The sequence below is a fragment of the Malurus melanocephalus genome, unplaced genomic scaffold (assembly GCF_030028575.1).
Source record: "Malurus melanocephalus ecotype Western Australia unplaced genomic scaffold, MMel_1.1 scaffold_2, whole genome shotgun sequence".
Lineage (NCBI taxonomy): Eukaryota > Metazoa > Chordata > Aves > Passeriformes > Maluridae > Malurus > Malurus melanocephalus.
Window position 1 is genome coordinate 4,520,623 of NW_026623234.1, and position 144,179 is coordinate 4,664,801.

The 144,179-nt window shown below is 41.3% G+C and overlaps 2 protein-coding genes across 3 annotated transcripts; one reads left to right on the forward strand and one right to left on the reverse strand.

The window, feature by feature from the left end:
- The first annotated feature begins 13,919 nt into the window (after nt 1-13,919).
- On the forward strand, nt 13,920-52,721 carry ITPKA (inositol-trisphosphate 3-kinase A). Of its 2 annotated transcripts, XM_057365654.1 has the most exons (8): nt 13,920-14,614; nt 14,964-15,014; nt 37,266-37,362; nt 39,437-39,650; nt 41,235-41,439; nt 46,436-46,537; nt 47,607-47,678; nt 48,581-52,721. In XM_057365654.1, exons 1-8 carry the CDS (start codon nt 14,111-14,113, stop codon nt 48,782-48,784), a joined length of 1,449 nt encoding a protein of 482 aa, XP_057221637.1. In that variant the 5' UTR covers nt 13,920-14,110; the 3' UTR covers nt 48,785-52,721. The 2 variants fall into 2 exon arrangements, with proteins under 2 accessions (XP_057221637.1, XP_057221646.1); XM_057365663.1 differs by lacking the exon at nt 14,964-15,014.
- A 5,402-nt stretch (nt 52,722-58,123) lies between these two features.
- Nucleotides 58,124-105,178, reverse strand: LTK (leukocyte receptor tyrosine kinase). Its single transcript, XM_057364072.1, has 29 exons — nt 105,151-105,178; nt 104,277-104,390; nt 100,681-100,836; nt 99,836-100,058; nt 92,931-93,070; nt 91,044-91,181; nt 90,008-90,160; nt 88,842-88,942; nt 87,092-87,258; nt 84,557-84,651; nt 79,539-79,640; nt 77,799-77,976; nt 77,125-77,275; nt 74,843-74,974; nt 74,155-74,311; nt 73,125-73,307; nt 72,507-72,605; nt 71,838-71,990; nt 70,999-71,109; nt 70,159-70,345; nt 69,735-69,825; nt 68,450-68,514; nt 66,305-66,434; nt 65,019-65,116; nt 62,657-62,749; nt 61,981-62,082; nt 59,980-60,114; nt 59,565-59,655; nt 58,124-58,904 (listed from the first exon to the last, which is right to left on the reverse strand). Exons 1-29 carry the CDS (start codon nt 105,176-105,178, stop codon nt 58,131-58,133), a joined length of 4,347 nt encoding a protein of 1,448 aa, XP_057220055.1. The 3' UTR covers nt 58,124-58,130.
- Nucleotides 105,179-144,179: the final 39,001 nt, after the last annotated feature.

Sequence of the window (144,179 nt, forward strand, 5' to 3'; positions counted from 1 at the left end):
GGATTATCTCCTCTGGTAGGAAGGTGCAGTGATACATCAGACATCAGCTGGAGATAATGATCAGRCCACAGGGACAGGAAGAGGCCCAGAGAAAAGCTCTTTCCATGCCCCCTTGGCAGCAAATTTTACACAAGCCAGGACAGCATTGGGTACATCTGTCAGGTCTTGCCTGGCTGTTTCATAAATGGGGCAYCTTTGGCACAAGGAAAGACCAAAGCAAGAAGATCAAACAAGAACAGTAAAACAACTTAGAAAAGGAAAACAGCTTATGATTTTATGCAGAATGATCTATGTTTCTGGATCCTACCCTCACCACCACCATATTTACTGTCCCCATAACCCTACTATCCCCTGATACAGGATTGCTCATGCCACYCTGGCAACTCTGTAGTTCATGTATGCTTTCCTTTTTTTCCTTTCRTTGTTAGCTTTCCTTAGGCAGAGGAAGCTGAAATGACTCCCATCAAAGTTAAGGCTATTCAGAAGGATGCAGTCTCTCTTTTTCCTGAATTGGAGCTACATGCTTCTTCTTCTACTGTCTTTGACAGATCAGGCAGAGATGGAGGGGAATAAGATTTGCTTCATAACTCACTTCTACATTATAGATTCCTCCAGAGCTATAACTATATCTGAAGSTGTAAGTATATCTAAAAATACATGAGTACTCTGGCACCTTCAGCCAGCCCAGGAAAGCTCTGAAGAAATGATATTGACAGAGGTGTCTTTGCTATCAGCGCTCAGTGTTAACACCCCSCTCCAGTTTCTTGCTGTTACATGTGAGCAGCTTTCTATTCTCACTTCCACTTTCACACAGATTCACATATTGGTCCTACAGTGGTGACAGAAAACTGATGGATAATTCATTCATCATAAGGACTACTCAGTAGCAGAAGGATAGCTATTAAAGCAGAAAAATCTCAGTAACTATTCACAGCAGACATTGAGATTTGACATTTGCCTACAGGGAACTGTAAGTAGTACATTTTCTCCGATCACTGGCTGCTGTAATGCTGTTTAGCTGCTGTGAGTCTGAACAAAACAAAGCTSCAGAGGATATGTGTGCATGTGGGCCTATGTAACAGCAGATTTAGGACACAACATCATACAAGAATGGTATAAATCCTGGATTACCAGCAGTAATAAAATGAGAATAATGGGTTGGAAAAGAGAATAATCTGTCGGAAAACAGAAAAAAAAAAWTTTGAGATTGTAATATAATAAAAGTTGATGAAGGCTCAGGACATAGCCCTAGTGAGCCCACAAGAATTGCAAAACACCTGTAAATTTTATGATAAAGATTATAACATGACTGTCTCTCCATGGCCTGGAAAAGAGGTTTCCTGTATGTCTTCCCTACAAGTGCACTGTCCAGAACAAAGCTCTGAGCTTAGCTGGGCTCCCTCYTGGCTTTTGCCCAGAGAGTAACCCCAAGCAGAGTGTCTTTCTTTTGTGTGCTAACTCTTGGTTACGTGTTCCTGGGAGGTAAATGGATTCTTGCAGCTGGGAGCAAGGATGGAGGCAGTGTGGTGAAGCTCAGGGCTCAGGCCCCGGGGAGGATTTCAAAAGGGGGGGAGTGCCATAATTCATCTTCTGATTTATTGTTACATACCTGCAATGTAATCATTGCTATGTTCATTTCCAATTACCTTAATAAACTGTAGCAAGTTAATGCATTAATCATTCGTTCATCCTTCTCAATAACATCTGTTTAAAAACCAAACCCACCTCAAAGTTGTTCTATCAAATCATACACACTATTAGACAGCAATAAATACAAAGCTGGTTGCCTCTGTGCTGTTACATTAGTATAAGTCTGCCTCACAGGAATTTTAAAGAATTGAAAGAATTAGCAAATACTAATATGTGCTACAGTTTGAAGAAAAAAATGCAAATAAGAGGAAAAAGAAGAGAAACAAAAGATCTTGCAAAGTCAGGTGTGTATCTTTCCCACAAATTTATCTATCAGCAGTGAGAAAATGAGAGACTTTTCCATTTCATGGAAATCCTCACACACACACTTTCAGGATAGGTATCTGTGAACCTGTCATGATACTTTCTCCAGAAAAGTGTAACAGATCTAACAGATGATCAGTGTATGTCAGCAATGGAGCCCATGTCATCAGCTGTTCCCTGAAGAAGGTRTTTCCTCCACTTAAAAAATGATGATTTGACCTGCAAACAGTCCTAATTTTTCACAGTTTTGAATGTGAGTCTTTACAGGTAAGCTGTGACTAGTGGTTTCTTGCTCAGAGAACTTCAAAGAGCAGGACAGRTGTGAACAGCATAAAAGCTGTGAGCAATGAAACTGAAGTGTTTGCTGTTCCAAAGAAGTGTCTCTGACTAACGGGAAGAGGAGGAAACACCACCTGTGCAAGTCACTGCAGACAAACTGCAGTGCTCACTGCTCACAAGAAGAAGGTGATTCCATTTCTGTGTTCAGAGTATTAATAAGTCAAAAGTTTCTAGCTCCATGTTCACCAGGTTTTTTGGCTTGTCTGTCATAGAAGTAGGAAAAAAAAAGAAACAGGAAAAGAAAAAGACATAAACACTCCATGATTTCTCTCTGTCACAGCAGTTCTTGTTTTCCTTCCAGAATTATAAACTAGGTCATGCTTTAGTATAAAACAAAAGTTATGGAATTGGGTGACAATCAATCTAAACCAAATAAAATCAAAACAGGCAGAGAATTTACCTGGTAGAAATATCCAGAATTTCAGAAGTTCCTCTTGCAAGTTCTGAACAAGGGGGCAGTTACAATGCTGCTTCTAGGGTTAGAGATATTTTTAYAGAAAAAGCTCAAGTGATCATAAATCTCAGTCATTATACTGAGACTGAAATTCCAAATCAATCAGCARAGCAAAAACGAGTGATGCAACACAGGATCAGGCCTGTGAAAAGGAAATGGCTCCACACTGTTTCAGCACTAGCCATGTACACCTCACCTTTGCTCACCACTACAAGAACACTTCCTTTACATYGCTAGGACCCTTCTTACGGCTTCTTTGGAGATGTTAATTCCCCTGAAAAGAAATCAGAAATCAGAATCAGACATCTTAGAAAATGAACCTGAAGGGGTCTCCAAGAKACTCTTCCAGGATTTGTTACAGCTCATTTAATGACTCTTGGCACCAGATTTCTAGCTTCTGGCTAGGAACATTTAACTCAAGACCCTGCCCACAATGCCAGCTGTTGCCTGGAACCGGCCAACAAAGCTCTTTGTCCAACAGCTTAGAAAGCCAATCTTTCAGGCTTTGCACRCTGGTAATGTTTCATTTCTGTTCATCTGTTCTGCTCTCCCTTGAGTTCTCTGCAGTTCCAGGTGGTCTCCAGCTCTCCTGGAGCACCCAAAGCTGGGTGCAAATCTGTAACTTTACAAATGCCACGCAGATTGAAAGTGTGAACTCAGGAAGGCCACATATTATTATGTTCCCATTTGTGCTGTCCGTTCAATATTAATTCAATATCAACCCTTGTAGGAATACATTACCTATTGTGGTAAAAATACTGAACCAGGCAAACACGACTTGAGACGTGGATTCTAATACAAGTTCTTGAATCAGGATTGTTCAAACTCTCCGGCCTCATGAGGCTAGATTTTTGGGCTGGTTCTGTTTTGTTTTGTTTCCCTATTGGCAGCTAGCGTCCTCGGAAATTAGACATTGAAACGCCCGAAGCGCTTGACGCAGGTAAACAATTATCATCCGCGTCCATATGGGGCCATCTGGTGGCGAAAGGGGCTCGGCAAGGGAGGATCTGCCGCAGGGAGGTCCTGGATGGCTGCTGGCTTTGAATTACTAGGTGTTTGTTTGTTTGTTTGTTTGTTTGTTTGTTTGTTTGTTTGTTTTCCCTGAAGTCTTGTATCTCAAGACTCTCATACCTGTTCTTTCTCTGCTTCTCTCCCCGTCTCCCTCTGCTTATCCTTCCTCTTTCCCTGGAATAAGAATCCAATTTCAACTTGGCCACAAGTGGCTTTCTTGTCCCAGAATTTTTTTTACAGGCTTGCCACAAACTCTCCTCCCTAACTTGCCAGGTTTGTGGCCAGCTGCTGACATTGGAAGTTACATTGTGCTGTTCCAGCAAGAATGTCTTGTTCCTGTACTGCACTTAACTTCTYCCATGGTGAAAGCCTACATTTTAAAAATCTTTTACTGGCCTGCAACTGGGCAGGAAAATATAGCATTATGGATTTGATTTATAATTAAGCYCTAACTAAACTTTATGGTTCAATTTTATATAAGAATTATTTATGAAGACAGTTAATATCCACACCACTATATTTGGAATAGCATTTTCCTTAGAGTGCTGTGATCATCTCTGTCATTGTTTCAGGGAGACATTTATCTACTCAGTCTCTCTGAATATCTCTTTCTTAGTTTAATCATCATTTGACAACCTGAAAACCAGGTATGGTACATGGTTATATATGAATGTTTAACCCATCATTAGGCATTCTCTGTGTAAGATGCAACTCTATCTCCATTATTAATATCAGCCAAAGTTCTGCCAAGCATGAGGAAAGCTGAAATAACATTGTCTTCCAGGCATCCATATGCACGTGTATCAAAGTGAAAATGTTTTCATAACAATTACAAAAAACTGCCTATGAGGGAAATGCAATTCCTAGAATAAAAGTGAAATCCAGCAAACAAACTGCTATTAGTGTCCCCATATCATCTCAGTCCAGTCTTTCCATTTCTGAAGGTGCTTATGTCCTCACAGGCAATTTCTCAAGCTCCTTGGCAAGAACTTTGATAACACTACGCGAGAAATAGGATTCATTATCACTCCAACTTATAAACAGAAAGAAAAAAACCTTACAGAAATACTGGATTCCAATTAGTAAATATCATAACTAACAGTCTCACTTTTCAGCTTCGTAAAGCAAAACCCAAAAACTGTTTCTTCAGGTTGGTAACAACCCCATTAGGGAAGCAGAGGTCTTCTCTTTGCATTTTCAAAGAAGGTGTGTGTTTTTCTTTGCTTCCTGTCTCGTCATTGGGCAGTCTTGCAAAATTGTACTTACCTGTGGTAATGATGCATTGGATGCATGAATAAAATACCTCTGACATTTTTTATTCATTTTGCTGGTTTGTTTTTTTTTTTTTTTTCCTTGATGTTAAATGCCGTGTTCATAGCTTTTTATGCCAGTAATAGCATTGAGGATTTTTCCCCTGATACTTTTGTAGGGCTACTTTATTTATCACTGTTGACAAATTGTGCCACTAGTCCCATGGAAAAGACAWAACCATGGAAAACACCTGGCATTCAGGAGGTTGGAGGAATGTTTGTGCCACTTATTCCGTCAGCGAAATCAGCAGATTTTGCTGAAAGATTGGCTACCCCTGACTCATAGTAATGCACTTCCTTACAAGGAAGAATGGTTGGTTTAATCCTGTCTTGTTTTCAGTCTTTTTTTTTCTAGCAATCTGCTCTCTTGGAAAGAGAAACAGATGGAAATCCAGTCTAATGATCTACAATCCCGGTTTAGTTACTGAAGAGAACTCCGTGTGCTCTTACAGGGCTGGAAGCAACAAAGACAAAGACACTTCCAGGCCAACTCCCCCCAGTTCCTGTACTGGGCATGATGTTCCGTGGTATGGAGTATCCCTTTGGCCAGTTTGGGTCAGCTGTCCTGGCTGTGTTTCCCCCCTGCTCAGCTCCTTGGGCACCTCCTCCCTGGCAGAGCCTGGGAAACTGAGAAGTCCTTAGCTTAGGGTGAGCACTGCTCAGCAACAACCAAAACRTGAGTGTGTTGTCATCATTATTCTCATACCAAACCCGAAACTAAACACCTGTTACTGGGAAGAAAACTAACTCTATCCCAGACAAAACCAKGAYGCTRTTTARGAACCATAWCAGATAMTTTGTAAAGGCATTGCAAGTGGCAGTAGTGTTGGGGACTTCAAAATTATGGCAAAACACAGGTTCCCTGTTTTGAAGACAGAACCACTAACGTAACCCAGTGCAAACATTAGGTTTGGCGTTGGTTTTAAGCTCTGCTGCGGTGCCAATGTCCCTGCAGTGTCTGTCGCTCCGCAGCGCGATCCCCGCAGCCCGCACGGAGGGGCCGCGTGTGCTGAGCTGTCCGCGGTGCTGAACGCGCCCGGCCCGGCGCTCCTGTGACCTGCGAGGGTGGGATCCATCTCCCAGCCCGTGCTTTATTTCTCCTGCTTCTGGTGCATTTCATAGGGAACTCGTTCCCCTGACACATTTATGATCAATTGGAGGAAACACTTATGCAATGCGCCCCTTTGCAACAACGCTCTCTGCCTAAAAAWTTCCAGATACCTGTAGTGAAAAACCTCTTGAAGTCAGTGACAACATGGACATACTTATGTTAGTGTGAAACCTGTTCCTATGTCTTCAAGTGAAGAAGGTACTTCTCATAGGCAAAAAAAATAAAAAGCATGGAAATATTACATTTTATGAAACAAAAATGTCCAAAGCCCCAGAGAAAAGGTTTCCTATTTTTTCCAATTATTTTACTTTTTATTCTCTCTTGTATTACTACTTTTATTCTTTATTCAGTTGACTCCAGAGATAAACAATCAAGTCTTGTGAATAAAATTCTTTGTCAAGTTCTTCATCATACTGTGCTCTAGTCCACAAAGCTGGGCAAATGTGTGTGCCAACAGACATGCTGGGTATATGCAGGAAAAAATGATCTTTGTTAGAAACACATTGGCACTAATTTGGAGTTAGGTCACACCAAAGAGCACCTTAATATACCAAAAAAAGTCTACAAACAATTTTGAGTAATTTTGCACAAGCACAAACCAGAGACTTATATTAAAACAAAGCTGCTTTCTAGTTGCTTAGTAGTTATTCCACCTTAACATTTTTTTTCTTAGAAATACACTTATGCGGCATCATTAATCTCACTAGAGTATATCTATGACTTTTCAGGATGTATTTGATTCTTAGTGCAGCACTGTAAAATCAACTGGCAAAGCAAACTGCGTGGACAAAGAAATATTTAGTGTATTAAGTGCACCCGCCTCCAACCTTTAGGTAGTCAATTGTTCAGTAAGAAGTTTTAAGAGTTTTCCATAAATTTCCCTCTTGGCAAGGGAAGTAAAAGCCTGTGACTATTGAGATAGAAATTTTGACCATGTAGTGTAGCAACACCATTCATTAAAAAGATTATTTCAATTCATCTTCCATGATAGATTGTTGTAATAAATAGTGGTAGTGATGGTTTCTGTGGAAAATATTAAATTTTGCTTTAATCTTCATTAAAATCTAGTTATTTCAGACTTTCAGGGGATTTTTTTCATAATGTACTGAGGTTTTTATAATTGTATTGCTTTTGCAATATATGGGGGCTACAGGAGTTGCTTCTTTGAGAAGCCAGTTTTCCCTTTGTGTGACAGAGCCAATGCCAGCCASCTCCAAGACAGACCTGCTGTTGACTGAGGCTGGGACAGTCAGTGATAGCAGTAGTGCTTCTGGGATAACATATTTAAGAGGGAAAAAAATGTTATTGCACGGAAGTACTCACAGTGACAGAAGAGAGAAGCAAGAATATGTGAGAGAAACAACTGCACAGACACCAAGGCCAGTGCAGAAGGAGGCAGGAGACACTCCAGGGACCAAAGCTGAGATTCCCCTGCAGCCCGTGGTGCAGACCATAGTGAGACAGCTGTGTCCCCGCAGCCCAGGAGGTCAACGGGAGTGCAGAGATCCTCCTGCAGCCCTGGAGGACCCCAGGAGAGAGCTCATGCTGGAGCAGGTGGATGCCCAAAGGAGGCTGTGACCTGGTGAGAAGCCCAGGCTGGAGCAGGCTCCTGGCAGGACCTGTGGGACCATGGAGAGAGGAGCCCATGCTGGAGCAGGTTTGCTGGTTGGAGTTGTGATCCTGTGGYAGATCCAGGTTGGACCCTGTTCTTGAAGGATCGCAGCTCATGGAAAGGGACCCACACTGGAGCAGTTTGTGAAGAACTGTGGTCCAAGTGGAAGATCGTGGAGCACTGTCTGCTGGGGTGAGAGCCCACACTGGAGCAGGGAAAGGAGTCTTTCCCCTGAGGAAGAAACTGCGGCAGAAACTACACATGAAGAACTGACCATAACCCCCATTCCTTTCTCCCTGAGTCTCTGAGGGGGAGGAGGTAGAGAACTGAGAATGAAATAAAGCCCAGGAAGAAAGAGGGGATGGGGGGAAAGAAAGGTGATTTTGAAGTTTTGGGTTTCCTCTTATTGTCCTACTCCTATTATTCATCAGTGATACTTCAATTAATTTCTCCAAGTTGAGTCTGTTTTGYTTGTGATGGTAATTGGTGAGTGATCTCTCCCTGGCCTTGTCTCAACCCATGACCTTTCAGGTTTTTTTCTCCTCCCTGTATAGTTGAGGAAGGGAGTGATAGAGTGGCTTTGGTGGGCACCTGACAKCCAGCCAGGGCCAAAACACCACAATAGTTTATTCCTTTAAATGTCTTGGAAGTGAAATAGTCTTTTGCTGAGATGTCTTTTAATCTCTTCTGATAAGAAAGAACCATGATTTGTTCTTTAAGCACATGCACAGATYGCAGGATTAACAGGTGAAATTAAACTTATTGAAACAATCTGTCTGTGCTCACAACGAGGTATATCCCCCTCTTCTTTACACCATTATAAACCAGGAGTAAATCCACAAAATTTAATGTACCACCATAAATTCAGGCAAATACGTCCCAATGCTCTGAGAGGTTATAAATGGCTAGTCAAAAATAACAACTATGCTTACTTGAAGTGTAAAGCTAACAAGTGGTTTCATTGGAGTAATTATCATWAAATCAAATGTTCACACTGAAGTTCTCACAATCAGCTCACAGAGAGCTAAGAGGAATGTGTTTGTTATGAGTGTTGCCTGTAMAATCATCCCAAACACATGACAGCAAGACTTCCTTTTATTTTGTGATGATATTTTTGTGTTGATTTTCTGCCAAAATTCCAGTTGTGGAAGATAAATCTTTCATTTAAGGCAAGAACAGGGAAAACACAAGCAGAAATCATGAGAGTATCTAGATGCTCTTCTGTGGAACTACAGGAACTTTAAGGCGGGAGCATTCAATTCACATGCCAAACTAACAACTTGCAGCCAGTCATGCTATTATCTGGCTACTCCTTTCAGCACACATTTCCCGTCATTGAATACCACACCTGGGGCCTTTTATCCTTCCCCATTTTATGTTATTCCATGAATATATTGGCCCCAAGGCCAGTAGTAAGAATATGAGGGATAAAAATAATGAGAGGGAAGTGAGAAGAAAAGGYCTTTCTCTTTCATGATGAACAACAGCAATTGTGTAGCATGAGATGGTGCAGATGTGGGAGAAAAATGTTTTTTCTTCCAGGTTTTTCCCTCTTTGTTGTGATCTTCACCTCCTGCATAGCTCTTACTTCCCGGAGTACTTCCCACCCTCCCTTACAGAGCAACCCTATGCTCTATATACCAGCAGACAATTGTGARTCATTTTGGTAGCAGGGATGCTGTGCACACTCGTTCTTCCCTGCTGGCCTGATACTTTATGTCATTTATCACTGTCCTGACTGTCACCTTATGATCTCAAGCACTTGCAACCATTTTTCCCAGGGAGCAGTGGTATCTGGCTGTGCCTGAGGTGTGTTGTCTCACTCTCTCCTGTTTAAGTGTGTGAGTTAGCACATGAAACTGAGGTACTTTGTGCAGGCTTGATTTAGAAATGTAATTTTAATTCAAGCCACGAGGGGACCTTCATAGTTTATTGTCTCTTTCCTGAAGGTTCGTCTGATCCATATACTCAGATCAGTTACAGTTTTGTTGCTTCTTCGGTAAAAAAAAAAGATTCCTTTAAGTTTTTCTTTCATTTAATAGTTGTCCACAGTTTATATMAAAAAGACCACATGTCTTGCACAGAGAAATTTGGCAGATAGCCTACAAAAATTAATCCAAAAACCCAAGAGCTCCCATTTATTGCAGCAATTGTTTTCCCATCACATGAGCTGTGTTTGGAGTCTCATTCTCCTCTTGCATGCAGCAGCTGTGTACTTGCATAACTCGATCTGGTTGTGTTTGTGTGACAAAAAGAGGATGTGACTGTAACATGCACTGACTTGCTCACTTAGTCTAATGAGCAGCAAAGAGAGAACAACTAAAACACACAGCCAGGATCCCCAGCCCCTTTGGAGCTGCTGCTGAGCCACTGAAGTGCCTGCTGTCCCTGCTGCTGCTCCTCTGCCAGCTCCAGCAGGCTGGCCCCTCCATCACCTGCTCTGCTCCCACTCCTGTGTGCAGAGAAGATCATCCCTCAGCACAGCTGCTCCTGACACCACTCCAGAGGGGCAGGCAGCCCACACAAAGCTTTTCCCCTTGGCTTCCCGGAGGAGATGTGCTCTTCATCTCAGTCACAGAGGGGAAGCTCTGCCTCAGGCATGAACACCCCGGTGAGCTGGGATCTTCACTCAGGCACGGCCAGCACTTGGGCCATCCACTTTCCTTCTAGGTCTGAAAAAAGGGCCTTTCTGTGTGAAAACAAACCCAACTCTTTTTCTCTCCAGTTATATCCTGAAAGAGATACTATAACTACTAATAAATGCTTGCATCTGTTGCATCCAAGAGACTCGTGAATCACAGCTCTCAGGTATTTCTCAAGCACTGTCAGGTCACTCTCAGCGTGGAATTGAAGAAGGTGGTGTTTCTCAGCTGTCATGCTCTAAGGTCTCTGAGAAATCTCATATGGGCAATGAACAATTATGTATCTGCTACAYAGGCCAAGTTATACCCAAGGCTCCCCTCTAGCTCATATTTAAACTGKTGTTTTCATGAAATCTTTCTAATTTGTTTAGAAATGTCCATCACATTTTTGCCTCTGTATTGTCAACGTTTGGATGCCCTATGGGAATGCAAACTGAAAGYAGAAATAAGCAATATGTTAATGATAACAATGTTTAGAAAGGGATTTCATGGGAATGAARTAGGCTTTTATTTTTGCCAATATAAATAAAGGCAGAAAGCTGTTTTTGCAGCAGGYGTGTGTGAAATGTGAAACCCTGGCAGTGCGCAGCAGTACCGATATGAATCAGAATGACTGTGATAAGCAAAATGCTGCACCCCTGGAGGTGGGAACATGATCTGGCAGTTACAGCAGCACAGAGAAAATGTGAAGCTCCTCGTTCCTGCCCCTGTCTAACTGCATGTCTGCAGTCAACTCATGTATTGTCTGTCAGTTCAGCAATCTGTAAAACAGGGGCACATTTATTTGTTGGCAAGCATCCCTAGTGGACACTGGCAGCCCTGTCCTGTCGGGAATGCTGGATTTCTTAAGTGAAAAGTACAAGTTACTAACTCCAGGACAGAGTACCATTCCTTTGGTTGAAACAGTTGTACACTTACAAATGCGGTGATACTGACTGAAAAATCTCTTCATTCTTCTGGTAGTTTTGAAAGACTCCGAGTTAAATCTTACTCACACTTTAGAGGTCAGTAGCTCTCTAGAGCAGATATGCTATGTCAGTTAAACCTATCTAATCTTATCCAACCAATCATCACTAATAAACATTATTAAAAGGACAATTTTTTTATACATGGGTTTATTAAAACAAAAATGCATTGCCAGTTTTTGTTTCCATCTTCATTATTTGAAATTAAATCTTAAAAATGATATTTTATAACTGAACTGAGTTGGTAGTCCCAGAACCGTTGCCAAGGTTAAGGTTTCCTAAATAAGGTTTCCTAATCGTAGGCCACACATAACCTTGTAATTGCAGAATCAGCAGACAGAACAACGGCTAAAAGAGACTGGAAACTGAAATGTGCTTCCACATGAAGCAGGGCTCCCCTAAAAGGTTCCTGTTTGACATATGAATGCTCACAGTTAACACCTCTCCTGTGAATAAGTACAGTTTTCTAGCTTGCTTCTAGCTTGCTTCTAGCTTGCTTATCTACAGACAGAAGCTGCCACAGTGATATAAAATAATTACATGGGTCCAACCTGTGTGTATGTATAATCTTGAATACCTATTTAAAACTGCCCTCTGCATTTTCTGCTCCAGCTATAAATTTATCACTATGAGTCTTCTTATAAAACCAATTATAAAATCATGCTTTTGATTAAACTGCCATGACTTCAGGTATATATTAGGTCTAATCAATTCTTATGTTTTGAGACTGCCTTTCTCCTACATGAAATTTGAAACTAATTGCAAAATTAATAATAAAAGCAGAGACTATCTTCTTTCWGAGAGAGCCTAAATTGATTACAGTCTACCATGAAGGAATACCCTCCTACAGGTGTTTTGGTTTTCTCTCTGCCTGTTTGGAGAAAAGTTGCACTGCCAATCATTTTACTCTGCAATTTACTGGTTGTGTTTTCAYCTAATTTGGCAGCAGCCGTCAGCCGTGCCTCACCTACCACATACACTCTGGGAGAACCCCCACAACTGATTCTACACAAACCTAAGTACACCACAAGACTTGGCCATTTAAGCTGAAAATTCAGACTCCCCAGATTCCTGTCTAGGAACCACCTAGTTCCAGAAAAGTGTCCAAAGATGACTGATTATTTATTGAGTTTCTCAGCTGCCTTCCTGCCTGCTCCTGAGCATTCACAAACTGTGGGTGCTATGAGAGGCACAGCAGCCACCTCAGAAAAAGGCATGTCATGTGCTGCCTTTTGAAACAGGCTTTTTCAAAGGTAACTTACAAGATCAGGCTGTAAAATAATAAACTGCAGCCAACTTATCTGACCGAATCACAAGACAGGTTTACAAATTATTTATGGCATCACCGGAGGGAGTAGACCCAGCCGTGGCCCGGGCTGGGACTGCGTTGGGTGTGCAGCTCACACAGACCCTTCTGCAAGGAGCTCCCAGCGCAAGCACCAGGCAAGAGAGAGCAGATGGCGAGAGACAGATGGGAGAGTACAAGGAAACAATGAGATAAATGAGCAAAAACTCAGTAGAAGACTTYAGCATTTGGTTCCAAAATTATTAATTTTACTGATCATTTCAGCTGATGTAACCCTAGGGTAGAACGCCTTTCTTGTTCCAAAGGTCTTAATAGCTACAATTACAACACATGCCGCAGCCCAGCACGGGCTACATTTTAGGTAAAGAGTGGGAGTTAAGCAGGCAAGAAGTACGAAGGCAGGGGGTGTTAAACGCCGCAATTCACTCGTAAAGGGGGCTGGGGTATCTCAGCAACCGGCGGCCTAAGGCAACCCGATCAAGCACCGCTCAGCAGGTAACGCTGCCTGACGGGCAATTGAGGCGATGCCCCAAGCCCCGGTCCCACGCGRGCCAGGCGCTCGCAGCCCGCCGGAGATGGAACAGCGAAGGGTACGGGACCCCCAGAGCGGCCGGGGGAGCACCCTCAGCTACGGGCAAAGTGCGGTGACTCCCGCGCCGCCACCCAGTCCCGCGGGCTGGTGACAGCCCTGTCACACCCCCGCCCCCGCGGGATGCGCTCAGCCACCCCAGGATGCCGCGATCCCGGACGGCAGCCCCRGAGGCCTGGAGGTGCCCCCCGGTGTCAGCGCGCACCGAGGGCAGAGTCACACACGGACCCCAGAGCGCCAGGCGCAGCCCTGAGGGGGCCGAAATCCCCAGAGCGCGTCAAAGGCCGCCTCCCCCGCGTCCCCCAGCGGGGCTGGGCTGAGGCTGCGCAGCCGCCGTGCCCGGGGAGCCGCGGCCCGGCCAGGAGTGGCGGGCGGAGGCGGAGGAGCGCGGAGGTAAGGCGGGCGTGGGGCGCCACACCCGGGCACCGCTCCGGGACTCCCCGAGGCCACTCCCCGGGGGCCGCCTCAGGGAAAGCGAAACCAAAAGGGTGGTGGCGGCGGTGGCGGGAAGGGGCGGGCAGGGGCTCCCGCGGCGCGGCTCAGCTCAGCTCGACTCGATTCGATTCGCTCCTCCCCTCAGCGCCGAGGCGGAGCGGGGCGGTGGCGGCGGGCGGGCGATCGGGCGGGCTCAGCGCGCCCCCATGGCCCTGGCACCGGGTCAGCGGGCACGGTAGCAGTCTCCGGCTGTCGTCGCGGGTGACTCAGAGCTGCCCGGGCAGGGCGAGCYGGAGATGCGCCTCTCCGCCGGGCTCCGGGCAGCCGCGGGAGACTGACTGAGCCACAAAGAAGTTTCCCCGGCGGCGGCGCGGCGCTCACCCATGCACGCCTCCGGCCGCCGGTCCTGGAGCGCCGCTCGGCAGGCGCCAGGCGCCGACCCCGCCATGGAGCCCCGCGCGGGGCTGCACAGCAGCCCGGAGCTCAGCCGGTCCAAGCGGCTGACCGTGGGGGAGCTCCGCTCCCTCTTCGAGGCTCGCTGCGCYGCCGTCGCCGCCGCCGCCGCCCGCCAGCTGCCCGACCGGCCGAAGAGGGGCTGCCGACCCCCCAACGGGGTTCTGCCGCCCGTCATCCCCCGGCTCACCGTCACCGCCGAGGAGAGCGAGGAGGCGCAGGGCAGCCCCCAGGCGCGGCCGTCGCGGCCCGAGGGCGGCGGGCTGAGGACGGGCAGCTCGCTGCACCTGCAGTCCCGCCGGCTGTCCAACTCCTCGCTCTCCTCCACCGGCTCCTCGTCCCTCCTGGAGGACTCGGAGGACGACGTGCTGAGCGACACGGAGTGCAGGAGCCAAGGCATCGTGCACTTGGAGCACGGCGAGGACACCAGCCAGGTAGGGGGCGCGGGCTGAGCGGTTCGCCCGGGACGCGCTGCCCCYTCGCCGGGCCAGCCCGGCTGCGTGCCTCCCGGGCGCCTCGGGGCCGCCAGATGCTCCCGCTTGGAGTGAGGTTTCCGTGACCCAACTCCACGCAAACTCCGGGTAACTCCTGTCCTGGGCAGGTAGCATTGCGCTGCGTGTACAGGCTGCTGCGCCTGTTGGAAAAGCGCTTCTGCACGTGGGCTCCTCAAAAACCCGTCCAGGTGTGCGCTGTTTCKTTCTGCGGTGGAATTGTGCTTGATGTCCCAGGAATATGGAGAGATGTTTTTTGGTCATAAGTGGGTTGTTTTTTCTTCTTTTCCAGTCTCCTGGGTCAGATGCTCAAAATAAAAAAAATCCAGGCATTTCACAGCAGGTATTTTTTGTCTCTTTCATTCCTAGAGTCTATGGTTGTCARTTTTTGAGCCGCTTCTTGCTGTGAGCATGACAGGAGATAGGGAGGAGCTTGGAATGGATAGAATGCATGCTTTTGTCCATTCTGGCAGCAACACATTCTTCTCAGTAAATCCCCTCTGTAATTTGGCAGCTTTCATCCATGAAGTGCACTTTTAAAGGCATGTACTTAGCTGCTTTTTCATGATCTTTAATGCATATTTGCCTGACTGCTTACAGTGTGTTTCTCGGGCTTTTGTACCTGAAAAATACAGCTTTAGTGGATTCCCCCTCCCACCTTTATTGACACCGCAGCTTAAATTGTTGTTCTGCTGCCAACTCATTGGTGCTGAATTGTTTTCAAACAGAACATATGCTTCGATAAAATATGTATGAAGAAGAAGTAATGCAACTTGTAGGTGATACCTCCAGCTGGACTTTTCTCATGGTAATTGTGGGTTTGCTACTTTACAGGACACATAGTACAGGAACTAAAATGCTGTGCACCATACTGGTTTTGTTTGCATCAACTTGTGGCCTGATTTTGGAAGAGGAAAAAAATTAAAAAAAGATTTTGTACGTTATCATGTTGACTATCAAGAAATGTGTMATAATAATACTTAATTTGTTCTTTTGATTCTGAGGTAGAATCTGGTTTGCAGGAGAAAAAAATTACTGTTGTTTTGCTTTCTTTTCTARAATACATGCTATGTGATTTTGTCAAAGTGGTGGGAGAGTAGAAATTAAAGGGCCAAAGGATCATTTGATTTAGCATCCTTGCTATTTCAGTATGTGTGGTCAATGGGGAGCAGGAATGAAATGATGACACTTTAGCTGTAAGAGAGCTCTGACATGGTGTTGTGGCATCTAGTTAAACTGTCTGTAAATATAGACTGAAGCAAAACTGATTGTTCAGATGAGAAGCTGTGCTACCTCAGAGGTTCTGCTTCTGCATCTCTGAAGTCATTTGTATTGAATGCAGTATTGAGTCCTAAATGATTAGGAGTGTATCCTTCCCTGTAGTCTGACATGCATGTATCTAACAGCATAAGTGGATGTGAGTGGTACTACTATCTTTTAGGAAGTCTTTATAGTTACCTTTTGATTACAAGAAAATAAAATATTGAAAGATCTTTAACATTGATTTATAGACAAACTAAAAATATCTGTATTATAAATTTTTTAAACTATGAGAGATTGTCCTGTGTCTCTCACAGGTGTGTGGGAAATTGAGAACTTAGATAGTATTATAATAATGCAGTTTTTGAATAAGTTTTTGCAGTTTTCCAAAGTTTGGTGCTGCTACAGGACTGTTTAATGTCTCCTTGGTAAAGTATTCCCTCAACTCAAGCAGAATACTTGACGTTTTAAAAGGCTGAGTTACATTGCCATACCCGCAGTGCAGGGGAAGATGGGCCAAATTGTCCACCAGGAGCTTGCATTCTGACTGACTTTCTTTGTGTCATTATCCTTCCTGTGGCAAATTGTCAAACCAGAGCAGAGACTGGTACCTAGAACTCTAAACCAGCAGTACTTCATGGCATTACCTAATAGATAAAATGGGCCAAATAGTTCACCTGCTCAATGAGTGCTTATGTGGTTCATCCCTCCYTTCCTTGCTTTATTTCCCACCAGGAGCTCAAATCCTAGGATTCTGCTGTTTCTCTGGTGGTCAGGTGCACTGTCCATCTCAGGTGGTCGCACTGTTCACTCACCGGTACCTGGAGGCATCCAGGAAAATTCTTGTGATTGATGTGTGTTGGTACTGCACAATGCTGTGACACTCGCAATCTGTGCGCTGTCCAGTCTTGATTCTTTAGTAAAGCAGTGACTTCATACCATGCCAAAGTTGGAGTCTGTGCTTTGAACCTCTGAGGGTTCAACTTTGCAGGGTGTGTACTTTCAACTCTTAAATAYTGAGGCAGGATGCATGAATGTGTTTTAAAATGAAAGTCATTGGATTCAAGGCAGGCACATGCAGGTGAGAATAACTTCAAATTTTGGGATAACCCAAGGGATGGTTTTATATTTTGAGGATTTTCTTGGGAGGCAATTTGGAACATTTTGTTTATATTGTTTTCAGTGTGTTTTAATAGGTGAAGGCTTGTTTTAAGAGCGGAACACAAAGGATAGAGCCCTTTTTGAAGGAAACTGAAAACAGAGGTGGGCCAAAGTTACTGTTTTCTAATTCATGGAAAATTTCAACATTTTAACATTTCCCTTGTATTGGGGAATTCCCAGAGACTTTTCTCTGGAAATGTTAGAAATTTTTTTGGACCCTGGCACCTTATGATTAAGCTCAGACTGGTGCTGGACTGTCAAGCCTACCAGGGACCTTGGAAACTTGCCCAGGTCTTCAACTGTGGGAGCAGAAGTTCTGATAATGTTCCTGTTATCAGAGCTTCAAGGCTTCCATCTGGAGACCCAGGAACGTGACACCTAAGCTGAAGAAGGCCCTCCCAGGCCTCTCTACTGTTCCCCTGGAGGTCAAGATCCAGTTGAATCTGAAATATTGTGGGCTCTCAAGCTCCCTGTGCAGGRCTGTGTATGAGGTGGGAAGCTCRGGAGCCTCGGTGTCCAGGGCTTGCTGCTCTGGAATTCTCAGGCCTTAAACCCCAGGATGGTATGCCTGAGAGTACTATCTCTTGACTGTATTCCTTGGAGGRCAGTTCTCCTTGGCAGTTTGCTTGGCAAAGAGCTTTTCAAGAGGATAAGTCATTCAGTTAAGTGTTTCACAGAGCATTCTGGGTTGGATAGATTGACACATCATGACAATGTTAAATTTTTGTTTCTTCTTGAGCGCAGTACGTGGGCATGTCCCTGGAGTATTAGGGCCCATGTGTGGGCAGAGAATACCTTGGGACCATAGCTGATGATGACAGTGCAGTCCCTGCCTGGCTGTGCTGGGCCATTTGCATCTGGGCTGGCCCACCTTTGAGAGAAGCTCAGTGGGTGGTGTTCCAGTTTCTCTGCATAAGTTATTCATGCCATTTTGCAGTAATCAGTGGAGGCTTTGAAATGGGGCTGTCCTGGCCTTCCTGAAGGAAGACCCTTCCAACAATGAAGGGTTGGAAGTATGAGAGAAGCCTATTCTGCTGTTGTCCTGTTCGTTCAACTTGTGGTTCAGTGGAAACCAATTGTGCAAAGCTGTGCTAATGGAAACTGCAAAATGCCATAGCTGGGGCTGCGTAAAGCTTGGCAGTTAACTTAAAAGAAAAAAATATTGGTTATTTTTTAAATAGCGAACTGCGGAATAGATTTTACCCTATGTCAAGAGCTAACATTTCTGCCTTRCCTTGCATTTAAATGGGAAGCATACTTTTGTAGCCTTGTTCATGCCATCTGGGAGGTGTATGTACACAGCTGAATCTTGCAGTGAAAACACCAGTGGTGCGTTTATAGTAATGGTGAGAGTACAAGAGTTACATATTTTTGTCTTCATTCTGTGAATGAGCAGTTTTAAGAAACACAAAGTCTGGTTAGCACTTTCTTTGTTGGGACAGAGACTTTAAAAAGTGGTTTTCACAGAGAATAAGCACCATGATAGTGTACAGCAACTTCTTGTCCTCTTTATAGAGAATGTTATTTACTGGATAGAAACATGCCAAATAAATCTACTCATTTTCATAACTGTGACCTGTCATTCCAAATTCCTAGAACTGTAACCATGAGAACAGCTGACAGTTTGCTAGGGAAAAAGCAGTTCATTTCTTGCCTGCAATGACACCTATCCRGAAACTTTGGGGGATAGCCATTAGTGAAGTGCATTTGGTTTGGTTTTACTGATCTTCTCGATGTTATTTTTCATAACATCAAGTACCTGAAAAAGGACAAGTGTGTAGAAAGGCACACACACTTAATAGCTAACTAACTAAATAAATTAATAAATACGGAATGAAAGTTTCAACTACTTTGGCTCAGGGGTGGGTTACATAAGCTAATGCAGTAGAATAAAATTGTTATTTTTAAATGAAGAATAGGAATGACGGGATGACATAAGTAAGACTGTTAATGGGGTTTTAGCCTACTCTCCAAAGGAAAGAAAGCATGTGTAATCACTCCATCARTTCCACTTCAACAGCTTTAGTAGGTTTCAGTCAAATTTGGCAGTGGCATAGACATCTCAAAGTTTCTTCAAGAGCTCTTTAAAGTTGCACGRAGATCAGTCTGAATGGAAGAGCAGAAACCAAAATCAGTGCATACTTTTTCTTCCCTGGGAGAGAAGGTGCCAGAGGAGCTAAACAGCTGTCGTCTGTTTTGCTTGTTGCCTGGCAAATGTTCATACTGGATAGTCCACWGGTGCTTCCATRCTRGATCCAGCTGTAGCAGGCAGTGTCTCCTCTCCTGAGGCTACTTAGGAGAAAGTGTGGGAGGGAGCATACAGGGATGTGGGCTGGTGAGGTTAGGGAATGTGGAAGGCACTAATTGAGGCACGGGGGAGAAAGTTACAAGATGTGGAAATGTTAAAAAGGTTGCAGGGCTTTTGGAACCAGTTTATAGAGGACAAAGAGAAGCTGTAGATAATCTGATAAGGTGCAGGACAGTAGATACCAGTCAAATAGAAACTGTGTTTCACTAGGGTGCTGCACAGCTGCTTTCAATAGAACACATTTCATGCTTCTGAAAAAATGCAGATTTATAATGAYAGTCCCAAATACTGAAATCTTCCCTTTGTATACTGAGCAAATATGAGGTGAGCAGCAGTAATGTTCCACATTTGCACAGTTCTTGGAACAAAACTCTGAACTCAGAGCCTTCTCTSAGTTTGAGGATGAACTCTTCGCCACTGTGCACTGCAATGGTGGAGTATACCAAAACATCAGCAGGATCAGGTCTAATGGCGACTGTTTATTAGTAATGTGGATTCATGTATATAAGGAAATGACTTTTAGCTCTTACTGAATTAGTTGAGAGAGGCAAATAGATGTCTTATCAGATAAGTTTCTAATCCTGGATATATCTGAAATGGTGATTTAGAGGTTACAAGRTTCTTCTCTTCTGAATCAATTTTGCTCTGATAGTTTTCACTTTTCATATGTTAAAGGACATGTTGTTTGGGCGTACAGTCTAAAATTGAAAGAACTCTGTGATAACCTTTTCCTTATGGACCTGCTGGATTAGGTATGTTGCAGAAATTTCTCTATATTTGCACTTTTAGTGTTTGTTCCTTCCTATAATGCTTGTTGCAACTGGCAAAGGGGGGAAAAAGTAACAGCAACTCGTCCTCATTGGGTGATGTCTATTTAAAGAGGTCATACCTAAGCATATTTTTCTCAAGCTGTCATTGACTCAGCAGATTTATTTGTGAAAACCCAAGCCAGTCTCAAAACGAATAAGGRTAGTGGCTGGAGCAATAGTTTGGAAATTTTGAGTTCTCACACTATGACCCTGATAGATTGGTTTGATTAGACTGAATATTTTTAATTGATTAATTACCACATGTAATTAATGTGGTAGTTTACATATTCAAAAATGACCTCAACTCACATCTAAAGTTTTATTATAAATGGAATGTGTTAAAGTGGATCAGTTTGATTAAATGCTCACAATGTGGTGCATTTTATGTTAGAAGCTGAGAATGCATATTGTATTCATGTGGTAAATAGCTGTTTAGTTTAGCAGTGGCTCAGAGAAAAACTAAGGATCATCATATGGCATTTTTTAGTTATTATCTCTAAAATCTGGTGGCASGAAAAGTAATGTTAACCTTACACATCTTGGAAGGACAAGGTGATCTTATGTACAGCAGCAGTGGGGTCTGTCTCTCTTCTTCCTTCTCTGTCAATGTAGTTCTTGCAGCGAAAGGGGACTGAGGCAGAGAGAATTGGCTTGTCAGTCCATGTTAATTTGGATCTTGCATAGCGTAGGTTTAAACTGATTTTTAAGTGCTCTTCGCTACCGACAGAGCTTCATTTCAAAAGCTCACAAGTTGAGTAAGATGGCATTGTCTGTCCAAACCATAGCATACCTGGGGAAAAATACCATAAAAAAAAGGAGGGGAATGGGAGCAGGTGTTAGTCTCTATAAACTCATTCTGAACTAAAGCAAGGAGAGAGGCTACCTGTTCATCCAGTGKCAGACTAGCAAATACGTTGGTATTTTGCTTAACTGATCCATTCCTGTCAGTAATGTCAGTAATGGAGAATGTTTTCTGGGGTAACGCATAACCAGCAGTATCTGAGTGGAGTTTTGGACTGGTGAATGCTGAGCTTCTCACAAGGGATGAAGTCTTTTATATTCCAAAAGATGGAGGCGTGAGACTGATGCTATGAAACCTACCCTGAACCCATCAGGCCTGGCTATTGTTGCTCATTAGCAAATCTTCCATTCCTTGGCAAGCTTGGGAAGAAGTTTGCCAAAGACAAATCGGCAGCTCATTTGAAGCAGCAGTCATAGACTTGACATGATCCAGATTTAGAGCTTGGGACAGACTCTCCAAGCCAGTTGGTGACTAGAGAAAGCATGACACAGATGCTGCTTTGTGGGAGCTTGGCATTAACCCAGCATCCAGGAACACTCAATATTTACAGGCTGAAATATTCAAGTAAGGTGACACAGTGATGCAARCACTTTAAACTGTTTACCTCAGCCCACTAATACCACCTTTATTTTACTCACATTCGACTTCAGTCTGCCATTCTTATTCAGCCTTCTGACCTCATCTGTACATGCCCCACATTCATAACAGAGGTGTGGTTACAGGTGATAAAGAGTTTGTATAGAAACTTGTTGTGTCTGGGTGTCAGTGGTACTGAAATATGTCTGATTCATCCAGAGGATCAACAGGAAGCTGGGATGTCGCAGAACTCTGTGAGTAAGTTAGTGGGAATGGCACAGTTCACTTGGGATTTATCAGAGGAAACTAGTTCATACATACTCCATACAATTTTCATGTGATGAGGATAATGCCTCTTGATAAATTACACTGATTATTGCATAGAAAGAGAAGGTCTGTTTTCAGTGATGGTAGATGATCATCATTAATTATGAGTATAACTGATTCTGTCTCCTGGTCTCTGCTCCATCCCAGAGTAAAATGATCCGGTCTTAGCTATAGTTGCCTTCACTACTCTGAGCTGCTACAGAGAACACAGCTTTCTTTGTGTCTTAGGTCTTTTCAACCAGCTGCGTATAGCTGAGAACACTGCAGCAGTTCTTTTTAGTGATGTTCACTCAAGACAGTGCATCTTTTCTGTGCTCTACTTTCTTTGCTTCCTGTGGTGGAGTGCTGAATCAAATGCAGGCTTCTACTTCTCACCTTTGAGGTGCTGGTGCTAGTCAAAGTCTGTTTTGTGGGCACACAAGGGATCAGTGTAGCTCAGCTGTGAGGGATGTGTTCAGCCATCCCACTCCAGGCACAGGAGGTGAGCTTGAGGAGGCTCAGCTGTGCATGAGGCAGCTGTGAACTGGGTTTTCCCATACAAGAAGGCATTTCTCACCAGCACCAGCCAGCACTGTCTCGCTCTGCAGCACAGACTTTAGAAATGGAGGGAGCATCGTTGCAATGTGTCAACACCTTCCACTATAGGAACCTTTTCAGAGGCTCTGAAATCACCATCTCTGCTGAAAATCTTTGAAAGTCCTCTGAGCATGTGGCACGGGTAGTGGTACTGTGTTATGCTTTCAAATGACGAGTCTAAGGGTACGCATATTGTAAAGGGTAGCTGCAAGGTTCTAATGCAGGCTAGTCGAGAGCAAAACTTTGGAATGGGGGAGGTAAGAGGGTTGTGATACAGGTTATGTACAGGTTATGTACAGAAAGGAGGGGAGTGACGGAGTGGTTGGAAAAGCTGCTGGAAATGTGAGAGGAAGGATGAGTGGGAAGAGCAAAACTTAATGGACAAGCAGATTGTTGCTTTAAAATTCAAGGAAAATACATTCTCAGATCAGGAGAACATGTGATTGCTATATTAAGAAATTATCAGTCAAACATTGAAAGTATATGTAATGGAAGAACTCAAGTGCCTGCAGTGTGGGTATGTTCATGTGGGTTTGTCTTTCATTACAAGCAGGCATAGCACTTGACRCACAGAATTCATGAGTTTCAACTGTTTCATATTTCCAATCAACTCAAAGGACAAGTTACAACAGTGACTGCTGACAYGTATTGCAGAGCTCTGTTTATTCAYAGATAAGGCAGATACAGGGAGGGAAAGATTGACTTCCCAATTTAATGCTGCCATGCTGGAATCATGCATAGCTGAGCCCTCCTCAAGCTCACTTCTTTGTATGGCTGAACACATCCCTCACAGCTGAGCTACACTGATCCCCTGTGTGTGCTGCGCCCAGCAGTCTCCACAGAAGATAATTAAATACTAATGAGAGTCTACTGCAAATTAATTTGAGGTTCTTACAGCTTGCCAGACTTCGTCAGGTTGACTTCTGCTCTTCCCATTGCTTACTCCTGCTTTGAAAACGCTCCTCTTTGTAGATTTCAGATTCCTTCCTCAAAATTCAAGGTTAAAAAGCTTTTCAGAGGATTCATTAGAAGTTTTGTAGTGGGGTCAGTATGAATCTTCTTCTAGCCCTKGAAACTGCTCAAGTTTTGTTAGAGTTGTTCAGTCTGAAGCAAACCAAACCATTTTAGATCTTTGAGGTGGTAACTTAGAGCAAATTCCCAGAGAGTGAAACTCATACAAAGATTTCTTGTGCATTGGCACTTTGGTGGTTGTGCAGGAAATCTTGGTTTTGAGACCTGGTCTTCTGAGTGAGGTAGAGCTAGACAAAGTCTGTATGGCCTTTGTACTCTTCTCCATTGTTGTATGCTTATGCGATGCCATAGAAAGGATACAAATTTGTGTGAATAGTGTTTTTGCATGCAGATCAGCTGTTATCATCTGCGGGGTTTGAGTGGGTTGTTGGCTAAGTGCACTTGACCTGAATGTTCTAATCACGATAAGCTGTGCTTGCTGTGGCCTCCCTCCTTTGCCACCCATGTGTGTTCTGTAGGAATGGCATCACTGACCCCACTAAGGGTCAGCTTTGTTCAGAGGCAAATGTAATCTGAAGGAGCTAAGAAACCTTCCTACGCTTCAGCTCTCACTTTTCATAGTGCAAAATGCTGAGTATTAGAATTTTGAGCTGATTATTTGATACAGTTTGTATTGTCTTGCTCTGTGGAATTTCAGTAAGGAACTTCTTTGCCTACCAACCCAGAAGGAGTAAGCAATTAAATCCTGAGGTTCTCATTTCAGGACAGATCTTGCCATTCTGTTGAAAAACCTGTGAAAGAATTTTCGCGTGGAGACTCCTGACTTTTAGGTGCTTTTGCCTGTCACTTGCTCATGATGCTACCAGGGCTACCAAAGGCAGCCGGTAGAAAAAATAATGAAGCCATATTCTGTATGTTAGGAAGAAGTAAGCCTCTAGAGTTCTCTCTGGTCTAATGGCCTGGATCTGGGCACYAATCAGGCTCCTATCACAGTTGCATGACTTGTTTTCTCAAAATTTATAGGAAGACCAAAGRGAATACGTGCCTTCAGGAAAGACTCCAAGAAAGGGAGCATATCTTGAGCTTTCTAACAGTTCATTAACATTGCTTGTTAATCACTATGCCAACAGTCTCTTTTTCCAGCAGGAGGATTGGATGATGTCATGAGCGTGGCTTCCCATTCCAATATTAAAACTGGAATGACAGATAACTATTATATTTTTTCTGTTCCTGTTTATCCATTGGAATTTTCCACATCATCTCTAGAAATATGTCCTCTTGCATTGCTATAATTTTGTGTCTTGATTCTACTTTGCCTTTTCAGTCCTGATTTTACAGGCAACAATCCTATAGGATGAATATAGCCAAGTTATCAGTGTTTTTTTTTTTTTTACATTGCATTCCTCAAGAAAATGAGTAGATGAGCAGCAAAATCAGTCTTGGCTTGTGAAGTAACTTCTCTGCATGGCTTGTTCCTCTGTGCCCAGTGTAGGTCATCAGCCATCTGTAAAGGACATTTCAAATGCCTGTCTTCTCTTTGTCTGTTGAACTTTGGTAAATTGATGTTGGTCGCTCTTGGGTTCTGCTCCCTATGTCCAATCTGGCACGGAAGCTGCTGCTTGCTCCATATTTCAGGAGGCTGGTGTAGGTGGTTGTGCAAGATATGGGAGTGTGGCTTTCAGTTCTGTTGCTAGGAGCCAACAGTATGAAGTTCTTTGAAGTTTTATGGGTTTTTTTTGTCTCTTTTACTATGAGATAAAAATTTTGGTAGATAAATTGTCTTTATAAACGACACCGTTTATTTTACTTTATTTTAGGTGGGTTTGCATCTTAATAATTGGCAATTAATGTTAGTGCTTCTAAAAAGGTGGGATCTCCAATATCCTGACTGTAAACATGTGTTTACCTTCAGGGCAGAGGAAACATGCTCCATGGAACACATTCACTATTGTTCAAACACCCACAACTCTTCAGGAAGACAGATGCCTTGTTTCAGTTTCAGTCTTTAGTTGAGTCACTTGTGCTTATGTAAGGTCTGAATTTGATTCTTYTTCTTAAGGCCACATTATGGAAATTAATATCTTAAATAATCCCTTGTCTCTGGGGCTATCTGCTACTAATACAGAGGAGGAATTCAACTCGCCTCTGTTATGTCATTCTGTTAACAGAAGGTCACACATTTGATCCTGTAGTTTTGCTTAAGGGAGAGATCATCTTTTCTCTGGATTCCTTACATAGTTCTTAGGGCTGACTTGGAGCAGGAAGAGTTTCTCTAATCTTAGGTTTGCTTCAGAAACAGCTACCTTATAAGCCTCTTGCTCCAATGGGATAAGGTGAAGAGTCCTCATTTYCATAGAATTCCAGGTTTCTTCTTCATTGCCACCTTCCATTAATAGGAGTGTGGGTTTTTGTTTGGTTGGGGTTGTTATTTTTTGTTTATTTGTTTCAAAATCCTTTCAACAGAGTGGTTTGGAGTAATCTCACAGTTACTTCAAGGAAGCTTGGAGTTATTAAAGTGGTTGAAGGATGTGGCTTTCCCCCAGGTAAATACCACGCCCCGCTCAGTAACAGTGCCTCTCGCATGTTGACACTTGCATTCCATTGCCAGGGGTGGGCCCTGTTTGAACAGTGCAGGGCACCACAGGTGAAGCAGTAACTCCTTGTGCTTCTTTAGAGGATAATGGAAGAGGCAGTTYAGATGAGATGAGGAAGGAGAGGTGGAGCACTGGACTTTGTCTTGTGGTAGATAGAAGAGCAGATGGCAAACTGCTACCAGTGTATGTCTGATCTGTTTTTCACATGGCATATTTTTAGACTCTAATAATCCTTTTCACTTAACACTGTATTACTGCTTATTTGAGTACTTGACTGTCTTATTGCCTCTAATTTATTTTACAAGCACTAATTACTTAAATTATTCAACAGTGTTCTGAAGTAGAGTTGTTGTAGCCTGCAGTTGTGGAGCAGAGAAAGGGCACGTGTCTGGAGCTAGATTCCATACTGAAGCTGTGGAATATGCTCAGATCTTTTGCAAGTGARTGTCAGACATTATAAGATATTACAAGTTGGATGATTGTGGTAGGAAAGAAAAGTTATGTAAAAGCATTTAAAAAATCAATACCTGCCAGGAACCTCTCTCTATATATATGGACATACATATACATCTGTACAATAATTTCAGAAACCCTGATTTGCAGACAAGTATTGGTGTGAAGGTTTAAATTTTCTGAATGAATGTTTTAATACTTTTTAAAAGTGGAAATAAAGGGCAGAAAAGGTTCATATCATTTTCTTCACTGTCCTGCAGGATATAAATGCCATAGGACCACAGATGACGAACCATCTTGGTGCTTATGACAAGGACTCCTTTAAAAGTATTGCAGCTCATTGACACTGGGAGCAGCCCACTTCTGTCTTGGTGTCAGGCCTCTYGTGTGGCTAAGTTAGACAGTGATTTTACAGGCATTCACCAAGCTTGTTTTGAAACTTGTCGATACCCCAGAAAGCCTCTTTCTCATATCTTACCTGAATATTTTTTTGGAARTTAAAGCCATTTATTCTTGTCCCTCCCAGTGGTCATGGAGAACAATTGACTGTTCTTATACTTAAGAAACCTTGTTGTGCATTAAAAGACAGTTGCCATGCTCTCAGGATAAACAAAGTTATTTTGACCTCAGCAATGTATTTGTTACTTGTCCCTGAATTTTCCTCCTGTATATCAAAACTTTCTTGGAAAAGTGACTAAAATGGAGCACAATCATCACAGATAACCCAGGAGGTACTTAGAGCAGCCTTAATTCTGTCCTTGTGCTTCCTATCCTTTCCTATAGGAAAAATGAATTACAGCACAATAGTCTTCCACTGTTACATTTCTTCCAAGGCAGAATCTCAAAGTTCTGTGGGATGCAGTTCCTGAGACCCTTACATGAGGATATGTAAGCAAAGTAAGCTTTCAACATGTGTTCACTACCCCATGCTGCTGATGCTGCTGAGGATAGGAAGAAAGGAGTCTTTGACCAGTTAGTAGAAAACAATTTTGCAATTCCTGTTGGATGGTAGTGATTTCTGGCAAATAGGAAAGTGTAAGAAAGGATAAGCATTAAAATTTTCTTTATTTCTATTTGCCTGTTCAAACTGGAGCTTCTGCTGTGTCCACTGAGCCACTGGGATGTTAAAGGGGTGGTGAGCCCAGCCCTGAACTGCTGGGCAGGCAGGATAGAGCTGTGTCTCCAGGTAACAGACTGCACCACTGTTGCAAATAAGATGAAGCACACGCTCAGTTCCTTCCCAAGTTCACTCAGGGGAGATTAGCTTCTTGAAGTTATTTCCTGGCTCCTTGCCAGAAACCAGTCTCTTGATGTTAAGCAGAAACCACACCTTATTTAAATAGATTGGCACTTGTAGTACATTCGGATTTGAGGTCATGCACAGGTCACAAACAATAAATTTGCACCTTAACAAATTGTGATTTTGTTTTAGGCTAAACCTATTTATTATTTCTCTATGCATAGAGAAATGTGGATCTGTGTGGGTTTTAAGTATTCCCAAATATTCATCCGGTTTGATATTGATAGTTTTTTAATTGATCAGTCCTACCTGATAGGATAGTAAATTTATTTTATTGTGTGAAGTGTGTTGTCTTTCTAGATATCCCCTTCTCATAACTGGAGATGTCAGTCAGTGACCTATGAGATGTCGGGCAGAGACAGAGGGCAGGCAGAGAATTGTCAAATTGCTAAACTGTTTCTGAAGATTTAAACTGCAGTTGTTTTGGAGGTTAAGAAAGATTTCTTTCCTTCTCCCACACCATCTGCTAAAGTGATGTTTGATTTACCACAGATCTATTCTGGGTGATGGACAGCTTGAATAAATCTTGAATGTCTGGGCTCTGAAAGTGAATCAACTTTCCTATAGTGAGGAACTTTCCATTTACTTCTTGGATAATAACATTTCAGTTTCCAGCAAGACTGATGTTCTGGCAGAGCCCAGGTAGGGACAGAATGTTGTTGGTTCAGCTTTCCTGTGCTTGGTAGGGACAGGTGGCAGAGCTCCATCCTGTAAGAGAACCAGTGTCTTTCAGAGCAGAGCACAAGCTGTGAAAGTAGAGATTATGGTTATGTTCAATGCCTGCTATGAAAGGTAGACACTTCAGTATGCCTTATAACAGAAAACGTTTATTCTTATTAAAATAAAATCTGTCTTTCAGTCAACATCTCTGTGAGGTAAATGAAGGAAACCCTTGTGACTTAGAAGTGAGCTTTAAAGCCATCTAATTACTTGACTGTTTTGTCTTTTGCCTGGGAATAATGTAGAGATTGAAATATGTACAATTGGTGATAACCATAAACAAAATGCCTACGGAGATTCCTGCAGAGTAGTCAGCAGACTGTGACTCTTACGCTCTTTGTAGGAAAGCAAGCAGTGCTTTTGATTCTTTGTAGTTATTTTTCCTCTGATTTGGAGGGGAACTGCTCCTGAAGTGTACAAATAGAATCCAGCTATGGAGTGAGACATGGAAGTTTTTTCTTCTAGTAATTGAGTCCGATACTGACCATCCATTTTTCTTACCTTCTCTTTGTCCTTTAGTCCCTTAGTAACACCCAACAAGTATCCAAAAGGGTATCAAAGCCTTGTGTGCATCTCCCTGCATGGTGAGGCACCACAGGGGAGAAAACACAGGGACCTGAGGCTTCTGACTTGCAGTGTTTTTTCTGCTTATTGCATTAAGTGTTTCTCATGGCTCTGAAGGTTTAGCCCAGCCCATCATCAGTGCAGCACAAACAGGAAATGGAAACCCTACAGTCAGAGGATACACCTGCCAAATGCTGGTTGAGCAGCTGTGGCCCTCACCCATGGCTGAGTGCAAAGCCAGGAGCATCAAGGGCTAAGTACAGGCAGAGCACTGTTTCTCCCCTAAAGTTTGGAGGCTGGAGGGTGAAAGAGATGAAGGAGTAGTCACAGTTTGCCTGGCAGTCYGATGAGAGGTGCTGATCAGGAGGCTGCTTACATAGCGTGCAAATTGCTGCTCTTTAGGAGTGCATGTTCTCCCTTGCTGTTGATTATCATCCTTACAGCTCCAGCTGGCACTTGAACATCACAGGAAGATCAAMTGTGTGACAAAGCCGGGAGTGTTAAGTTCCCTTGGGGACTTAGATACAAGGATGGTCAGGGCTGCCAAGGCATCTGGCACGTGGAGACTGCTCAGGGATGTCCTTGACCATGGACCTGGTTACACTTTTTATTCCTTGAGCAACAGCTGACAGCATTTCAAGTAACACAGCTGCCCTGGCAGAAAGCCAGTTGCAGTGATTTGGCTAAATTATCAGTTGGAATTGGTCATAGATCATAGACCTGAGACAGTCTGAAGAATGATGCTGTTGCATGCCAGGGCACAGACTTTCTAAAGCTGATGCTCACAGCTCTGGACTCTGGACCAGGCYTGCTGGTGTAAGTTATCAGAAGAGCAGCATTCTGGCCCTAAATACCTTTTTGTCTAGTCATGAATACTGACTCCTGTATGGGTTAATGTTTGGTGCTTCAGGAACCTGTTTCCTTCCCAGCACCAAGAGAAGGTGAAATGTGGTAATAACRGGGCTGAGTGAGTTGCTGTGTGAGCTGTACCCTACCTTGGGAGCTGAATTAAGTGTTGCACTCAGAAGCTCAGTGATAAAGGTTTGTGTGAGGGTTCGCTCACATATGCTTGAGGAGCATTCTTCTTTTTAACTTGCTCTTTCACCTCCCACCCATTGAGATCTTTGTTTCGATTTGTGATTCATGTCTGATTCAGCCAAGTGGGTAGTACACTTGGCAGCAAGAATCTCCTGAGCTTGAGGATTCCAGGAACCTTAATAAGGGGCAAGAGCACAGAAATTGGCTGCTGAAATGAACAAGTGCCTTCTATGGCAAATTCAGGGATTTGTTGTTGTTGTTATTTGGGGCATTTTTGTTTTAGCTGTGGGAAAATCTTGTACCTTTGCTTCCCYAGACAGAACCTTTGTGGATATTTAAATTATATCTCTCTCAGCAAATAAGGGGGAAATATCACGGATGCCTCACTTGCACCATGTCTTGTTAGGTGTTCTAAGCTTCTTCAAATACAAGATGATGCCAAGCTTAGGAGTTTTTGTAGTCTGGACAATAAAAAAAAATGGCATTTTCATAATCTGCAATCAAAGGATTTTACTATCTGCTTTAGGTGTTTTACAAGCATGCATGAACRTGCATGTATATATCTGTATATATTACTAGAAGAAACATCAGGGATAAAAATTTTAATTTGTTTACATTTGCCATAAAAATGTCAGCTGGTTCAGGATCTGGATGTGARCAAGACTATCTGCCTGTTCCAAATCTGCAGACTACTCTAAGGTGCAAAACTGAAAGAACTCAAAACCAGAATCCCTTGGTAGGCAAATTTTGTGACTGTAACCGGAAAGATATTGTTGCTCAGCAACTCTCACTGTCTTTTTAATTTTTTTTCTTTCTTATATAACATCACTCAAATCCTCAATTTTCTCCATGAAGTAAAACCATATGGTGAACTGTCCCAGAGCTGTAGTCCTTGAAAAAATGAAATCCCTAATAACCATTGAAGCTGACTGCTGTGAAGCTGCACCCATGGAAAAGTCATTGGTTTGGGGGAAATTATGCTGATAACAACTTGTCTTGGTATTTTGATTCTGACAAAGAAGTATTTAAGTGTTGTGTGATTGTTTTTTTTAGTAGGTTGTAATTATAGTACTGTTGTTATTGACTACGTTCACGCAGAGAAAGAAGCATATCTAATGACAGTGTAATTAAATTAGGCCAGTAATTTTCTTGGTTTTGGTTCACTCAAAAATATTTGCTATGGACGCTTTTTATTGCAGTGGCAGATATTGATGTGTTGAAACACAGAAAAACAAAGTTTTGTTTGGGCTAGGTTTAGCAGTAAGACACAAGGCAAGGGTGGAAACTGATGCTCAGGAAGTTCCACCTGAATAGGAGGAAGAACCTCTGCAGGTGCCCATGCTCTGGCACAGGTTGTACAGAGGGGTCTCCTTCGCTAGGGATAGTCCATAACCATCTGGCTGCAATCCTGTGCMRCGTGCTCCAGAATGACCCTGCTAGTGCAGGGAGATTGGATCTAATGACACACTGTGGCCCCTTCCAACCTGACCCATTCTGTGAAGCAATAATAAAACTGTAAAAGATACACAGAGCTTAATAGGAACAGTTATGGACAGAGACTGACTACCTGATCACACTGATACTTAAGACACCTGTGTGAGTAATATTATGGACCTTGTGAGGATTTGTTGTGTCGCTCAGAGTAATAYGGATGCTACTGTGTGACCAGGAAGGAAGACAGAAGAGAAGAGGGGCAAAAAAAAMCAGCCCAGCAGAAAGGTGAGCCACTGGAGAATGACTAATACTATGCTTGGATAGGTCATAACTGATACCTAGTTTAGTAATTCTTAGTGTTATTTTAGGGCCTGCTCATAGAAGGCAGTTCCAGCTACTGACTGGTCTGATGGGTTCCCAGGTATTATTTTTCCAGACACAGTTGCTGTGGTTACTGTGCCCCGAAAGAGGCCAACACCCATTGCTTTTTCATGTGCCTGCTGCTCAATGCGTTGGCCAAGGTCCCCCAGCAAGTTGTTGCTCAGTGCTTCTGCATTTTGAGTGCTTGGCTCTTACATGATTATTTTGAAATACATATAGTAACTTTTTGATAATTATAGTTTTCTGTATTTCTTACAAGTCCCTGTGGAGGAACTTTGTTCCTTCTAGGAGCTGGTGAGACACTGAGTAGGCAGTGGCATCCAGCATTACAGATTAGATTTCAGCCCCCATGTCCCAGAGTGGCAGAATTTAGCCTGAATGATGTAAAGACTTTAAGAGAACAGTAGATTATGATGACTGACAATTAAGTACTCTTTCTTAAAGCCTTTTAGGGAAAAAAAAAGATACTAAAAAAATTCTCATTATCCTTTTGTTTCTTGCTGTCATAATAGCTTTCTTGTGTGGGCTTTGTACTAGCGCACAAAAAAAGACAACAGGATCTTGGATAAAGAAACTGCTGAAATGTACCTGGTAAAAGGATTCAAGGGTCATCGTTTACAATAGTCTAGCAGAATTTCCATGATTATTTGCCAGCTCAGGCAAGAAACTACTCTTCCACTCTGCTGCTGATGGAATCATGGATGTTTTTAAAGACCCTGTTGATTTATATTGGATTTTGGTGTTCTTTTGTTCTTTAATTCATTATAGTTTCAAGAAATATGCTATAATTATGGAAGCTGAATTACTTCATTTTTCTGAAGAAAAGGTTTTTCTTATTCCCCCTACCCCCAGAGCTTCCTAATTTAGATGTCACTGATGTTATTAATTACTGTAATTGCTGAAAGCTCCGAAGTGAAACAAATTCTAGTGTGTGTTACCAGCGTGTAATTTCTTGCCTGTGGGTAGCTACACGTGTTTCAGATGTTCACAGAACTGAGATATTTTTGTTTTCTTTTTACCTTTAAATAAGTGAGAGATTTTATTTTTCCACAGAACAGCAGAGGAAGGTTCAGATCCCTATCTGCCTCTGGCTTTAGGAATTAGAGTGGCTCTCCTGTTCTGAGGGATTCAGCAGATGCTCAGAGAGATTTTAGTTGTTCTGTACTGCCTGTAAAACAACAACAGCAACCAAAAAGTCTCCATCCAGTTCAGGGAGTTTGCACTCATCTCTTTAGTGAGCTTGCCTGTTAGGATGCTATAGCACTTGTCCTGAAGTGATGGGAGGGTTTCAGGAAAGCCTGGTAGTTCCTGGAGACCARTTCCTGGGGACAGTGGGGTCTGAGCCCAAACCCCTTGAAATGGAGGAAACCCCTCCCAGAGAGTTTTGTGGATTTTCATCGGACAAGTCCTCCTGGTGTATTTGTGCAGCCTCACCCTGGCTGTGGCTCTGCAGGCTGGTCATGTGTGAAATTGTGTGCTCATCATGAGAAAAGGCCTGGAGAAAGCCGTGCTCACAGAAGCCAGTGGCACTCAGTTGCTGCTGCTCTTTTCTCTTCCTTAATGGATAGACATGATTGCAGCAGGTGCCCTTATCCAGGGTTGAATAAGTTGAGAATACAGACCAGCATCTTGTCTGCAAATGGACAGAGCAGGTCTCCACATCTGATGCATGGATGTGAGCCTCTCTTCAGAGCTGTGCTTCAAATTCAGAAAAGAGAGTAAAAGAGTAATCCAGGTAACACATCAGTGTTAGATACCAAACCATAGCTTCTTTGCAGGTGTTGGGGCTGCATTGCATGAATCGTTTCCCCCATTTTCTTCCCTGAAATTCTGTCCGTTTGCTGCCAGAGACACACTTGGCATGGCACAGACTGTCATATGGGCTGCCCCATTGGCAGAAAACCCACTTTTCCCCTTCTAGTGCCCCACACCTTTYATTGCTCAGGGGGGTTTATATCGGGTGTCAGCTACTGTTCACATCGAGTAGCTTACATGCTGAATCTAAGAATGTTAATACAGTCTATGTATGCTTCTGGACCCTTTTAGGATGCCTTCCTTTGTACAGATGGAAAACTCTTGAGCATACTGAGACATTTAAAATGGCATCAGTGATGTCAAGAGCATCTGATTCAGGCAATCGTGAATACAAATACAGTACATAGATACCTGAGTTTCCCCAGGGAATCTAGAAGTGAGGTCTTGGAGAAACTCAGGCAGAACAAAAGATCAAGGAAGACTGAGTAAGAATCTAGAAGAAACAGGGACAGAGGGGAATAATTTGTATCTGCCAATACAGATGGGCAGCAGTAGAAGTGCTCTTTGCCATTGCAACATAAAGCGGTGGTTTGAAAAGCACATAATACCATTGCTAACAAAGAAGAGTTCTTGCTTTAGAAATAGAAGTGAGAAACATTCCTCCTACAGCAAGCACACAAAGTTTTCATCTTCCCACTCACACCACTGCTCCACCAGCATGCAGCCCTGCTTGCATCCTGGCAATTTGTATCCTGGGTTGAGTGAGCTGGGAGACCAGAAGTTGAGATAAAGTGAAACTGCTGAACCCATGCTGATGGCAGCACCCCCCACAGGACAGGTCTAAAGGCAGTCCTTTCCCTTCTGGCCTGAGCCTTCTGCTTTCCCTGTCTTGAGGGAAGGAAAGGTTTATGAAGAGATTGTTTGTTTAAAATTCAAAAAGGTAAATAAAAATTGTCAGAGTCTATTTATTGGATGAGTAACTTAAGCATACTTATCCAAGGCAGCTGTAACCTAAGCAGCCAAAGTCCACTTGAGCTGGGGCTGAATTTGGCCCATTGTCTCTCCTTTACRCCCACAGTACAAATAAAAGCTTCAGCTTCTTAGTGTTAGGTGGGAGGGAGGAGGCTGGAGAGCCACTGGAGTGTGATGTTGCATTGACAGTTGATGTGCATTCGTTGAGAATCTGATCTGTGCTTCTCATTACTGATGCATATAGCAGTATGACAAGTCATTGGGAGACAGACTGCAGTTTGTTAGGAGTGGCATATTATGATGTGTAAGGGATCTTGATGGGAGAGTTATGGAGCAATGTTGACTTCTGATCAAGAGATGGGGAAAAAGCAGTGTTGCCCTGAAAAACTAGTCTGGAATCTTAAAAATCTAAATCTTTAGCAGGAGTTAATATTCAAAGAGGCCATTTCACTTCATAATGATGTTTATTTTTAACTATTGTTTAAATAACTTGGGGCTCTGTCCTTCTGAAGTAGAAACAGCAGAGTATACTGAAGAGCTTCTGCTGTCAGTGAAATCTGACAAATAAACTAAACAAAAATAATTTCTTTGCTATTTGAAAAGCAATATTTATATTGCACTTTCCTACAGAAGGGGGCTCTGGACATGTGTAAGTGGTGTACAAGAGTCTCTCTCATCCTCACGAAACAGCAGTGAGGTTTGTGAYAGAGAAATGTCACTGTTTAGCACTACAAGGCTGCATTTTGGAACAGCTTAAGGCAAATAATATGAAATATGAAATCCAAATAATATAGCTTATGAACCTGTAGGAGTTATTTATGAAAYTGGAGTTTAGCTAGAGCTAGTAACATCTGTGGAGTTCTAGTAAGTGCAACTGAGTCTTCATAATTCTCAGACATCAAGGATTTTCTGTGGATGCTTCCCCTCACTGGCACAGTATGTTCTCAAAAGTGTTACTCTCTATGGGGCACATATCTGACCAAGAGTGACTTCATTTCAGCTTGAACTCTGTCAAACACCAAAGTTAAATAGGTAAAAGCAATGTCATTCCAGAGTAAGTATGTTTATATGGTAATTATATTGTTATGTTAGTTTAATTTGAAGCAGAATTTAGAACTTTCTTGTGAAAAATTTTCTTGWATTTTTTCTTTAAAAGAAAAATCACTCGTGTCTGTGGGTTCATACATCCTCTTGATACATTCTAAGATAGCTGCAGGTTTTTGCCCTCACACGGAGACCAGAGTTGCTGGAGGGTGCCTTATATGAAATGTGGTATAAGTTAATAAGTTTGGGGAGGTGTGGTCACGTCAGAGTGTGATCTGGAGAGCAACATTTTGCCTGTGTATGATTGCCTGCAATTTCACTTCTTCTGTTTTTCACTCAGGAGTGTAGAAGACAATAAAAATTAGGTATCCTAAGCACCTAAATCTTCAAATCAATATCCATGCTAGAGAAGACACTGTTGTTTTGAATGTRTATTTTTCAGTTGATGAGCAAGCACCTAAACTTCTTTTCAATGACATTAATGCCTCCCATTGATTTTGGTGAATTCCAGTTGGGCCATTAGTAAACACTTCTGTAAATGCTGTCTACTCCCCAGCTACACTCATTCACTCTCAGCAYTGAATTTTCATACATAAGTATCACGCAGTTCCATTTTCTTTTTGCCAGCAGGGTATCGTATTCTAGTGATAGAAGAACTGAGCCTGCTCTCCTTGTGTATAAAACACTTTGGGATCCCACTGGGTGTAACATGAGTGCTGGTGGGTTGCTGTTCTCTCCCACCAGGGTTTCAGTTCCAGAGCGTGAGACTTTTTCACTTTCTACTTTTTTTTTTTCTTTCTGCCTTTGTGACAGGGCATTCAGCTGCTCTTTGTGAGCAGCTGTTCTGTTTCCCTGTCTGCCTGCAGCGGTACCCAGACAGCTGCAGCCAAAGGTTGCCAGAGCAATTCCCAGCTTTGTTAAAAAGTAACAGGATTGAGAAAGAGGGGAGGCGGTAGGAAAATTCATGGCCTGGAGTAAGATTCTACAGCATGCTGTCAGTGGGTGCTGAGGGACCTGGGTGAGCTCCGTGTCCAACTAGACATGCACTTTCTATGCGTGTGACACAGTAAGATTTACCTGCTGACTCGGGGAAGGCTGTTAATCACAAGGTGATGCTGAAGTTCTCTGGGAAAGGAAGTGTTGCTGACAGTGACAAGCAGCTTATGTGCATGTCTCATGGAAACTTAAATGTGCGTATGTGTGCATGTGTGTGTTCGTTCAGCATCTGCTGTCCACATACTGTGTGACTCATGCACAGAGAGGGCGAGGTGTGGCTAAGAACAGGCCTGTGACGTGCAGTGTGTGTTTTTTTTTTTTTTTCTTACAGGCAGATTTCTTGTGCATGGCAGGGCGTTATCTTTATTTGTCCATTCTTGGGTTTGTGTGCATATTTTTCCAACAATGAGGATAGTGTTTGTTTTGTGGTTCCACCTTTGAGCACTTACAAATGAGTGAGGAAAAATTCAATCCGCATGAAACCGTGTAATACATTTGTGGCATGTCAGGATTTCAGCTTTTGCCCAACTTAAGATTTTTTTTCTTTTCCAGAAAAAGGCATGGCATACGATTAAAACCATGGTTAACTTACCAGTCATCAGTCCCTTCAAGAAGCGCTATTCATGGGTGCAGCTGGCTGGGCATACAGGTGAGAGGGGTATCTTCAAAGTGTTGTCTCTGGTATGAAGATGACTGCAGCAAGGACAACAGTCTTTCTCTGTTTCCTTCCTTCAGGTAAAAAGRAAGCAGGCAATGTCACATAAATCTGTGACCTAGAGCACATTTCAGTTTTAGTGGGGATAGGGAAGTGGGAATGATATATCTGCATAATTAGACAAGCAATGGTCAGACTGGAGAAGAGCCAGGCTTGTAAGGTGATACGTGTAAAATACTTGTTAGAGAGAAACAAGAGAGACTGGGGAGTTAAAGCCAAGGTCTGTCTGATGCTGTTGATTGCAGTGGTAGGTCACTTTTCTTGACTGAGTAGCCAATAGTTAGCTCTCTAGTGGGAAGGGTTACTGTTTGTGTCCCTGTGTGCGTCGTCCCTGGCAAGGGCAGCGTTTCTAAAACCAACACCAAGCCCCTCATCTGAGTGTAGGTCCTTAGGTGGAAAATTGCCTTGCTGACCGGGTGTTTGCATTGTGAGTCTGTCATTGTTCTCTGTGTGAGTGCAAGGGGCAGTTCAGATGGTTGGTTCTAGTTTTGTGTCTGTAAAAATTGGTAGGTGTGCTCCTGATGTAGGCTTAGTTTCATTTATAAGGCAAAAGAAAACAACAAAGGGAAGTCATTGGGTTTGTGTCTCTCGTGCTTCATAGAATTCTTGTGCTGTGCTAGTGGGGGTTTATTAGTACACAYGTGGGCAGGCACCTACGCTGCATCATGTTGTAATGCAGTACGTGGGCTACCTCTGTATATGCTAATGCACTAATATGGTGCACTTCAAAGCTGAGCTGAGAAATTTATTGGGCCCTAGAAATTGAGTGGCTGCATTTTGCAGTGTTGTTGTTGGGTCTGATTTGTATCACACAGAGTGCCAAGCCGACCCAGTCTTAATGCAGTTTTTATCACAGAGTGTATGGAGTTGGCTTCYTCTGTGTGGAGCGATCCACTGATCATGTAATTGTAACCCTTCTGGAGACTTGTGTAGTAGGGTGGAAGAGGAGGGTTAAGAGTTTACTAGAAGCTGATCAGGAGAGATACTTTTCCTGTTTCCTTTTAGTTTTCTGTGGTTGTGTTTAGTCCACCCTTTTTGCAGCTGTTCCTCTCTGATACGACAGTTTTTTTCTGAGCTAGAAACTGGGCTGTTACCAGCCTTACCCTCGTGCCGAGGCAGTGCCAGTTCTAGGATTTGTCGGATAAGAACCAGTTTGCAATGGCTAAAGGATTCCACTGTGGTAGAGTGTTATCTCCAGGGTGCCCAATTTATTTCGTACAGATTAAAGGGTGCCTCTGAATGAAATGTGTACTTTCCTCAGATGCTGTTGAAGGTTGCTGGACAGGAGATTGTTTGGAAACTCCCTTTGGGTGGAGTCTGATTACTGCTAATTGTTGCCTATGCAGATATCATTTGTCCTGGATACCATTCAAACACAGGGCTGTAAAAGGCACCGTTGCCCTCCGGACTGTACCTGCAGGGCATTAGCAGATTAGCAGGTTCACCTGCAGTCCCTGTGTGYGTCTGTGTGTGTGTAACAGGCAGTGCTTGGCTTTGGGCCTGTTCTGGCTGTTTAACTACCACTGACTGACCGCGCTGCCTCCGGCCGGACACGCTCAGCAGGTGTACATACCCTGTGTGAGGATTAAGGACAAAGCCAATGCTGGCAGTGTTATGCAGCTTTAAAATAGCCTGTCAGAGGATTAATGAGTTCTGGCTCGTGGCTTTTTCCAGCGCATTTTAGTAAGTATAGTACTGTTTAATAACCTAGCAAAGACTAGCATGGAAAAAAAATCAAGTAGCCCAATGGCCTGAAGCAACTGCATTACTTAAAGCTATACATTCTTTGTATATGAGATGGGAATGTATCCAAACAAACTTTCATTGCCAGTGACTCTTTGTCCTGTGTGTTTTATTTATTATGAAGAGCATCTTATCTCTTCTCTTCAGGGGAAATCTTTAACTGCTGTCATGAGGCTGAGAGAGATGAAAGATGGAAGGTGGGGGAGGGGGCTTTTCTGTTTGGCATGTCAATCTTGTCAGCAAGTGTTTGATTTTCTTTTTTTAGGGAGTTTCAAAGCAGCTGATAGTGGGAAGATTCTCAAACGCCTCTCAGAGAATGAAAAGGAATGTTTTGAACGATTGATGAAAGACCCACTACGCGCCTGCGTCCCTTGCTTCCATGGTGTGGTGGAGAGAGATGGCGAGAGCTACATCCAGCTGGATGATTTGCTTACTGATTTTGAAGGGCCAAGTGTGATGGACTGCAAGATGGGGATCAGGTGGGGTGAATGAAAGAGAATGTGCTTTCTCTGCATTTGAAGGAAGGGAGAGATGTGATCATGCTCACAGAAACCTTGGACAACCTGAGGACAATATGTCCCATTATTGCCAAATTGTACACAGATTCTGGAAACTAACTGATCTATAGCCTCCAAAACTATTCACATCGAGACATTTTCAGGGGTGATTTAAGGCAAAGTTTCTCTGCAGTGGCCTGATAAAACATGGGGGGAAAAAAGACATGATTTATTCACTGCCAGTTCATTGAATCTTTGTGTATGCAGTGATTCAGAAGGCCTCACAAAGAGTAAAATTTCCATGTCGCAATGGAAATGACTGAATAGCAGTGTGAAAGCCAATTTCCAGTGTTTCAATGAGTGTTCACTGGTATTGATCTTTTCTATAGAGAGTTGACCATTTGCTCAGGACAGACCTGTGTTTTTCCCTACTCTGACATCTGGAGCTGTTGCCATCACTTTGTTCTCCAGTTTCTCACTTTCTTTTCCATTCATTGTCTGTGATTAAGAGGAAACATCAACAATACTATCTAAGCATAACAGATCTGTTGAGATCCTAGAGTAYGGTAACAGTACAGAGAAGTATGAGCTGTCATAATAACCTTTGTGTGTCAGCTCAAATGCTCAAGAGTTATTGTTATGAATTAGGTACTCTACTTACAGGAATGCAGATACACCTTTTCAAATAGATGCAAAATTTTTAATGAATTGGAAATATATAGCACTGGTATGTTCAGAAGAAAGAGGAGAAGGATTTGCAACGGTAAAACTTTTGTTGCAAGTAGGTGACATTCTGGCAATGAGTGACATCGTCTCCTAAATGCCATCCTGGTTTGTTACACTGTTGATGRAGAAGGTGAACTTCAGGCACCTGATGAAGGGCAAGGTTTAAGAATCCRGTGGAATTTAGAGAAGATGGATAGTGCCTTTCTAATGGCTTCCAGATTAACAGATTGATAAGAGCAAAATGTGGAAGTGTTGTGTCCCTCCATTCACCTTTCTGTTCTTTACCCCTTCTGTTTTGGAACTGCTCAGATAAATCTGTGTTACTCTTTAGTTTTTACTATATGAGAGTGATTCTTTCACTGAGCTGCATTAAGTAAAGCTTAAAGTTTCTGAGGCCTAAAAAAATTACCCATGACTGATGTTAGGTTTTTGAAAGAGAGAGAATGCAGTAAATCTTCAGTAGCCTTATTTGTTTTTTTTTTTTTTTATTTCATTGCAAGTGGTCTCTCCTAACTGTCCTCTGAAAATGCATTTCTATTTTATGGCACAGTGGGAATTCAGTTTTCTCCTGTTCTTTAACCAGGAAGTAACAATAACTTGTAACAGTAAGTAAAGGTATAGTTAGAACAAGAAGTGAATTACAGTTTGTGATTCCTGGGGTTGTTTCACTAAATATGCCTGCACAGTCATTGCTCTGTGTACTTTGGTTTCCCCATATGCAAAACTGGGGCAATGATAAGGCTTATTTTCCTAGTTGATGTTTCTTGAGGCCYGTTTGTAAGCTGTAAAAAGAAATGCTGGAGAAGTCTTTAAGGATATGTTGGGATATGATGTTTGCAGAACATACCTGGAGGAAGAGTTGGCTAAGGCACGAGAGAAACCAAAGCTGCGTAAGGACATGTACAAGAAAATGATTGAAGTGGATCCTCTTGCTCCCACGGCTGAAGAGAACGCCCAGCATGCTGTCACCAAACCCCGGTACATGCAGTGGAGAGAAACCATCAGCTCTAGTGCCAACCTGGGCTTCAGGATTGAAGGGATTAAGGTAATTGTTTCACTTCTGYCTATTCCTGGAGACTGAACTTTGTTTGATGTGTTGATTAAGCAAAAAGCTTGTGCGCATCAATCAAAGGACTGTGTGAAAATGCAGTAACTGAAACCACAGAGTTCTCTCTRTTGCAGTTTTAAAGCATTTCTTATAATTGTAATAGCAAGTGTCAATGAATTTAAGCATCAAATACAGATCAGCTATACTTGAATCAACAGAGACCTTACAGGAAGGACTCAAGGAGATAGGCAGTGCAAATAGAATGAAAATGAGACTGTTGTAAGGAGGAATTCAGAACAGAAGTATTAACTGCCTCTGTGCATGCAATGGCTTTTTATATCCAGGAACTATACATATTTATTCCAAGTGAATCACAGTGAAGTGGTTTTGTTGCAGTTATRTTTATTGGCAAGGCATGTTAAAAGCATTTGCTGAGATACTTTTGCGATCAAGGAAATCACTTTTCCTTTTAAATACATGATGATATCCAGCATAGATGGAGCTGGAATAAAGCCAGAACAATCCAAAATGAAATTTCTCTATCTGCCAAATCCATCTGCTGTTCTTGATGGATAAGTCTGTGCCCCTGTGCCATTACTAGGATACTACCTTATGACCACAGTAAAACCTTGGCATGTTTCTTTCCTACAGATTACTTACTTACCTTTTATAGAATTACAGAATGGACTGGGTTGGAATGSACCTTAAAGATCCTGTGTTCCATCCCCTGTACTGTGGGCAAGGACACCTGCCACTAGATCAGGTTGCTCAGAGCTTCCTCCAACCTGGCCTTGAACACTTCCAGTGATAGGGCACCCACAACTTTTCTGGGCAGCCTGTTCCAGTGCCTCACCACACTYGCAGTGAAGAATTTTTTCCTAATATCTAATCTTAACCTACTCTCACTTTGAAATAATTTCCCCTTGTCCTGTYACTATGTGCTCTTGTAAAAAAATCCCTCCTCATCTTTCTGGTAGCCTCCCTTCAAGTGCTGAAAAACTACAATTTTAGGTTACCCGAAAGCCTTTCCTTTTCCAGGCTGAAAAAAMCCCAATTCTCTCAACCTTTCCTCATAGGAGAGCTTTTCTGTCCCTTTAAGGTAGGCCCATCAAGTAGGTGGCCTTCTTGCTCCAACAGTTCTATGTCCTTCCTGTGCTGAGGACCCCAAAGGTGGAAGCAGCACTGCAGGTGGGGTCTCATGAGAGAGGAACAGATGGGCAGAATCCCCTCCCTTGCCCTGCTGRCCYYGCTGCTTTGAATGCAGACCAGGACACGTTTGGGCTGTGAGTGCTCATTGCTGGGTCATATCCAGCCTCCCATCCACCAGCCTGCCCAAGCCCTTCTCACCAGGGCTGCTCTTGATCTGTTCATCCCCCAGCTTGAATGGATACCTGGGGTTGCCCTGACCCAGGTGCAGCACCKTGTATTTAAACTGCTTGAGATTTCCATGGGCCTACCTTCGAGCCTGCCCATGTCCCTCTGGATGGCATCCCATCCTTCAGSCGTGTCAATTGCACCACTCCAGAACCTGGATTACTTTTGTTTCCATTTCACAATTCAAGCACATAGAAATAAGAAAGGGATAGAAGAGGCTTATGCTAATGAACAGAGGTTCTTTAAATAACCTCTTTCTTCTCTGCTTCCCTGTGTGTCTTCTCCCTTCCTTATTCACAGATTTTCCTGCTGTGATACAGGAACTGGGGCTTCCAGCTCATGCAGTGCTGGCCCCCTGTGTGCTGTGCCACCCACTCCTGGCTGTTAGACACAGGCATAATCATACAGGAATCKTCTGGGTGCTAGATGAATAGATGATCTGGCTCCAGTCCAGCCAAGACACAGAATCCTGTCTTGCCCTTTAGCCAAGCAATGATGTCATCAAGATACCTGTTTTATTCCTATACAGCTTAGGTCTTTGTATGTTACTCTGTGTAATGGAATTGGAAACCCAAATGAACTTGAGGCCTTTTATGTATGTTCTTGGAAAGATAGGTGGTGAGTGAAGAGGTAGGGATTTGAGTCCTGGAGAGTGACTGAGCTAAGGGAGCACAGAAGAGCTTCAGAAAAACCTCCTGGCTTGTTCTTTGTGGTTTTGTTGGTTGTCAGTGGTGGGTAGGAGCAGTACAGCACACAGACTGTATAGTGTTTCCCTCTATGGAGACACTGCTGTAACTCTGCAAAACATGAATACTTAATTCTTGATTAGGTACAGGAAGTGCTTTGGAGCACATTTCTTTCCCCCTATCTCCCAGTGATGTTATGAGGAATTAGGTACCGTTTTGTGATTTTTTTAGATGGAGAAAATGTGGCAGAAACTGAATTGTTCAGGCAATACAGGTAGTCAGTACTCCCTACACTGTTCCACTGGAGGTGAACTGTGCATCCAGTGCTGTGGAGAACAGCAAAGCTATCCTGCAGGGATCCCCATAATGGTAGGCCTGTAAGGGTCAGTGGTGCCAGCTAGTGGTTGATGGGAAAAAGGGGATGTTCTCCCTCCTTGTACTGACAGTTCCTGGAGTTAGCTGATAAGGTGTGTYGAGTTTTGCTCATTCAGAAATATTCCTGCCGTGTGGCTGCCTGAATAAGAAGCAAAAGCAAAGAAAGTGAAATCATGTAAGCTGTTCTGTGAACTGGCAGCTGATAAATGAGATCTGAATCACCATATGCGCTCCTTCAGGAGTGGGGTACCTTTCCTATTTAGGTTGATCCATTTCTTTTCCTTGCCTTGCTTCTGGATCTCTGAAATCAAGTCAAATTCATTTATGGAATTTGTCACTTTTCCTTTTATCAAAAATATTTTGCACCYTTTGGTTTCCATGCAGCTGGAACCTGACGCTCAGTGTCTTGTGCCTGCCCAATTCCAAATGCACATTTCCTCTCTGACAGAGGYTGTCTGAAGGCCAGGCATCAAACATTTTCTCTACAATACTAAGCTAATGTTTTGCAGAGCAGAGATGCCTGGGGCTGAGAATTGGGATTTCTGTCTTCCCATTCCATCAGTGAATGTCTGTGCAGTTTGAAAAGTTATRTCTTCCTTTGGTACCATTCCTTTAGCCTTAGATCAGGGATAGCCTTTATCCCAGGATATCATCAGATTTGATCTATAAATCTTTGTGAATCCATTAAGTTAACCCAGAGCCCTTGAAGCCAAGTCTGCAGAGGATTCTGAGCAAGACCACATAGTTTAATATAGGCAGCACTRTTTTATGGAGCTGTGACACTTGCCCTCCTGCAAGCAATGTCACTGTCACATCTGTGACAGACTGCTCTGCTGTGCAGGAATGCATGTGCAGTCTTTACCAAAAGTGTGACTTCAAGGAGGGAGTCAGGCAAGTGCCTCCTGAGGATCAGCTGCATCCAGAGTTGTTGCAGAGCCCTAGTTTAGAATACTGGGGTGGTGTCATTCAAAATCTGCATGTTGTTTACAGCAAGTAAAGACAGGCAGTAATTACGTTTCCTGCCAGCCACTGGGAAGGAGCAAAATCATAAAAGTGTTTYTCAATCACAGAGAAAAAAGCAACTAGTTTGTCCAGACACAAAAGGTTGAAAAGGGAACACAGAGTAGCTATTCCAGACTTTACAATCTGTGGCTTAAGGAGAAATTATTTTTAAAACAATCTTACTCCAGTGAAAAGGTATAAGATGAAGTTCCCAATTTCTGTGTGCTGTTGAATATTATCATATATCAGATCAGATGGTTCCTAAGTTTCACTGCCTGCCTGCTGAACTGATCTGGCATAACTTGCACGTCTCATCAGGCTGATATGCTGTACTTGTATCTGTCCCACGGCCTTAGGATAAAATTCTTGTGCATGAGAGATCTGGAGTTTTAGCATTATTTAATTTTTTCATGTATATGTTAGAAACCAAGTTCAGCTGTGGAATAAAYAGTGTTTCACCTGCTGAGACTGGACCTGAATTTGTCATTTTGGTGCAGTGACTTAACATGTGGGAGAGAGCATTTTTTTTTATCTGCTTATTTTCTCATAATGAAAATGAGGGATTGGACTGATGCAATGGAGAGGAAAACAGTTTGATAATCCTGTAGGCTTTTAGTGGATTTTTGTTACCAACTGTAATAATTGCCATATTTTGTGCAAATCTCCCATTTGTGTCTCTTGAACCTAGAGGGATACTCTTGTAGATGTGCATATTCATATATTCTATGTTTACACAGACCTCCAATTCATGCGCTGCTCTTATTTATCTTGTAGTTCCCAAAGCACATAAAAATACTTGGTTTTTTTTTTCACTTGCAGTATGCTTCTGTACTGAATCTACTGCTAGTACAAAAATACTCTAAATTTCTCCAGGATCTACTTTGAACAAGCATGCCTATACTGTCCTTTGCCAAAATTCAGTCACCTGCTGTGTCACTGCTAGCATTGCAAGTCCCAAGTTATTCCTGTCTGCAACAGATTTATGTTCTGTGACTTCTRGGTCACATTTTATGTTCAAAGTTATATTTGGAACTGAATTCTAACTGCGATTATTTGATTTCCCCATTGAAAAACAGAAACAACAACAAACCTCCCACATAACAATAAAAAATCCTCACTAAAACCCAAAAGAAACCCCCAAGCTAAAAGGACTGGTAAAATTTGGTTTGGAAATGTTCCCTTACACCCTCTGCTAGGGTTTCAGTAGCTAGACAAGAGTAGAACCAAAGAGGTCTCTGTGGTTTGCCCCACTGAACTTTGCACTGCTAGCACTGGCATGTGAGAAAACCCTCCTGCAAGCTGGTAATATGAGTTTTTGGTTTTTTTTTAACTTGTACTCAACAGGAAATGAAGTGCTAGTACCATTTAAAGTTATCCAATCAGCTTTTGTATCTCTTCTCTTCTTCTTGCTTGGTTTATCTGTTCTCTTCCTGTTCAGCTACTTATTTTCATCTGTTTAGCAAGGGCTGAGCTGTTGCTGGTTCAAGAGGATTGGCTGATGAGGGGAATGATGTGTGCAGTATAAATAATCTCTGTCTGTATGTGGTTTTGTGCAGAAGGCAGATGGAACATGTAACACAAACTTCAAAACTACAAAGACACAGGAGCAAGTTCTACAGGTTTTTGTGGAATTCATTGAGGGCAACACAACTATTCTGGTGAGTCTGAGCTCTTCAGGTGCACTGGTCTTGGACCAATGCATTTGTCTCAGAGCCATGCTTTCTTTGGTACATGAAATATGAATTAGACTACCAAGGAAGTAAGTGGTTTTGATTTCCAATTGCACTCAGGAGATGGGGTGGACATGGGGACTTTGTGGATTGTGAGAAGTTGCCTGAGACCAGTTCTGTCAGCTCTTGCCATAAGCTGACCCCAAAAGCCTTATGATATCAAAATGTCATTCAAACTAACTAAYTTATGGGTTGCCATCAGCTTCAACCATGGGCGTTAGATGCATTGGATGGGTGATATCTAAGTAAGGACTGTGTTGGCAGGAAAACTTGCGATTTGGAATTTCAGTCTGGAGAGGATAAAACCAGAGCGTGGAGGCAGGAAGTGAGATTGGTGACTAGCTGTGCTCCCATGTGTGAAATTTATCTCACAGAGGAATTCCTGTGTGCTAAATCATGGGTAGCACAGCAGGCATGTGGTAGATGGCATAACACATCTCTTGTCTTTGGAACTTCAAAGGATGCTGTAGTGTTCTGCTGCAGTGTGGGAGCTGTTGTGAAGGCAGATTAGTCCCTCAGGAGGAGCGTGCTTGGTAGCTCAGGGCAGCATTTAAAATCTGCACTAAAGCTTTATAAATTAGGACTTGATTCTTTTTATCCCCCCACTGCCCCTGCCATGGTTGAAGCTCCTTGTCTCTCTAACACAATATATTTCTTTTCACTTTGGGGAACTTGAAAATTTTTAATTTTTTGACACCTTTTTCTCTTTATTAAAAAGAAAAAAGAACAGTTGCAGAAATCCTCATGACATCCAAATCAAGACAGATAAATATGCTTGGTGTAACATGCAGCAGATGAACTCCAGTCTGTTAAATCACTATGAAAGCTTGAAATGTATTTTCAGATTGACTTTCAAATGATGAACCTGTTGTTTTGAAGGACCTCTAGCCTAAAATAAATATGGTCTCTTCATTATATTGACTTGCAAACAGATCATCTTTATTCAGTCTTCAGTGAAATGCTTATGGGTTGGTTTTGGTTTCTCTTCTTCCTCCAGAAAAAATACCTCAAGCGTCTGCAGGAGATTAATGTCATTCTTGAATCCTCTGATTTCTTCAAAAGACATGAGGTGAGCAGTAAGTGTAAAGCTGTGGAGGTGCATTACTTCTTTGTTTGATCATTCAGGTGTACTTCAGAACAGCCTTCTGTATGAGTAGAAAGGGGTTTGCAGAAGAAAGCCAGTACATTTTGACAACACAGGTACCACAAGGCCTCCATCACAATGATACAGAAGATTGAACTAGTTGAGGAATGATAAATCCTCCTGTCTTTATGACATCCCAGCACTGGGATGTGGCTCTAGGCCACTGCACAGAATAGTTAATTAGTATCAGTTTCCTRTGGTTTCTCTAATCTCGGTGTGCTCCAGTGGGACTATTTACTGAGGAATGGCAACGTGGAAGCTTTTGTTTGGTACAGYAGCAGTACAGTAGCATTCAATTGTAGTTGGACAATGAAGGCTGTATTCGTTACAATGGATTTATGCTGAAATACCTTTTAATTCTGCTGTGCATGTTCTGAGTGCTCTGCTGTGCAGAAGCATCATTAGCCTTGGAAGTTCTGCTTGGTAACAGCTCAAGATTTTGAGATTAGATGTTTTATTTTACCTTACTGATGTCCTCTTATCACTAATGATATTTTTGTTAATCATGGGTCGTCATCTGTCTGTGAAAGGAGCTACTGGCCTTTGCTGAAATTGTTCCAATTGAGACCTGATGCTAAGTAAGATGAAGAATTGCTTTTCTTCCTGTTTTCTACTGAGTTCCATTTCTTATCTACACACCAACTTATAGTTTACTGATTGATATGGTTATGCAAACAGAGCGTGTAAATCATCAGTGTATAAGTGCAGCCCAAAAGTCTGTTGGGTCACAGGTGAGCTGAGGAGATGATCTTCTTAGCAGGAAGTGCTCAGTGATGGGGAGGGCTCAAGATGTATTTTTAACCACATTGTCTCAATCTGTCTTCCAGGTCGTCGGAAGTTCACTACTTTTTGTACATGATGGCAGTGGGAATGCCAATGTGTGGCTCATTGATTTTGGAAAGACTACTCTTCTTCCTGATGGGCAAACACTGGATCACAGGATCCCCTGGCAAGAAGGCAACAGGGAGGATGGGTACTTGTTGGGATTGGACAATTTGATTGGCATCTTGGAAAGCATCACTGAAAGATGAGTTGAGAAAGGCACAAAACTTGCAGGGCTTCTCTGTAACTTTCTGCTTTACTGAAGTAGAAGGAAACTCAGTTAGAAGGAAACCTTTAACTCCAAACTCCTGAGGTCGTCAGTGCAGAGGGAGCTGCATCCAGAACCCAGCAGTCAGTGATCAAAGTTACTTTGCATCAGCCCTCTATGAACCTAAATAAATCGCTCCAGATTGGTCTGTATTGCACCAGACGAACTTGAGACTGGTCCTCAGAGAATGAAGATCTCCATACTTGGGAATCACACCAGCATGAGTCAAGAGGTCTGTGTCATAAACCAGAAAGATTCTGATTCCTGGCAAAATGGGACTCCAGATTACTTCTTAGTGAACCAGGGCAAATGCTTGGGGATTCAGGGCAGGAAAAAAACAATTTTTCAGGGAACTGCATAGTTTTGAAACCAGATTGTTTTTCTCCTAATTCCAAGTCCTCTTGCTCCTGGGTACACTGCAGGTTGGACCAACAACTTCTGCTGCATTATGTTACAGTGTGAGCAAGGTGCAAGTGGGTGATAATCACAAGAAACTGGGAGCAAAGAAAGACAGCAGTTTGTAGTGGCTTCATGTGGCAAACTGCTGGTGACCATTCCTCCTCTTCCCCACCTAGTCTTGCTTCTACCCAAGAACAGCCTTGGCTTTTTCTGTAGCTGCTCAGGAGATTACAAATACTCTAGGGAGAGAATACAGCCTATTGTCTCAAAAAACATTTGACTTTTCAGATGGATGGGCTGTTGGAAAGTTAATAACTTGGAGAGAAATGGTAGCTGAACTGCAATTCTGAAAATCACTGATGATCTTTCACAAACTGGTCAGGGATCTGTTTTTTTCGAAGGCTTGGGTTTTTTTAAGGATAAAACCCCTATATGCACACACTAGTAGTCAGCAACCCGTGTGATCTCTTAAGATCATGGTTTGACTGTCTCCTAATGCACGTGACTTCTTGGCCACATTCCTGTTCTCAAATATGATGCTGCCACTGATGTGTATAAACCGGCACAGCAATCAGGAAGGTAATGTTTCTGCATTCACAGCTTTCCACAATCATGTGATAATTCCCAGGCATCCTTCCTCCAAGGTATCAGCTGTTAACTCCAGGAAGTTTGGGTGAAGGAATATCAATATATTTCCCCATCTGGAATCACAGGGTGATATGTGTTTAATTCTTTTGCTGTGGTCCAGACACCACCACAGAAAATTCAGTTTTTAGGTTAAAATCAAGGAAGATTGAATTGTTTTCTTGCAATGGCTTCACATATCTTCTCCATTGGTTGCCTCTAGTCACTGGAACAGTTTTTTAAATACTGGCAGTTGAAGTACTATCATTAGTCACATGTTCACTCACATTCTGTGTTTTAGCATTAATAATGTGGTAATGCAGTTTTCACAATGCAGGTAAGAATTACMTTACCAGTTGGTGGTTAAAGCCCTTTCAACATCTGAAGGTAGTAATGCACAATCATCAGAAATTGCTGTCTTATGCTGGTATCCTGGTGCTCAGGAGAGATTCTGAGATCTTTAGCTATATGAAGTTGACTCCACATTTGGGAAACTGCTGTTTCMATAATAATTGTTATCATGAGCAGAAAAAGACCATATAGAGTCCAGATCTAGAATGAAATCTGTAATATTTGTAATTCAAGTTGAAGAGCCTAAAACAATTTCTGAAAGGAGTTCCTTTGGGTAACACACTACGGTATTAAAAGATCAGTCAGACTTAATTACTTTTTCATCTAAACTTTTTCTCTAAACAAAACAGCAGTATTGAAATTGAAGTTCAGTTGTGACACAATAGTTAGAYGACGTACAGTAGGTATTCTCTAGGAAATAATGACGTGGAAATATTTCATCTGARACCAGAAGTTGTCTGAAACTGGTAATTACTTTTGCAGTTCACTGCAAATTCAGATGATTTCTGTGGCCTTCCAGAGTCTCTCTGTTTTATATTTATGATAGTACATTAATGAATTTTTCACTTAGAAGTTTCAGAGCGTTTACATTGGGGTTTTTTGCAATGACAATGAGCACAGATTGTATCATTCCAGATGCCTCCTAACTTTTGAACTGCTATGAGATGAGAAATGAATTTGTGGTGAATTTCATACAGTTTAAAAAAAAAAGAAGTATTTCTCCTTTTCTGCAGCCAACAGGTAAGCCACTGGATAGCCACTGGAGAATAGCAGTGCTTAAGGAGAATAGCAAGTAAATAGGTCTCACAGGCAGGACTTTAATGAACTGCCTTTTTATGAGACTGCAATTGCAAGCTGTCCTACCATAATTAAAAGGAATTATAAAAGAAATAACATCAAGATAGAACTCATTTAGTGAATTAATTATCAGAGTTAAATTTCTTTTTTCTTTTACCACACATGTGAATCTTTTGCACCACTGTAACTATTTTCTGGAGGAGAGATCTAAACAGTGGAAGTTGGTGCTCAAATACCAGTTGAGATTTTAAGACAAACCTTTACAATGACTGTCCAGTTCTAAAGGAAAACTRGAAGGGATATTGTATGAATAGCTAAAAAAAAAACAACTCCTGGTAGCACCTGGATGGGTTGCAGTGCATGGTCATGGGGAAAACATGGAGRAGGTCTGTTCCACTGCAGTAGCTGGAAAGGTCAGAGAAAAAGGAAAATCTCTGCTATAGCAGACACAGATCTGGAAACTCATTCTAGAAGAAGTATAGTTCTAGCAATTTAGTTTTGGAATGGCTCTTTGCCTTGCTAGGGAATTAGAAAAGAAGAAATCACAATCATCTGTTGCTGTTGCGGGAAAGGAGAGAAGGAGGCAGTTTTCCGTAGCAAACTGCAAGTGYAGGACTGCAACTGAGCAGTGGAGCTCTAAGGAGCTGAGGCTATGAGCTCAGGAGCAAACTGCCCCAGAGTAAGTTTTAGATTCCTTTCTCATCAGAGGGCACAGAGCCCCTGTCTTGTGGAGACACACACTGGCTAGTGTGAGCAAGCAGTATGGCCTTCTTTCACTGTGGGGTAAGTTGTCTAGAATAAGCTTACATTTGTCAAGAGGGTCAACATGATRCATGTGCACAGGCTTGTAACACAGGAGGAACTGATGCATGATAACCAAGGAATTTGTCTGTGTGCAAGGCCAGAATGTCGTTCATTAGTGCATCTGCTGAGATAGTGCCTCACTCTGGAGATGCTGAGCTTGTGGGATTCCATGGCAGGGTCAGAGATGCTGGACTAGAGGCACTTTGGTGCTGGACAGGTGACKTGTGACTGAGGCTCCAAGGTCTTTAAACTCACTAGTTAGATGCAGCAGTGCTGTAGCTGCTGCATTCCTGTGTGAATCAAAAAGTAGGACTAGGACTTTTCTCCCTCAGCKTTGTCATTGACTTGTTTATTTTTTGGCCTTGGACTAGGCCAAGGCCTATCCTAGGCATTGTTTTGTTCTGATTTTACAGATTGGAATAGACCTACTTACCTCGTGGGAATGGTGTGAGGCTGTCCTTCATTATTGCCTGCAAGCTGCTGTGAGATTCTTTGGAGGAAGGTGCAATATAGAAAGAAATGCACACWGATCAGATAAGTTTAAAAATTAGGGTGTTGAGGCCTTACAGGGATATAGATTTGGCTGAAATCTAACCAAAGTGGTAAAAATTAAATCCCTCTAAATATTGTACAGAGAGAAATTCACTTAACATCCAGTTCTGGTTAGAGGGAAAGATTTCAATGAGAGTTGGACCAAACCCTTACGTATYTCAGAGGGCTTTTGCTACTTTTTTATTGCTGTTGTTATTATTTGTTATTCTTAAGGTACTAAGATCAAATGGCCTCTATGATCCACATGCATCCGTTCTGAACACTACAATGCAATGCTGACATTGACTGTATTGGATGAGTGTGTGTTACTCTGAAGTGTGTATGCTACTAAATAAATKAGATTGAAGGAAAAAAGACGTCTGCTGTGATCTGGTCATGTGAGAATATATCTTTTCTTCAAGAATTTCTTAGGGAAGGGAGAAAAACTATTTATTTCAATGTTACTTTTGGTTTTAGTCTTTAGCATCTGGTATTTCCTAAAGCAAAATGGGTTCTAAGACATCTGGAAGCCAATGTAGGAGCTTGGTTCCAAAACCCATTGTCTATGTTAGCTTTAGAACCTGATTCACACAAAGCCTGTCAGCTTCCTTCAATGTAAGCTCTGTCTCAGAAGAAATCTCAGTGAATGGCCTACGCCATATAAAAAATGTGCATCAAGAGGCACTTGTCAGACTTGGAGCACTTAACTGTTCCCCCAGACAGTTTTGCATGGACACAGGGAAGAAGCAGTCAATACTCCAGGACTGGAAGCACTCCTCAGCAAGACAGAGTGTTTTCTTACCTGTGTGCAAGGAGTACTTAGAAGAGAGGGAAACAAGTAACCACCATTAAGTGTCTCTTTATTTTGTGTTGCAAATATAGAAGTATACACTTGTCTAGCTTTAAATTGCATAGAAGCAGGTGTGTCATCTATTTATGTACAGTAGTCACCCAGAAAGGTAAGTTGGCAGAAGTGCTGCCAGGGTCAGAGGTAATGACAAATCAAAACCTATTCACATAAATGGAAAAGTGTGATGTGATGGGAAGATGTCAGGCATGGGATCACTAAGGTCTCTGTATAGCATTAAGAAGGGTGGACAGACAGGAGGAGAGAGCACAGCCATGCTGACAGGAGAAACTGTCTCACACAGCTCAAGGGTCTGAGGAGGTGTGGTCCCTGGCTGACAGCTGTGGAGATGCAAATACAGTGGGGGAAACAGTATTCCCAGCWGCAGCATTTTCTTCTCTTTTAGGAAAGTAGGGGGAGTGTTTTGGAGGTGGAATAAGTTACACTTGCAAAAGCCCACAACTGTTTTATCAGCCTCGGAAAGAATTCTTAGTACACTCCTGCCCATGGGCAAATTAGTTGACAACTTAGCTCAGGAAAAGGTTTGATAYGAGGGATGACACCTTAAATCTGCAAATACAAAATTCTGTTTGAAGGAAAAAATGAAGACATAAAACATTTTTGCTGAGGAGAGAAAGGATAACAAATCAGAAGCAGGAATATCAATAAATGTGAAAAGAAAACAGAGAAAGACAAATTGAAATTTCCGTTGTTTCATCTTTTGCAAATCAGTCCCTTTAAGGGACTGTAAGTATGAGGTTGTATGAAGCAACATAAAGTACTAATGCTAAACACAGTCAAAAAACAACTATATAGGCACAATTACAAAACCAATTTGGTAATGTTAAAAGACAGACACCTAACAGGAAGAGCAATTTATATTAACTATAAATGTCTGATGCTGCAGTAGGGAARTGTTGGAAGACTTTTCACATGGTTTACAGGACTGAATGAATCCCAGATCTGCTCACGTCATTCCTCTAGGAAACAAAATTGGGTTTTAGCTTCCAGTTGSCAAAGTAATCTAATTTTGATACTATGGGTTTAACTCATTGATTACRCACTAAAAATGTCTCCTTAAAAGGCAGTTTCAAGCAAGTTATACTTTGCAGTGGTAGYAGTTGAGCACTACAAAATCTCTGATTGTACAAACAGTAAGTTTCAATAAGGACTGAAGGTTGTAATGTGTATCATTGCAATCAAGATAAAATGGTTTAGACAGCATGTAGCATTCAGCATCACAACAGGAGCAATAATAACATTATTTCCTCCAGGATATTAATTAAATATTCATTATCTGTGTGGATTTTTAAGTAGCATCTAAAAAAAGACTGTTATAGGTCAAAGATTCATGGCAATACGCAACAGAAGATCATTCCATTTGAGAGAGTTAAGAGCTTGTACAACACTGAGGTTGCTAATGCAGATGCTTCTAAAAATCCCAGCTCTTTTAGCTGGGATTTCATTTGGTACCTGCAGCTCCATGTCTTGTCTTGTTAGAAGAGACTGCATCTGGCTCAGTACAGCCCTGAGMTAAATATTGTTGTAAATGATCAGAGTCTGTCTTGGAAATAAATAATCAATACATGGTTACTCTACTCTTACAGTTCTCTTCAACACCCCATTCTAGATCACTCTTAGGGATAAGATCTTGGTCAGGATGGAATTCTGTTCAGTCTCAGTGCAGCTTTGTCTGTGTGCTTTGAGCAAATGGGTACCTTGATGCAGCTATTCAGTAAAAACAGGTATCTGTCCAAAGTGCTGGACGTGGATTTTGTTTATAAAGGGAAGGCGTAGCTGYAGCCGAGACTGCCCGTGGAACTGATAACAGAACTGTGCTCCCCTCTCACTTCACTTTTGAATGGCTTCCCCAGCTTTATCGCTACTGGCCTTTCTAAATTTGTCAGTTATGTTGAGGCAAATGCCACACAGGGGGCAAACAGTTGTACTCAAGCTGGGTAAGGCATATGGACAGTAGGAATCCTACCTGCTTCTCACTGGATTCTTGGGGTATTGTACAGTCACTTCCATGTTAAAAATAAAAAAATSTCTTGTGTCTGTGTATCATTAGAAGGCTGTGGGAAGAGAAGGTGGTGTAATTATCTTCCCACAGCTTCTGYATAAGTCAGTATTTCACTCCTCTCTTGACACCAGTTTCTAGCCTCTGCTGATGGCTAAGGAGAATTCAAARCAGAGTCATAATGGGCCTGCAAAAGCATGGCCATGACCACCAATTCCATGCTCGGGACAGGGAAGGGTTGAAGATGCGGCTGGCATCACATGCACTGCAGCTGAACCACGATCACTGCTGTGGCCTTATCACAGTTGCTGGCACCAAGTCACAACTGTTAGAGAGTTTGATAGGTCACCTTTGGGGGAAAAAACKACTAATGCATAAACTCAAAGAGTAACTTAATCCAAAAGGTAAGGATAAACCAATGAAATTCCTATTAACTAAAACTAGATGCATGCATTTTTGACTAGCATGTTCCAGAAGTGGCCGGTCTGAAATATGACCAAAATTGTTAGCCTCTGCAAGAGGGAAAAATGAGTAAATTTCCTGCTAAATGGACCTTTCTGCCTCATCTAACTGGGCTGTAGYAGCTTCTGGATGTAAGAGAGGACAATGAAGTAAACGTGAGAGAAGCCAGAGAACTAATGCAAAAGTAAAATGGAAAGAAAGGCATGAGGCGAGGKCATCCATCTCCCTTGGTCACTAAACCCTTCAGTCCCCACACTACACTGAAATTCACCCCACACAGAGGGACCCCTCTCTTCTGACCATCTGTTACTTTACAATGGATTTGGAATTATTTCCACACCATATGGGTCATTGCTGAAAGGTGGCCACCATCATCCTTTGTGTCTGGAAATCACRGAAGGGTTGGGGTGAAAAGGGACCTCCAAAGATCATCTAGTCCAACCTCCCTGCTGAAGTAGGTTTGTACTGCAGATTGTACAGGTTCATGTCTGGGTGGGTTCAGAGTGTCTCTGGAGAAGGAGACTCCACAGCCTCTCTGGGCTACTGTTTCAGTGCTCTGTCACCCTAAAAGTAAAAAGTTTTTCTTCTCATACTCAGATGCATATCCTGTCTTTCAGTTTGTGCCTGTTACCCCTTGTCCTATTGCTGGGTACCACTGAAATKAGTCTGGTCCCCTCCTCTTGACACCTGCTCTTAAGATATTTGTATACACTGAAATAACATTGTATAAAACTGTCCATTCTAAAATCAAGGGCCTAAAACTATAGAAAAGCATGGAACAGATATAAAGTCAGATCAATAATGCATAAACTTGTGCTGAAGATGCCTTTCACTGAGGATGGATTCAGACTCTTCACTCTYTGCTTTCCTTTACCACATCTCAGGAGTGTCCACTCTGACTGATATAAAGGACAGGAAGTTTGTGCCATCAAAGCAAACCCTCTCCTGCTAGCCCACACCTTCAGATGGTACATGCAGTGATCACTAAGCATAAAGAATGTACCAGAGCACCTCTTATCTCAGAAAGGAATGAGGGAAGCCTACAACTGGTATCCCACTACACAACTTGATCACACACAAAGACACCATATCATTTGCCACTGTAGGTTAGCAGTGTGACATTCAAGAGTGGTACAAGGACAGAATGTTTTCAAGACTGTTCAGACTTCATCCAAATTCTTTGCCTTTTCAGTCTCCTTATTTTGCAGGCTTTAAACCGTAAACATCAGTTTAGATCCTAAACAACTGAAGAAAGCCTTATAAACGAGCTGTCTTCAAAACAAGCAACTACCTTCACCAGCAAGTCTATGTGCTTGCAAGGCAAGGAGCAATTACCACCTGCTCAACTGTGTGAAGCCAAGTCATGGTTTTAGCTCTGTCAAATGGTTGAGCTACTCTACCTTCCTGTATGAAGAACATCCTAAGCAGGGTTTGCATTAGGTTTCCCTTCACTATTCCTCTCCTTTGCATTACTTTCTACCTCAGAGTATTAAAACCAAGAACACCAGCACACCAAATGCTAGACAGTTACCCAAGAACCTCAGCTTGATGCTTACTGCCATAGCACAGGGAATTAATGCTAAATATCAAAGTACTTGCAAAAATGAAGTTCATCTTAAATAAAGTCCATTAAAAGATGAAGACAGTCCATTTCTCATCATGCCAAGGATGGCGTGAAAAACCTTGAAAAACCACCTGCCCCTTTGATTCCAAGAGCTGTGAGGAAAGYAACACCACGAAGCAAGCAGCACATTTCCTTCACTATTCAAAGGAATACTATCAGCTCCGCCAACTACTGCTTTTTTAATGGTAAATGTTTTCCTCTTCATTGCTTGCTTACAAAGCACATGCTCAGAGCGGCCTGATTTTTTTTTTTTATTCTTCCTACTGCTTCCAATTTGAGCAATATCTTCCACAAGGTCTACTAATAAAACAGATGCAAATGGGCTGCTCTAYTTTTTTTCTTCCCTTATAGTGCGTAAGCATTAGTAATTCACCAGGACTGTAAAAAGGCTCTCGGGAATGTAGCAGCCTTTGCAAGTTGGTTGCTGCTGGCATCGCACACATTTTTGGACTCTTGGTTCAGGAAGAAGCACAACCTGTGTTGGTCATYATTTCCATCCAAATGCTGCAGCTGGATGTTAAGTCCATTTCTTTTCACCTGAGCAGATTGAGGAGGAGTTCTTTCCTTAGGAACTGTATTCTGAATCAGATAAGAAAWGCTATTCTTGTCCACCTCTAAGCTGGTTCAGTGGAACACATTCGAAGGACAGAGATAGAAATACAACTGTCTTTAACAATCTGGGGATCCAGAAGGYAGACAGAGGAAGCAGAACATTGCTGAGGTTAAAACTTCACCCATCTGAAGGACCTAAAGTGGAGGAAGTAGTGAGATAGGAAGCAGTGCTTCCAGACACACACATTCCCTGATCTTTGGAAGAACCATTTCTGCTATACTGGTGTAACACTCAGGTCATCTGACAGAGACAGACCAGAGTCTCTCTCTCTTGATGTTTTCTCTGTTTTACAAAAAGGCTTTTCACCTCTGTGCAGACTGGAGCTCCTTAGCACAGCTGCTCTGACCTCTGCTAAGGCTGATGGCTGGTGCTCAGCACTATAGCACAGGTCATCATAAGCATAATTTACATTGCCACAGGGGAAAGTCTGGAGTTTCACCAGTTCAATCCCGCTGATATCCAGGTGAGGGCAGTTACTTCGACTTGGAGATGCTGGAGATGCCCGAGAGCTAGGAGAACTGCAATTCCCATCAAAGCCTGAATCTTCCCGCTCTGGATTTGCTTTGAGCTTGGAGCTGGGGCTGAAGTGACAGATATTCTCCAGCACCCATGATCCATAGGTTGGGTTCCAGAGATTCTTTGTTTTGTTTTTAAGTCTGTGGGCTGATGGATTGCTGGGTTCCARCTTCTGGTTTGAGGTCTGCTGGAACCACGACCCACTGTTGAAATCACTGAGGCATGGCAGGCTGGGCCCTCGGGCAGTCCGGTTGCTCAGGTTCTCCACCAGTAGCTCTTGTGGACATTGTACAAGTTTATGCCCAGCATGGTGGGACTCCAGTGTCTTAGGTGTTGTCTGAGGTGTGAGAGAAGGGCTTACCAGCAGTGGCATTATCCCACTGGAAATGTTTGGGCGCATGACCGTACTCCCTTCATCCTCTGGTGCRGGGCTACACTCCATGGGCAGCTCAGTGTTGATCACATCAGGGTCCTGAAAAAGAGACGAGAATCTGTTACACCTTTAGGGTGACTGTCACATCTGTATTTTAAAAGAAATAGCTATGAGTGAAAAAAGCCTTTGGCAGAGGCTTGGGCAATATTCCTGCACATCATACAAGGCGATATCACATGCTGTTGGGACTTAGATACTTCCTTTGAGAAGAGACTGTGTTTCACTGAAATCAGTGGCTAAGCTGGGGGTCAGTAGTATAAAATTTCTCTTTTGAGAGGTTGGATTCAGACCTGTASCTATTCAATGCTACTGGATGGTGAGCTCACCATGCCATTTCACACCCCTCCTCCACTCCATAACTATTCAGCTGCGGCTTCTGAGCAACATTAGGCAAGATCAGAATATGCACCTTGAAAGAGAGCTAAGTACCATTCCATCACAAAATGAAGGGCATTTTGCTACTGAACAAGCTGAGAGCTAAAAGCATCCACATGCACAGGAACATTGCTCATTTTCACTGGGCAGAAGATGGGAGAGTGAGGACGGACACTGGAAAAGAGCCAAGAGCACCACTGCCCTTRGAAAAGTATTTATATCAATCTGTCAGGACCCTTCACTTGTTTTAGGCAATCAAGCTAACATCTTTGGATAGTTGGCATTCCATGGATGATCATCTACCTGGATACCAAAGACCAGTACCTGTGTGCAATACTTGATTCTTTCCAGGATGGTAGAGAAGTTTGGCCGATACTCTGGGCTGTGCTGCCAGCACTGTGTCATGATCCGATACCTGAAAATAAGTTAAAAAAAAACAACTAAAAAATCAAGAAAGATTACTTTGTAAAAAGTGTTTCAGTATGAAGTGATCAGGGGTCCAAGGAACCACACTTGGTATATTGTCCAAAGGAGGAGTGCAAAAGTGAATATGTAATTTCTATATCCCTGTATCGTGTCTGGGGAACCATTACTTAAAGCAAATCCTGTAGTGCTCTGAGCTGTATACTTAAGACAATAGCTCAAGAGACACTGAGGGCAATCACCATTCCCTGACTAGTGGTGTGAGGAAATTTGACACCTACTACATCTTGGCTTGTGAGGGTAAAGCAATACTTACACTGGTCCTGGACAGTTTTTTGGTGGATCCATTCTTCCTCCACTGGTGACAAATTCCAGCACTTCCTGATTGGTTTTGCAAGGGTAGGGCATGTAACCTAGAGAGAAAATCTCCCAAAGCAGCACTCCAAAGGACCTGTGTCAGAAAGCAGCCAACAATACTAATTAGGTTTCACTGGTGCTCCAGCAGCCTAGCTTGCAGCTATGTAGGTAACACCACAGCAACGACCTTTAAAAGCTGCAATCCAACCACAGTAATATGCAATTAGTGTGATTAGGAGTCACTGTTTACATAAAAAGACACCCCAATTCAATCAAAACCTTTGCTCAAGCTCCGAAACAAGTTTTGCAGAGGTTTCAAAATATTTAATAACTCTGAAGATGTTCTTTCTGCTGCATTTATTATTACTCGAGCAGGAAATGCCAGAGYGCCCTTGTCTGTGTATAGCCTAACTGAAAAGAACGAGATGTGGCATGGACTTTTCTTGCTTTACTTGAGATAACTCGAGATCTTTTTCTTGAGGAATACATTCCGTGCCAGTAACTTGGGCTGCAGGTTGAGCTCTGGGTGGCCAGAGGCTGTGASCTGGCACCAACCCTCTGCAAAACAAAGGGTACGAGGATGTGCGGCACTGCCGGAGACTGGACGCTCAAGAGAGACAGCAGGAGCCACTGACTCCAGACTTTGGCACGCTCAGACTGGRAGGGTATGAAAGCCCAGGGTTCCCTTGGTTTGGGGTCCCTCCTCAGAGAAATGAGCTCAAGTTGGTATGTTGTTGTTGCACCATAATCAAATTATTTTAAGGATCTTGACATCTGAGGCCCTTCTGTGGGAAAGCTGGTCTGACAGAAGGGGGGGTYTGTAGCAGTGGAGGGGCCTCGGCCCCAGCTCAGGTGGTGCACGTGTGACTGCCAGGAGTGGCTCCTGGGTGGTCAGACAAGGACCTCCAAAGGTTTCCTTAACATTTGAGTCAGTGTCTCAGACCAAGATGCTCAAGCATAAAATCAAGGAAGAGACAACCAGTGAAACTGAAAGGCAGCAGCATTTCTTATACGTCTGTGCTTTTTCACATCCACAGGTCAGTGCCACTAGAAATGGTATGTGACTTAGACACGGGGAARTCAAGAGAGTTCTGCCAGGATGTCAGAATTTTTAGTCACTTTTTTGCTACAAAGGTCAAAGTAATTTCCAGTATATGCATGTTACTTAAAATAGCGTATTACAGGAACTGTAGCACTTTCCTTCAAAATATTTAATGCTGGCTGCTCACAGTTAGGCACTGATAAGCAATCCCTTGTCTTCCGGCATCACTAACAACTTCAGGAAACTGGGTCAGTGTGGCATTTGAGGGAATGTCTCAGCACAGCATATTGAAGGATGCATTGTGCAGAGAAAGAGGCCTTCTTAAGCAACTGGAAAGCTTCCACTCCCCAGCACCTGTGCATGAATGTGCTACTGTTGAGGGGTTGCTTATTTTAAAGAAAGCTCAAGTAGCATGGGGAATCAAAATATAAATATTGTTTCCTCAGCAACCAGCAAGGATTTTGGATTAAATCTGCTTCATTGTATATGCATCAAGAAAAAAATAAACAAAAGAGAAGTCCTGGGTGGTACAGACAAAAGTATAGACAAGGTATAGAAGTAGACCCTGTTACTGATGGAAACTGGAATATACTGAAGGSTGAAGGAAGTATTTGATGATATTTGTCTGGATTATTAACAGAGAATTCTTGAGACTCTTGTTTGCTGTTCACTTCTTGATTGGCTTTATATGATACTCTACATTTATGAATAGAAAAATTTTATTACCTTAATTTATATTAGCCTTTTAWTTCTTATCCAGATTCTTTAGCCATACTTCTACTGAATACAGTGGGAAGGTTTTTCTTTTTTTTCTGGGAAATTCTGATATTTTAAGGTTCCTGCTGAACATAGATATTTTTTTCTTGCACAGTAAATTTCTTGATTCTTATCAGTTAGTAGTAGAAAGACATTTATTACCAGGTATCAGTCTTGGAGGTGAAAATGCCTTCTAGAAAAGCTTCTGGTGGCATCCACTTGACAGGAAGCATGGCTCTTCCTCCCTTGCGGTAGTAACTGGCTCTGGGAAAGATAAAATGCACAGAGAACGTCACACAGCCTGAAAGGGCTTCGATGCAGGAAAGATCTTATCACCACAGTAACAGCAGCTGGGGATTGCATGTGGAAGTGGGGGCCAAGTGAGAAAAAGGAAAAGTCRTCAACACAAATAGTGCATTGAAGCAGGATTTTATACCTTCTTTGCAGCTGAGATGGAAACTCGAGTGCACAGCTGAAGACATCAAACTTGCCAATGCTTTGCACAGGGTATTGATGCAACAAGACTTCTTGACATCATAAAGTGAGAATAATGGTTGCTGGGATTTTTACATTAATTCCAATTTAAGATTATTTATGATCAAGTAGCTAATAAATGTGTCTATGCTTGGCTTAGTGTCCACAAGTGTTGGCAGTTTCCTCGGACCACGATTGAAGTGGTTTGGTTCAGAAGCACAAATGYGTTAATTTACAGTCTGTTAACACGAGTTAGTTAACTGGTCATCAAATTCAGACACCTACTGGATGTCCCCACTCCTTCACATATCATGGAACAGTTCAAACGGAGTTACTCACACAACAGAAATTTCCCATCACTTACCTGTAAATATCCCTGGCCATTCCAAAGTCACCAATTTTGGCTATTCGTCCTGCTCCAGTACAGGTCAAGAGGCAATTCCTTGCAGCTATATCTCTTAAGAAAAAAATTAAAAATTAATTCTAATTAAAAACTCTCAAGTAGTTAAAGGAATAAAGTATTAGACCCAGTCCCGCAAGTCTTAATTGAGTCATCTTTACAYAAATGAGAAGAGCCCTGTTAAAATAAGAAATCATTCCAGTTACATTATAATTTTTATTAACCACAGTTTTTAAACAGCATTTGTTTTCTATCTTCTACCCAGCATTTGCCAAGCTTTCCCCATTTGTGCCTTCTTTCACTAAGCATCAGTGTCAGAAGTGGAACAGATCCAACCTCTTTTTCTTCAAACACATTGTGACAGATTTCTTCCTAGCTCTATTTTATTTAAAGAARGGCATCTCAGCAGTGTCCCCATCAGTTACAGATGTGATGCTGGTGGACAATCTTAGTAAACTGCGTGAAAAGTTTTGTAGAACCAGATTTGGTAATCTGTTGTTTTGTTACTTCTGGATATCTCCCATGGAATCAAGCAAAGCTCCATATGGAAGCAGCTGTTTGCTGAGTGCAAGTTTAGCTTGTCAGAAATGGCAGTGATGTCTTCATGGCCAAGGCTAAAAGATTTGTGTTCATTTCAAAGATGCATTCTGAAAAGAAACTCWTTAAAAATCATAGCACTGTGGGGGTCCTGCTGACTGCCAAGAAAAATGAGCTCCTTGAACAACTCATATGTTTCTTCCCATTGCCAACCTTGAAAAATCCCTCAGGATTAGGAAGTCAGATTCAGCTTTTTCTTCCGTTATCAGCTGTGACTCCTAGATGACAATTTCTGCCCTGTAGAGACCTCTCTACAACCCCACTAYGCTACCTTTTATACCTAGGATTCCTGATATCTGGAATGAAAGCCTTTTTCATTTGCCAACCCACTCTAAGTAATGCTGACAGCACTAACAAATATTAATACAGAACCTAAGTGAAMTTCCTTGTGTTCAGATTTCTTGAATTGTTGGCTGAAACAGAATGAATCCATTCCCAGCTTGCTTATATTAGAGGTCTAAAAGTGCAAAGACTGACCCAGAGAGGTTTTTTTTTTTTTTAAGAAGTGATATGCTGCTGTTACTATTACAGTAAGCATTCTTAAAAAATAATGTTTAGAGATTAACTCGGAAGTTTCCAATTAGAATACTGATCCTCTCATGTAGTTAATAAGAGATCCAAGAGCCAAACCTTGTTGTATGTTCTTACTGCTYTTTTTTAATGATGGAAAATCCTAATCCTTTTTCACCAGAACTCCCTTATTGTTGCAATATAAAGGAGTCTGAAAACTGTTTCAGATATTCTCATCATAACACTATGTAACACATTACTGTATTTCAGCCTGAAGGCTTTTTGCTCCAACTGCTGCTTGCCAAATTGTTTCCCTGGGCTTCTCCAGCCGCTGCCCTCTGTTGCCCCACATACTTGCTGTGCATGTGGGTGAGTCAGTGGTCTGCTYGCACATCTCCAGATGCACAGTGGTGTGCAGAGCCTGTGCAACCCTCTGGTGTGCAAGGTCTGTCCTCTCCTTTACACACAAGGGCTGAACACARCGTGCACTTCACAGTAGGGAATCCAGCTCCCTGCTATGCCTGGGAACATTTTGAGCTGAAAMAATTCTTAATCAAAAATTAAGGACTTCAATATCCAACTGGGAGTTTTAAAAGGATAACTATATCCCTCATCTCTTCTATAATTATTTGTTTTTATTTGAAGTATGCTGTATCAACATTTTTTGCTCAACAAATAAGAAAAAAGGAGTTTGAAAAGACAAATATGGGCTTCCCAAGAYCATGCAGCAGGTCAGCCACTGAGCTGGGAAAGAAGCTGGAGCTGTGTTTTTATCTCCTGTTATCCCTGCTCTACTATTCTCTAGTCATTGGCTCAAATATTATGGATTGACCTGTGCTGGTGGGATAGGGAAAGCATTTAAATCAAGACAGGCAGATGAGAAAGGAAATAAATACCTCGTTGTCTTATCAGCCAACACTACCATCTAGTGGACTACAGGGCTAATCTCAACTGTCCTTACATCGCCGGTACCCAAAAATTAATACTTATACTCGCTCACTCTGAACAGAACATTCCTCTCTCTCTAGGAGTGCTAAGAACAGTGCACAACCTAACAAAAGCCAGGGAGACCCACCTGGACATCAAAGCACAAGTCTGTACCAGCAGAGGAAACATCTGTCTGTCCCCTGGAGATTAGTCCTGTCTAATTCACTGCACAGAGAAAGTGCACCAGCCTCATGCACCTTGAGACACATCAGAAGAGACTGTTTGTTCTCACCTGTGGATGAAATGATTCTCTTCCAGGTATTTACAGCCACAGGCAATATCCCTAGCAATGTTCAGCAGGTCCTGCATTGTTAGCGTGGATGGTTGATTCTGGAAAAGGACAGGAAATGGTAAGGGAAGGATTGTGGAGTRGAAGAATACAGATCAGGCAGGGGATAATCAGAGAGAGACAGAAGAAGGGAGAGGAAGAGACATACATACAGGGTGTGGGAAGGGTTTAATAGGTCAGGAGCAAAGAGGAACATAAAGCAGACCAAAGCAAAGAGTTACAAAATTAATAAACTCTTATTTAATCCCAAAAACTTTCAGGTGATTTCACCTCTTTTGAGCACAGTACATGAGTGCAAGCTGGCAAGAGATTTATGACCTGATGTGAATACCCTGTTAAAGGAGATGGGAGAGGACTATTCCCTACAGGTGTTATGTGAAATCAAAAGACAAGCAGGTTTAAAAGGTGTGATGGAAGCNAAAAAAAGAAAAAAACCACCCACTTTTAAAGAGTGAGTCAATAAATTATCACAGAAATCAGTGCATGAACTTGAGAGAGACAGTGTAAAGATGCACAAGTGCTCATCTTTACACCAACATCAACATTCATCAGTTTATCTGTCCTTGCAGAAGAACAGCAATTCCCCTCAGGTGCAGAATGCACACCACAGGAATCCAGGACTGGTAGTAACCCTCCACATCTGCACTTCCCTGATTAAGAACAATAAAGATGTCTTTTTGTAGGACCCCTGCTTATTTGCATCCCATCACATAGTTCACCATAGGGAAATTTTCCCAGTTTTTCTCTAGGAACTCCTTTACTGCTCTCAGGAAGGGCAAGGAGAAATTACTACACCACTGATCAAAGCCCAAGATATCTTAAATAAATTAGGCTCAGCTCTTCAACGAGTATAAATTTGTGATTCTCCATATGGTGCCAATGTGCACCTGCTGAGGACTTAGTGCTACAAATTCTGATTATAACTTCAGCTCCTCACGTGCCATCACAGTACACTGAAAACAAAGCAGTTATTGAGGAAAGAAAGCCCATTAACTTGTAGTCAAGGATTTTATTATTTCCTCCTCCTTCACTAATAAACTGGAGTTTCTGGTCCTGCTTTCACTTTGTCTCACTGACACCTGCTTGCATCAAGCAGACACAGGTATCCCATAGGACCTGGGATACACACACACAGCCTARCCTGGCTTCAGTGCCTTTATACAACTCCTAAAAACATTAAARCAGTCATACTGAATTCAGCCACGAGCCTAGCAGGGAAGTTCTCTCACCATCCTGGGTCGGTTCTGCCGAAGAAAGCTCTTCATGTCACCTCCMGCCATGAGCTCCAGCAGAATGAAGCGAGGCAGTGTCTGTAGGCTGACACCGATGCACTGCACAATATTTTGGTGATTGAACTTACTGAAAGCCAAGGCCACAGCAACATGGAAAAGAAACACAGCATTAGTACCTGACCAGCATCCACCACACTCTCACTGTGCCTTGAGATTTGACAGTCTGGATTGAAGCAAATCCTGATGCGGTTACCAAAAAAACTCGGCCATATCAAAATGTCTTTCTGGTTATGACAGCTCCGACAGCAGGGTTATGCCTGGCTTTACCCATGAAAATCCTTCAACAGAAGGTATGAAAAGCTTAAAGCAAAGTAGAGCCTTCTGTCTGTGAAGACAGAATTTAATGGGCAACACTGATGAAAAATGAGTATGACATGAGAGGGATAAGAAAGTCAAGCATGCAAATTTCATTGGCTTTTGTGATGCAAAGTCCTGACTGGTAGGGATATTAATTCAGCGTTGCTTATTTTAGCTATCGTTGTCTGGTTTGGTGGACTCAGTTCAGTGTTTAGTCTGCCAGAGACTCAACTAATACCTACTGCAGCAGCTGCCTTTGTGATTCTGCTTTTCACAAAAGGAAGCTGAGGTTGTCAAGAAGCACAGTAAGACTCAGTCATTAGACAGCAGCATCTTCCCTTAGATAATGATTACCTGGATAATAAAGGAACTAAAAATAGAAAGGAAGTTGGGGAAGAGAAAGAGTCATGTGCTACTAAGCGAATTAAGGCACTCTTTAATTGATTAAAATTGCTCTTTWAAAAAACATACATCAGTATTACCTCCTCCTCAGCTACCAAACTTCTTGCAGACTGTGGGGAGTGGCACTATGTCATGAGATTCATGCTTTAATAGCAGAAAACCAGCATCTAAGTATGAGCTGGGCCAGACAATGAGAAGAGGAACTTGACATTGCACAACTCAAAATGGACAAATTCCAAGTACTAACAATCAAGCCTGACAACGGTACTATTTTAAAATCAYCATTGACCATACTATTGTTTTAGGATCATGGATTTCTCCCAATGAAATAAATTCCAAGACTGGAATACTTAAAGGTACAGGTGGTAACAGGARTGGTTGTCTGTTATCCTTTCCAGGAAGGTTTTATAGATCTTAWAATTAACTGTCAGAGGGTCATGCAGATGGGACCTCATAAAGGTTCTGTAAAGCTTACAAAAACATCAAATCAAATGCAGAACATGTTTGTACAAAAATTTTGTGCCTTCTTACTTGTCTGAACAAGACCAGCAGAACCAACTGACAGAAATCTTTCTTAAATTTTTGTAATGATTTTTGGGTGGAATAATTTTCCTCACAGTAGCTCATATGGTGCTCCATTCAGTGYTGATAACACATTGATATTTTAGCTATTGCTGGGGAATGCTTACACAGCATTAAGGTTTTTCMCACACACACACCTCCCCCGCAGCGAGAAGGTTGGGGAGAAAAGAGGCTGTCCTGACACAGCCAGGAGAGCTGGCTCCAGCTGACCAAAGGAGCATCCCATACGGATGGTGGTGTGCTCAGCAATAAAAGCTGGGAAAAGAAGGGGGAGGAGGGGAAAGGGTCATTCAGAGTTTGGCATTTGTCATCTCCAGTAGCTGCTGTGCTTGATGGAGCCCTACTTTCCTGGGATGGCCGAACACCTGCCTGCTCATAGGAAGTTGGGAATTAATTCTTTAATTCGCTTGGCTTGCTCACACAGATTTTGCTTTACCTATTAAACTTTTTTAATCTCAGCCATGAGCCTTCTTGTCCTTCTGATTCTCATCTCCACCCCACTGCTGTGTGCAGCCAAGTTGCCTACTGGCATTAAAGTGGCATTAAAGCACCAGAGATGAGCAACAAAAGAACCTCTTTTTTTTTTTTCCCTGTTTGTTTGTTTGTTTGTTTGTTTGAGTTAAACAAGCAGCTGAAACCAGTAACTTACATGCTACTAAAATGCCATCTGGTGAAAAATAAGACTGAACTTCTTTTCTGAACAGAGGCAAATGATGAATGATGGATAAATGAGCCTATGAATATGTGCACTACTCTTTTTCCCCCTTCCCACCATCAGTTAAAAACCTCCTTAAACTGTACCTGATAATCAATGCTTCCATCAGGAAATCCATCTCATCCTGCTCAGAGCAGACTTCTGGCAAGGTCTGTTGAGAGGTAAAGACAGCGAGAGCCATCCCACCAAAGAATTGAGAATATTTAAGTGACCACCAAAAAAAAAAAGGGAAAAAAGAAAAGAATGAACATGTAAAATGTAGATCACCTCAGGAACCTACAAGCAGTGGCACATCCTTCCAGTGTCCAGCTTACTGCACAGCATATGATCCATTTGGTAGTTGAAGTCAGAATAGAAAACCAGTGACCTACTTGAAGATTTTGTTTGTGTGTGTGTGTGTGTGTGTGTGTGTGAATTGAACTCTACACACACTTCTGGAGCAAAAATAGTTTCAGGTACACATCAAGAAAAATATTAGGTGGGGACTTACAGGTGTAGAAGGCTCTTTAAAATGACAATTGTTACTTCTTCTCCCTTTTCTTTGTGCCCACATTGCAGCACATGCTTCCATGTCATGTGACACATCTCACAGCCACTTGATTTAAATTCTTGTGTCACACACCCCTATAGCTTTCTGGATTACCACGAATGAACAATAAGCTGATCTCCTTCTGTTTGCCACTGTGCTCTGGTGCTTCTTCCAGTCTGGATAGTGAAAYTGAGTTAGGCAGTTGCAGCTGCTTACTGGTGTCCTGGGTTTTCATTCATACAGTGGCACAGGGAAGTTTGTGACATGAAAGACAGGATAAATAACAGCAGAGCTTCTTTTGATTAATGGAAGCTATGTTCTTAAACTGAACTCATAGAAGTAGATTTGGTTGTCTGAGTCACAAGCTCATAAAATAACAGAAGCAGACTAAAAACATCCTTAACTTCAGGGCTGAGTAATTGACAAATCCTGATGCAATGGCAGTAATTCCAGAGAAAAACAGCCTGTTATCTCTTGTCATTAATGACAGGGAAATTAGCATGATATCACAATATATATTCACAACAGCCTTTTCAACACCGTGCAGTAACAAGAGATTACCAGAAAATTTCACATACGACAGAAAAACACTACTCTCAGTACACAGGGAAGTAACTGAGACACAACACAAATTTTTAGATATATCATGTGAAAAAACTTAGGAGAAGGCAATCAAATCAAAGCTGGTAATTCCTGGATGCAGCAATGTGTGTGAGCCTCCATCACACATATGCATATGCCATTATGCATGTGATCCACATGAATCTCCAGCTGAAATAGCAATAAGACAATATAGYTCTTAGGGGTAATTATTGCTGTACAAGAAATTTGTAGGTACTGACCTTGATAGCCACTTGAAGAGGGTTGGGATCCCCTGCAATGCCTACCACAGTTCCCTCATAAACCTCACCAAATGCACCATGTCCTAGTGCCCTGCAAGAAAAGAAGAGAGGAAAGAGGTGTTGTATGTCCTTGGATCCAGCATTGGATCTTCTCTTCAGAATTGTCTTTGTCCAAGACAAATCAACAACAYAGTTTTATTTTAATCTCAAAGCTTCTGAAAATAGCTTCTCAGTATTTTCTGTCACTAAAACAGTGAAGTTGGATCCTCGGAACAGGAGACTCATTATCTTCTACTTGAGAACTTTATGGAATCAAATTATCTTAGAGAACATAGCAAGTATCACATCTATTGCATTTTGGCTGACTTGGACTAGGTGCTTTGCAGTCAGTTGGACAGGTTTTTCCCGTTCCTTGTTTTCTCACCGAAGCAGAGAGATGTTCTTCCGTGGGATCTCCTTCAGTTCACTCAGAGTGGCAGCCTTCCCTGCAAAGCAGTAGTTGGGGTTGTAATCAGTCATGATGACAGATGTACGGATTTTGCTCAGTTTATATTCCGGGCTCTGCAGTCGTGCTCTGGCTCCTTCCAGCTGCTGCTTCTTTAGGTGATAAACTGTGGATGGGGAGACAAAAAAATGCACAAAGAAGATGAACAACTGGACAGAAAAGATAATGCTGGCCACACAGAACAGAATGACACCAATCCCATCATTATAAATGGTCCAGAAACATCTTTAGCTTGCCAATATCATGCTCTTCTTCACACTCTTAAAGATTTACTACAGGTAAGGCAAACAGTCTTATTCCTGCAGGCACCTAATCACCTGGGAGCAACTTAGGTTTCTATGCTGCTTTGTACATGGGCTGAGGAAAGAATGCTCCACAAGACATCTTGTTGACATCAAATCCCAAAAATCAAACTATCTCCCTGAATGAATTATGTATTTAATTACAGTTTATTATTTCATCCTGTATAACAGTGGCTGCTAAAGAAACCCCTGCTAATAAGGCTTTCTTACCTCCACTGTTCTGTGGCAAATACCAGGGAAGAGCATTCCTTACCCTCTGGGACTRTGCTTGTGCCTAACTGAGGGTGGTGATGTTTTCTATCACTTCTTTTTCCCTGTTCCTGCAATCCACTTGGGAGACCACAACACGTTGGCTCCAAATATTGAATGCAGTGACACGTGGCCTGGTGGTCYCCTTTTGTCTAATTTAACTGCYAAAAGCYAMGTCAAAGGGTGGTAAGAAGTAAGTKTATCTTACTGATAGACAGGCTGCCACAAGTGAGGACCATTCCAAGAACCACAATCACAGACACCACAGCTAAGAGGAGGGGGAGAGGCAGCTGTCCCTCCAGAACAGGACCCTGAGGCACTGGAAGAATAAAAATAGAGGTGGATTAATCAGAAAACAGCCATAGCTACTGTAAAGCATCCCTCTGAAGGTTGCTGRTATTTCAGAAAACAGTACAGAGATATGCCCAGACCATCCTATAAAAATTACTGCAACTCCCTCTATAGCCCTGAAGGCTGAAAAAGTACCTAAATAATTTTAAAATAATTGTGAAGATAAAACACAGATTTCTTATCCATTCTTCAGTTGTCAATAAATGGGTAACAACACTACTCGTAAGTTGAAAATCTTTACAGTCTTGATGTTTTAGAGCTTCAAGGGACTGTGAGAGGAAATAACTGCGAGTACAARGCATCAGCTGACAGGCACAGTGGGAAACTGCTGTGGAAGGAAGTAATTTGTGGCTTAAAGAACTCAGCAGTAGGTGGTACATTATCCTGGGGAGGTATTTATGCTGAAATATCTGATRTACTGAGCCCATTCAGGAAATTTATACCATGTCTCTTTACAGATATTTTACCTCCTGCTTAATCCAAATGTGAATATTGGAGACGGTGGCAGAAATGCAGCACAGCATGTAAGCAAACGTCACCAGGAGTTTTCAGTCCTGTGCTTGGCTGGCATTTCTCACARCACCATGTCCACTGGAGCCACTAGCTCTAACTTGGGAACTGAACATTAAAAAAGACAGGAGAGATTATATAAAGAACAGAGATGTTACCCAATGAGGCTAAAACTTCTGAACTTACCAGTGCAGGTGACATTGTCGTTGGCCAGCACAGCCCCCATCTCACACTGGCAGACTGGCAGGTTGGTCTCAGGGTCCCGTTTGCAGTTGTCTGAGTGGCAGTGGCTGCAGTTGAGATAGATCTGAACCTCCACCTCACCATGACTCTCCATGGCTGAACAAGGAATCAGACACAACAGATGGGTTTAGTTCCGTTTTTCCTATCTTGTTCCAGTAAAGTAAAAAAAAAAAAAATCCCAATGAAACAAAACCCAGCAGGTACCTACAACTTCTCTCCTTCTCTGCAGGAGAGCAGACAGCCCTGCACAGTGTGGACATGTCAGAAGCCTGATGGGGATAAGTAGGGAAGAAGATATGTGGTTCCTTAAGCAAACAGAGAGGCCTTGAAGTGAATGAATTGACCTGGAAGAGTCGGGGACTGAGGATGTGTGGTTGAAGCTGATAACTGGTGTCTCTCCTGGCTTAGAGGCTGAGAGAAAAAATGTCCCAGAACACTATGGAAATATTTAAAGAAATGACCACAGCTAAAGGTCTGACCTGCAATGTGAATTAAGCTCTAATGAAATGAATAAAAAGCAAAGGCAGGAGAAGTGGGAGCAGGAAAGAAGAAACAGAGAGGAAGAAGGAAGGAAAAGGAAGAAAATAAATTAGAATAAAAACTATATTGTACCTGCCAAGGGATGCAAGAAGATCTCTCCAATGGGGTTCACAAAAGAGATGCCGTCCTGCCCACCAGCTGTGATATCATCACTATCAGAGGCATGCCCCCCTGGGACAGAAGAGAATGGTTAGCTGATCAGTGGTGCATGCTGCAAAAATCTGATGTCTCTGATGGGCCACGTTGATTCCTGGCACTTATCTYCTGGGGTCGCTCTGGAAGAATAAAACCTTCCAGTGATATTGGATCATGTAATGCCAAACCCTCACTTGACCCAGTCAGCGACAAGATTAGTGAAGTGACTTTATCTAATGTAGGTTTCTCAGTTCTGCAAGGCAAATAYGTATTTAACAGAAAAAAGAAATGGATAACTTTCCATGGATAATTTGGGAATGGGTGAAGGAGTGATTCATCATACCTTCCAAATATTTAATCATTTTATAACGTTGGTTTTCCCAGTTTATAGAGGGATGGTGGAGAGCAGGGTGGGTTTTATAATGTTCAGCCTGAAGTATCTGCGAGTCACCTCCTGCAGCCGTGTACCTCTGCACTAAGAGCACTAGCCCTGACCTGCAGGTGCTCTGAAGGGTACAGAATCAGACACCAGGACTATTCCCCCAGCAGACTCACCTCTGTACCCTCCGCCTCCTCCCCCAGAAGTACAGGCTCCTCCTCCCCCACCAAAACCACCAGAGGTGGTCCACTGGAGCTTGGCTAGTGCTTGGGGGCAAGCTTGTCCTCCTTCTCCACCTTCCAGAAGGGATTTCCCAGCCTGAGGAAGCAGACTTTCATCTTGCCAGCCACCACCTCCACCTTCAGAGTATGAGAAAACAAGAACAGGTGAGGGAAGAACAAGCAGAGATCCCCTGTAGAGAGATACAGATTAGCCCGTATTCATTTCTTCAGTTCCTAATTCAAGATAGCCCAATCTTTATGTTTGAAAAAATATACAGATAAGCTCCTATTGCCATGGGCAGTAACAAAGTGGAAATCTAATGCACAGCCTGTGGTATGGGCTGCACAAACTTCAGCACTGATTTCATGTGGCATTAAGGAAATAAGGAGCCCACCATGCCCCTTCAGTCAGCCATGTGAGATSCAGAGTTCCCCAGGGAAATAAAAATAAACTGGATTTTTGCATTTCACTCTAGTGGCTCCTCAGTAAGTCTAYTACATAAGAGATGACAACCATCAGATTTTTTTTTTTTTTTGTCTCTTAGGATTGGATTCTAGGCACAGACATCAAAAGATTAAAAATAAGCTTCCATTTCTGGTATAATTCACGTAATATTATTGTTGTTGTTCAGGTTTAAGGGCAGTAACAAGGAAAAAGTCTTCTCTTCAAAGGCCACTGTTACACTCTTAAGGAGATGGCTTCATCCCCCACACATCATTTTCCTTGGTTCAGTTCACAGAAGAGAGGAATCCTCCAATGGAATTGCCTCTACTGGAACACTCATCACCTTTGCTGTGCATTCTCTTTTATCTGGTGACACACCATAGCAGAAGACATCCCTTGCAGACTACCAGCATATTTCCAACCAWTACTGCCACAGAAAAATACCAAAAGGTTGAAAAAGAAGCCCTTCACTTCATGCCTACAGGACAATGAGTGTGTTCAGCCACCTGATTCAGACCTTGTGTGGTTTTAGTGTCTCACCTGCTGCCCCHGTCCTCCCACTGACTCCAGGTACTGCAGTGCTGTTCTCAAATTGCTCCAGGGCTACATCATCCAGGGAATTGTCCTGGGCCTTCAGGTAGGCTTTTCCTCCTCCTCCTGCTGCGATGAGCAAAGGTTCGAAAATCCCATCCTTCTGCTGGAAAACCCCCCATCAAACATCAGAAAAACTTCACATCCCTTGGGTATGTGAACTCATATAAACTCATCAAAGATCATGAAAGCATCCCAAAGAAGAGTGGCCCAAGGCCAGGGCAATGCTACTGCTTGTCTCATAGAATCATGACAAAAATGTTTTACATCATGTTCCTGCATTCAAAACTGTTAAACCAAACATCAAGGTTTTGGGATTCTTTTTTTTCTAGGACTGCTGCCAGCATTAAAGTGGGATCCTAGTGTAATTCCCACATCTGAGGTGTTAAGGACTGAGGAACCAGTTCAGCTAGCCTAATGAGAGTGATRAATATGAACAAGGATATGGAAAGAGGTAAACAACTAAAAAGAGAAAAAACAAACAGAGACAGAAAGAGGAGAGGGAGAGAGAGGCAGATGACGAAGATGCCTTTTGCATAATCTTTTTTTAAASATCTGTTTTTCATATGCCATGACAGTGAGAGCTAGCTGCTCTGCTGGACACTGCTCAGRCAGGATGCAAAGAGGAAACACTTACTCTAAAGATGTAGGTTGCTCCTCCTCCACCCCCACCTCCTCCAGCCCATTCCTTCAGGTCCTTGTTTTTTTGGTGATCTTCTTCAATGAGAGATGACTCTCCTAAGCAGATCTTTTGGGTTTCAGGATTGCCCTGAAAGGAGACAAGAGATGGACTCAGATATCAGCRAAGTCCAACTCTCGAGAGCTGTTTGTTTCCATATAATAATGTCATAGTGTTTGTCATGCATATTAGACATATATAAAGCAGTACATGTATTATCTTTGTAGAAAGGAACCTTTTCTTCTAGGACTGACAGCTGAGGGATAGAGGTGTCTGTAACTTCTGACTTTCAAACTCCCATTACACATGCAAATGAAAATAAGATGCATGCAGAAAAAGAAAGATAATAACTCATTAATTACACATAATTAATATTTTTCATATTTAGAAATGCTTCTAACCAAAAACCTTTAAATATATTGGATTATAGATTAATTCTGAGAACTTTCTTACTGTAATGTAATTACTATTTATTTCTCAAGGAGATAAACACATAAGGCAGACAAAGGTGACCCACACATAGTGAAGAATAATCTATTGACACATTTTGGAAGAGTAATTTGGAGATCCAGTTTCCTATTCCTGCACCAGTCTCACTGCCTGTGTCCTTTCATSCATGCAGAATCACAGAATAGGGAAGGTTGGAAGCGACCATTGAAGRTCAGCGAGTCCAACCTTGCTGCTCAAGCAGACTTCCCTGGAGCCTGTAACTCAGGATTGTGCCCAGRTGSCTTCTGACTATCTCCAGAGAAGGAGACTCCAGAACCTGTTTCATTCTCAGTCACCCTCACAGCAAAATTCTTCATCACATTCAGGTGGAACACRTTCCAGTTTCTGCCCATAGCATCTCATCCCGAGACTGAGATTGATTGAAAACTGACAGAGGGAGAGCCCTTTCTCAATTCTAGTGAYGGTGCATGGCCTTTCTTAGTTGGTGGAGTAATTTGTCTGGTTAATTCAAACAGGAGGACACAAGATGGCAAGGTCGATGAAGACCAGGGAAAAGCAACTRGGGTAAATCTGAGGAGAGAGAATCAAGGTTTGGAGCAGAACTTCTTCAGAGAAAGGAAAACAAACATTAGTCACCCAATGCACAGATTCATCATGATTTCCAAAGCCAAAGAAAGTTGGTCTTTGGAAGTGGGAAAAATGAACTGCAACTTTTTCCASTAGCACCTGCCAAAGGGAGATAGTGCTGGGTTATAAATTGCAATGTGGAGAACAAATCATGAAATGCAGGGGATTAATGTACAGCTTTTCAGATTATGACCTAAGACTAAAGAGTGCACTGAAAAGGGAACTGCAGATACACAAATGTATGTTTTATTTAGATAAATACAATTCTTGTACTATATAAAGTGAAGAAAAGGTGAGTTTAGARTCGGTTGCAGCATGTGGGGAAGAAATCATATACTCTGGCAAAGCAAACAGTAACTTCAAATGCCTACAGGAATAGTTTAGGCAACCCCAAACACACCAGTCTGTGGGGGAAAAACAGCCTTGTTCCCAAGCAGGGGTTAACAAATCCCATTTTTAGAAAAAGGCAGTATCAAAAACTGATGCTGAAAAGAGGTTGTTTTTGAGCCTAAGTGACAAAAGGACTTTCAAATCATTTGGTCTAGCATTAGAGAACATATATATAAGCATTCACGTCACCAATTTCCATTTCTCATGAGTGGGTTTTTTTGTCATTACAAATACCTAATCCAGGGGCCACTGGAATTAGTGGAAAGATTCTCACTGGTTTTGGTAGGCTTTGGATTCAGACTTTAGTCTCTAAGCTTAGAGAGTATGTAACACATGCAGCCACAACAYTGCTGGGTGCTTCCATAAATAATAGTAAATTTTCTGAAATCCTGGCAGTCAGAAAGAACCCTAGGCTGTGGAAAAACAAGACAGAGTGCACATCACTCGCCTATGAGCTTCCTGCTTAAAATAAGCACAAGAAAGCTGATGAAGAACTTGATTTCAAACACCAGGAGTTTAAGGCAAACTTTCTTTGTGGGCTTCTTTCTCTGTGGGCTTCATATTTGTTTGTCCATTTTGGGATTGTTTTTCTTTTCAATGCTCTTTATATCTGTTTTGAGATTCTTTTTAACTTCTTTTATTGGTCCTTTCCTGTCTGATGACTGGATTTCATTGCTGGATTCTGGGATTTTTACCTTTTATCACCAAATCCCAAGCCACCCACTGAACAGTATCTGCAAGGTTTCTGCCCACAYGTGTTTGGTGGCCCTCACCCCAGGGCAGGCATCCTCCCCCTGCTGCCCCACTAAGATGTACAGCAGCTCATCTTTCTCCAGGTGGAAGGTGGCTGAGATGAAGACCCCATGGGACCTCTTATTGTGGTTTTTGGCTCCTTTCCCCCCCGCTGCTCCATAGGCAGAAATCCTGCAAGGCAAAGCAAATAATTAAAGAAACAACTCTCACACTTCTCATCCCCAAAGTAAATCCATCTGCAAGATCTCTCTAGCATTCACTTCCAAACAGACATTTCTCCAGAGCAGGCTCTCCTGCTGTAGCAGCTTGGGGCTATTCTTTGTCAGAGACYCATGTAGGCAGGCTGCTCAAGAGGACAGACCAAGCCTCACCAGAGTACTGGCGACAGAGAATGCTGATGGCACTGCTGTACAGCCCCCTCTACATGTCTTAGGCCACAGGRCTGAGATGGTGGCAGCACTTCTGCTTGACTGCATGCCCACTCTCAGTCCTCTTCTGATCTGCTCTAAGTCACTGCTCACCCTCCTGTGCTTCACAGCACTCAGAGCTACATATCCTTATAGATACCACTCCTATTTCTTCACTGTCTCCTCCACCCACTCAGTACAGATGGTCCCATATTTGTGCTTGTTGAAACTCCACAAACAAAAAGCAGTTAGAGGTGGCTGCCCGTGCAGCACACACTGATCCTCACCTGTATCTGTTTGTGGCTGGCACTCTCCACACCTGCACTCCCCGGAGCCTRCCTTCCTTCTCCACAGTCACCGACACATTGCTGTTCCTGTAGGCACTGTCACACTGAGCTTGAGTTGGCCCATGGGGACCACTGGCACCACATGTTGAGAACCACCACAGAACAACAGTTGTGTCCCCTGTGACCAAAACAGCAAGAGTTGAGTCAGACYTGAGCTTCCTTGTATTTCTCAGTACTTGTATTATGCTCACTTTGTTCTAGTCAAGTACAACTACTGCTTTGTTATGGTCACTGTTTGCTTTTCTCTTCTCTTCTCTCACCTTATTTCCTGCACACTATTTGATAGATCATAGACTGCAGACAAACCTCATCAACTGAGTGTGAGGGGGCAAAGGAAAAGGGAAGAAGGACTGGACTTCTAAGAAGGGGTTTATCCAAGTGTCTCACAGATATGATCAAATTCGTGTTCTCAGCACCAGTCTGAAGCAAGAAAATGTTCAACTTTCTAGATGAATAMTAAAGCCCATACACAGAAATCAAGGTTGAAAGCCCTCTGTCATTACAACTAGTGACAATCTATGAAACACAGGGAAAGTTTTAAGGGACCTGTCTCAGGCTTGCACAAGAAGGCCACGAAAGCARAAACAGCCAGGGGACAGTGTCCTGCTACCATCAGTAGGGACCCTTCTCTCCCAGGCAATTTCTTTCCTGGTTCTTATTCTGCATTATCCTTTTGTTTTTACAACAGTGCAGCAGATAACTGCCCTCCATTCCAAGACCCTTGTCCAAGACCCAAACATATCCATCTTGAATAAATAAAACTTTTCAGTAATGTATGTAAAAACTGTGTGATGCAGTGTGCACACAAAAGCCAGAGTCAGAAGTAGAACTGTTCAGAAGTAGAACTGTTTAAGAGCTGAAGATTAAAATAGCTGTAAAAATTACAAACTTTTAAAACAAAAATTCCAATCTTGTTTCAAGGAAAAGGCAAGCAAAACCATCCCCAACAGACATCATCCTCTGAACATGCAGATGGATCAATGCAGTATGAGTTTCAGCTGYACTACAGCATTCCCTTGAGCTAACRGGAACAGACTCTCACATTCCAGGGAGACACAGACTTCAGGAACTGGTACAGTCACACACTGGTATTTGTTGGCCACAAAACAGCCTCCAGAACAACCTGTCCTCCTCACCTCCGCCTTTAGACAGCTCTTCCTGCACAGTTCTTACCTGTCCTCCAGAGGAGCAATCTCTACTATCAGTAAATTAGTTCCCAGTGTCCCCTGTTTTCCTAGTTTTTCATCCAATTTTTCTCCTCAGTGGATTTCCTCATTTACTTGTCCTCCCTGGATTTTTATCTTTACACCACTATTCTACACTCACTTTATTCATCTTCACTGCTCAGCACTCTTTCTATTTCCAGCTTTCTGTACAGTCTACACCTATTGCTCCTAAGCTGCCTTTTCATGCATTCTGAATCTGAGTCATGCAGCTTCTGTTTTCACTTAAAGAGATTCTGCTTTTCTTTAAAGAGGATCTGCTATTTAAGGACTGCTGAGCTCCTGCAAAGCAAACTGCTTCCCTATATCCAAACAGAGACTACCTGACACAGTCTCCACATCTTTGGCATGGATTACATATGGTTGGCCTACTGCTTTAGACAGATCACACAGAGGGGACAGGAATGGAGCCACCTTTAATAGCCAAGAGAAAGGTTTTCAGTAACGAATCATGTACCTGGGAGGGAGGGTTCTTCCAGGGGGTTCAGAAGATTCTCATCCAGGATATTAATCTCMCGTGGGTACTGGCGTTTCCCACCAAAATGGTTCTGTTGTCTTCCTGTAATAGTTTGTAGAACRGAGGAAAGAGGTGGGAGGATGATAGAAAAGAGGGGTGGAAAATTTGAAGCTAACATGAATTAATTAAGCACAGCCATTYGGTTAAAATAAGCAAATGTTAACTTGGGTAGAAAAGGTATTTTGAACAATCATGATTTTGTATTACTCTTTKGAGCCCCTGTCTTAGGTTAGCTACTTTTATTTGTGTTGAAGTCAGTGGATCCTCACATGAACACAGGTCCTCCACATTATCCCATGCAGGATAAGCTCCTTGGCCACCAAATTTCTCTAGCTGTGATTACAAGAGATTTTAGGGAAAATGTAGAGTGGGAGAACAGATACCAGGTTCTGCTGGTAAAACAGGCAGGTGACAATTCTGGACAGTCAARTGATTGGAGGTGTAAAGGGGAGTGGTAACAAAAATCGTTGTCTTTGGTTCTGAATGGTGTCAAGGCAAGTAAGCCAGCTTGACAAATCACCCTCCTCTCAGCAACCAACTTTGAGCACCTGAAACCTCACTTAGAGAATAAAATACTAAATAAAATTACATGTCTCACTAAAATACACAGTAAAGRAATAGCAGCATATCCTTGACACCAGCTGCACATCTTAGGGCAAACCTTTTTGAGAACCACGGAGCAAAACTCTACATTTCTGACCATTGAGATAAACCTTTGAAAACCAGCTCTTTCTCTGAGAGGAGGAATTTCACATCAATTGCTGATCCAAAACATCTGCATTGAGAACACCACACAACCAGTGCTGTGTTACAACAGGAAAAAGCAATAACTGAACCCTTGCCTCATAATCTGCAAGCATCCTGTTTCAGTAGTTAAATTACCCGTTTTTATGCAGATTTTTTGATTGGAAAATCTCTATAAGAAAAAGGAYAGGCTTCTTTCCATTTTGTGAGCCCTCAGTTCATTTAACACTGAATATTTTTCATCAGTTGAAAAACATTACAAATATTTCAATTTGTTCCAGTTGTGAGAATCTAACAGCTGTCTGATGCTCTATTGAAAAGAGGCTCACTCAGTTCCAGATGGACAATTATCTCTGCCACAAAGCCAGTGCTCTAAATAGCAATAATTAACACCCTTGTTAGCTGTGTCAGAAAGGCCAAATAACTAACTGAAGCATGGAGACCTTGCTGAGCTTTAACTCCTGAGAATATTCCCCCCAGGTCTGACTGAAGGCACGTTGATGCATGGAATTAAAAGAAAGCTTTGTACTGGCACACTCTGTTCATACTGAGAYAGAGAACTTCAATGGGTGAAGTTGTCAAGCCAGTGAAAAATTAAATTAACTCAAAACAAATGAAATTAATCAAATGCAAGGAGGAAAACAGAATGAAAAATGCAATGCACAGCCAGAAAAGATGCTCCCCAAGGCCTGCACTGAATTACAAATCCCAAAGGTCACAACAGTTTTAGATACTTAACGATGTACAAGAAGTCTGGTTAAGTTWGCCAGAGCAAAGGAATGTAAATCACTCTCTGAAACAATCTGTGTGTCTGCATGGAGCTTTTTGTGGCATCCCAACTTAGTGTCCTAAGGCAATGCCTCATTTCCAAACAATCTTTCCTCCTTCTCCAAGCAGTCTCAAACCCTTACTCTCCAGAAGAAACTTTGTCTCCTCTGTGCTAAGCAGCAGATGAGCTGCAATACAGGCTGAGCATTGCCCTGTCCACATGAGCAGTTAACTCTTCAAAGGCTGATGTTTTATGCACTGTCAGACATGAACTCATAAGGCAGCATTTTCTACAAACATGGTGTGGCCCTGGTACCCAGGGTTGGTGCTCCAGTCTATTTTAGTTTCCACTTCCTCTTCTAACAGCCAAAATGTCAACTGTTGAGTGAATGGAAGGGAACAAGAATTAATTCATATTAAGGTGTATTTATATCAGAAAAATACAAARAGCACAGACTCCCTTTCTCTAGGTTTTAGCTAACATTAATTTCTGCACTGAAAGAGACAGAGGGAAGTGTAAAGGAGAAAGACAGGGCATCTTCTGCAGGCAGAGAGCTCAAGTAATTCAYTCCTGCTTCAGTGTCTCTAGGGCTGTAATGAAAATAGAAACAGAGATCTGGTGGCTGAGATTATCTGAGTAAAATGCCTCACAGGATCCTCAAGGTGTGAATGGTCTCCTCAGAGATCCCATCTTACTAATGCAGCTTGCAGTGTTCCTGGAGCCCCTCCAGCTTGTCCTGCAGTGGGACAGAGAATGGGGAAGCTGCACTGGCTTCCCCCTTCCTCATCCCTTTGGCTGATCTATTGCATTTCTAGTCAACAGCTTCTGAAATCAGTGAAAGGAGGCAGTAACGAGGCTTGAAGCACTCCCCACAATTCACCTCAAGCAAAAAGACTGACAAGATCAGCCAAATCAGACTTCACTGGGTCAGGGACTCTAAAATCCATAAGTAGAGGTACACTATACAAAAGCTCTTTTTGGATAGTCTTGCCATTTATAAAGCGGTTTTCTGGGAAATTGCAAATGATGCACAGACTGAAATGCAATTCCCAATCTGATAGACCACAGACCTGTGATCTTAACTGGAACAATACAATGCTGAGGGCACCAATGGGTAACAGCAAAGGCAGYGAAGAGGGCAACTATCAGCATTCTATTTGCTGTGCCAGTCCACAGTTTCAAACTGAGACACTCAAAATTCAGACCTCTTCCGATGAAAGCACTAGTTAACTGAAACTATGAAGTATCTTTATGTCTGTCTGCCCAGAGCTCTCACRATGAACCAGACACATCATCCAGTCTGTGACATTGTCCTACACAAGGTGATTGTGTAAGCCAAAATGTGGTTTCATCTCACCTTTTTCTCAGGGAAAAGCATCTGTCAATGCCCAGGACCTGCCATCCAAATAATGGTCTGTTTGGATTTTGTCCTTATTGATGTCTCTTGAGCTGCCCTCACTACCCAGTTGTTCTCTTAAATCTTACTGAACCGTTCCTCTCAATTTTGAGTTACATAGAAAACCTCACCTTCTTTCCCACCTTGCATACACAAACGGTGCTTTCATTGAGCACTGGGTTTTGYAAAGAGTTGAACTACAAGATTGAAATAGATGGAGAAAATAATATTTACATCCTAGCAAGCAGCAAATCCTTCCTTCCTGCCATACATCCTTCCTGCTGCCCTCATGAAAAGAATTCACTGCTTGGATTTTAATTGGCTCTGTCTCAGACATCTGAAACCTGTCCTTGCCAGGGAGAAGTAATTTCATTACTGAAAACACAGCAGAGCTGCTGGGCTTCTCTGCAGCCTAACTGAATTAAAGTCATGGGAAGACAAATACAAGGGGGTTGCTTTGAGAGGCGAGAAAACGTCAATTTGCAAAGAGGATTCAAGGAACAGTGACAAGTACAAGGCTTCTGAGAAACATGTTTCCTTCRTGATGTCTTTCTTCTGCATGACTCACACATCTCTGGGTCGTGCCTTCAGATGGGATAAGTGCCAGCTGCTCCTGGACATCAGTGCAATTTATCCCAGTTGAGAATGAGGAGTACCTTGGGCAGCCTAATGGACAAGCTCCAGTAACATTGCTGCAGGGGCATTTACTGCCCACCTGCTTGCCAAAGGATGAGTACCTACACCACACCCAGCAAAATGGCTGTGGGTAAACTGGAGGATTATCTGCTCCCGTGGGGCAATAAAGTCCAGCAGCTGGATGCACATCAGCTGGCACAAGCACATCTGAATTCACTCCCTTCAGTTTCCTCAAAATTTCAAAACAGTCTTAGCGTGGAGGTCCCAAAGTGTTTGGGAGACAGGGTTGTTTAGGAGCTGGAGTAAAAAAAAAAGGAATTACCATTAAGGAACCTATTTTCCTCTTAATTTCAAGTAAAATGTGCATAGTTAGCATTTTATAGAAGAGTGGTTTCACAGAACAAAGGGACAGACAACAGGACACTGGATCAGAAAAAGATGGGAAGGAATAGTGGCTTTTGTTGATGAGCTTTTAACGCATCTATTTTGACACCAGCCTTCCCATATGTTGTGTTAGGCTACAGCTAGCCACTGCAGGGTCATGTTATTACCATAAATGCTGGCATATTGGGTGTGGTGACACGTAGAGTRGTGCAGGACCACCAATCCACATTTTGTCTGCAACAGAAGTCACCATTGATATGTTGCCTATMTTCCAGCTCCTTTACAACAGAGCATGTCTTTTCCCCAGGGACAAAAAGAAGACAGTTACTAATACTTGCCAGCAGTTCAAGTATCTAACTTCTTTCCCCTTATCTGCTAAGAAAATCCACTATAACTCTTGCAAGTGTTACCCTTGTTTCAAAGGGTACCACTGGCTCCATTTTTTCTGTGGAAGAGTCATCAGTCATGTTCACAGTAACAAAGCAAAGAAAACTGTGATATATCTGTCAGTGAGAGCCAATGTACCTCCTTACAGACTAAAACAAACTTGTTGGAGTAATCTAAATTTTATTGTCAGAGAGTCAATTTATTCCTTCTTTTTCTTCCTTTTCTCCACTAAAATATGGTGACTTTTCCCTTTGATTTCAACAAATTTGCTTCAGCTATCAATTGCCAGGGTGCATAGATCAGCAGGGATGGTGGAAAAACAGTGTGATGTAATCSTTCCATTTAGGAGCTGAGGAATGAGCCCGGTGTTTCTTGCCAAGACACACAGACAGGTCTCAACAATGTGATACAGAATATCACAGCTAAGAGAGAAAAAAAGAGCACTAGAAGACTGACACATAGTAAAATCACCTCTACTTGCAGTCCTCAGTAGGTCTGAGATAAAATGGCATTGTGCTGAGAAAGCTGACACAAATGACCCATGCACACTCTGTGGGGAGAACAGAGTATGTGTCCTGGAGCTGTGGGATGCTGATTACACGGCCCACATTTTTAGGGGATTCTGCATCATTTGTGGCTCACCATCAGTGAAGCAGTCCAGGCCAAAGGTAATATTGTCGATAGCAATGTCAGCTTGGGAATTCCAGCCCCAGGTTGCCAGGAGTTCCAGTTGAAACCTTTGCAATGAGACAGATGTTTTTGAGAAGACCAACAAAGGAGCAGGAGGGGGAAAAGCCAAACCAAACCAAACCAATGAACAACCCCCCTAAAAATACAATGGTCCCTTTATCATGGAAAAAAAGACCATCATTATTTACAATTTTTCCTCCAGACAAGTCCAGCTGAGCAGCCTTGCTACAGATACACATCAACCCACCACAACATTCATATAATTTCACATTTCATAGGGAACAAGAATGAGAGACCTATTTCCCCTGCTATCTGCACATACATACAAGCGAYTGTCCCTCACTAATAGTTATACACAAACAACCACCCATATTCAATTACCAGAAATAGTCAGGGAATTAGACTGGGGGGAAAAAATCTCCTTCTTTCCACCCCCAAAGAGATAGAGCGAAAACTGAACAGAATATCCAAATGTTTTGGGCCTGATMCCCAGCCAGTGTAACTCAAGAAGGTGACTTGAGTTCATTTCAGAAGGATAGGACATTTTAAATTTCTTCCATAATTCCCTGAAGAGTTAGCTCTCTGGGCTGTCTCATCTTTTTCCACTGTGTCCAGGTGTTCATATGTAGGAGCTCTGTCACGTCCCATGTGCATTGCTGCCTTCTGAATTCACAAGGAATAAAGAAAATGGGCTAAAGGATCTCCTTCTAATGGACAGGACAGAATTGGTTTTCATTAAATTTCAGAAATAAACAGATGTCTGATGTCCAGTCCATTTAGAGCTTATTAAAAGCATATGGGCAGGACCTCTGCTGCTGTCACTGGTAAAGCTCAATGATGGYTTATGAGAGATCAAGCACTGACCTGCCTGACATATTAATCATTCAGCCTAGAAACACACTTGTCCAAAATTAGTGGCAATAAAGTACGAGTGTGCATTCCACCCACCCACCACATGGTGGTTGATGTCCAGGGTTAGTACAATGTTGCATAGCTGCATACAAATCTTCAGGGATAAACTGCTTTACCCCAACTCAAGAATGACCCATTGTGCTTAGGTGAAAGCATCCACAGAGTCAGGATCTGAGCACTCTGCGAGTAAGTGCAGCAAATGCAAATCAAGGGTCTCTTGAATGACCTCCTAGCTGCAGTGTTAGTAGGGGAATTTGTCATTAGATCTCCTTCCTAAAGAAACCCTCCTCTTCATTAGGAAGCTTAGCAAGAACTTTGCATTCTTAAATCTCGTACCTAAGTCCACTGACAMATGACAATTATTCCCCCAGCTGTTTGATGGAAGAGAGAGCACTCTGAGCCCAGAACCAGGRCACTTCTTCACCCAGCCCTATCCTAAAGAATAATCATGGCAAAGGTGTGTATGGTGGACACATGATTATACAGAGACCAAAGGTAATCCTGAAATTAGGCTAGAAAGAGGGCAGAACAACATTTTTCCTCACTGTCTCTCTCTCTCTCTCTCTCTCTATTTTCTGTCTGCTTGGGTCTGAATAGCTATCATATCCAGACCCAAATTCTCTCATTTTATACAAAAAAGCAGAGAATATTTGAAGTTAAAAGTATCTCCTCACACCTTCCATCCCATGACATTTTGAGACATTATATATTGCCAATATTGGGTAGAYATATTTCCATTTATAATGTTCACTGTATAGACTTAAGGGTTTTTTGCCTTAAGTTTCATGTAAAACAGGCCTTCCTGATAAATATGCAAAAAAAAAAAACTAGATTGGAGAAATTGAAAAAAATGTTTATGTCATGCAAAATAGCCAGCTACCAATAGCAGTTGCATGGCTTGAGATTCAGTGACATTAGGTGAGAGAGGAGAAATACCTGAATAAAATTAGATTCCAKTGAAATTCTTTAAATCTTCAATATTTGACTTCATTTGCAAACCAATGTCGYACTGTATTTCCACATCTAAATCCATTAAAATTTTAGTGCAAGGCTCATTTGGGCAACAGTCTTTTCCCGAGATTATTCCATCAGTAATGTGGCAATGAAAGATCTCCAGCTGCCCAGGCTGCAGTCACAGAGATCCTAAACTGGACAGTGGTATTGGCTAAACTGTGGGATTATCACCCATTTGACTCACACGAGTGTTTTTTACTGTGGGAATATGAACTGCAGCTGTGCAAATACAGCTGTTTCCCTGCTGGGAGCACTTTGCCACCRTGAGTACAGTGCCTTACTCGGATTGCAAAAGGTTTCTGGTACAGATGCTTGCTGTTCCCAAAACCTAAGCACTGTTTAAAGCTGCACAGAAGTGCCCTCACATGGTGTGGGTTTGTGTAGAGCTAAGCTGTGCATGTGCACAAGGACAGGCACTTAGGACAGAATATTTCCTGAGCAAGCAGAGTCAYTTGAAGCTCTGAAAGACGGCAGGAATGAAAGTGACACTTCACAATAAAAACAGTAACAATTTACTAAATCKATAGGGATAACTCTGGCTGCTGATGGTGGAGCTCTTACCGGTTYTGAAGCACTGGCATTGGTAAGGTGATGAGAAACCAGTGGTCACTCCAGCTYCCCGCCCTTTCCCACATTGGTAAGGTGATTGGAGTTCCCTTTATCTCTTCCCTGAGAGAGAAGGAGACTGTACCATTGTAGCTACCAAAAACATGCACTGAGAACTGAATCTGTAATACAAGAAGAAGAGGAAAGAATGGTAACCTGTGACAAAAAGGGAAAGGCAGTCAATTCTCCCATCTGGGAATTTGAGACACCAAATGTGTGAGCCTGGGTCAAACTGTTTAATGACAGATGACCAAACCCCCASTCAGTGATTGTATTTGACTCAGCACCATTACTACCAATGAATTTTGTCAGGGCAGACCCTGACTGACTCCTGCTGGCAGCTGTTCTTCAGCCACTGATGACAATATCCACAGCCTCGGACACCATCTGGGTGGGAGGACTGATTTCCCTRTTATTGCCTTTTCCAAGAGGAGAGCTGCACTGCCCCAAATAACTTTGAAACAAGGAATTACACTGTCTCTGGAGGCAGGAACAGTACATATACCTGCTCCAACTCATAGGCACTTCCTGCATTGTAGCGCCCCTATGACAAGTGAACAACAAAATCACCAGGCCAAAGAAAGTTTTGAAGCAGGACTTGTTCCTCTTTCTTTGGAGCRACCACTTCCAGTTTGCCACAGAGCAAGAGAAAATTGCCATTTGTACCACTGCTTCGAATGCTCAGCTGCTCTTTATACCAAAGAGAGCTCCAGTACTGGCAGGAAAGAGAGGACACACTCATGTTCTGCAAAGAATGACCCAGAAGTTTCCTTGCACCTGYAACGTGGGCTCAAATCCTTCCCAGTGGAGGAGAGAATGGATCCAGATCTCCTGTGATCACTACACAATAACCAAACAGCTACTGCTTCTCCTCCCCCAGTTTTGTGAAYCTATCTCCAATCACATTTTATTTTGTTGGAACTATGCAGCAAGTTTTACCTGGGTTTATAAATAAATATAAATGCCAAAGTTTTTACATTTCTGGCACCTGCACTATATTTGTTTTCCCAGCTCTAATTAGGAAGCATCAAATCTTTCTTTTTTTTTTTTTTCCTAGCAAGGCTGGACTCCAGCTCAAACTTGCAGCTTAATTTTCCTAAGTGTTATGACTGTAATATTATTTAATATTTTAAATTCAAGCATCTCAGAGCTGCAAGGCAAATTATGTGATTTTATCAAGAGCAGGTTGCATTAACCTTTTGAAATTCTGAAAGAATGAGATCAGAAGTTTATTATATTAATCTGTTTCTGGAAAATCTACTGCCTTCTAAATTCACACTCCTGTTTTCAGTGAAACTGTCAAGTTTATTAATTCTTGCAATGGTATTGCAGAATTTATGAAGAGAAATTGCAGCAGGAGATATACTGAAAGGCTCAGCAGCCCAGCCAGACACTCCCTTTTCCACAAACCCTGGCTGCCCTGTACAATTCAGCTGCTGGGAATATTTCAGAGGAATAGTTGGTATAGTTAGTCTGGGGAGTTTTCGGTAATGAGTGGTTGATCTCGGGCTCCTGTTTCACTTACTGGAGATGCACCTCCCACCTCCTTTCCAGGAGAAGTAGCCAGCTAGGCAGTACAGCTGACTCTTCTGCTTTCCAGTGTCRTGTAGAGTGTGCAGAGGGACTGGAGAATGGGTTAATTGTGCAAATAGTGCCTAGAGCCTGAYGATTTGCTCCACAAAGGTGCCAAGACACAATGACACACCTGGTAGAGTTCGGTGGCAATACTGGCTGGCAAGCTGGCACTGTAAGCCCTGGCCATTCCACTTGTCCGAGTGCTGTCTGCTCGCAGGTACAGGAAGTGTCCTGTGAACAAAAAAGGGAATAAAAAAAAAGACAAAATGATCTTTTGCGCTTTTGTGTAATGTCTTGAAATAATCTAGCGTCATTAGTGTTAATGTAGGTAAATAAGCATATGGAGGGGTAAGCATGGCTTGAGAGCAGATCTGTTAGTGAGGTTACAGTAAACACCCTGGTAGATTTCAGCTGCACAAATCACAATCCCAAACCATTTCTTGGAATGAGTGCATAGACCTCAGATACCACTCAAGATCTTCCTATACAGAGGTGTACCCCAATCTACACCCCTAATTCCTACACCATTAGCATCAATGACTCTTGCTGAGACAAACACTGTGCTGGGCGAGTTTATTTGCAGTCTTTGTTTCCAGGGAGAGCTTATACAAGCTCTCCAGAGACAAACAGGACACTGGTATAGAAACCCTTCATTTTGGAAGGAACTGTGATGCAAGACYCATGTGTGCTAAGACTTCTGACTTTCAGCCTGAACAGGTGAGGGGCTGCCCCCCCTCCTTCTTAAYTAGAAAGTTGACAGCTCTGCAGTTCTGGGATTTATTTGACTCTTTTTTTCATGGTGCTATTTTATGGCACAGAATGTGTATGATCATTTGGGATATTCTTATATGTGGTTCTCTTTCTAACCTACTCGTGGAGCCTGTCAAGAGTCTTCAAAAGATTTGTTTTTACAAGCTGCCTAGTTCTGTTGGGCAATTTTTACCTTGTGATGCAGCAGTTATCATATTGCTCCTGAAGTACTAAGCAACTGCATAKCTCCTAAGAGGAAGAAGGAGGGAAGAAGTATCTATTATGGGATTTCCTGAAGGTGAAGGAGAATCCTTGTCTCCAGTAGCTTTGTGTTAACTTTTTTGCAGAACTTGTTTAATATAAAGTTTCGGGGCATGTTCAAAAGTTTACTTTAGCTACATTTAAAGTTGTTATGGATGATACTGATGCTAAAGTTCATTTGGCAATGTTGCCATAATTTTTTAACCAATTAAAAAAAATTTAAGTTCCAGGCTATTGTGTTCATTCATACACAGAGGGTGGGAGAGAGAACTATGAGGAACCTACCACCAGTGGCTTGCAAAGTAGACCCTAAAAATGAATCATCTTGAATCATTTCAGAAAAGCCCCGAATAGACCAAGGAGATGCTGCAGTTTCATTCAGTGTCCAGCCACATGGACCTTCTTCAAAAGAGCAATGTGAACCCTCTGGGAGACTCTCTACAATCGARAACAAGAAAAAGAAGGAAATAGGTGAAACTTGATTATGAAAGAAGACAAACAGTAACAAAAGTGAAACTCCATCATGGTTTTCCAAGTTATCCAACCTATGCTACACTGTCAAAATAGGTCTCATTTGTTTATTTCCAGAGTCACCATTAGAAAGCCAACACTTGGCTTCTGGAAATCTGAGACTTCGTTGTGCTGTCCTACTCTAAAWACTGTGGAAAACTCCGGCTCCCATAATCTCAGGAATGGCAAATCTCTCCCACATGTTTATAAAGGACTTGCTGCATATGGCATTTCAGGCATCACAAAGTTTTGTGTCTACTTAAAGGAAGGCAAATCAACAGATTATTTTAGATCTCTGCCATTTTACTTGCACCAAAGCGGAACAATGTTTCTCGGCACCATGTAGACTGTTAGGGGCTTTCTCTGTCCTGATGTGCAAGGACTTTGAACTGGGATCTTGGAAAGATGGGTTTATATGATACTRTTGGTCACTGACAGTGGAGAGATGATTAGCACCTTTCCTTGAAGGGAAGATTTAGATCTTGGGTCCAGAAGGAAATTCTCACCCAGCTGCACACATGTAAATAAGATTTTGCCTTTCTCKGAAGGAGCAGTAAATATGAAAGGAAGGTCACTGAATTCCTTACTACAATACTTAAGAAACCAAACCAATAAAAAAAAAATTATTCTATACAGGGTGAATTTTCAAAGAGAATCTTGGTATCCAATTTAATGCAAATGGGACAAATTAATTCAGGAGGTAATATACTGAATTAATCTAAAGATGGAATCAATTTAGCTTGTTTTTTACTCRGAATTATTCCTTCTAATGGGAAGAATGTCCCCATGAAGTGCCATGCCACGTACTCACCACACCTCACTCGTTCCTGTTGTTTGGTAGGGCAATCACTGATGAACTCACAGATCTGTAGGTGGCTGACACAGCCTCCATGAATGCAGGGGAAAATGGAGCCTTTGTCATATATAAAARTATCTTGATTTTCTTTATCTAATGGGATAAAAGAGAGAATGGGGCCCAGAGGTGAGTTGACAGAATGCGTATGACCCTTCATGTGTATCAGCCTCCAYGCATAGGATCTTGGCTTTTGCTTTTTTGTGTAGATTTCTATCCAGTATGAGATTTCTGAACCAAATTTACTGCTCTTTTCTTTCTCATCCGCTGCTTCTGCTGTGTTTATGCTATCTTTAGATTTTTTTTTTTTTTTTTTTTTTTTTTTTTTTTTTTTTTTTTTTTTTTTTTTTAATGAAGGCTCTTGCAGTTTTGCTCTGTGCTCTGTGCTGTGCTCCTCAGTTCTGCACACATGACTGTGCACCTGCCAGGCAGCTGTGACATGCTGCACAGCACTCTGCTGCTGCAGGCAGGGACATTTAGCTCCAGCCCTGAGCTATGCCCTGTTGAGGCTCAGGCTTAAGCAGCATTTCAGCTGCTGACTCAGTTCTGTGCCAGCTTCCAGCTGTGGCACCCAGCCATGAAGAAGCTGCTTCCCCAGCGAGTTGGCTCACTGTACAACAGCTTTATTCACGCACCCTAACTACTCTAGTCAGTTATGGTCTGGGAGCATTTGACTGACTGCATTTGAGGTACTCTTCAGCCAGGATGAATACAATTTTTAAGTCTGATATTTCTCAAAAGCATGACTCTTAATRCACCCAGCCTGTCCTGTAGATGCACATGTGCACAGGTTTGTCATGGACCTGCTGCCCCTTAGCAGAGCTCTGCACAGAATTTCCATTAGGATTATTACTACTTTGAAAGCGTGCCAAAGTTAGGGAGCCAATTGCAGGAGAAAGAGGGAAGAACACCTTTGCAACAATCCTGGTACACAGCCTGAAATAGCATTTTTTCATGCTATTGGTACTATGTTGTACCAGACACATGCACCCGGTTATTTAGAAACTGAGAGCACAGAGCCTCAGGCTGTATGCATSCCCTCAAAACTCTAGGACTGTCACAAAAATATTACATTAAAAATATAGCATTAGTTAAATTAAAAGACTAATTACTACAATTAAATCTCTAATATGATCAAAACCAGGCTCACAATATATTATAAAACAGCTTTGTGAAACYGGTGTTTTCTTTTTACATTACATTCTGAGCTATTTCTACGGAGTCTGCAAAATGGAAGCAATAACATTATATTAATTCATGAAATGCAGGAAGTGAAGATGATTATGTCCCCAACCCGAAGGCTGCCTGTGCCACACAGACTCTTGCACTTCCAAGAAGCCTAAATGACATTAGCAAGGTTCTGCACAGCCACTGAGCATCATTTGCATGATATTCAGAACAAAACTGTAAGCTCCAGGTAAAACTGAGGTCTTAGCTGAGCATTCAGTACTTTGGAGAAAATGACTACATTCCAATTCTTTTCTATTTCTTTTCTTCATAGATTTTTTTAGACAAAGCCCAAGTATGGAAAAGGCTTTGGTTACACAGGGCACTCTTTTGTTTTTGATTATTTAAGAAAAAAAAAAGAAAATTAAATTACAAATAATCTAGGTAAAGAGCTTTTTCATCCTTGCTGCTGGATTTTCCATAGGTCCTGTTGGTTGTTTTTTTTTCCTATACAAGGATCAAGCACAGCAAAGCTGAAAAGCAAGATCACTTAAATGAGTTGTATAATTCTGAGCTGCTCATCTTTCATTTAAATCCTATCTGCCTATTCCTCATCACCCTCATCTATCTGGTGAGGATGCATTTGGTTATTCCAAAGCAGTCTGTATTGCAGCATACCAGGAAAGCAGTTTCTGAGTTGCAAGGAGCCCACTGCCAATATTCCAGCCTCCTGTGCTCCACAGTTTGAGTACAACAGCGTGATTTTGAAAGGTCTTTCTATTCGTCCAATCTGGGCCACCAGGTATTTCCATTTCATCCTAGAGGACATCAGGATAGATGGATCAACAAATACAAATAGCAAGATAACAAATGGGTATCAATGTAAAACAAGTAATGTTCGGCCTAGCAAGCTCAAGTTAGGTTATCTTTGCTGCAGAGTCTGCTGCTAATATTGAAAAGATCCAACCATTCCAAATGATTCTTAAATGGGGCTTAAATTATGACCGTTTTTGGACACGTCCCACCTCAATATGTGCTTCCCACATACACGGTTGAGTTCTGTTTACTCATGAAAGCACAAATCACCCAGCAGCTGCACAAGTCTCTGGATCTTCTCAAGCCAACACTGACATTGTGTGTTCTGGGTGTAAATGTCTGGCCCTGAATGTTCCTGGTTGTGTCAAGAGTGAAAACCTTTATCTGTGTGTTGTCTATCTAATTTCCCACCCTACCAAAATACAATGCACTCACAAAGCAAGGGAAAAAAAGAGAAGTTTCAGGAAATGCAGGTGTGCATTTGCCATTGCATTTACATACAGAGCAAATGCCATAACCTCTAGACTGCAAAGGTTTCTCAATTGTGCAGCACTTGTGGCAGTTCAGAGAAAGACAGATGGTCCCATACACACTAATTTTAAAGATGATTGTCAGACATCAAAAGCTAGAGAGAGATACCAAAATGGAATTTTTAAAGTACCCCACTCAAATTAAGTCTGGTGGAAGTCTGGGTATCCAGGTGTCATTTTAAAAATAGTGCTGAATTCTTAAAAATATTTTTATTTTTGTTTTAAAAAACTGTTCGTATACCTTATGTTAACAAAACTGCAAAATACAGTYAGATCTATATGTTATTATTTTGTAAATGGATTGGAGCAAGGATAGGGACAAAGAATCCTTGCTCTAAGCTCTTTTCTGAAAATAGTCTCAGACAGAGATAATTTCACCCATATTCTACACATTGCTGATGTTACTGAGGCCACTCTGGACAAATGACCTAAGTCAGTGCCAGTGGAGTAATAAGAAGGTCAGGCCACAGCGTTAAGAGATGTTGATCAGACTCTSTTACTCTGCTCTTAGTATAACTTTTCCATTTAGGAAATGCCTTCAGCTGCCATGAAGTGGTCATGCAGCCCTTGTCCTGGACCAGAAACACCTTAGAAGGCAACTCTCAGATTACAAACAAATCTCTTCTGGACTCAATATAAAAATCACAGACCACCTGATTTGCAACTTGCAAAAAATCCAAAGCAACATAATTTTTTTTTATCACTCTCTCTTTCATTCTTCCCTCTACAAACCAGTTACAAACCTTTGTCTGGATATTTTTCTACTGACCCTTCTATGGCTTTCACCCACCTTTCACTTTCACAACTGTATAYACACATAAATACCCACAGATACTCTGAACTCATATGAAATTGAGCTACTCTTACCAAGATGACTCTATTTCTTCTATTTCCTGCCCCATCATAATATATTCAGTAGTTCATTATAATTTAATTTATCTTCAGAAATGTACAGTGTTGAATTGTAATAGCACCATTTCTACTTCCCARCAAAGAACAACTGCTTTGCTTTCTTTTTGTATCACAGTGCAGCTTCAGGAACATCCAGCACCTATAAATATATCTCATAAATATTCTTATAAATATATCCCCCCGCCACAATGTGGAACAACATCCAAGACCATCCAGCACTGACCCAGAGCTGAGTCACTTCTACCATATGACACAGCTTTGTTCATCACTCCACTGCATCCTGTTGACCACAAGAATGAATGGGCCATAATCAAATTGGTTCAATGAGCCAATAAGAGCAAGGACAATCTTTAAATCTTTGGAATTTACCTACTAGGCACACTGGACATGCCAAGCACTGAGGCATAGTTCTAATACTTCTACCAAGTCCTCCAGCTGATACACCACAGTATTGCCATATTAACAGTTGCCATATTAACACACCATTGAGTGCRGCACCTGTAGCACACAGCCTCTGATTCACAGCCAGTGACACATTGAGTATTGGTAACTGAAGAGCCCCACAGCTCAAAACAATGACTAGTTCAGCTGCTGCACCTTAATCCTATATGCTTTATGAGCCAGACATTGGAACTTGCTGTTTATAGCCTGGTATACAAAAATAAATGAAAACTGCTAGTCATCTAAGTGAATAAACCAAACTCTGAAATGCCATGGGTTAGGAAAACAAACTGTCTATTCTGTCATCTCTGCTGGGAGAGCTGTGGCATCTGGTAAAAGAGCAAGGCCACCGTCTTAAGCCACTACTTCTGTGGATTGSCAGCTCTTCTGAGTCAGAGCACTAAAATCCCATCAAACATCCTAGTTCTGCACTGAAATATCTCTGACACTGAAAGTTTTCCACTTATAACGCTGCAGGAAAAGCTATCTACCATCTAAAGACTGCACCAATGACAAGCAGCTTTGCATCACAGAGTGCTTTTGTGTATGAAGTCTCTTCATCATCAGGGTATTCCCCTTCAGGGAACGCCTAACTCCCTGGATCCAACTGCAGCAAGATTTCTAATGCTGTAAACAATTACACCTCCTTTGCTTGGTCCCACCATTGAAGCRGAGGCTAGTCAGAGCCAATGTAATTTCCTTAATGGAATCAGGAACAGCGCCCGTTGTTGATCCAGCAGAAGATGGATCACTGCAGCACGCTTCCACATAAGCCAAGCTTGGCAATAACTTTACTATTGATTTTGTGTCAAACCAGATCTCAAGTAATGATGCAATATTACTCTTCTTCTAAAAAGAGATGTTAAAATTGGTCTGTAGGCATGGAAGAACTATCAAGGTCTGACATAATTTTGAGAAATTTGCATGGATAGAAGATTTGGATTTGTAAGCTACCTAATGCTTAAGGCAAGAGAATTCAAGATTCACCCTGCAGATTTCTAATTCCAACTTTTCACTTGTAGTGCTCACTTTGGGTTTTCATCAACCTCTCAATCTTCTCTGCTGAACAGATTTTTTCCACCCTCTTCTTACCGATCTTTTCTATGGTGTGATTTTTCATATCCAACAAAGGTAACTGATGACCAATTTTAAGRAAGATTTAATACAAAGAATAACCATTTATTCATTAGGAGTGAAAAGTGCAATAAAGCTGAARCATTTTCTAAATTAAGGGAACCTACTGCATGGGTTATTGCACAAAGCTGTGTGTGCTAGATGCTTCTAGACTCAATCAACAAACRTAAAAATTAGAAGTTTTACATCACTTTTCTACACACAGGAAGATGTTGTCTGCATGTCCTCACAAACAGCCAGAGCTAACCACTGGACTTGAAATAGATGAGAGAGCAAAAATACATGCCTACCCCTCCTGCCTTCACCAAACTGTTAGCAGGTTATTCTTTGACCCAGTGTATTTTTGAGTGCAAGTTCAAGAGAGGCATGAGTGGCACTAAATCATACTCCCAGACAAGTGTTCAAAACCCATAGTTTTATATTGCACCTGGACAGCCTCACCCTTTCTGGATACACTTTTGAATTGAAATGGCTCTGCTCACTGATGTCAGCACGCATTTAGACATTTTCTGAGAACACTGACCAGGCTACCCCCTTGTCATGTGTACAGTAGGAGAAAAATAACTTTTGTGGATGAAAACAACCACATTAGCAGAACAGAAGTGCCAAGGATGGCAAGTTTTTACAAGTGTCTCTGAACCTGGWGGAGAATTTGTCACCATCACCCCTCAAGAAAAAAGGGGGGGAAGACACAAAAAAACTAAGCAACAAACAGTTTTGTGAGCCTGACTAACTGAAAACCCATGTGTGCATATGGCAATGAACTTTCTGGTTTCTGATCTATCAAGACTACCATGGCCATTTCAGAATGAAAACAGAGCAAAATCAGCTTGGCTTACTGACTATAGAAAGGGAAAATATTATCCCTGCCCAAATGATGCTTTTTTATTTTCACTGAAGTGTGAGTACCTAGAGTTGAAAGAAAGTAGCTTCTTACTGAAGCAGTTTTGGCTGAGAATACTGAAATAATTGTGGTCCACAACAAACACAACCGCTCAAAACCACACAGAACTCAAGAATTTCCAGCTGTGGCTGATTCTGGGTCTGTGTGGTAAAGATGAAAAGGTGGGAGAAGCAAAACAGTAAAAACATTTAAAAAAAATAGGTTTAAAAAAATAAAGCAAAAGTTATATTAGATGTGACCTGAATAAGCACCATAACCGTGAAAAAGTGAAGAGAGCTTTCTGCACTAAGTGCCAGATAAAAAAGGCTTGGACTTGCAAGCAAGGCTACAGGTTCCTGATGTTTGAGCTTTATTGACACAATGAGAAATATAATTTTATATAATTTTTTGTAAATAAATAGAATTTCAAACACCCCTCCCTCAGCAGTTCTCCCTCTAACGGTAATAACTCAGAATATCCACAGTCTGTAATTGTGGTATATAACAATAAACACTGTGACTTTGTTTCTTTACCCTGCTCGTTCAGAAAACATGATCCGAAGGTCCAACTATTTCTTTTTTTCTTTCACTAAAGCTTATATGTGAAAAAATAGTGGCAGCTTCAATAATACCAATGCAATGATAAATCCTACTAGTTAATGAGGTGAACAGGACAGAAACTTTCTTTTAGATGTGATATATATCTAAGCTTTTGGGAACTGTATAGCTAATGGATTCTGAAGGATAAAACACCATCAGGGGAAAATTTTTAGGTCCAAAAAGAGAACAGTTCACTAGTCTGGTGCAGCYGGAGTTCAAGATGAAGTATAGCTTGGTCATGGAACTGAGAGGTGACAAAAGGGACCAAACCAGGATGTCCTGGAGTGTCTGATTATCTGMAAAAAGTGCCACTTAGCCTTTTTTCTATGTCCAGGTTTCTACTCTGTCCTGAAGACAATCCCTTGGTAACAACATTTACTTTTTACACTATGTACTACATACAGGCATCTWTCTCAAGATCATCTGCTCATTGTCCCCCGTGTTCTGCTTTGAATTGTGCAGCAGTGTTTGGTTAACACAGAAAAGCTGTGAACTCCCACTCCCTGTGGAAAGTCCCAGTAAAGTGGGAACACTTCAGGGTAGTCTCTCCTTAACAACCAATGTTGTTAAAATCTTAATCATGGAGAGAATGTTCATTTCAGGCTACCTGCCTAGCAAGAAGCAGGTCRATCACTGTGTTAGAAATAAACTCCATTATGCCTGCATGGTCAGGTTTTTTTTTTTTTAACAGTACTGAGATTTTAAAGTTTCCCTGTAATGAGGGGGAAAAGGAAGGGTGTTCGACTTAACRTGGCTCCTATCTTTGTTTTATCTCTTTTCTATCCCTCCTTTCTATCTTGATTCCAAACAGGAGTCAGTCACCTCCCCTATTTAAAGGGTAAAMTCTCTGAGCTCACCAGAGCTTCATTTCACTCAGTAAGAAGTAATACCAGTGTCTATGCCAACTTCCAGTAAAGCTAACTTCCTTCTAATAAATGTAAATGCCATCACTTTTAGAGAGATGGTAATCTTGATTTCACATTGAATTGTTATGCTGTGCTSTGATAAACTGCTAAACAACATCTAYGCTCCACTCTAGAGATGCTGTAGTGATTACCAGCTAAGCCTGGTCTGACCAGTAAGGTGTAGCAAAAGGGTATTTTGCAAGTTTACATAGGGGAATGGAGCCACAGCAGCAGAGGCCTTTCAAAAATTCAAAAAGCAGCAAGGGTAGCTTTGAGTAGGTAAAAAAAGGACRTTAGAAACTAATCCCAGAAAATGCAATAGATTCCCAGTGAAATTGGCAAGAAGATGGGGAAGGAGTAGCCAGGAAGGAACTGAGCAACAGCTAAAAATGAGAGAGAAAGAGGGAGATCTGAAAGAAGAAAAAATAAYTTTTTTTAGTCAAACTCTGCTATCTTTGGCTGACTGGGAGTCTTGGCTGCAGATCTCCATGGCAGCCTGGGGTGTGCCAAAGAATTCAAAGAAAACAAAAACTGGGATCTATTGCTTAAGTTCTCCATGGGAGTCAGTCAGGTGATGGAAATAAAAAACTCTGTTATGTGTCTGACCCAAGTTCTTACAAGTCGGATTGCAGCAAAGGAAAAACAAGCACACGGAAAATGGCAAAATTAGATGACACGTGGACTTTTCTCTTTCTTTTCCTGTGGTGATTTTTTCCCTTTACCCATTTCTCTTCCTTACTGCATTCTGCTACACACAGGAATGAAAAAGTAAAACACTGGCAAGATCAAAGAGAATACAGGACAAGAACTTGGGTTGTTATACCTTCTTTTGTTTTCCTTCACCTCTTCTTACCTCTACCTCAGTTTTTTCCCTCCCTGAACTCTACAAATGAAGCAGCAGTGGATGCTCCTGAACCTACTAGAAAGGAGGAAATTATGCAGGARGGAAAATTAACCCCACTTCAAAATGAGAATGGTGACCCTGGTAGCAACTATAGGCCTCACAGAATCCATAGAGATACCTGTCATGTTCCCAAGTCCCAGTTTTTGGACTGAAAGCATTTTACAGCTGCAGTCCTAGAATCAGTGGAAGAATTACTCACTTTGCACCTTTCTAAATGTGTGGGAAGAAGAGTGAGGCCTAAGCTAGCGTGTTCTTTGCAAAGAGGACACACATCTGTTGCAGACATCCTGTCAGGAAACCTCGTGCTTCAGTCCTGACAGTTCTACCTTTATTTTCTGCTGTTTTTCTGTTATACCACCAATGACCTCAAGAAGGGAAAAGATTCTGATAAACCGTGACCTGGAGGAACTTCACTCTACCTTGGAATTCAAAGGCTTATCAGTTGAAAATTGTCTTACCCGGCATTCTCCTCATGGCTAACTCTCAGAGAAATTATTGTATTTTTGTTTGTCTCCATATATCTGATTTCAGCTGTGAATCTTTGGAGGAGAGGAACGACATCCTGTGAACATATGGCCAGCTCCAGCAAGCAAGAGTCCAAGCTCCCAGGCAGGATAGGGCTTTGCAGGCTGAACTCACACCTATCTGGGAATCTACTGGTGTTCAGGAGGAAAATATCCCCTGTGAAGAGAAAAAAAAACAAAAAAACACAACAGGAGAGACATAGCATAGATAGAAAAGAGATAATAAGAAGAAAATTGAATAGGAGTTTGAAGAAAGAWATAATGAGAATAAAGGAAGAACTATGCACAAACATGCCCCCCACACACACAAAAAAAAGAGAATAAAGTAAAAATTAGGGGTTTAAGTAAAGAAATTATAGAAGAAATGAGAAGAGAAGAAATCAAAAAAAGCATGAAGACATGTCCAGCAAAACAAAAGCCAAGGAYTTTGCCAGTCAGACAGCAGACATGTGGAGGCAGCTCTGGCTTGTATAGGATTGAGTTTCCTAAGAAAAACCCAGCCTCTGTAAGTAAAAGTAGCTGATCCCACAATGGGGAGAGAAAATGAGTGTATCAAGGGCTGGCTGTTGAGCAGATCCATACTTACACAGCCGAGGCAGCACACACACATCACACAGCTCTTGGGCACTGGCTGTGCCTTTAGGAGCTCCGCACCAGCCCCAGCACACGGTGACACCTTAGTGACATGGGCGGAGGCTTCAGCCTGCTGGCTCCTGCTGCTGCCACCAACAGCTGGGCAAAAGCTGTGTCCACTCGAGGGGAACTGGAGCTCTGCTTACCTTCAACATCTCCACGGGGCAAGCTGCTGTCCAGAAGCATCTGCTGTCTCTCCTGGGACACCAGGACACCAATGGAAGATAACACCCAGTCTGGTTTTCCAAAACTGTCCGTGGACGTCACCCATGAACAGCTTGAGCCGATGACACAAGAGCCTTCTGTTGTGAGAAACCAAAGGTGTCACTAGGGCTGATCCCAGCTCAAGGGGCACAGGTAACAAGGGCACATGAGTGAGCAGATGTACAGTGTTTGYGGGCTTCATCTCCCGAGAAATTGAAGAGTTGAAAAGAAAAAATAAATTTTAATTTGGACAATAACAACAGAATCTCCCAGAGCAGGTCAAGGAACATGTAAGAATGAAAAACTAACCTGCAAATTCTCAGCAGATGTAAGTCAAATTCCTCCCATCGGTATCAGCAGTGATTTTATGTCAGAGGAAGGTCGAGACAACAAGTACTCAAAATCCCAAATGAGAGTAATACCAATAACATCAACAAGGATATTGAAACTATATGGATTTAGCATTTTGRCAGAGAGAAAGAACTCATACTTTAAGGTCAACCCTCTCTTAGCAACAGAAAGAGCTTGACARGGTCTCAAGCAAAATAGGTGAGCAATGCAAGCTTTACTTAATTTTTTATTTTTATCTTTTTTAAATGGTTTTGCTTTTCTCTAGCAGGAGGCATAAGAATACCTTCTTAACGAACTCCAGAGTCTGTTTGCAGCACTAAAAACACTAGATCATCCTGGCCAGAATTTTTCATAATCAGCATATTATAAACCAGACAAGAAGTAATTCACTGTTCTCTCATCAATCTAATATAAACTCCCTGAAGGGATGTTAGCTGCACAAAGCTCTCCCACAGAGAGTGGAGCTGAACAGAGTTGATATTAATTTGCATGATATTTATTTTCAGTAGTAATAATAATAATATTACAGTAATAACTGGAGTGTCCCCAGGCCAAATGAGAAATAATAAGAGACTAAACATTCATATTTAGGATCCTGATGTTCAGAGGGCATTCAATCCTTGCAAACACAAATGACACAAAGTTATCCCTTTGGCAGCCCTATTCCTGTAGAGAACAGGCAGGTAGGAAGGGTAGAGTTAAGGTCAGGGATGTAACAAGGAAGTGTGGCTGCACAGTTGGGGCAAAAATAAAAGATAAGAGCCTCCAGAAGATTGCCTATACTTCAACTAAGCTTTCAAAAAAAGGAAGAAATAGAAGCCTCTTTTGAGTGCATGAGCAAAAGCAGATGATTTTTCTCCTAATTACTAAAGTTAATTTTCATTTTTATAAAACATCCAGTGTGCAGGGGTAAGAGAAACAGAGATGTTACAGAGCTGCTCATAACTTTGGTCTGGCATAGGCTGTGGTCTCCCACCCAAACACTTCTCCTCCATTCCTTTGGACATTCCTCAACCCTTCCTGGCCTGCTCATACTGGAGTTTGCTGCCTCTCTCAATGTGACACCTGGGCTGACCATCCAAATATCTTCTTAGCCCATTCAACAAATGCATACAGTTTAGCAAGGGTCTGGGCAGTGTTCAGCCCATCGTTTTTATATGGAAGCCACAAGAAGATGAACTGGCAAACTGTGTATGGGTGTGTGTAATATACAATGCCAGATTCCAGCARGACACCAGGAATGAGGACACCAGACCCTCTCCTGGCTCAGTTGGATCTAGGGCAAAATGTCTGTGCACAGCTCCAGGCTGKGGTTTGATGGTCCATTAAAACAGTTTTAGGGATCTCCATAGCTCAGAAACTCCATGTCTGTGTGAGAAAAAGCAGAGTCCTGATCAAGACCTGCTGCACTGTTTCAAATTTATTGAAGTTTGACAAGTTAACTCAGCACCCACAGACTCATTGTCAGTAGAAGTAATATTTTCATCAGAGAATTTTTTTAGTTGGTTGGAAAACTCAGAAAGCAATTACTCTCACAACAGCATAACAGGGAAAGCGACCAAAGTGAAAGCTCAGGAAAAAAAAATTTCTTTCCTTTTTCAAATAGACAGTTACTTGAAACTATTGCTTATGACAAAATCATTTCATCAAACCTTACTAATACCTCAGCTTGCAGTGGCAAGGACTGGACCAACAYAGATTTGATCATCTGAGTGTGCCTCATATGCCAAGGCAGTTCACAGCTCAGGTAGGTGAACACAACTTTTCCCTTGAAAAGCACTAAATTCCCAACTCTTYGGGCTTTACAAGAACTGTCTACCACAATATGAATGGCCAAAGAAGATCTGAATATCTGGAAGAGTCTGAAACAGATCAGGAAAGTTTTTGATATCCAGTAAAAAGACTGTTTCCTCAGGCAAGAGATCTCTTGCATTGCATTGTGATGGAAAGACTGATCAACAGTAAGCTGGTTTTTAGCACAAATCACAGAATTAAAGAACTGGGTACACTCATGGTCACAGTGAGAGAGAACACCAAAAGATGAAACCTCTGACACCATTATGTACCACCTTACAGGTGTTTCATATCCAGCTTTGCTTGTACAAGTCAGCAAAAAGGAAAAATATGACAAATTAAAAGAAAAAAAGGTATAACAGAGAAATATATCTGTATTACGATGAACAACAAARGACATATTTTAAGATGATACAAAAACTTCTTCTAAACTCTGAAGAAGTTTAGGTTGAAAAAAGCTCAAGGATGGTCCAGGGTATGTAAGGGGAAGAGCATTGCCAGTAGATCAAGAGAGATGAATGATTCTCCCTCTCTACTCAGCACTGGTGAGACCACATCTGGAGTGCTGTGCTCAGCTCTGGGCTCCTTAACACAAGAGACTTACAGGAACAAGTCCAGCACAGGTCCACAAAGATGACTGAGGTACTGGAGCATCTTTCACAAGAGGAGAGGCTGACAGAGCTGGGACAGTTCAGTCTGTAGAAGAGTAAGGTCAGGGGGATTTTATCWATGTGTACAAACACATTGATGAGAGGGAATGAAGAGAAAGCTAGACAATTCTCAAGAGTGTCCTCCTGGGGACAAGAGGCAGAGAACACAAGCTAAAAAACCTCATAGCTCACTTGGTTTTCACAATGCCTTGAAAAAGAAAATTCTGTTTGAAAAAAGCTCCATTCAGTATAAAAAAAAGATAGTTTGTTTTATAGTTGTGGGAAAGCACCTCCACTAATTAGCTTTTATTTCAAGAACTGCCAACCTCAAATTTGGTGGATTTCAGTGTGTTTGTGGAGATGATTTTATTTTTCTTTCCTTTTTTTATTTCTTTTCTCTTTTCCTGCTGTGTTTTTTTTTTTTTTTTTGTTGTTGTTATTTATTGAGGGGGGAGGAAGTTAGGTCTCTTTTGTGGGAGGGTTGTTTGGAGTTCTTTGTGGTTTGGTTTGCTTGATTTGTTTCAGTTTTTTAATTTWWTTWTTTTTTAATACAGAAAGAAGGAATTCCCTTAAGTCTACACTGGCCTTTCTGAGTCATTGCTCTAATTCCAGTCAAAAATACAGTGTCATAGCTTTCTGGTAAGAGGTGCTTGTGACTGCCAGCATCTATCTTACAACTAGATTCTGAAGGAGAAATAAGGAGGAAGGAGAAGAAATAAGGAGAAGTAAGGAAGAGATGGTACCTGGTTTAGTAGRCTGGTGCAATGAAACCATCTTATTTTTCATCAGGGAGAGCTTCTGAGTTGGATTTGGTGAAGAGGAGTTTTCTTCATATGACCCAGAACAGGAGGCAACAACTGTAACAAAATAAAAAGAAGAGGGGATGTGTTTGACATTTCTGTACAAAACTATGCTCCCAATATTATAAAGTATATGTCTAACAAAGCCCTGCTATATTAGTCTCACTTTCCTGCTGATGTTTCAGAATCGTTCTATGATTCTATGATTGGAAGAGTTCCACTGTTAAATGTATGTTATCTGTRCAACACATGACATGGATTTATCAACAATCTTTTGGGAGGATCTACATCTTTTTACCACGTGAGAGCACCCCATCTGAGAATAACACAAATGAAACTTCTGCATCACTGYACACATGCAGGCAGGAAGGCTAGGTTTTTCAAGGGAATCAGGTAACTTYATCTAGTACATCATAACACTTTCTCTCTCCAATACCCTTCTCATTAATCYCTCTACACTGCTCAATCTCAGGGATCCCTCTGTCTTTATCTCTAAAAACCTCCCTTAACAACTGTGACATTTGATCATCATTATGGCACCAATACATACACATTTGTGCATTTTTATTCATATTCAGTCTTACAGTCCTGATGTAACGTTTGGCTGTGCTGGACAAAAAGACCAAAATCTCCAAAGATGCAAAAGGACATAGAAACTATTTTCTACTTTACCAAAGAGAGTAGTAAATCCAGCATGCTAATGTTACCTGATTTTAAATGGAAGCAAACTTCTGAATCACCTTTGTTATTCAATGTTGAACAAATTCATCAAAGTTGCCACCCATTGTAGTACTTCTGCCAGTTAAATATTCAGTACCATCTGATTTGTCTCCAGAACAAGTCATACCAACAAAAGCTATTTTACATATTTAACCTGTGCATGTGAAAACACAAAAGTCCCCAACTAAGCATGCAGTAGCTTATATTTAAGATAATCCCTGGCCTTTTCTAGAAATCATAAACAAGTTGGCAAAAACAAACATCTTTATTTTCAAAAGATGTTCCTAGATAGTAAGACGCAAAATGAATTGCTTTCAAACCTCAGCCATTTGGGTTACAAGTTCAGTAATATAAAAATATCACATCATGTCAGAAGGGACAAAAATCTAATTCACATGAATTGCAGTTGAGACAAGGATGTACAGACATGCCATTGATAACATCTAAGATAGTCTCAGCAGAACTAATTTGAACAATAATATTATGAAGACATACATCAATATCTATAAAAAGAAAAACCCCTCAAACTTGAACATATGTTCGTATGTTTCACTCTCTATTGCATATAGTTTTTCAGCAATATTTGATCTGATTTTAAACTGCTATAACAATTTTCATTTCACTATATATGGTAATGCATCACACAGTGAGTAAATTGCTGTGAAATGTTTCATAGCACGAAAATGATGCATCCTTCCGTCTTTTATTATATTACTAAAGACAGTCATTCAAGGGGTTCAAAAAAGGGCAATTTTAGAACAGAACAGCATTTTGCTGCAGCAGACACATGCTGACAGATTTGGGGTCTCTACAGACCAATTGACAATCACTAGATTTTTTCCTGCCTCAGTTTCCAAATATGTAGGGACCTATATGTTGGAAAAGTTCATTCGGCTCTGCACATTAGACACAGGCACTGCCCTGATAAGCAAGGTATCTTCAATAAAAGGATGAAATCCTCAAAAAGAATGGGAATTATGTGGCCAAAGTTTGGCCAGCCTTATGAAAAATACATGCTAATAATCCATCATATATTGCAAACAAATCAATTTCACTATATTAAAATATATTCTGCTATGGAAAGGGATTTTAACAACCAAAGTCTGCTCCTCCCAGCTTATGTTCTGTCTTTTGAGATATTGCTCAGTTTTCCATCTCCTGATCTATGAGAAGCACTGGTGTAGCCTCAGTATTTACTTCCCTCAGGGCTTTCTGTAAAGTCTGTTCCACCCACTCGTCTCCTCACACATCCAAGCTGCTTGTATACTTTGGAAATAGCCTGAGTACCATGGGACCCACAAACACAGTACAGTCAYAGATGAAACTCTGCTAGAGATGTTTGTCCTGATAAAACTAAAACAGAATATTTAATGCATRCACACCCCACCCCACAAACACCTTTGGGGTGGTCCTCTTGTTTCTCATTAGCAAGTGCAAGATCCAGCGACACGTTACCACGAGCAAAGCCCTAAGCTACCTGAAATATGAATTTACTCCCTTAGTGTACCACCAACTGGTGAAAAAATTCAATAATTGCCATTGGTGATAGCTAAGATAAATAAGGTACAAAACAACAGTAAAATCCTATTCAATTTTGGCAAAAAGCTGCAGGGGTTCATTCTAATGCTTGCAACAATCCTGGGAAGAGGCCACTTTCCTAACTGGGCATCTGAGAGGAAGGAAAGGCAGTCATTACAGCTGAATTCACTGACAAAGTGTATTTGAACAGAAGACTCTAGACGCAGTGACAGACAGGAATTTGTTTATATGCACCCACAGAAGTTTGTCCCCACTCATTCATTTCCTCATAACAAAGAATTTCTGGCTRTGGCTGAGCAGAAGAGGACTCACAGTAGCATCTTTGCAGCACTCTAGTCCAGCCTACACTCTTAGTTTACTAAATTATTTTACTTTCTCAACCATTCAGGTTCTTTGATTGAGCTGAAAATCTAATGCACATGGTCGCTAGAAGAAACTGGCACCTCCAGAGATGTTTCTGATAATCCCACATCATGTCCTCTCACACATATTTGCATGTAACTTTTGTATGACATGAATTTCAGCATGACACAAATAACAACTATCAGTTCTCACCTCTATGATTTCTCTATCTTGATCCRCAAAAATCAATTTTTTAAGTAAAAAGATATATAAGATGGGAGAGGAAGGAGATTAATGATTTTAAGATAGGTCTATAATTAAGGAACATAAAATTATCAGGAAGAAACAGTGTAACATATTCAATTGTCACAGGAAAAATATAGGGYTTTTTAACAGTACAGCACAAATCCATCTCGTTTTAACTAAAACAAGAAACCTCCAGCACTGAGAAGGTATTTCCATTTTTTTCACTATCGTACAGGGGAAAAAAAAAGTGCATTAAGATACCTGCAAGGCTGTTTTTTTTTCCTGAATACTGAGGTTATTTTGCAGAAAAGAATTACAAAAAATACTCACAGAACTTGTGATGGGGAATCAATTCCAGGTCAGCCAAGACATCTTTCTGACAAAACAGGAATTTCCTTTAGAGCACTTGCTAGARATATTCCCTATCTAATATCAAAATAGCAACTCAATATTTCTCGCTGCTTTCTGAGAAGACAAACGAATGTATAGACTAATAGATCTGACTGTCAGGAAGACAGACTAAGCAAAAAGAAGACTCTGTCTACTACCTATCCGAGTAGTTTTCAATGACTCCTAAACCTTCCACTTTCAGCTCAATAAATAATCTCTCTCCTTTGTGAGTATTTACAACTTTAAGCTCTTAGCCTTGCACTTTGAAAATGTCACTGTGATCTCCTGCTGCTTGCTATTAAACTCTTTTATTCTTTGCTCTCATTTGGTTCATCCCTGAGTCCTTTSCCTACTTCATCACTCTTGATATACTTTTCTTTTTGTCTCCATTATTGACAAACCTACCACACACATTTATGACAGATTCATGCAATTGCTAAAATATTTTTGCTATTAATACACTAGAAAATTTCCTTAGACTACCTGCTTTCTTCTTAGGTTTTTTTTGCTTCTTTTCATCTATAGTTAAACATTCAACCTTTCAACTACCTTTTACTGCAGGCAATGTTGTATTTTCCTTATTTTTTTATAACAGCATAGCCCCTTTCAGCAATATGCTTGTGGCTTTCTAGCTGTTTACACAAGCAACTCAATTATTATCTGAATTTTTCTGTTCATGGACTTTCTTTCAACTGAGCTCCTGTGACACTGTTATAAATTCCGAGAGATTAACCTCTTTTGGAATKACTATATCTGACGGTATAGCAATTYCAGATGTTATTTAGGCACTAAAGTCCATTTATTTGAAGTACATATTAGACCACTTTAGATTTTTATTCTGTTTCAAAGAAAGGTGTATTCAAGCCACAACCACTTCCACTTGTAGAATATCTAAATGTAGTTCTGAGTGCAATTCTTATCTCAATTCTTTATCTGCTGAGAATGGATMCAAGATATTATCCTAACAAGTGACTGGGATTTTCATTCAGAGACTGTTATCTATTCAGTATCTGCAAAATATGCTGTCATGCTACCAGAATGAAACCATCGATATGCCACTTGTGTTGAAGGCTTCACATATACAGAAACACACAAGGAAAAAAAAAAGATGCTTTTTTCCTCATCTTATGCACAACAGGCTAGTTATCATTTTATCCAGATCTTTAGTTGGATTTAACAGTCTATAGCAGTCATCAGCAATCACATTAACATTTATTTTAGGTATTAATTCACCTTCAAGATAATTTTGTTCAATGGGGGAAGAGGCAATGTCATTTTAGCCARCGTTATTCCAAACTTACTTCTGTCCTTTGATTCCAATGACAGGACTTCTCCATCCTAGTCAGAGAAATTCCAGTTTATCAACATTGATATTCAGAAGTTAGTAATTGCATTTCACTGACACTTTCTTACTAGCCAGCCTTATCGCAGTGGCAGCAGGCAGCTAAAGAACTCTTTCAGTCCTTGGTGCCTTGTTTATTTTATTCTCAATACCTTGACCCTCTGTTAAGCAAGTGTTTTTATTCCTTGCTTTTCTGTCATTTCCCTTAGTTGCTAATTTAATGCCATGTGAAAAAGTCTGGCCTAACAAGTCTGGAGGATTGCTTCCTCCCCAGTGAGCTGGAGGCCAGTCAAACCACACGGTCTCTTTTCACCTGAGAATACAGACAGGCATTTCATTGACCCAAGTCTTATACAATGAATCTAACCAGCAGAATACTTACAGACTTGTATTTGGCTGGTTGGTTTTTAGCTTCCTGTGCTGCTTTATATGCAGAACATAAATGATATCTAAGAACATACCTTGTTTGTCCTCCTTTAGCACCACCACAAAATTTCTAAAAGTTAGTCATATTCTGCAAAACTAAACCTAGTMATTTATGGATTATACTTGGTAGCTGTCTGCTTATTTACTTCAGAGAACCTTCTCCGAGGTTGCAATACCACTTGACATCCTATCCCAAGGACASAATACCACCTCCTTGCCCACCTGCTGACTGCTGACATGAATCTTCCTTGAAGAGTGTTAAGTGAATCAATCCAAAGAGATTTTCACAATCAGTAATTCTGTGTTATAATATCCACTTGGATTGCCAAAGATCATCTGCAATTTCCATGGCATGCTGAATGACTAGACATTTGCGGTTGTACAAAATTCCTACAGCCCTCTCTCCTGCTGCTCACAGCATGCCTGCTTCCTGGCTGCCCCTAGTTACACAAAATGCTGCTTTGTCTCACATTTCCTCACTTTCTTTATTCGGTCACTCAGTGGCCAGTTCCTTCCCTGGATAGTGATGTTTCCTGAACCATTTTGTGCAACCACCCTTTATTTTCTCCAACGCTTTGTAAAGTGCGTCCTCATCCTTTCATGCATCAAATGCTTGTTTCTAATAAAATTACTGTGCCTCACTTCAAAAATGAAGACTCATGAAGCTTGGCCCTAAGCACAGTGCATTGCAGGTTTCCATCCTTGTGCTACAGCTACTAGACAGAACTCACTCAGAAAAAGTTTTGCCCATGCCATCTATACTTTTCTCACAAACCTCACCTATTGAACAGGATGCAAGACAAAATTCTTGGGTCCTCCTCTCAATATTACTTCCCTAACCTGGCATATTGCCTTTGAACAGCAACCTGATAATAATRTTTTCTTACTCAGTTTTCAGTACACATCTACACCTATTGAAACAGATCTGAATATTTTCAGTCTTGTTCACATCAGTCCGTTGCCAAAATCAGAAGGATGGCAAGCTGACAAGAGAGGAAGGACACAAGCCTTTCAATCTGGCTTTGTCATTTGAGAAAAGAGATATGAAATTGCACCCTAAGACACCTGTTTTACAGAAAATTGCTAAAGAGCCATCATCCCAGAGGGAACATAACGTGGATGACTGAAATACATTATATGTATAACTCTGAGATTAATAAAATTTAGGGAGATATGCACAATACTTAATAGAAAATYTCAAGTAGCTATCAGGAGTCAAGAATACATGATGGGAATACATTTTGTCTTCCAAGGCAACAGCACTTCAAAACTGCTGTGSTCTTGCACGTTAAAGTAGAGAAAGAAATATAATTGGTTTATTTCTTTAGAACAGAACTCTCAGGGTTTTTCAATTGCAGCTTAAAAGGAGGTATGTGTGAATTCACACATGACAGGCATGTCACAAGGGAGTGGTGAAGTCACAAGGGAAGAGTCAGAAGGGAAAGTGAAGGAAGAGATGAAGCCTGTGGATGCAGAGACAAAAACAGAAGGGATGGGATCCCTCAAAAGATTACCTGAAACCTCACTCTCTGCTCATGAAAGTAAAATGCTGAGTGCCTATTTTGTCATGGCATGGTTCTGTATGGAAATGCCAGTTCCACTACTTAATAGGAAATGATAGGATGTTCCAAATAAACATTTGGAAACTATCATATGAGTTTTTTAAGCTTAAAATACATCATCTTCACTCTGTTATCTGCTCTGAGTTCAGAGTTTTTAACACTAATGCAGTAAAATTATGTAATACCTAGCTGAAGGAAAATAATTTAATATTCTCAAAACAGACTACCATACTCAACGACTAATTTTGATTAAGTCAAAGCATGAGTTTGTGTCTTGGTTTGAAAGACAGGTGTTTGCCAATGAAGGCAGAGACCTTCCTTCCCTCCGAATTATTAGGCAAGAATATGGGTAAAAGGGAATAACAGTTTTTACTAATATGTATAACAAGGTGAAACAAGTAACAATAACAATAGCAACAGACAGCCCAGTCCCAAACCCAGTGACAGCCTTAGAGAAATACAGCCTCCCCTGTGGTGCAGTTACAGTCCCATTGGCAGGGACGCTGTTGGCTCCYGGCTGGGCRGGGTGGGTGCCACGATTCTTCGGAGGCTGCAGAGGACRCGGTGGCGCAGGGTCCCRGCTGGCTCAGATCTCCCACGTCGCCAGTGATTGACACAAAATGGCAGAGGTGGATGGAGAAAAGTTTYTCTGCAAAACTCACAGCGGAAATGCCGATCTCGGTGCTCCTCTGGACAGCAAGAAACCCAGGACGGCAAAGAGACRAGCAGAAATCCCGCGGCTGCGAGATGGGATGGAGCAGAGCTCACCCCTAAAGCTGGAATCGCAGAGGTTCCCGGCAAGGCACAGGAGAGAAAACCACGGTGCAGCAAGCAGGAACCCAATCCCCAATCAGCTAGGATGCTGGTCTCCGCAGAAAAAGGGCAGGCCAGCTCTCCYTGGAGCAGCCAGCGAGCAGACCTCCTTCTCTCAGTGAAGCAAGTGAAATCACCACCCCCACCACACAAAAACACTCTCTCTGAGCGCTTGGCAAGACCGTTCAGGTGGGGCATAGGTATCATTGTCTTCATTAATCACCCAGCCATCAAAAGGATGACCTGGCAATTAGTGTATCCCAGCAACAAATGGGAAAGAAAAAAATTCCCAAAGAAAGGGAACAAAAGGGGAATAATCTTAACCCACAAYAGTTTGAAACAATTTGTTTTGAGAAAAACTTTAAGATTTTGAGCCTTCATCATGATTAGAAATGAAAAAATATTTCCAAAATCAGTTTCCCATGAGATAGAATATCTAATTTTCAAAAATTTTCACATGCTGAGATGCAAAAAAAATATCTGCATGTTGCCCAGAGCAGCCAAGAAAATTAGATGAGAGAGAAATGGGACACATAACTGCTAGACAGCTGTCCTTTAAGAGATACTCAGCTGCCTCTGGTTTGTGTAGTCTGTGGCAGGAGCTCGGTGTCCTCACCCTGCAGCTTCCATGTAACAGCAGTGCAACCTTTCACAGAAAAAGAGGAATTGTGTGCCAGCAAGAAAGTGAAAGAAATATAATTTTCAGATCCAGGTTTTGATTTAATTATTACAATGAATATGAAATTGATCTTGTAGAATTCAATTTAGCAAAAAGAAAATTATTTTCAATTATTTGATTTCACACAACRTAAGTGGAGAGGACAAAAGTGWCTTAAAGCTGWCCTTGAGTTCCATTGATCTTCGAGRTTACTTAATGTGCTTTTCCATCCTTGTTTTACTAGTAAGAGCCTTAGGAATGTTCTAAATGTATGCACTGCTGTAAGAATCCCTCAGGAGCTGCTTTGCCCCAGAGGCTATCCAAGAACAAAGGCACATTTCCTGCACTTCTTTTTCCTTGATCTGCTTTTGACACAAGGATGACTTTCAACAGCTCTTCATCATCTAAGGATTCCCCTTTCAGTACTTAACCCTCACACAGCAGYGCAGGACATCTACAAGGATGCCCATATATCATCAAAAGCAGATTTTTTAGATACACTCCTTTGTCTGGTAATTCTCCCCAGACAGAAACAGAGGCTCTCAAGGCACAGCATTTTCTAGCAGATACTACTCAGGAGCAGGGTTCCCATTCCCATCCTGCTATTAAAGCTCTGAGCCATTGTGTGTAATAGATGATGGGACCAAACTCTTRGGGGAAGTGCTTTTGGCAAAACAAAGGAAAAGTGTGATGCAAAGACTTGGTTACTGTTGTCTTATCAGCTCCCCTGGTTCACCTCGACAAGGAAGAACTATCACAGCCAAAGCTAATTTCCTTCTCCAGGTCTTTTGGTTATTAAATCCTACAAGCTTTTCTACAACATTCAATTTATGGTTAATTTGTTTAAAGATTATAGAGGGATCAGAAACTAATCCATACACAGGAGATAATTCCACCTTTTTGCCACTTMATATCAGAAACAATGTCATCTCCTAGTTTTATTAAAACCTACTAAGATCCGTTCATTGGATATCAGTAAATTTTGTAACACTGAGAGAGTACTGGTAATAGAAGGGAAATGCCTAAACACCTGCATRCTCCTGGATGGTTCCCATGTTAAAACGCGAAAGTGCTTTGTACAAACTGCAAGCCAAGTGCTTCTTAATGGTTTTGTAGAAGGTACAGAATTTGTAAAAAGTGTGGAATGAGAGAGATGCTAGAACCATGCTAGAGCCATGACATTCCAGGTTGTCTTTGATCTGATTCTGGTRGAGAGCCATTCAGAAATGGAACCTAYTATTACCAAGCTATTCCTATGAAAGTTTGTCYTATAGCAAAGTTTCACATTAGTAACAGAGMAAAACACTATAAACTGTATTTTGATTYCTAAAGYTATGGCTGCAGTCTCATTTTGGTTAGTTAAYCTGAACATGAATTTCAAATGTACCAAGGTGACTTGTTCAAGTAGCAAGTATTTTGACATGATAGTTGTTCCAAAATATCATTCATCACTTACCAATTCAGATTCACAAAAGAAAGGAAAATGCAGTCGTTACTGCCTGTGCTTGATGTCTTTASACCTAAAGAAAAATGATCTGGGAGGTAATTAAAACATTAACATCCTGGGAAACCAGAACAGCAAGACCAGATGAATGTCACTCAGTTCCCCAGTCAGCAGAAGTGAGTATCAGAATTTTCAAGACACAGTCAATAGCAAACTTTAAAGGGTAGCAACTGGACAATTCAGATTAAAAGCAAGTGTCCAGGCTTCTTAAGAGATCGTTCAGCGCCAGAAAAGCCAAAGTAACCTCAAGGACAAAACAGGTTTATTTTTCTTGTAGCATCTAGAATGCTAAATACATTTTGATACTTGAAGATCCAGACAGCCAGCCAGTAGCTGCCAACAAAAACACTTGTCAGCCCCAGATACAGCCCCCAGCTGGGCAGGAAGGGTCAGGGGACAAGAAATTGAAATGTGTGAAACCAAAGTCCAAGTAAGTTGTTGGTGCAAACGGTGAATGAGGTGGACTCTCACACTGCTCTGCCAGGTCACTGTCCTGACCTTGCTGTATTCTCAAAGTGCTGGTGTGTTAGTTTATGAGTGAGAAGTTTAATTTGCATTGTTTGGAAAAAAAAAAAAAAAGCAATAGTCAGTAGGATTAGTTGTTAGTCATCTCTTTCATCTAAAGGCTTTCTACCTAGCACCAGGATAAAATTGGCCTTTCACCAGCTCTTTCATGAAATTTCTCCTTTATCTCAGCTAGATTCATTGGCAAACTTCCTAGTCTTTCTYGCAACAGGATCAATGAGAGTTTGGACAGAATACCTGACTTCAAAATGTTTCACAAAGGTACAGCTGCAATGTCACCTTTTTTGCCAATATGGAAAAGCATACCAGAAAGGTAACATATCTTAGATAACAAATAAAGAATATAAGACATTAAAGGTCAGAGAAAGAACAAGATGTGAGTAACAAGAAATTTGTTATCCAAACACATGTGTTTCTATAACCAAGAGAGGAATGTGAAAAGCAACCAATGTTACTATTTTATTTACTTTTTCCCTTTTTCCTACTTGGTCACCCTCGTGTGAAAATCACTCTGGGATCTGTGACTTCAAAGGATAATATCTTGTACACAAGATATACCTTCACCATTTGACTTGTAATTTAATATTATGATAATGTTTTCTTTTAATGAAAAAGCAGAGGTTGTTTATTTGGAAGCTGGCGGCTAGCCACCTCTTTTTAAGCTATATGAGACTGTGGTTTCTTAGCACTGTATGAAACATCTGTTATGAAATTCAGGAGGGAAAGAGAAATCCTTAAGATTTCCTGTGTCCCACTCTCAGTTCTTCCATTGATTATTAACAGTCTAGGCATGGGCAGAATCTCTGATCAATGACATTCTACACAGATAACACATCACCAGAATTAGGATCTATCTAATGTAGAGGAAGCCAAATTCCCAGCTCACACCTCACATGCTCCGATAAGAGATAAGAAATAGGACTGCAAATAAAGTGGTATGGAGAGAAGAGGAATAAATACATATGAAAAAAAAAAGATATATACAACTGAATGATGCTCAAATACAAAAATATTTTGTTTGTCTTTTGGAGAATTTGAATTTTTGTTGTTGTTGTATTTGTTTGCAGTTGCCTTGTTTTGATTTTAAGAACCTGGAGAAATAAGCTACCAACCTTAGGTAATGCCCATTGTTTTAAGAAAACGTTACTGGAGTCCCAAAGTAAATAGTCTTCAGCTGTCGAAAGCTGTGCTGTCAGTTCCTGTTTTACCAAGCACAAGATATGGTGCCTGCTGGAAATTACAGAACATACCAGGAGTGTCCCTGGTGCAGTACACTTGGTAAAACCAACTGCTACTGTGGTAGCAAAGCCACGTTCTCATTCACAAGGAGCCACTCATTAGGTTCTCATTTTCAGGAAGCCAAAGGCTGTAGCTGCCAGACTTTAGGAAACCACATAATGGAGTGCAAGACCTCTCCTTTTTTGAGGAGCAGCATTTTGCCATACAATACTGACTTCCACAGAATTATTTTGCTCAGAAGCCCCACCCAGCACTCTCTATTAAACCCACTGATAAGGGAAGAATATACGATACCATAATTATGGTGGGCTTTCACACAAGAAGGCAGTATCTGAGTATGTATTGTTACTCACATTTCACACATTATTATGGTCTTTACCTAGAGGTAGCACTAAGGACACATATAAATATGAGTATGTGTCTGTATATACTAGTGACTGAGATTCTATCACTTCTGCTTTTTGCAAAAGAGAAAGTAATGAAAACATGTAGTTAGGCAGAGGCTAATTACATTCATGGAATCAATCTTCTTTAACCTGTCTTTATGGGTTTCGCATTCAACACATAAAGGTTCTTCTGCCATTTTCTGTAATATGGGTACTTGACACTGGGAAGGAAAGAGGCAGATCAGTGAACATCCAATTGAACTTGCAGCCSATATGATGGGGATCAGCCAAAAAAGCACATCTTGCTTTTTCTTTGTGTTATGCCATCATCAGAGACATTMACGGAAAATACTGTTATTTACATTAGGTCCTAAGCCATTAGATCCTAAGATCTTTCTTTAGAAATCAGTCTAATAACTGAGCTATAGAGGAGCAAAGAAGGATAACCCTAACTGGTTTATYATCTTAAAAATCGGGAGCAGGCATGCTGTACAGTTAGTACTTAATTCCCTGCTATTAGGAATGGTATACAGTTGCTTGGGAAGTTTTAAACCAGCGTTTTAGAAATTAGGGAAAGTAATTTCCTTTCAGCATATTCCATTAAACAGGAAAATCATAGCATGTGGGATACTCTTATTTAAGCTGTCCAAAATTGACTTCAGATGTTTAGAAAAATCAGAYTAGTGAAAAAAACTCATACTATTATTATTACTTTTTGTTACTCCCGCAATCAGAGTACATGTCTAGTTAGACAGTTTGACACTCCTGCAATACTACAGCAGTCTCTGTGATACCATTCAAACCAAATCACCATTTCATAAGGCAACTCTCTTTTTCAGGTGGAATGCTGCAATTGGCACATGAAAATAAAATCAGATTTAATCCTTGGCTCTGACACTTGGCCTGGGTCAGAAAACCCATAAGACAGCTCTGCTCCATTGTCTCAGATCTGAGAGTTCAGCATCTCAGCCAGCTCTTGCCTTTTTTTTTCGCATTTCCAGTCCAGCACTCCTGGCATAGGTTGAATGCTTCATGGTCCTTTGTGATCTAAATTCCCATTACAGGGCTGCCTGGATCTGAGGTACTTTGTACTCAGTAACCCAAGGGACACAATGGGTCCTGCACTCCTCTGGTTTTTGCAGCAGGCTTGGCTGCTCAAGTCAATCTGTGGTCAGTAAGTCACACACTTGAGGACTCCTGGCCTTGGCAGGCTACACCACCATTACATAAGTTCACATAGTCTGGCATGAACACCAAACCTGACAAAAAGCCATGAATAAATCAGGCTGTAAGGTTCCTTTAGCATTAGTGACAGAGCAACACTTCTCAATGTTCTGCATACTCTCAAGCAACAGAGAGACTAAGTATCCTCCTAGATATATAACATATTCCCACTAYCTGCAGAACCAACCCTCATCTGTAGAAGCCTTTAATCTCTGCTCAAATCCAGGGTCAATTCCCACCCACAGATAACATTTTTGTAGCTTTCTCTCTGTTCTGGCTCCTTAGCACACTGTATTCACTCACAATCATTTCAGGATTAATTGACTTCCACTGAAGCAGCCTGTTAAATATAAAAGCTTTTGACCTCCAACCAGGTCTCCAAATAAGTGAATTYGATGATTCATTTTGAGCATCATTATGATACTTCAGTGGAGCTAAATGCTGGGATTTTAGATGCTATTTTCTTTAGCTAATTATATTTCTGCTAACTCAGTTCACAGTACAGTAAGGACTGGGGTTTATGCATATGAACTGACATATTTAAAAGATTTACTGAGTGACTGACAGTTTGTGCATAATTACCTGCTATTAGTTAATTTTGGATTTTATAATGAGAAAACTGCAACTTACAGGGTATTACTTCCCTGCTGCTTGAAATATTGTGCAATATGTGGGAACAAAGGATTTAATTTAAAGAGAGCCATATCTTTCAAACACCAGAACAAAATTACATTTTTTTCCCTGAAGGCTTCTGGGCTTTAAAGAACAAAAAATACACAAAACATAGATCTATGCACTCTGCAGAGATCTCTCTAAAAATTAATAAGCAAATATTAAAAAAACAAGATATCRCTAGGCCAAAACTAGTTTAAATTCTCTAAATTAAAATCTAACTATAGTCAGGTCTAGGTCACAAAGAATTTGGATCAATAAATCAAATAGGTTAATGGTGGTGTCGTAAATAATCAAATTCTGAAATCACTGAATGAATGCATCAGCTAATCAAATCACAAAGTTCACACACASAGAATTGCTTTTCATCAATCTTCTACCAGGAGATTGAAAGTGATGGCTGTTTTCCTTTGATCTGAAGCTGCGCCTTGGTTCTGATCTAGCACAGTGGTCTTGGTGGAGCTGCTGTGGAACATGACATTCCAGAATGAATTTAAACCCTTAAATAAGTTTAAAGAGAGAGCAGCAAGCTTCTTTCTTCTATCACRTTGTTACACAAATGCTTACTCTGCTAGTCTTACTTCTGATGTTAATGCAAAACCCTGAACTTTTAATGGAAGTCATTACTGAAACAGGCTCTTAGCTCACTGCACTGGCTCTGAATAACAATTCTTCACCTCCTGCTGGTTTCCAAAAGCCCTATCCAGCTCTCATTTACATGGAGGGAGCTATTAACAGCATTGTCTCCCACCACTTCAACCAAGCTCACAGTCCACATATTTCTGTAGAGTAATGAACAAGGTACTTTTGATTCTTCAAGGTTAAAGACATAAAGAGAATGAGACTGAAGTTTGGGGGTTTTTAATTTGCCATCTTGAAAGCTTTGATGCAGGTGGCTGCAGTAACTGGTACCAAACAGGGCATGTGATGAAAATAAAAACTATAAGTAAAATGAGATTAATCTTCTCTAAATTGAGAGGTGTCCTAATCACAAGGACTTTCTAGAGGCTTCCTGTATACACACTGGGTATAGAACAGTACTTCTAAAAGGCAGTTCATTGCTTGTCTGCCAGCCATGGGTTAGTGACAGAATCGGATCCTCTCTGGATGAGATGGGATGAATCTCAATGTTTCAGGACTGAACTGTTACACTGATRTAGCCAAGGACAAGTGTCTTCACTTCCCAGTCATCAAAAACGAGCCGGAGATATTTTTATGCTGATACAAGTGGTGGATTGTGGGAAAGAGCCCCTCTTCTTAATAAGCATACTTTTTCTTTGAAGGATACAAATAAACAAAAAAATACCAGGACTGGTATGGACTTTAACTTGCTCAGGGATTTAGGAACCTTGTTATATCAAATCCAGCTAAGTGACTTCTGCATCCTAGAAATAGTTGGTGTAGTCTAACTCTCTTGTAAGATGCCTGGTTTTGGCTACCTTAGCAGGAATTTTAAAACACATGTAAACCCAACAAAACCACAGTACTTTGGCACTTGCCTTTCAAAGTTTGGCCTGTCTCTCCACAGAGAACCCCAATGACACCTTAAWAAGAGACCACAGTGCTATGAATTTGACAAAAGCATTATTCAGCTGGGGTGAACAGAAGACAATGCTGAGGATGCTCTTTTTCTTCTTTCTTTGGAGTAAAAGCTGGATGAGTTTGATTTGAAAGGATCCCAGAATGTTCACAGCTGTAACTCACAGCAGCACCATTGCTTTCCATTCCTCACCCAAATTCACACAGTCTACTAGCTCTGAAAATAAATAAAACMACCTTCCCAAAATCTCATATGCATGTTCACACACCTATTAATCATCACCCTATCACTACACCTGAGAAAATGAGGGAAGTAGAGAAAGTCTCATTTGAATTAAGGGAGAATTTTGCTCTCAACTTTTTCAGTACGCCATTTAGTGTATGCATTTGGATAGGAGTTATTCCAATTTAGTTGCAAATAAACTGGAATAACAGCTAATAAAAGGAAATCTTTCCTGTTTATTTTAAGGAGACTAACACCCAGGGCTAACTGCTAGGAATTTAATGTAGCTTCCTGAATTGGCTACATATTTCTTAACCTTGATATTTACTTGTAATGTCAACAGAACTGACACTGGTGAAATCTAGAAGTTTCTGTCTTTTTCTCAATACTAAGTTGTGTGCTGAATTTAAGACACAAGATTTCTAATTGCATGCTATATTATCTTTTCACATAATCATTTGTATACTGTCATTAAATATTCAGCAACTTTATACTGTTATTTATAGTACATTTTTACGCTTGGAAGTATGGCCAGTTGCATAAAATACTCTCCTAAATGCCTATATTAGATTATTTTATGCTTCTCATGCTGCCATTTTCTCCAGAAATGGGTATTGCTGGAAATAGCCTTCTTTCCAAGTCTTCTATTTAAAYTTGTTGCCATCATTCAGACACAGATTCATTTTGGGAGGGAGAGGCAGGCCTAAGGGCTGGGAAGGACAGGATGGGGCACTCCTCATTACATGATGCTCCTGGAAATAGAYACCAGCACAATCAAATCCAAACTTCAAATTCATCTGAATCCTTCCATCATGTAACAGCTTGTCTGTTTTCAAGCATGCTTCTAARACAACCTATGATCGGTATTCTCAGCAAATACTTTCACAACATTATGTTTGTTTTCTGAAATGTGATGCTGTTAGAGGATCTGTAACACAGGCTTTGAATGTTTAGTGATTTCTATGCATAGACAAAYACATATCACTTAGTCTCTAAAGGTTTTTTTTTTTTTTTTCCTCTGTCTGGTCTCAATTCTATTTTGCTATTGTCAATGTTTAAAGAATCTATCTTCATGAAGAAGTCAGCAGTTAATACCCTATGTTCCATACAATACTTTCCATTAATTTCAAAATTACCCCAATTCCACAGGTTTTGTGAAAAATAATAAAAAAACCTCACTTATTTATTCTTTCATCAGGCACATCAAAGCCCTCTTCTGTGATCAGAATTTCTTTGTTAAATGGTTTCAATTATGGTAACCTAAAAATTAATATGCTTAGATTTTAATATGCTTTGCACTGTTGTCTCCTCCATTTAAGGTCTTTTTTCTAATTGCCTTACTTCCATGTAAATTGCTTATTTTTACAGTATTTCTGTCACAAAGTGTATTAGATGTTGCCTAACCATTCCTGGTCACTTTTAAGCTTTTTTGGTATCATGTTGCAGCACAGAATTCAACATTCATCCTCTTCCCATCAGTCAAGAATTAACATTCATTTATTTCTGTGTTGCACGACTTGTAGAGATCAGACACCCCGTGTTTTGATGCACCTTGGTGACTGACACAATCCCAATATCTATTTGATCACATATACAACAGCTGTAAGTGCTGTCAAATCTACCAACCCTTTTTCTTAACCTCTCACCCTTTTCTTTGCTGATGTATGCACAAAACTTCCTTGGCTGATTTTAAGAAGTCAYGGTTGATGCTTTTATTCTCACATGACAGTGATATATATCAGATAACCACAAGCATATAGATGGGCAATAAAGTAACCACAGTACAGAAATAAAAGAAGAGAATACATGTTCTCTAATACAGACAAGAAAGAGAATCTGAGGTCATTCAACAAGGTTAGAAGTATCAAATTATTAACAGATATCCAGTGAACCAGCAACCGGTGTATCTGTCTCTGTAATTAGCTCCTGGGTACACACCTTTCCAGAACCCCTGAGAAATTACATAAACTGCTGTGAGATTATAAACCTGGATAGGAAGGAAAGGCTCTGTTAGAGAAAAGAAGAGATGAATCAGTAACATACTTCATAACCTCACTGGTACCTCAGATCTGGGAGATTTGAGTGCGCTTGGCTTAATATCAGGTAGCACAGAGCACAAGAGGGAGTAAASACATGAATAGAAACCAGTTTCTCAAGTCTAAACAGAAATCAGAAARCTCTCAATAATAATGCTGAAAAGGCGAATTGTTCCCTTAACAGAAGATTCTGTATTTAAAAGGGAAAAGAAAACCAAAATGCCATATAGGAATGTAAGAGCACTACCTCCTCAGGCATAAACAGCTTAAAAACCCAGAGCTTGAACTCAAAAGTTCTTAATAAACTGGCTGGTAGTGTCTCTGCCATAAGACTCATTTTAGAAAGTCTCAAAATGCTGAAAGTATCTCAGCATGCAAAGAAAGGGAGCATTTGCTTGACATTTAAAAAAGGGAGAAAGGGAAGCCAAATGATATGCTGGATCCTGATCACAATCTTGAAGAAAATAATGGGAATATTGTACTATGTTTGACTAATTAACAATGGAAATACAGATAAAAACACAGTGCTTCATGGAATAAAGTTTTAAGCCCACCTTAATCTTTGGAGACTATAATGGYATTGTCCACATGAACATTTCCTACAGATACTAAACTGCAATCTTCCCATTCCCTAAAGTTGCAATTAATGCCCCAATTGAAAAACATACCTGCAGCTGGTGATCTTCTCATGACAGGACATACTCCACCAGCTTTCCAAAACATGACAAAAAAAAATTACTTCTGAGATCTTTTGGGCTAAATCTGTATCAAAATGCATTCTTGCTTACTTCATGGTTTTTCTTTTTAATGGCATTTATTAGTTCACTTGTTGGTATTGCATCCTTTATGATTCATTGTCTGGTACAGAAAGAGAACAGTCCAGGAAGTGTTAAGGCAGCAAGCCTTCCACAGTGATATTCAGATGTTTTGCATGTAACAGAAACAATTAATAAACTTCTGTCCCTTGACAGGGACCTTCTAGCTCTGCTCATGGACAGCAGGTTTCAGAAACATACAAACTTCGCATTTTCTGCTTCCTAATTTTTTAAGAGAATTTGTAGTCATCATATTTGAAACMATTTGATTTGATCACTGACATTTATATACTCTTGCTTACAGTCTCAGCCAAGACACAGGTTATTAATAAGTGTGCAATTGATTCTAATACCAGRGAAATGCAGCTCACATAACCTTTCAAACAACTGATTTCCTTCTAGTGCCCAATATATTTTCCTCAGTCACTTGCTTCATCCTTGTTTTCCCTTACAACACAAGTATTTCAAATTTTAGCTAAACTTTCCAGTTAACRTATCAGATTTATGCAGCTGTATAAGAGCTTGTAGTCTTGTGGTTTTCCTTTGTCAGAAAGCACCATATTTCTCAAATTATATTTTTGTACAAGACTATGAATACGCTATTTTTTCTGTTAAACTTCATCTAGAAGTATGCCTACCACCAATACCCTGGCAGCAGCTATATGGAGCAGCACGGAAGATTCCATCCTCTACAATTTCTCTGCAATCCGCCAGGAAAATATGGAAGTACTGCCACAAGCCTCCTCTCAGTATTTGCCAAGTTCCTTTCCAGAAGGAGTGATTCCAATTGCTCCATGCCAAAATTTAGCTTTCATAGGCATAAGTTGTTAAAAGGTGGGCTGCACAACAATACTGGTAGGAGATTAAATTATATTTTACCATAAATTGTCCAGCAAATGTGTAAGAGCGGGATTTATGACTTCAGGCACCTCGTACTTGGRTGGTAACTCTCAGCTAGTTAACAGAGAGGCTTAAACTACTCACTTCTGAATGGCTCCAGCTGGCCCAAAGGAACTCTATCATCAATGCCATGCAGTGAATCGATTTGTCACGCATTCACTCGGCACCTCTTAACACGGGTAAAGAACTTCCGACATCACAGTAAAAGACAGATGTCTGAAACAGCCCTTTGGTGGCCAAACTAGGCTGCAGAAAAGTACAAGGATAAAAACTGAATCTTCTGTCAATATCCTTTGCATTCTTCATGATCAAGACCCCACATTAAATTCCCCAGCACGTTACCACCACTCTGTGTTACCTGGGTTTTTTTCTGTTAGTGCCCAGACTGACWTCTGTAAGAAGAGGACAGAAGGACTTTTACTCCTGCTCATTCTTTGATGTCTCCTGTCAATTCTTCAGGGTCACATCTTTTACTCCTTGCATTCTCCTMGCCCACAAAAAAGAGTCAGGACATGGAAAAGGCAGAGGATGTTTATACTGTGCGGTGAAGAACTTTGGCATCAACAAGTAACTTTGAAGAATAATCCTGAAGATAAAAGATACAGATGAAGGTCCARACCCTGTCCAGCAGTTACATGACATAAAAAGAATGGTTTATAAGGAAATGGATCTCTAGGGAGTAATTTGAAGTTTAAAAATGACTTCTACATGCAGGCCAGGGAAATGCAAAATTTTATCAGCCCCCAGCAAAGGAATCAGCAAATGTGGAAGAAAAAGAGCTCACATAATATTCACTCAACTGTGACTAGGCTAACTGCAGTGAAAAGTGTTTCCACTTAATCTGCACTGACCCCTAACCACCTAATGCCCAGGACATTCCTGCTTATTGAATGGAGATAAATGGACAGRAATCATGTCAAGGAGGAGACAAACCAGTGTCATGAAACCCAGTCATGACAATTAAGAAAGAGACATAAAGAGGCAAATGTTAAGCACATGGGCATAAACTGAAAATCAGAAAAGAGACTCCATACATCGGATGTCTATTGATTTCTGAAGGAATACTAAAAGGTAGGTTGTGACTAAACCAAAATACGTTAGTTGAAAAGAGGGATGTAAAAACACAGTGAAAGTAGAGGGAGAGGAGCGGTTTGAAGTTTAATAGGAATTACTGATTTCCCAGTTTTATTTGTATGTAGAAACATGTATTTAATTAGAGACACAAATGAAACAATGTAAGATAGGCAAATAATATAATTATGAAAAAAGAAGGACAGTTCATCATCTTTTTAAATCCCAACCCAAACACTTGGCAAAGTAAGAATGAATATTTTTACTTTCAATGGCAGAAATTATCTTAGCACCATGGCCTGCTACTTCTGCTGCTCTTCAGAAGTGGGCAGATTTGCATGAATTATAATTAATAAATTGGAGGAGTATTTTGCACAGTCTAGCACAACTGACAAAAAAAGCACCATAGATAARTTACATACCATGTCACATTAGTCCTAAATGAAGATTTAACTGCAAGGGAGAATTAGAGAAAGATACTTGAAAGGCAACAGATAACTAAAGACAACAGAAAACAATGACCATAAGGCAAAAAGAGATATGAGGATGAGCTACTAGTCGGGAGTTTCATATCATCACAATATACAYTTTCAGAAGTGGAGAGCAGAAATCAGTGCACCCGAAGTATTTAGACAGCTCCACGTGGTCAGGGTGTGCTACAGCCCAGAGGGAAAAAAGATGAACTGAGCAGAGTGTAGAAAAGGGAAGTGCCAGGGTACACAAGCTGCCTTGGATACAAATGCCCTGGATGCAGAGGAACAGCTCTGTGCACAGCTGCCGAAAGCAGAGGCAAGAGGCAGTGATCACAGGAGCACCAAATCACAAAGGGAGCTCAGACTCAGCAGTGCAGACAAAGCTGAAGACAATGACAGTGCTGGARCACCGGTTCCAGTTTGAGGAGGTCAAAAATTAAGAAGGTAAAGGAATTTCTCAGAGGGAAGAATATCTCAAGGAAGGCACTCCTCAACAGCAACAGGACAAAAAGCAGGAAACTAGTTTAGATGTCCTTTGTCAATGAGAAGCCTGACAGGCCACAGTGGCATGGCTGGAAAACCATTTTCTGAGGTATAGTATATTTGAGGGTGGTGAAGCCTCTGTTGGAAAGAAAAACAGTGAACTAGGAGGGACCTTGAGGAAAAAAAAGGTAAGACTTSGAGTAGTCATCAGGAAACCAATCTGCACAGACAGGGCTAGGATGCTAATTTGAATCTCAGCACCAATAGAAACAAACTCCTTAATAGTGAGATAATTTAATAAGCATGGAGCCCTGATGGTATGCTGACCTTTAAAAAGAGTGATGGTTTCATTGTTCTCTGCCTCAGAGTGACACGAGAGCCAAGCCCTCTGAGGAAGGTGGGTCTGGGCAGTSTCCTCAGATCTGTACAGTTCTCTTATGGAAAGGATTAGGACTAAGCTCATTCACACCATTCAAAGCTTTTATCATGTGAAAGATGACTCTCCAGTATGAATATCTTCACTCACAGCCAGTACAATGAAAGAGGTGCAGAATTTTTATTGGGATTACTGTTCAGAGCAATTAACTTTGTGTAACATAATTTAAATGGGTGGGACAGTCCTGGAATTTAGAACTTCCTGAAAGGACTAAAAGTCAGGGATGACTTAGACTACCTTATGGAATTTTGGCAAACTTTTTCTTTATTTTCAAAGACACTTCTGTCTTTTCTGCCAAGACCTGAACTTTATTTTTTGATCCAAAAAAATCACCCTTGTGTTGAAAAAAATATGACACAGTTTTTGCTCATGGCCTAAAACAACATAACAAAGATGCATGAATTGTACAACTCTGGTTTTGGTAGGAAACTGACTTTGCAAACRGAAAAGCAATCACCTGCATTTCAGTTTTATCATCTGTTTTCACCACTAGTAAAGAAATGWAGAAGGCATGATAACTCAGATGTTCCCACTGCTCTCAGAACACATTGAACAGAAGACAGACAGTTGTGTTGTAAAGCAAGACTAGGACTAAAGGGACCCTTGCTTATCTTTAATTTTATTTTATTTTTGGCTTCCAGGAGAGTAAGGTGTGGTTTAGAGAGTAAAGTGTGGCTCAGAGATGAGATCTTTAGGTACAATACCACACGTCCCAATTGGAAAGCAGGTAAGAGGGGATATTTCCTATAAAGGCTTTTCTTTTACTTCTGATATGAACTCCTTGGATATAATGACCTCTTCCTTTCCTTTAAAGGACCCCTTCAGAATGAATGCAGAAATAGAAATGGTGAAGTTGGGAATTTCTATCCTGCCAAGGAAGAGGGCCTCATATTGCTGCCTCTCATTACTGTAAGGGTGAGCTTAAGCATTTGACAACTTTACGGATTACTAAAGTAGGCTGGCACAGCCAATACTACCATGGCTATTTTGATATTTTTAACACCCACAACTGCTTCAGAAATATTCTCCAGTTCTTATATTCAGATGGCTTCATGCAAGGGAATGAGTAGTACAAAATCCAAATGACTGATGGGTCAGAGAGCACACCAGCAATGATCTGATCCCTATTAAGACAAGGGGACATCTCTCATTCATTCCTTTCAAAGATGTTTCAGTCTATTTTAAACTTTGTGGTGGAGATGAGAATGTCACCAAAAAAACACCACCCCAGTGAGAAATCAGTGCAAGAATATCAAAACAAGAGAAACCAGAATGAGTGTCGGCAAAGAAACAAAGATTCTTGGAAAAATTTCTGACTTCCTTTCAGACCATGGGTAATTTGATTAAACAGTAATGAATGTTTAGTGTAAACACTAATGAAAAAAGTAGTGCCTCAAAGAAAATGACTGGGGACAGTCCTGAGCTATTTAATTTACAGGCAGTAAGGAAACATAATTGGATGCATTTCTGGATATATCTGGAAAGTATTTATTTGCATGAGAAACAAGCAAATAAATAAGCACATAAAAACCACTGGATACAAACAGAACAGAATTCTCTGGATATCTCATGTCAAGCTCTTATGTTTGTGCAAGAGAAAATAAAACCATCTTMCATTAGAGTGAATTCATGAAACACTGGGGCTTGCTGGAGGTCAGACCTGCTCYACCACCACCTACATTATGATGCATTAAGYTCTTCCTTTCCTTTAAAGGACCCCTTCAGAATGAGTGCTGAAATAGAAGGTGAAGTTGGGAATTTCTATCCTGCTTCTTTTCAAGTAGAGTATGAAAGTCACTTTATTTACAGTAATAAGGAGGTGTGACAGAGCACAACATACACATTCTGAGGGAACTGCAGAGTCAATAACAGATAGCACATTCTTTCGGAAGCACATGTTGAAGCATCTCACTACMAGTAARACATTGAGGTGCTGGAGCATGTCCAGAGAAGGCCAAYGGAGATGGGAAAGGATTTGGAGCACAAGTCTTACAAAGAGAGGCTGAGGGAGATGTGGTTGTAGCCTGTACGAGACTGAGAAGAGACTCTATCTCTGCCTACAACTACSTGAAAGGAGGTCTTAGGTGGGGTTTGGCCTCTTCTGCCACACAGCAAGTGACAAAACAAGGAAAAATGGCYTCAAGTTGTGCCAGGGGAAGTTTAGACTGGACATTCACTGATAGGGCGGTCAGGCACTAGAACAGGCTGCTCAGTAAAGTGGTGGAATCACCATCYGTGGAAGTGTTCAAAAGATGTGMAGATGTGGCACTCGGTGTAGTGGTGGACCCGGCAGTGCTGGATTAATACCTGCACTCAWWCTTAAAGGTCTTTTCCAATCTAAATAATTCTATGATTCTATTTGCATTGCTGTCCGGTGCAAATAAATGGTTTGTGCTGCTTAAAGAATCATGGTTAAATATTTTGGCAAAAATCAGGTTTTCACACAAATCTGTAACTTTGACAGAGTTCAGTAGCAAGTTTCACTCTATTACTTACCACATGAAGGAAACATACAAAGGAAAATCAGATCAGAATCAAAGAATATAAATACAAAAGATAAGGATGCAGAAGGGTTTAGCAGCACTTAATCATTAACTGATTCAATAATTATAAAGCAATCCAATAGAATTTGCTATAATTATAACTGTGACATAATTATAGATTTACATTGACAACATTCATTCATAATCAGGTCACACACATGCATACAGGCAAARAAATCTATACATCTGTATGTGACTTCCACAACATAGGAAGTAATTTCATCTTGTGTTAAAAAAGAGTTGTGTGTTGCCTGCCATAGTGTTATAACCACATCTAAGAATCCAAGCTAGAATTGCACATCAACATGTTGAGGGCACACAGGGCAGTGCCCAGACCTGTGTCTCTGAAGAAGGTGTGGTCACTGTGCCAATGAAGGCAGACACCTACCCCTCCTGTTACCTCCCCAGCACAGCCTTGCTGCTCTMGAGTCAAACACTTTTCCTTTTTCAAAGCATGTTCCTCACAGCCTCAGCTAGAAATTGGTGCCAGCTTCCAAGGTAGGGACCACAGCTTTGCCAGCAAGTACTCCAGCAGCGTGTGGAGTCTGCCAGTGCCAGCTGAGGCTCCCAAATGGGCTTCCTAACAGCTGAGCCTCTCAATGCCAGCTGGACTGCAGAGGAGGAAAGCAGTCAAACAAACACTCTGAGGAGGCTAACAAGGTGGAATGTGAAACTGAGCACAAGTTTAAGCAGTGTATTAAACAGTTTTCCAGCCAAGATTTCAAATGTCTTCCTTGCATCATGGCTAGCATCCTCTACTCCTGTAAGTAATGCCTGCCTCCAAAGCACASGCAGAGTAATGTGTGCTTTATCCATTGCATACACTTATTCCTTCCCCTTTATGCATCTGGGAATCTGGGCTTGGAAAGTAAAGGCAAAGAGTCATGAGGTGATTGTTCAGATTGTTTTGTTTTAAAGCTCATGCCAGGTGTATGTAAGAAAAGCAAAGAAACAARCTGGGTACTTCTTACAAGACCTGAAGACACCAGTGCATCCTTCACAGTGTGTAGGAGACACCAAGCCATGKGAAAGAGCAAGACATGGCAGCAGGACTGTGACAAAGTGCAGGGAATTGGGAATGGCTTTGCACAGCACACAAGGTAGCCATAAATGTTCCAAATCCCATAAAACTGAATTTTACTTCGGAAAACTGATCATGTGCAGCTCTGTCAAAATGATGAGGCAGAGCAAGCAAGAAGCTGATTAGTGTATTTTAGTCAGCATTCACAAAATGTGTTTTCTTCAAATAGCACAAGCATTTGGTTGCACCTAGAAAACAAACACCAGCAATTACAGCCATCTTCTCTCTTTTCTTTTTTCTTAAGGTGAAACTGTACTCTGAAAATTGACTCMGTGTTACAAATGACCAAGCTGGCTGAAGAACATCAATCAGATCACCAGAGAAAAAAAGAGGGAATTTTACATCTATTCATCAGGGCTGTGCCTTCTCAGGAGCAGATAAGGATATTTWACAGAAAAGTAATAAAAATGTACACCTTTAAGGAAAACACTTTTATACCCTCTACCAATGGAAAAGCCAATGCTGTTAGACAACTTTATCAGTAACCCAACATTTAGTGGGAAAAAAGGTGTTTTTTTCCAAAGCAAATTTCCACTGGAAGGGAGTTACAGATTCTCTTTAACTATACTTAACTTTAAAAAGGAAAAAAAAAATATCTGTGCACTGGATCTACTTGAAGGAACTAGCATGTATACTGTTTTATATCACACCACATCTTAATAAGGGACGTAAAATAGGTAAAACAGGACAAGGATTAATGCACCAAGACTAAGCAGTCTTCCCCAAATAATATGCAAAACTTGTGGCTGAAAACCACCCCTAGGAAATCTGACTCCCCTTACCAAAGAAAGATAGGCAATACAACCTTCCAGCTCTCTTTACCTAACTTAAATACATGTTAAAAGAAAAAATTGATTTATTTTGTACATTTACTTTTAGTAGTATGTTAGGATGATTGAAAGAGTGACAAATGTCTCCAGYGCTGCCAGTGCTTATAATTCCGCTCTGAATTCAGTTCTCTACAGTGTTTTTCTTAAACATGCAGTTTCTGGAGCCATGTAATGACATGAAAATTACAGCAACAAAAATGACTTAATAGTTACCCAGGATAGCAAACACAAACTGGAAAGACTCAGAAACCAGATGGCTCATAAATATGTTTAATTTGATGATTTTTAACCCTATCTGTGAAACCTGAGCTTGGAGAATTAAAAAAAAACAGAAAAACAGTGCTTACTATATTTTTACCCTTTGCCAGTCTCAGAAAGACTATGCAAAGGTACTTTGACCAGCTTTATTTCTTGCCCTTTCACATATTTGTGTCACAAAGAATGAAAGAGCATGCTGAAGAATATTCTTGCACGTAGCTGATATTTCTTTAAAAGCTCATGGGAGCATTTCTGTGCATGCTATAGATTATGAACCACTTCGTGCATAAGACATAAGCCTGSGCTCAAAACTTTTTTACTCCATTCCTTTAAGATGATATATGTAAACCCCAACTCTCCACCTTCAGAACAGATTCAGTTCTATCYTTAAATGTTTAAGAGCACCTCCTCTTAACAATATTCTGTCCATGATATGGGTAAAAGCTGAAAACAGACTATTTTGTTTGAAGGGCTAAGGGGAGCCATGAACAGCACACAACATCATGTGCATCTCTTATTCCTCAGTAGCATGGCCTATTAATGATAGGATTCAGATGATCAGCCCAAATTTGTCCTCCGAAACTGTTAAAAGTTTTGTTAACTGGATGTAAGAAAACTAACATGCTCCAAAAATAAGAAACTGTCAAAACCAGAACTAAATGATAGCTAAACCAAATATTTTCCTAGTTAGTAAAATAGGATTGTAGGAGTTTTCACAGTAATACAAATTCCTACAGCAGTTGCCAGCTCACTGATACAAGGCTGGCATTAAGCACTTGCTCCCTCACAGAGCCTGCAAAGCAGGTGTCCCTAAGATAGATCAAGGGTGTTCATGCAGTCTAAATTCAGGTGTCTAATCCTACAGGCTATTTTCACAAGTTACTTATTTCAATGAGCGTTGGGAGAAATTCAGAAAAAAAACCCCAACAGACCAAGAGTTTTCCAGAATTCCTTGTGCYTCAGCCTGCATTCCTTTTGGCCCCACTGTGAGATTGGCTGCCTTCTAGCCCTTGTGCAGCAATTACCATATCTTCAGTTGTRTTTAACACAGGCAATAAAGGGTCACATTGTTACTGAAACATCAAAATTAYGTACAAAACAACAAAGCTGGCCTTTAACCTAGATCATTTCAAAGCATCCCTGCAGCATGACTGACACAGCTGAGATGAGACCAYGGGACACCTGGGGGTTGGCTAGAGAGGTCGAGATGGGCATGCACGCTGGAGAGACAAGCTAATCATGACCCAGATGTTGACCTCCACATTCATTGAGTCTCAACAGCCCTAAGAAACCAGCAGAAGAMTCAGCACTCCTAACTCTGAAATTCTGCATTTACTTGTGCGCTGCTTTTGGCTGGGGCAGAGTTAATTTTCTTCACAGTGGCTGGCATGGGGCTGTGTTTTGGATTTGTGCTGAACACAGTGATGATAATACAGAGATAGAGAGGTTTTTGTTATTGCTGAGCAGGGTTCACACATAGCCAAGGTATTTTCTGCCTTCCATACTGCCATGGTAATGAGAAAATGGGGAGTGCATGGGAAACTGGGAGGAGACACAGCCAGGACAGGTGACCCAAACTGACCAAAGGGATATTCCAGACCACAWGACATCATGCTCSGCATATAAAGTGCAGGCAAGAAAGAGAAAGAGGGGGATGTTCAGAGTGATGGCATTTGTSKTCCCRAGTAAGCTTTAAATGTGATGTGGCCCTACTCTCCTGAAGATGGGTGAATACCTGTCTGCCCATGGGAAGCAGTAAATTAATTCCCTGTTTTGCTTTGCTTAGGTGCACAAGTTTTRCTTTCCCTATTAAACTGTCTTAATTTTTACACATGAGTTTTCTGTCTTTTACCCTTCTGATTTTCACCTCTGACTGGTGGAGGAGTGAGTGAATTGCTGCATGGGGCTTGGCTGCTGTCTGGGATTAAACCCCAGCAACTTGATATAAATTTYCCCTCACTTTTCTCAGTGGAAGATATCAGTACCAGTATTAATTGGGCTGTTGCTGCTCATCAATCCTCCTTCTTGCAGCCACCAAGCAATTCCTACCAGTAATAAAGTAACTTCTCTAGCTTACTGTATATATACCTTTGCACAAAATTGATCCTAACTTCTTCTGAAGCTTTATTGAAAAATAACTATTGGCTAGATTTACCACAGCTGATAGCCTGTACAATCATATGCTGCACAAATCCCCAAAAAATGGTAATCTCTACATAAAATAAGTAATTAAAATATTGTCACGCACAATCACAAGTAATCCCTGAGTATTTTACAGTTTTGGATAACTTCATTCACTGAGAAAAGACAGTATGTTTAAAGCAAAGAGGTCTTCCATGTATTTTCAGGTCCTAAAATAAGTTTTAAAAAATTCTCTGTCAAGAAAAAAGAAACCACCATATTTTTCCTTTTATTAATTTTCACACACACACATATATATAACCAGGAAGGCACACAAGAGAGGAAAAAAAATATGTGGGAATCAAATATGAAGGTGAGAAATAAAAAAACTATGCCCTGTCCCAAACTCAGCAAACAAAAAATGAAAATAGCTTTTGAAGGGGAAACTAAATGATTGTGTCCAGTCAGATTTTAAAATCTAGCACAGCCCTAGATGAAGAAAAAAGGGCTAATTCTGCATACATCTCTGTTTTCTATCCATCTGAACAGCCAGAACACAAGCCGTTTAAACACAGCTAGATAAAACCCAGCTTGGCTTACTCACCTTGTTTTGCTTATAATTAATTCACAAGTTTATTTTTTGGAAATTTTACTGACTTTCGTCTCTAGGACTGCAACAGACTGGCAAACACAGAATGTCAAACTCTGGGTAAGTTTATGTTCTTCAAAGAACCARATAAATTTTGAAGGGCCAGGAGGCATATGGGACTTCAGAAAAGTTAATAAGAAAATAGTGATGACTATGCTATCAGGGCTTATAAAATCCACAAAGTCCAGTGTCTCACTAAGCTCTAGGCTGAACTGTTTGCCTGCATGGGGTTAAAGAAAGCTTCCTTCAGAGGTTTTAAATACTACTTGGGTTCCTACAGTGACAATAAACACAGAAAATGCTCCCGTTGTGAACTACATACTTTATAAGTGTTASTCATGTAAAGAGATCTGAACTCCAGCACAGTACACACCAAAATGCCACAGAGAAAACTCTAAAAACATGTAAAAGACTATGGAAATTTTAAGCAGTCATGCTTTTCTGTGATTCTATTTGCAGAAGTCAAAGTAATAAATAGGTCTTTAATCATTTAGAGCTCAGTAGGAAAAAAAAGCTATAAACAGCAGATACATGGAAAATTTAAACTGCAGTTAAATATAACAACAGAAACAGATTCTTTTTTAAATCAAGACATCTAAGGTATCAGAAGTGTGCAATCATAATCATCCACACTCCTTACATTGTCTAAAATATTAGTCAAGGTACATGGGTCAGCAGAATGATTGGGTCACCCAATGATTGTCCAGTGAAGAAAGCAGTTGTTTAGTTCTGTTCCAGAGTGAATTCAGCTTTGCTCRAGGTTGCTCGAGTTCAGCCTCACAGCTGCTAACCCTTCTTTTGGTAATCCAAAACCACACTGGCTGGGCTCCTCGTCTCCAYTGGAAAAGAATTCCTCCATCCTACTCTGCCCAGCCTTGGCCACAGCCTATCCTCTCTATCCCCCCAGTTTCCTCCTGCCTCCCTAAGGCCAGGAAAGCAGAGCAGATATTGTAAGGCAGAGCTGCACAAGAAGAGTTCACCCTCAGCATATAGAAAAAGGTCTTGGTGACAGCTGCAGAGCCACTCAAACCAGCCCTGCATTGCTGCATGGTGCTTCCAACAGCACCTCTGATGCTAAAATTGTGATTTCAGCTAWCTGTGACTCGGAACCAGTAGCCTATCTGGTTCAGTTCTCACTGAAGTTCCAACATCACTGCTGTTAYTGGGTCAGTTCTGCCTCAAGGCAGGAAAAAACTTCCAGTCTGGGTTTCTTTTGGCTCCTAAATAGCACAAAAACTGTTCACCAGAACAATGTAAGAATATAGATATACTTCTCATCTCCTGTACTTAATTCTGTGCAATAAAACATCAACACATCCTTCCATGTCACTTACTACTGTCACTCTCAGTTACTTCATCACTCCTGTATTTTTAATATATAAATATGSATCACCATAAACATAGACACAGACAAGAGGTGTGGATGCTCTAACTCCAGAAAGTTTGGCTGTTTATGCCCTCAAACACATGCTGTGCTACAAACTGGGGAAAAAAAACAAAAAAAAACCCTAACTGAGCAACTGAAATACATGAATAAATGCATCATTCTTGGCTGATAAGCCAGAGCTTATGGGATTTCAGATACCAATTAGCTGAAAATCTGTGATGTCTTATTAAAAGACACGATCCTCCCATTAGACAGGTTAAAAGTTCAGCTGAGTTGCAAGGATAAATCTGTGCTTTCTGAAAAGACTTCAGCTTTTAATTCTATAAATTCTATATTATAATTCTATATTTCATTCTCATTCTTTACTAACTCTGATGAGGCTGCTGTACAATAGGTTTTTTAACTCAATCAGTGCTGATGTCAGGGAGGTTTACATCTTCACAGAGAATAAAATATGTTCAGTTGGAAGGGACCTACAACAATTATATAGTGCAAATGCTTAAAATAGATGTAAAGCCAGCTGTCAATCTTAATAAGTTTTTCACCAACAAGTGGAAAATTGTGTAAAGTTTCGTGGTTTTACAGCCAGCTTTGTATTAAGGAGCACATATAGAAAACCAAGTTTAAACTCTCCTAAAAAGATAACATTTGGCCTGTGGATGAGCATCTCAGTGAAACTCTGAGCTCTTTATTTACTCAGTAAATAAGAGTTGCCTTTTCTAGGTGACAAAGACTGGAATGCCACCTCTGTTTCTTTTAATTCTTTTATTTATTCTTTTATTCTTTTTATACTTTCATTCTTTTTCCTTTTATTGTAATTTCCCTGTTTCCCTTCTCCTCATGGGTCCAGTTGTGCTGGTAGGTACAACTGGGAAAAGGCACCCCATGGAGACACTGCCTTGAGGAAAGCTCTTAGGAATTTGAGGGAAGCAAAATGCTGCAATGACAACCTGCCACTCACTGGGAGCTGTAATCCTTTAAGCACTGCAGGGGCCTGGAGAGGTCCTGGCACCACATTTGCTTAATTTTAAAGGTCCTACACCTTGACTTCCCTCTTGCACATCCAGCATAAAAAGGCAGGAACCTGCCATTCCCCAGTCACAGACCCTCCAGCRGTGCTGAGCCAGTGACAATCTGAAACAAAGGCTCTGTGTGTTCCCCCTAWAACACATAACACACCAGTGTGATCTGTCACTCTGACAAGGGAGCTGTTCTCCCTGCACACTCAGAGCACATCTGCCAGATACAAGTCAYCTATCAAACACAATTCACCCCTTTTCCAAGCTGGCCTGCTCTCCTACCTGCCATGGGTTTCATCTTTGTGCATGCTGTTAGCAAAGCACTGGGTTTGTTACATGCCAGTAGAAGAGAGAAGCAGAGGAGCAATTATAATGGAATGGGAGGAAGAGGAATTGTAAGAGGAAGGACTGATGCTGAGAGGCAGGAAAAGACTGTAAGCCTGATCCAATTAATTAACATAATTAATGTCATTATTTTCCTCCTCTGATTTAAGGATTCAATACAGGAATCATGCTTACTCGTAAGAGTCTCAGATAAAAGTCTCCAGATACAGAAGGCAAGATGTTGCATTGCTCTAACTGTATTCCCATAGATGTCCATCAATTTATGTTAACTGCGAACCCTGTGGATTCTTCCTCTCCATTTATTTCTGGGAAGACCTCACCTGCCTCTCCTCTCAGCAGCTGCTTTGTGCTTTTGCTTTTAGTAAACTTTGGCAAAAAGTTATTTTTGTTTCTTTTCCTTCTGAGAAATTTGATCCAACACCAAGCTACAAACAGTACCAGTCACTGTCTGCATGTAGAGCAATGAGCTTCAGCCTAAGGACAACTAGATGCATGCACAAACCTAAGTACAAATTGAATGTGAGACTGTAGAATTACTGGGCAGCTTTAATGGAGGATTTTCCAAGTTATTGGCAAGACCAAAGAAATTTTAAAAAACCAAAACMAACAGAAAAACCTGTCACATGTCAACTAAAAAAATCTCCCAGATTACAGTTTAAAAAAATTGCAAAGACCAACATATTTCAGGGAGTGCTGGACTAGAACAGTTCATGTCAAAACTAAACATTAGATATTAAATCATGTTTTCTGCTTTTCAGATAAAGATTTTAGATTTCTGAATGAAAGGCTTTTCTGATCAAAAGTTTGAAATAATGAAAAAAAAGAAGTAGTCTTATTCGAATGTCTCAGTATGAACTATGTGTGGTGCGCACATAAAACAAATGACCAAATGCAAACCTAGACCACTTTATAAAACTTTTTAGAGTCCCACATCAACATTTTTCATTAAAATTAATTTAAGATTAAAATTTCTCTCCACTCTTGTCACAGGCATCACAGATGCACTTCYACACACCAGCACAGCCAGCACGTACTCCTTCACACACACACAACCAGGCTGAGGACAGGGACCCTCCTGGGTATCTGTTTAGGACTCCAGAGAGTGGGAGAGAAGTGCTTTTGAAATCTCAGTGCAGTGGGGAATCCTTTTCTCCAACTTTGATTTAATGGACTAATTAGAAACTGTGCAGCTATGCAACATGGACAGAAAGATTAATTTTTTCAATGGCTACTCACAAGGCATTGTCTTCAGCTCTAAAGTAACAGTACACATGGCTTGCTACCTTATTTCCTCTTTCTCCAATTTAGTCCTCCCTCCTGTTGCAGTCACAAATCCCTGGTGTTTGTCTGTATGTGCTCCCTTACTGWGGGATTCCCATATATTTTTCCTATCCTTTCCCACTGAACTTCAAAGGATCCTTGACTTTGTAATGTCTATGACTCAAAAAGAACTGTCTTGTTTCCATTTCAAGACATCCACCCAATATTTGATTTCCAGTGACACATAGTGCCTTGAACTGGATATTCGGACTGGGCACAGTGTATGGAGACATGCTGTCATTTGCACAGTAGAGGACTGAGGATACAACTCCTAACACAAATTTCAAGGATTATTTGGTGCTGTCCTGGATGGAACCACTTTAGTGAAACCACTGTTGTATCTGTGTGCTACTTTAACTGAGCAGAGATAGGCATAAGAAGAAAGTAAGAGSGAAGTTCTTCAATGAACAAAAGAGAACACAGGGTCCCATCCTTCCACTCTTCCACATGCTCTCCTTCAACAAAGGGATACACAAAGCACTAAAAGTTTGTCTAAGTGAAATAGATGCACTGGTTTATTTTAAGTTGGCTTACATCAAAGTGAGGTACTCCTATATCTTCATGCACATGTGGACTGATTAAACTTAAGCTAGTTTATACTCCTTTAWACTGAGGGCATCTCAGTTCTGAGAGGCAGATAAAGCCAGGAAGAGAAACAAAATGTTTGGGGCTTCTGAAAACTGTTTGTTAGACAAATGCAAGTGGCCAGGGATAGGGCATTAATTACTGTCATGCTGATATACCATTCCACAAATAAACTAAAGCTGGCTGTCTTACTCCTAAACCAGCCGTCAACCTTCCCATGCTTCTTTGCCTTAAAAAGGATTCAACAAAACCCGAAGCTATAACTATTTACCCGGCTGAAATTAATGTAAGTTACCTTATTCTGTGACAGCTGCACTACAAGTGTTGGAAGGGACTGTAAAGAAAATCCTGACAGAATGCCTCTACTAATATTATCTCACCAACTGTGGTTGTACTCAATAGCTAAACTCTGAGCAACGACATAAACACGACCACATGTTTGGAAGGGTGTTTAAGGTTTGCTCAGGATGCATGTTGTGCTGTAATTTTGCAGCCAGTTGGCTCTCCACATTCAAAGGCAAGAGTATGACATCTAGCCAAGCACAACCTGGTTTCTCACAGAAGAGAAAAGGACTGACCTACCCACCCCTCACCAAGCTCAAGTAATCAAAAGAAAATAATCCAATATGAAGGCTCAAACTAACAGTGGTGCTTAAAATGAAAATAAATTTCTCCCTGACATTYCTGGGGTGGCTTTTTTCACCTTCCTAACCACGTCCGGAGACCTGAGGTTAATGTGCAACCCCAGCCTCCAAATGACTATGAAGTTGCTTTGACACTGAACACTACACACCTGTGCACTGGGTCCATTCCTGGTTTTTTGAGTTCTTTTTCTGAGGTTTCCTTTCTGCTGTTGCTCTCCCCAACTTTCTGAATTTTCTCATAGTGCCTTGAATTTTGCACCAAGAGGAGTTGCAATGTCTTCCAGTATTTTGATGTGCCAAAAACTGTCAATGGATGGGAACTCTGAAATAATCCCTTTATGATAGAGCTCATTAGAAATGCATATGCCAGCCAGTAAAATAAAAGAGAGAAAAGAGGACCTGCAAATTCCCTCACCACTTAGACCTCAGGCTTTCCAAATAAAGAAGGAAATGTAAAGCCACTCCAAGAAAACCCTGCAGTGGAAATACAAGTGGTTTTTAAACTAATTGACTATAGAGTCTGAGAGCTGACCATAATAGCCCCCATAGTGAGACAAGAAACCCCCATGTGAAGACTGTAACAGCAGCTACACAGTTAAATGTTCATGCATTGAAGTCTCCCCCTGGGTGATTGAGATTATTTTTGGCAGAAGATTGGACAGAGATTGTAAAACGTACRTTTATTTTCATTTAGGTCTTTACTTCTCTCTCTGAAACACTCCCTTTTTTTTATTTCTTTTCTAATACAGTCATGCTTCTTATCACAGACTTGGATATATAGCAAATATAATTATTATTCCTTACATTAACCTTACTTACATATTGAAAGCCAGTCCACCAAAAMCAGTGGGAAGATACTTAGCAGTTCTTGATGAGACCACATGCCCTGAAAACTGAGGCTTTAGGGATATACAGCTGTGCTTGCATGAAGCACACTAGTCCTGGGACCTTTAATAGCAAAACAACCTCCTTCCTCCCAATTGTAATAAAAGGCCAGAAAAAGCCTGAAATAAAAACACTCTTCTATGCCTTGGCATACAACTGTAAACAGAACTAAATGATCAAACCTGTTTAGAAACTGATGCACTGTCATAGAAAAGTAAAGATAGACATGTTCATCATTCAGTAAGGAAGAAATTTTTGCGCTCRCAAGAGTTAGCTGTAGTGCCCAACAACCTGTTTGCCTTTCCTCCTTYCCCACCTGGAAGTTATATGATCTGTTATTCTAAGCAATACAAAAGTGTCTCCTGATCCTTGTCTATGGTTCCAGCTGTAGTCACTGTCTCTACACTGGGGTACCATCGTAACTGCAGCTTTCTGACAAGTTCAGCATGTCCTGACAGAGGCTTTTCTTTCTTCTTGTTAYGACATTCATAACAAATTTGCTTGCCACTGTGCACATGCAGTAAAGGTTGCATGCATGCTGCCATCTCCCAACTTCTCTCCTATTCCTGCAGATTCCCTCCTAACATCTCTCTTCTTCTCTCCTACTGTCTTTTCATTTCTTTTGCTGTACTTCAGAACCAAAGCTGACAGTGACAAACAGAGCAGCACAAAAATTGCTTTCAAAACTTAGCCTGAGAACCCCTTCCTAGGTGGGAGATCATCACTCCAACTTTCATAGCCTCAATACCTTCTTCTCTCTTTATCTGTGCCCCTCATCTCTTTCCTTAGACAAAGCATCCTCTCCAAAACACACCTTTYCCTATAAGCAACTTTCACTACTCCTGGAGCATTACACAAAAAAGCCCCAAAGAAAACAATCCTAGAGATGTATAATGGTCCTAAAGTGTAGCTGTTAGTTTCATGTTGAACCCTYACACAGTGACTGCCTGCTTCCAGCCTCAGAGCCTCAACAGCAGCAGCCTTTCTAAAACTACAGATCACCAATTCATTTCAGTGAACAAAATTTACTTACATCCAATAACCATCAAGGTTTATTTTTCCGCGTATCATCCACTTTATATATGTTTCATGCCAGTACTTTCACTCCCCATCCCCCCGTTTTTCCCTACTGTCCTGAAAATARTATTTTTCTGGTTTTAAAGATAAAAGGGAAGGGGCAACGAAATAAGTCTGAGTCTCTGGGTAGAAGGAGGACTTTGCAAAACAAGGCRATTAGGGGGAAGAAAAATAAGTTCCTTACCCACTGTGGTGACCCACAGCACCAGCTGCGGTAGCCGGCTCATGGCAATGCGGGGTGCGGGCAGGTCCCGCCCGGGTGCGTGGCTCTGGAAGGGATGTGCCAGGCTGTTCCCGCGGGCTCCGCTGAGCTCTGAGACCCGGCTCGGGCTCCTGCTGCCTTGGAGGAAAATTCCCACCTCCTGCTCGGGAAGGCTCGTATAGGTCCTAGAGCCACCCTCCCTTCCTTGCCTCCTCCTCCCGTTTTGCATACCGCTCCTGCACGATCAGCAAATCCACAAGGCAGCTGCTTCAGACACGAACACATCCATCTATAAATTTTTCAGGCATTAGTATTCACTAGGACAARCTGAATTCATAATCTTACTGGGTTGTTCCCCTTTCTCAGTCTTCCCTTGCCGCTGGCTCAGTGGTACACACKAGACCCATTCATCTCCTGGACCAAACTCAGCTCATATTTAAGATRATAATAGCACCCCTATGGCCTGGAATTCTGTTCAGTGACTGCCCTAAAAGAGAAATTGGACCAATTTACACAGCCTAGATGCMCACTATTCTTCCCTTAACTTCAGTTATAACCACTGAACTCCTGAGCGAGACAGCCTCTGTTGGAGACAAGCAGTGAGGACCTGCAGCACAGCAAAGTGCACGCACTCTGCCTGCGAGCTTGTGCATTCATTCTTTAAACACATTAAACTCATTTTTCTTCTGGACCATCAGCATTTCAGTTACACAGTTACACTTGCCTTCCATTTGCTTGCATGTGTGTCTTTCCTTCCTGGGGGGTTTTTCTAAAATTGACGTTCTTTTTATAATCAGAATGCACTCTTTATGTCAATATTATGAATATCTAATTTTCCATGTGAATACTCTCACTCTGGAATAGGGGTGCTTTTGTCCAAATTAGCATCATTTATTGTGGCTATTGTGAATTTAACAGGTAGTATCTGGGTCTTGAGTAAAATACTCTTCGCAATGTAGGAGCTGGAGAAATTCAGAGCTAACATGAATTAAAACCCATAYAGGTCTAACGGGTCTGGCACTTTGAAGGCAGAAACCTACATTTCATGTTTAATTGCAGTTCATAGACTACACTAAAAATTTAATTAGTTTACGTAACCTTCTCAGAATCTTCCACTGATATCCATGCAGTACTCAAAGGTAGGCTTTATTTTTATATCATAATAATGTATTTGGATCTACAAATTTGCTTTTTGTTCAGCAACGCATTGCTACTTTCAGCAGATTTACAGGGGTATATTTTTGAACACAACCTGGATGATTTAGAAACAAGTATCATTCTGAGGCTTTCATCTATGGCCACATCAATTACAAAAGTATAGTAGCAGGAAAGACAGACAATATTAGTTTCTTACTAATTAAATTTATATAAACTGTCTCCCAAGCAAAGTAATAGGCCAGGACCAGGAGAAAAAAAAAAAAAAAAGGCTGCCAGCTTTCCATCTCTTCATAAATAACTTTCTTGGCTGAGGCTCTGGGATTGCAAAGCAGGTAATTTTTTACTCCCAACTGGTAAAAAGTGGAGGCACTTCAGGAAATTTCCATACTTATCTAAACCCTCCCATGAACAGATAYGTAAATAATCTGTATCTGCAAGGAACTGGTAACAGCAGCAGACACTGTTTCTGTTAATACTCAGTTTTAAAGATATTTGTGTTTTCCATGGTTATGGAACCAGTTTTCAGTTGGTTTGGCAAAGATGAATTCCAAGGCTCATTACAGAAGTGTGAGGCATTCTATAAAAAAGAGATAGATGCCTGTGATGCTTTWAAGCAAAGTGTAAAAGCAGAAGAGAAGGTGAATAATCTCTGACCAACTGCCTTGTTAGACACTTTTAAAGGTTGGGTCCTGGCTGAGCAAAGCAGACCTTGGTCTAGTGGAAGGTCCATAATTGATCCTCTGCAAGATAATCCACATCTGTCAAGAAAAGGATTCACCCCATCCAGACAAAAACTGCTGTTTAAGGGAATCAAAGATTTTAAAGATAAAGGACAGGACATGGAAAAACAAATGGTTCACAATGAAGAACACAAGAAGATATGCAGACTATGAAAACTATACAAGTCAGAACAATGCCCAGCATCTGGTAAGAGGGACAGGAATTACAAGCAAGTGCCACTCACCAACCGTATGCAAGCAATACAAGAGCATGCATAGAAAGAGAAAAAGGCCCAAAACAACAAGAGAGTGGCAGCAACAACAGCAATGCAGAGCAAACCTCTGTAGAAGTAAATTAGGAGCAATGGACAGTGCTGCGTCATCAGAGAGCTGAACTGTCAGTCTGGAAGCAACTGTGACAATTACAAGCTTTTAAGYTGGGCACTCATGCACTAGAGCACTGCCAGAATCTGGACACTAGCAACTGAAAAAACCCACTGGTCTTAAATTATGATGCCATCTTTGGCTCAGCAACACAGGAACAATCTACTGGAGCCAAGGAGAGGGAAGATGTGCTTACACTATTCTTACATTCGTCTGAGGGCATCCACTATTGCAAACTCMACACAGAAATCTAACCCATCTCAAAAACATTTGGAACAAGGTTGCAAGAAAAGTTCCCACCACGCAACCAAGAAAATGCCTCAGAACTAAAGGGAGATGAGTCACTTARCTGGAAAGAAAGCAGAGCTCCATCAATGAATGTCTAGTCACTGCCAGAAAAAAAATGAGTTTTTACTCACACGTACACTCAGAGGACAAAAGTTATCAACAGTGGGAAATACTTCCCACATAAAGAAGAAACATTGGACAGGTGATTGATCCCAAATGCATTTCTACATGAGACACAAAGCAAGGCAAATGCTCATGTAGTCCCAACACCACCTTTGGGAGATACTGTTCCCGTTCGGGTTGCACAGTGCATTTTTTGGTGGCATATCCGGTACAAAAGTCTGTATCATGACATTTTGATCTTAAAAAAATATGAGAGAAATGCAGTCAGAAAATTCATAAACCTTTCATGAGAAACAAGCTCCAGAGCAAAAGGTAAACAAAAATTCCTTATGACTGAAATAATATCCAGCATAGCAAGGTAAATGTGGTGGGATGATGCAGACTGGGCACACAGAGTATGYAAAGAAATGTGTACTCAGTTAACCTGCCTCAGCATCCTGAGTGCTGGTCTAAAAATCTTTAACAGACATAGGATTTTGTCTGCTACAAAAACATTTGGAAAACTGAAGACATGAACCAAAGATGTCTCAGTGACAGAAATAATATCTAAGCACAAAAATAACTTGTCCYTGGATTCTTCTAATGAGAATATTGATCTTTTTTTTTAAGTTGTATAGTCAGACTTTGAGAGTAGTCCCTTATCCATAAAACAAACTTGTGTTGG